Genomic DNA, 137,961 nt, shown 5'->3' with positions numbered 1-137,961 from the left:
TTCATCCTATTCCAGCCAAACTCTGTGGCTGCCAAACTGCTGAAGGGAAAGAGTCGGAGGGGGGGGGATCTAGCAGAATTTTACCATCAGACTTCGAGCGGGGGCAAAGACAAGGCCACTGACGCATCCAGTAGGACTGCCCATTACAGAGTCCCTCAAGCCCCGGCTAAGACGCCCGTCATCAGCACGTTGCCCCTCTCCAACCAACGGAAACAGCCCGTAGCCGGAGGAAGCAACTTTTATCAGACAGGAGACAACAACAACACCTTCAACAGCTACAACCGTCAGGGTCAGACGCAGCGCCTCTCTGTGCCCACTACCACCCAGGGTCACTCTCATTCTTCCAGAGTGAACTCTCAGCGAAGACGCCGCTCTGATTCACACAGACACCTGTTACAAGTGAGTCACATAACTCTCTTATTATTTATTTGTTCTTTTCTCCACCTCTGCTCTAATCTTTTAATTAAAGCTGGGTTTGGCTTTGCTCGCAGTGATTTGCTATAACAGAAAACATGTTGTTGGCAAAAAGGTGAAATGGTTTCATGTGCGATAATAAGAGGTGTTTATTTGAGTCACTGATCAAGTTGGCCTCTGGTTAAGGGAGGGAACCGTGACACTGTAAGCCGCAGGAATGAGTGAGAAAGAGAGATCGCCCTTGTGATTAAGTGGTTCTCATTAAGACGAGACACATGTGGGAAAGGGAAACAAAAGAAGTGAGGAGTGGAGGTGAGTGGACCGTAACTTTTGAGAGGTCTTTAATCATGAGTCCTGGGACAAAAGCCAGGATTTCCCGTCTGAGATGAATTATAGTTCCACAGGGTGGGTTTTCTTTTTTTTCTCTCTTCATCTCAGGGACATGTGGTTTGTGATGTTGTGCGAGTTTGAATCCTCACAGGGAGAACTGTCAGGCAGGAGAGAAAAGAGGAAATCTCTTCTGATTTGATGGGATTGTTAAAATGACTCATTAAGTTATTTTTTTAACTCTGAGGGAGCACAGAAGAAAGCAGGTCAATTTTACTGTCTAAATTAATTATTACCTCTAGAAGACTAGAAGTCATTAACAGTCTTGAAACTGAAGATTTTTGCTGTTTCATTGTTTAGTGAGGCTGGAGTTTGGGAATGTTAGTGTTTCAGGTTATCGGGTTCATAGCTTCTCCGGCTCTAACATGATATCTGCTGCATACTTTATGAAGAATGTGTAGCAATATCAGGGCAAGGCATGATTGGTAAACATGTCCCTGCACATAGCTTTAACCAAGACAAGAAGAGTTCATTTCTGAGAAAGCTTGTGATAAAACTTACTCGGGAAATGACCCAAAAGCTCCTATAAATCATTAGCACGTTGGAGTAAATAACTGGACATAGTGCTGTTATTTCACATTAGAAAACAGCGGTGACGTGGCACCAAGTCACGGGGCCTAAGAGTACAGTGCTGGCATGAAAGCCTCTGGAAGGCTTAATAATGTAACGCGCTGCCAAATTCCCTGCCCTTCAAAATAGCGATTTCCTTTGATTCCTTTCAAACGTCTCGGCTCTGCCCTGCAATTACACATGTCAGAGCGCAGAAATGCTCAACCTCATGCAGGTTGGAGAGAAACAGGAGAGGAAGGGAGGCGGAGGGGAACGATAAGAAATGAGGAAACGGGGCAGTAAGGCAGGAAGAGGAAAAGCTGAGCGTCCGAGAAAATGGTATGGAGCGAGGGAGAGAAACGCGACACATTTTCAGGCTGCGAAAACAAAAAACGCATGAAGTGGGAAGAAGGAGGAGGAAAAAATGAGAAATAGATGTGGAGAGTGGGAGGCTCAGAGAGTCCCTCAGTGTGTCTGCTTATCGCTCTCATGCTGATGATGATGATGAGTCACTAGTGAAGTTGCTTGCATAACAGACCCCTCTCCCTCTCTGCCCTTCCTTCAAACTCCTTCCTCTTCACTAAGCAGGTAACGCTCCCTTTCACATCAGCGAGCCTGTAATGGCAGACGAGCCACACACTCCCCCCTTTTTAAGGGAGCGGAGGGCCCGTGTCCCTAAAGCTGAGGCTGAGCTCTCCAGTGACCAGACGGCATGTTTGTGCTATTCTTGGTGCCGCTTCCCATCGGCTCTTACCTCTGGCTCTCGCCTGTTTCTTTTTTTTATTTTGCAGTTTCCCTCCCACTGTGGATGAAATAATGAATATTAGTGTGAATATCTGCACAGTTATGTAAGAGCAAACTTTAGGATTCATTTAAAAAAAAAAGTTCACTCCCCTATCATACTTCACCAGAATATCTGACATCATTGTCATTGTTATCAGCGGTTATGCAGTCACCCTGCAAAGTGACTGCATAAAAGAGCAGAAATAATTAGGCTGAGTTATTTATACGGCAATTTTCAAGTGCAGAGTCACAAAGTGCTTCCGAAAACAGAAAACATAGATTTAAAAGTGAAAACAAGATAAGTGGCAGACGGTTCTCTTCAAACCGCAAGCTTAATCGGAGATGGAAGACAGAAGATAGACGGATAAAAGTTTAGGTAAACGCAGATCAGAAGAGCTTTGAGGCTTTGTGTTTGTGTACGACTGCAGTCGATCTGTAATCTAGTTCAGTGTTTGACTGTGCAGAGGTACAAAACAGGAAACCCAAATTAAATTCAGATTTTGATTAGTCACACATGATGGATTGTAGGTGACCTGGTCAAAAGCTTAGTGGCATTTTAGGCAAAGTAGATTGTTAAGCTAATGCAGCAAGGAGGGTATTACCTTAGTTTAGATGAAGTTACATGAAAGTATGAATTAATTATTTTAAATCTTAATTTTGACATAAATGTGTTTTAGCTTCTTACATTTATAGCTTTGCTTCTACTGTTATTATTCATTCAAGGAAATGAAGGGGATCTGAATATACAGGGTGGGCCATTTATATGGATACACCGTAATAACATGGGAATGGTTGGTGATATTAAAGTCCTGTTTGTGGCACATTAGTATATGTGAGGGGGCAAACTCCTCAAGATTGATGGTGACCATGGTGGCCATTTAGAAGTCGGCCATCTTGGATACAACTTTTGTTTTTTCAATAGGAAGAGGGCCATGTGACACATCAAACTTATTGGTAATGTCACAAGAAAAACAATGGTGTGCTTGGTTTCAACGTAACTTTATTCTTTCATGAGTTATTTACAAGTTTCTCACCACTTATAAAATGTGTTCAATGTGCTGCCCATTGTGTTGGATTGTCAAAGCAACCCTCTTCTCCCACTCTTCACACACTGATAGCAACACCGCAGGAGAAATGCCAGCACAGGCATCCAGTATCCGTAGTGTCAGGTGCTGCACATCTCGTATCTTCACACCATAGACAATTGCCTTCAGATGACCCCAAAGATAAAAGTCTTAGGGGGTCAGATCGGGAGACCTTGGGGGCCATTCAACTGGCCCACGACGACCAATCCACTTTCCAGGAAACTGTTCATCTAGGAATGCTCGGACCTGGCACCCATAATGTGGTGGTGCACCATCTTGCTGGAAAAACTCAGGGAACGTGTTAGCTTCAGTGCATAAAGAGGGAAACGCATCATCATGTATCAATTTCAAATATCCAGTGGCCTTGAGCTTTCCATTGATGAAGAATGGACCCAGTATCGTTGTACCCCATATACCACACCAAACCATCACTTTTGTTGTTCCAACAGTCTTGGAGGGATCCATCCAATGTGGGTTAGTGTCAGACCAATAGCGGTGGTTTTGTTTGTTAACTTCACCATTCACATAAAAGTTTGCCTTGTCACTGAACAAAATCTTCTGCGTGAACTGAGGGTCCTGTTCCAATTTTTGATTTGCCCATTCTGCAAATTCTGTGCGCCGATCTGGGTCATCCTCGTTGAGATGCTGCAGTAGCTGGAGTTTGTAAGGGTGCCATTTGTGAGTAGCTAATAGCCGCCGAAGGGATGTTCGACTAATGCCACTCTCCAGTGACATGCGGCGAGTGCTACGCTGTGGGCTCTTGCTGAATGAAGCTAGGACAGCCACTGATGTTTCTTCATTAGTGACAGTTTTCTTGCGTCCACATTTTGGCAAATCCAACACTGAACCAGTTTCACGAAACTTAGCAAGCAGTTTGCTAACTGTAGCATGGGAGATGGGTGGTCTGTCGTAGAGTGTCTTGCATTGAAATCTGCTGCAATGACCCGGTTACTGCGTTCACCAGATATCAACACAATCGTGATCCGCTCCTCACGTGTTAACCTCTTCGACATGTCAATGGCTGAGCACAAAGAGAAACTTGTAAATAACTCATGAAAGAATAAAGTTACGTTGAAACCAAGCACACCATTGTTTGTCTTGTGACATTACCAATAAGTTTGATGTGTCACATGGCCCTCTTCCTATTGAAAAAACAAAAGTTGTATCCAAGATGGCCGACTTCTAAATGGCGACCATGGTCACCACCCATCTTGAGGAGTTTGCCCCCTCACATATACTAATGTGCCACAAACAGGACTTTAATATCACCAACCATTCCCATGTTATTGTGTTGTACACATGCGCAGAAACAATGGGTAGGATGGCTTGTGAGGTAGGATGGATTCCCAGAACACCGTGTCAGACCCCTTTGAATGCCCTTGCAAATGGAAATTACTGGTGTGGACACTGCGTCCAGTGTCACAACACTAGTAAAACTACATACGTTTTTCAGTCGCATACCGGAAAAAATTTTCCGATAAGAAGTGTGACTACATGTGCATCTACTCAAATTATATATAAATGATACATTGCCCTTGTGATGTTGCACATATCAGCAAAACCACACGGAGAATAAGTTAACAATAAAAGTGCGATTCACCGATGTGACAAAATTATTCAGTAGAAGCACATTTTTTAATGATATGAAACATGATCTCTGCATCTTTATGATTTTGTGACACTGAGCATGTTCCAGTACCTCCAAGCGGTGGAAACCATGACTTGTTAGTGAAGAGAAGAGAGGCATTCACCTCGCAGATATTGTCACCTAAAGGACTGAATGATGAACTTGCACTCAATGTTATGTAGTAGCTTCTCCATTATATTATTTTTGGGGGTGTATGTGGTTTGAATTGTGATGTTTGCATTTCCTAAAAACACTGTGCATCACTCAGTTGACTAAAGAATACATGGAGGAGTCCCTAATTGGCTGAATCTCTCTGAATGTGTATATATGTGCAAATGTTTGCATGAACACTTTTTCTCTGTACCTGACGAAGGTTGCACAGACTGACACGTTGCAGTTGAATAAAAAATAATGGTAAGCGGGACAGTGCATGGAAGTTATACTATTTTTCTCCGCAAAGTTTTTTTTTTTTTCCCCTCTTTTCACCCGTCATTGATTTCCTAAATTTGTTACTCTATTATTCAGAAATCTTTGACTAAAACAAATTGTACATTTGTAAGAGGCATTCCCCCCCCCCCCTTTTTTTTTTTTTTTTTTTTTTTTTTAGCTTAAAAAAACCAAAGCATTAATTGGTTACTAAAAAGGGAGATTAGTCAATAATATAAATCATCCCCACCCTCTGACTGGCTGTTTGAAATTCAGCTTACTCGTCCCTCTGCACAGCTAATTTACGTTGTCTGATTGGAGTTTTCATTAAACACATCCAGGGTGGAGACATAAGCTTAAAAACTGAACTAGAATAAAATCCCGAACCTGTAAAGTGATTGAAAGCTAGTGAGTACACTGGGGTGGGGGACAAAAGCTGCGTTCAAGGTTATTCTTCTTTCACCCAATGGAAAAACTTTTCCATAACCATAAACATGTAAGAGAACATATCCATGATAATGAGTTGACAGGGTTTATACTTCCGAACATGTCATACATATAAACTTGATAAACAAACACTCGAAATAAAATCCTAAGACCAATAAATCAATCAAATCTATCAATCAAATGAGGCTTGAAATCAGTCTGCACAGATCAACAACAGTTCTATGTCTCTTTAAATTAATTATAAATTGCAGTTGTTTTGAATCTTTTTTTTGGCCTCATTAATAATTTTTAGCAGGAAAAAAATAGAGTTGAATAGTGCAATTTTAACAAATAAAATGTTAATATTGAAAATGACGCAGAAGACGTAACAACGTCACACATCTGAGCTGGTTGGATGAGGGAAAAGCCTCGTGCCTTCTATCGTGCCCTTGGCGTGGGGTTGCAGTGAGTGGAGAGCAACCTCAGAAAAGTGCAGCTGCAAGTGATCCCGCGAGGTAATTCCTGATGATGTCGGCGTGATGCCACGGTGACTCGAGATCAAGCTGGATAGAAGTCAAACGTGTCATGTGCTGTTTGGTGGTTTTTTGATTCTGTGCAGGCCTAGCACCTTAAGTTAAGCATCATGTAATATCCGCTAACCAGCTTCAGCTTGACTAGAAGTCTTAATTATCCATAATAACTGAAAACACCTGCCTTGTCAGAGCTTTTGTGAATGTTTTCACCTCATATCATAATTTTTAAACACACATTATGACGTGGTGTTGGTAGTGTTTGCTTTTGTGACGGTAAAATGATCATTTCAGAAGATACAGGTTGTAGTTATAACAAAAAGCCTTTTTTAATATAATAAAATATATTGTTTTTAAGGGCTCCAGAAGTCATTTCCTCATTATTCTTACAAAGCGACCTGGAGTTCAGGTATTTCCATAGTAACAACACTATTTGAAGGCAGAGTAGTTCTTTTCCACAACATGGCAATAAAATGTGCTTTTGTTAAAACAAGGCTGATGACTTTACTGACGTTATTTCACAAAGTCACACAGTAGCTCACACTTACTTTGGACGGTCATGAGATTAAAGCTCGTTATCAAAATCCCCGTCGAAAATATGAACGTGATTTCTACGTCTGCAACCTCACTGCTGAACTATTTACATTTATTCATTATAATATTTCTCAAGAGCTCATTAATTTATTTAGTTTTGCACTTTTTGGGCATCCATACAAACTGTCTCACTTCATGTGAAGTCAAAGGATGTTGGCAAAAAGCTGCAGATTAATATCCTGTTAAATGAATACGCTTGTTTGTGCTAGCAGGATTCAGACTGTAGGAGCAAGCCAACCTTTCACTCTAAATAAGACTTTATTTTCTGCCTGACTAATATCAGAGTTAGTTTCTCTGTGTAAGTATCCTTCAATATCCTTTAGCCGCTGCAGCTGCTGGGTCAGTGCACCTGGCCATAGCGTGACTGCAGTATAAATAAAGCTGGCTCTTTGTGGCTAAAATAAAAACCTAAGAATAGAAATAGGACACAAAGTCATGAAAGAGATGAATAATTTAAGACATTAAGTTATTCTTTGTTGTCAGTGCTTTGCATCTTTTTTTTTTTTTTTGTCCAAATTTAATGTATACTGCTTCTTCATTCATTTAAAAATATGGTTGTTTTCTTTATGACAGAGATGCTCATTCGTGGCCTCCACATATGATGGAAGTCTGTCGTGTCCTCAGGAATCGGTGCACGTAACCTTACTTTCACACTTTTTACTTCTGCCTCACAGTGCTGCCTTTAAAAAAGCGAGACTGCGGTTACAGTGCTGGATGCGTCTGTCAGATGCATCTGTCTTTGTGCTGTTGAGTTACAGTGCAAGTGCAGCGCAGAGTGTGAGAGCGCTGCAACATCCAGCCGCATACTGTAATAGCAGGAACTCTGAGCCCAAAGGCTATCGTTCAAGTTTCGAGCAGCAGTTTAGTGGTGATGCTTTAAATACAAGCAGGAATCAGCAGAGAAGATGGGCGCAGCAATGTTATTTCTGCATCTTTGTTTTAAGAAAGAAAGATTAACGTGTTTGATTAAAGGGGGAAAAAAGCAGCACACAGGCCAGGCTTTATAAAGGTTAACCTAACACACCTTTTTAGAGTCTTGTTTGACTCACATCCTGCTGATTTCATCACTGTAAAATATTCTTTGCTCTAAGCTTTAAGTAGACAAGCTTTGATCTGCAAAGATACACTGCAAAAGAAGTCTGTTTACATTTTTCAACATATGACTAAGAATTTCAGAGGAAAATCCAATGAATCATTTCTTATGTGCAAACGTGTGACAGATTAAAAGAGAAACTTAAAGAAATGAGGAGAAATGTAGAGACTGAATGCGCTGCATTCTTGGAATGAACCGATTGTGAAATTCTGGCAACATACCAAAGTCATGAATGATTTAGCTTTTAATCACACTCTTTGAACACCTGGCACAAACTGATTTGACGCAAGAGATAAACATCCACCACTGATACGCCAAATGTCAACTTATTTGCCAATGTCTGGGCAAATGAGTTGACATTTAGTTAACACAGCCGGCATATTGGTGTATTAGATACAAACCAGCAATTGTCAGCTTGCAGAAAGAGAGTAGCAGCTTGGCTGCCAGTCGGACAAAGCTCAACACGTCCTCGGCTCCTGTTGTGCACTCAACTTTTGTGATGCAGATCTACTTTTTTTTCCCACTTAGTGAAAGGTGCCTGAGTAAAAGGTTCTCAGCTGATAGCCACCCTCCCTTCCTTCTTCCATGCACGCTCTTATATCTTCAGCTTTTTACATCGGTCCCCTGCTGCAGAGCCTTGTGTGTGGTGAGCTATGGCAGCAGGTCTTTGTTAATGCACCTTCACACCCTCTCATCCATATTACGTAGTGCCCAAAAATGAGGCGTTGGAGGCGTAAAAGTTACATAATACTGCTTTATATTATCAGAAGGCTCACGTGCCATTATGCCTGTCTTAAAGGCATAACAAGCAAAGTGCGTAGGCCGCTGTTTAACAACGCAACAACATTTAAACCTCTCCTCCCTGGCTCAACGGGGGAGCGAGCGAAAGAGGGAGCGGTGTTGAGCAGAACAAAGCAGAGATTTAGAAAAATCAAACGTTATTTCCTTATTGCATCGTAGCTGTAACGTTCTAAAGCATGAGAAATAAATGGGCCCACACCTCTGCACAGCCCTGCGGAAAGGCACTACCTTGGAAAATTTTGTGTGAATGCAGCCAACGTGTGTGTGTGGCCAGTCAAACAAACACGCTGATGTGCACCTCTTGAGTCCATTATTTTATACGTCCATGACGCAGATTAGCAGAGCAGAGAGCTGGAGACAGAAATGTAACCTGGCTGCTATATCCTTATAAACTCTGGCTGTTATTAGTCAGGATTACACGCTGACCACAACAAAATCAGAAGAAATTAAAACAATACATTCAGAGATCAGGGTCTGTGCAGATAAAAACTCTTTATTCTTTTAAAAGTGTTTGTCTTTGCTTTGATCATGTTACATGTTTGCCATTGTTCATAAAAAAAATCAGCATCCTGAAGTTTTTGTACTGTTAATAAACATTCTAAAATAGAAAATCGAGTAAATTATCCTTCTTCTGATCAGTTTACCACATTGTCGACATTAAACTGTTCTGTGAATTAAAATTGCATTTGGTATAGACAGCCATCCCAGCAAGCGGCCCTCTTTGGGGCCTATGTGAGGGGGGTGCTGTGGGCCAACCCACACATCCACAGTATCAGTGTGAAATTTCGCAAAGAGAGGCCCACAGTGGGGCCCATTGTGGGCCTGATCGTACCCACAGTATGCCCACACAGTGTGGGCTGTCCTACTGGGCCCCAGATGTGCTCTGTGGTACATTATTACCAGAATGTTGCTACTTTTAGTGACTTCTTTATCAATAGGGGTCATTGCATAGACGATTTAGCAGTTTTTTACACCAGATTCCCTTACTAGCTTTCCAAGCCCAAATCAGGGACCTTTTGCTTTTTAGTCATAACACATAACCCACTTTATTATGGAGCCACTTGCTGGGATAAAAGACCAAAAAAATCTAATTCTACCAAAAATTTAGTCTGTCTTAGAAAATGGAATAGGTCCTGATTTCTTTTGCAGTATTTTAATAGGATCGGTTTAACTTCCAATTTGAATCGGTGGTTTTTCCCAGGCTCATATTTCTGACCGCATAATAGAATATGTTCTGTCGTTTAAGTATCTCCATAACGGTCACATTTCCCTGTATGATATTTCCTTATTAATGTGCCAACAAACATGCCTATGCGGGCTCACATTGGGTAGGTGTGGGTGAACTGTGGGGCTGTGTTGGCAGGGCAAGCCCACACTTATCCCAAGCAGGCCCCAGTTGGGAGTGCCTAAACGGTGCCGACAGCACTTCTAGCCCTATGGGGTCATTATATAGGATTTCTAGGTTGCCCATAGAAATCCAGCCCCACTGTTCACCCACACTTGCCCACTGTTGGCCCACACTGTTAAATTTGCTGGGATTGTGATTACGGGATGAATAATAAACGATGTACCATGAGGTGTCCTTTGCTTCCTATATGATAATTTTGAATTTATCCCATATTAGAGCGAGAAGAAAATGACCAGCGAGACTCCGCCCACCATCTCTATGGCTCTGATGAACCCCCAGATGCCCTCTGCCTCTGCAGACGGCAAAAACTCCTCCACACAACAGCTCTCCATCAGTGTGTGAGTCACTGTTTTGAAATGTCATGGTGTGTTAATGGTATTATAATGTAGAATCACATTTATGAGGTGTGAATAGAATAAGAAACAGTTATATATGGCCAAAAAAGGGCTGAATAATCTGGATGTATATTGTTTTTGACTTCTCAGGTGTGCCGTCCTCTACTCCTACAAACCACGCCGACCGGAGGAGCTGGAGCTGAGGAAAGGGGAGATGGTGGGCGTGTACGGAACATTCAAAGAAGGCTGGCTGCGTGGGTTATCGCTGAGAACAGGCAAAGTGGGCATTCTTCCCGGCAACTACGTCACTCCTGTGCTCAGGTGAGAGGTTGCGATCGCTGACCGGAGGAAATGGGAGCTAAATGCTATTTGGGTTCAGATAGTAACATAGTGTGGGCATGAAGATGAGCTATTTTGTACACTTATTTATGAATCAGAAATATAAAGCTGCATGTCATAGCCTGCTGCTGTTTTCTTTGTCATATATAGCAACAATGTGAAAGTAGACATTCATCACTATCACTATACTAATATTTTTGTTCCCAAAATACAGAACCTCGGCCAGACTGCTGGAGACCAAAGCACCTAATGTGCCCTCGCAGTACAGCACTTTATCTGCAAAGAAACACACAGCTGCCAAGAACCCTACTGTGTTCCTTGCTCTTGATAAGGTGAATGGTGATGGAGCGATATACTCACCAGGACAGATCCCATCTGTGCCAAATGGAGCACACCATGCAGTGTCGCCCACTGGGATTGGAAAATCTTCCTTCTACGGGGATTCACAGGGTTGGGAGACTGTAAGGCGCATTTTTCACCCACACAGAGGCGAGTGTCAAACAACCACACTCTCTTGGCTTGATTGAATTATGCACTTTGTCAGGTATGTAACGATCTTTTATTATTTATTTTTTTCAGGCTCAAATCGCGCGTCCCACATGGGCAGTTCCCACATTCCCTCCAACTCGCAGCACTTTGCACAACATCAGGCATCTGGCTACTCGCCTGCTCTGCAGAGGAAGAAGGGCAGCAGCTTTGTATCCAATGCTAACGTACCGCTGGGTTGGATGACTGATCCAGCAGCGCCCTCTTCTGCTGTATTCATGAAGGACAGGGACAGCACTACCCCTCAGTCAATTCTAGTAAAGCCTGACATGCACAAGAGCAGTACAGAGAAGGTAATGCCATTCTTATGAAATCAGTGTCATTAAAGTTGCGCATATATATATATATATATATATATATATATATATATATATATATATATATATATATATATATATATATATATATATATATATATATATATATATATATATATATAACTTAAATCACGCTACTATTCGTGTGATTTACAGTTTGTTTTATTTCCATAGCCAGCAAAGTCTGTGCGGTTTGTCACAAATGAAGGCTCCCCTCCCCCAAGACATCGGACCGCCTCTTGGTCATCAGGAAATCAGGTTCTCTCCAACAGCCGACCCGGGCCCCTTCCTTTAGAAGTGTGGGCCCCATCGCTCACACTGGGAAGGGACGGACCTGGGATTATCCTCAAAGATGGAAAAGGTCCTATTCTCCGGAAGGGGCTTAAAACGGCCATGACAGATTTTTATACTAACCAGAAGCCGACAACCTCACAGCCGACGTTGTCAGCTGTGTCAGCACAGTTCAGCCCAAGTAGGTATGTTGGATTTATGGGTTTGGAGCAGTGATTGATCATACAGACTTGAAAGTCATTACTGATTTTTTTTTTTTTTTTTTTTTTTTTTTTTTTTCCCCCACAGACACAGAGTTACCGCGACACATTTAGCCCAAACAGACTCAGAGCTCAGTCTGCTTCAAGGAGAGCTTGTCCTCGTCCACAGACCGCGACCTGATGGGCGGGTTCTCGTTACTCAGGAGAGCAGCGGGCAGACAGGATTTTTCCAGAGCAGTATTCTTCAATCCCTCGAACGCCTCAGCTGACCGTGAATTCCTTCTGTAGTTATGTATATTTCTAAACACCATGTTTTAAAACTGCCAAGTGACTTGATAGACCTGGTGACGCGTCTAGAGCTGCAAAGGTTAATGCTGCCAAACGACAATTGGAAGGTGTTTATTTTTGTTCTGGGTTAGAGTATGGGTAAATTCTCTGGAAATATTTGTTGCGTCCTTTAATGTCCATGCATGTTTGTTTACACATGTACTATTACAAGATTTTGCACACAAAAAAAAACACTTAACGACTGTTCCTCGTTTTATACCCATGTTACACGCATTGTGAGTGCCTTTGTCAAAACCCATGAAGAAAGTATTAACTATATCTGTACATAATTAGAGAAATTATGAGGTGAAATACCTTTCTGGTAATAAAGTATACTTCCTTGACATCAGTAGTTTCATGTCATCTTTCAGACATAGAACTGAAATCAACAATACAAAACAACAGTAGCGTATTGTAGCATGTTACTTTGGTAGTGACCTGTTCTATATGTAAACCTTGCTTTGCAGCCTGGATTTTAACTGCAACTTTCTTGTGGCACATTAGTTCAGTTCAGTTCAACTATATTCATGTACTACTAATTCACAACAGTCATCTGTTCATAAGGTAAAAACCTTTCAATATTAAAGAGAGAAACCCACTGGTGCTCTGTAAGCAAGAACTTTCCAAGACTGAGGAGATTTTAAAAACACCCTTTAAGCCCAGAGGAATCTCTGCAGAACACAGGTGTAGAACAGGGATTCATGTTACATTGTGGGCCACATACAGCCCACTTTAATTTTAAGTGAGCCAGACCAGTTAAATTCTCCTTTCTGTCATTGTGCAGAGGTTTAACTGTACATTTAATCCTGGAGCTGTATCGATACAAGAAAATTTTAAGTAAGCTTCTGTTAATTAACAAAAAAGGTACCTTTTTAAAAAAACAAAACTGAATCCATTGTCAAAAAAAACAACAAAAACTGAAATTTGTATAGTATAGAGTGAAAAAACAGGAACTTCATTTAACTGTTTAACTTTTTGTGTATGAATGGAAGAGGTCTCTAATAGTAGTAAAAGCTGTAAAACCTGTGGAAAAAAAAAATGTATGCCTTTCTTGGCATTTTCCAAAGCAGTCCAGTGGACTGTGCTTATTCTGTCCCCCGGGCCTTACATTTGACACCTGTGCTCTAGCACAGCGGTCCCCAACCCCCGGGCCTCGGACCGGTACCGGTCCGTGAGTCGTTTGGTACCGGGCCGCGAGAGTTGAGGCTAAGGTGTGAAATGTATGGTTTTGAGGGTTTTTATCGGTTTTCAGCGTTATTTTGTTATCGTTTTTATCGTTAACTCTGTTTTCCTGGGTCTTGTCACGTGTGTTATGAATAAATCTTCTTTTTTTTCGGTACCGGTACTAGTTTTATTTTGTTGTATTTATCCGCGACACCTTAAAGGCCGGTCCCGTGAAAATATTGTCGAGCATAAACCGGTCCGTGGCGCAATAAAGGTTGGGGACCGCTGCTCTAGCAGGTCCTGTTAGGCAGAGGGGAAAGAGCAGAGACAAGCCCCTCTCTTAATTTTTCAGATTCTTCTCCTTGCTTCTGAGATTTTAAGGCAACAAGCATTTAACAAAGTGAGTCATCCTCTCCCCATTCAAAGTTCTGCACAGCAACACTATAAACTGTTTTAGAGACTGATAAAATAAAATAAAAATTCTGGTCTCAGATGTGACACTGGTCATGATGCTTATACGTAAACTCAAAACTAAAGTCACCAGCCTGTTGCAGGGCTAACACAGAAAACAACCTCAACAACCACTGCAATCTGAGTTTGAGCAACAAAAATGAGAACACAGATACATATTAGGCCCCGGAAGGTAGATGTTAGGGCCTCATGTTCCCTAGCAACCACTTATTTATGGGGTAAAATGACCTATTTGTAGGAGCTGTGCACCTAAGCCCTTATAAAAGAATCATATCATGCTAAACTTTCATCATGCCTGATTGAAGCTGACATCCATCCTCTGACATCATCACACTCCCTAGCAACTGTAGCAACCCAACATATGAGTAAAATCATTGACTAACCAATAGAGCAGCATGCATATGTACTCATATAGTAAGTGCACACAATTTTCCATTTTATAGTTGAAGGAAATGCCCATTTTGATTCATGATATAATGGAAATCTACCAGTTAACCTAACCCCACGAGCTGTATGTCTGTAGATTGTGGGAGGAAGTTGGACTAACCAGAGAAGACTCATGCAGACACTAGGAGAACATGCAAACTCCAGATAGGGCCCAGCCAGATGGTGGATTCTAACCTCTTGCTGTGAGGCAAGCTTTAAAAGGCATTTTAAAAAAGCTATTTGCAGCTGTTTCATAAATTTTCTATGTATTTACTGTTTTAAAAATATGGCAACAGCACAGGCTAACTTTTGCACAAACCATCTGCTCCTGCAGCAGGTCCTCATGATCGTTGTTGCTGTGCAGGTTTCTTTTATGACTGAATTTTATGGGCAAGGGAGGTGGATCTTTGTTCTTGGTTTAAGTCAAGTAAAATGCATGCTCTTCATATTCACTGCCTGGATAACCGTTAGAAAGCAGCAGAAAGATTCTTGTTCTCTACTTTTTTTCTATCGCCGAGCTACAGCACAGAAGATGTCTTGCAGAACATATACCCATGTACCGAGTGCAAGTTATCACTGAATTTTCATTTTTGATCAATAGACAGTGAAAGACAAATAAAGAGGTCAGGCGGAAAAGATGAGGTGGTGCTTAACAGATTGTTTTATTTATTTATTTTTCAAAATGTATCTGACTCTGAAAAATAAAAAGCAAATACTGACTCAATGAGCGAATATTTCAACTGTCTACTATTTTAATACAGCTAAAAATATGATATCTGTGCAAAAAACATACATGTACAGTTCAGGAGCAGTGTTTTGGACAGTGTTTTCTAGTATCAATGTCCAGGAAATTGCCATGTATAGCCCTGATAAGCTTTTAACAGTTGGTTAAAAATAAACATGTACCTCGCAGAAACACTGATTCTAGAAGACATGCACAGACAACTAGCAGTCTGTGGCGACAAACAGTAATAACGAAACTGCATTTCTCTAAACAGAAATGTGCTAGAGGTCAGATAAAATAGATTATATATGGATTATACACACCACACTGACTTCACAGCAGAAGGCTGGTGGTGAGCTGCAGCATCAAAAGTGCACTTTTTGTGTTCCTTCTGAGTTTAATTTTCTTCAAAGTTTAAAGTCTGATCATTTTTGAGCAAAAAAAGAAAAAAAAACCCACTGCAGGATTTAAACCATGGTGGAGGCAAAATGCATGTCAGTTCTTGCAACAACAGCTAGAGCAACCACAAAGGAGATGAAAATAGAGATAGAAAAACAAGAACTTCTGAACTTTATTCAAAGAAAAATAATGTGAGGGACTTCACTTAATGACACAAGGCTAATGAAGTAACCATATGACTGTCAAATGATGTCAGCAAACAGAAAAAGTGTATTTACTTTTTAGTCATAGTAGTTTTTATAGACTGCTGATTAATTTTGACTCAGAACACACAGTTGTGTAAAATGCTCCAACAATATCTACTTTTTATTTATTTACTTATCTACTTATTTACTTACCATCCATCCATCTTCTTCCGCTTTATCCTTTTCAAATTGTATAGAATCACAATGTATTTCTTCGTGTTGGTGTAGCAGTTGTTTAGTCATTTTTACCACACAAAGCATTGCACTAGTGTCAATATGACACAAATGCTGAGGATATGATGTAATCAGAAATTTCTGCTCTGGGATTTACATCAGTCTCAGTGAATTTCATATAGGGTAGACTAAAATAAACTGAATGTAAGAATTATCCACTGATGACACACGATAGAGTGTGCATGATAGCAATTTTGTTTTAGGGCTAAAGGAAAGTTCCACTGTTGACATAGGATAGACTGTCAATTAAGGTAATTTTCCATTTTAGGACTGAGCAAAGTGTCAGTTTATGATAGTTAGATCATAGTTTAGATGATACTACACAAAATCTATATTTGTTTGTCTGTAAAAATACCTACACAATCAGTAATCCATCCATTTTTTCTTCTTATCTAGTTCAGGCTCTTGGGGAAACTGAAGTGTATCCCAGCTGTCAAAAGGTGGGGTACACCCTAGAAAGTTCACCAGTGTGTTGCAGAGTTCACATAGAGAGACAACCTCCACAATCTGATTTTGCGCAACAAAGATGGGAACACAGATATTAAGACCGGAAGTTGTTGTTTTTTTTAAATCTATATCAGAGATTAGGTTCTCATGTTCCCTAGCTGTGCACCTAACACCTTATACAAGCATCGTTAGCAATTTTCACCCAGAAACTTTCATTATGCCTGATTGAAGCTGACATCTATGATAATGCTGCTCATCCTCTGACATCATCACATTTCCTAGCAAATGTAGTAACCCCAATATATGAGTAAAATCTCTGACTAAACAATAACATGGACATGTATGCATACACTAAATGAATTGAATTTTATATTTTATAATTGAAGGAAATGTCAAATTTGACCCAGGATGTAGTGGAAATCTACAGCACAAATTATATAAATATACATATGTATATATAATTTCTTTATTTATCATTTATCATTTATCCACATTACAAAAATACAGAACAAGAGTTCATAGGATAATGCAAGAGTCTAATCAGAATTGCATATTTTGAAGAAGAAACAAATATATTCTACATATGGACATGAAAAGGCTACTCTCCAACGTGTTAAGAGTCCTCAAGGCCAAAATATAACAACACCATTTCTCCCAACTATTTTTCCTCATTTTTGGGGCCAAATAAGTATGTTGCCTGTTCCAGCATATGTATATAGTTGACACTATTAATAAACAATTTGGCACTAGGGCAATTTAGGTTAAATAAAAATTAAATTAAAAAAAGTCCAACCAAGGACTGGGTTTGCAAATTAGACCTTGGCAAGAAAAATTTTGTACGTAACATTGCTTAACTAACTGAATACCAACATATCATATAGCATGTTTTTAAAGGCTAGCCATAGATTTTGTAAGGCCATAAACCCATGGACAACCACCAGTGTATTTACTTCTGAAAATTCAAAGGTGAAGTAAAAGGCCCAACTAATGAGCTAACCATTCCAGACTAGTTTCAACCCTAGTCTTCAGGCAGATACACTGATTCCACTGGCATAAAGGGCAACCATAAAGTGGTATCTCTCTGGTAAATAGGGAAATACTTCCAAAACATTATCTTTGGCTATGTTCTTTGCCACATTAAAATGAAAAACAGCTTGGTTTGCCTACCTAAGTCTACCAAAGGGACATTTGTGCGGCTCAGAATGTAATATGTTTGCAAACCAAACAAAAAATAGCGCTACTATTACTATCCTAACAATGTAATAACCAAGCCAAAATTAGTCACTATCTTGTGTCCCAAAAAACTTGGGTTAGGGTTAGGGAAATTTAAAGCCTTGATTTTACTGCTGACACAGACATGGACATTTTCTAATAAAAAAAAAAAAATACTAACATATACAACAAATGTAAAATTAAAAATGTAACAAATACAAACACCACACAGGGTTAATGCCAAGTGGCATGTAAGATAGATCCATGAGCAGTTTATCTGGACCTGCTTTTATAGCCTGGAAGGCCTAACTCAGTACCCACTCCTGACAACTTATTACCCTCCAAAACAGTGAGGACATTACTGCACAAAGGGAAATTTATGCACTATTTGCCCAAATATATGTATACAATGTAGCCAGTTCCTTCCATATTATAGATGAAGTGTAAGCTGATACTGGGCACAATGTTCCCTCTAAGCTGCGCGCGTGCGCAATTGCGCACTGCTGGCACCTCTGCGCACAGAAAAATCTGCGTTGTGCACAAAAAAATCTAACCTGAATTGAAATTAAAATTTAAACTTTAACAATTCTGTTTAGCAGTGTTAGTCAGTAAGTGACTGGCTGCTCCTGTATGGGATTAGAACGATGCCACCTTATCTCATAGTCCAGCCAATGATGCGATTCACATTTGTATATATGCAGCTAATCAACTTCGTTGACAGGCTATGACAGCGTCCTTATGTGCCGACACCGGTGTTTTAGCTAGCAAAGCGGCTGATGTGGAGTGAAGCCACGTTAATGACAACGTGTACAACCACTGGAGATGTGAGCAGGACAGACGGATTAATTGACGGGAAAAGTGTGGACTTTATACCAGTTTTTAAATTGTGTTGATAGGCCACGTAAAACCAGAGTTATGATAAAAATATATGCAATGTTTGGTTTTCTTCCTGAATACTATCATTGTTTATATTTACTGCGGGAAGAAGCGGTAAAAACTGCGTTTGATAAGGAAAACGCTTGAAAGCACTCTCAGCTCTGTGAGCAAAACAAAACCAAAAAAACTCCACCCTTTCCTATTGGTCGAAAAATGTACCATGTCGACCAATCAAAAAATTATATGGCAACAAGGCATTTAGTTGTTTAGGAAGAGGGAAGTTTTAGGAGTGACGGTGGTGTTTTGAAATGTGAGAGATTTGCGACGATTTGTGTAGTTAGTGTGTAGTGTAGTCAGTAGTTTTGTTGTGTGTGTCAGAACAATGAGGCGACTGCTGAATGTTACAGGTGTTACAGGAGTGATACATCTCCTGTTGTCAGGCCTGCAGGTATCAGGCTGTTGTTCTCCTTTATCTCATGGTGGACAGAAATTATTTTTTGGAGTGGCACAAATAATTTGTGTAAACAGCTGCAAAAAACTTTACTTTTTTGAAGAAGTAACTATATAAATAATTGCCCAACATTGGTCATTATATACTGTATTTTGCAGACACAGAGTTACAGGACTCTCTCCCAGACCACAGACTCATAATACAAGTCAGAGCTTTATAAAAAAAAAATAAATAAATAAAATAAAATAAAAAAGAAAGTTGTGTTTTCAAAATTGGAGTTCAAGTTTTTTTGTTTTTTTTTACTTCCAATAGTGTTAACAAACTACACAGGTCATGAACAAGATTTTTTTTAAAAATTTTCATTGTAAGTGGGTTAAAGCAGTTAATTAAAAGTAGTCTAACATAAATGCTGTAATTTGATTATTTTAATAAACCATGTAACTTGGATGGATTCGATGCTGGCGTGACCACAGTGCACACGTCTGCTGTTGCTCACAGTGATCCAAGTGTCCACTCAGGGAGTTTGTGTGTTCGCTCAGACACATGAAAAATTAGAGGGAACATTGCTGGGGAAGCAGATGGTATTATTCAAAGATATAAAGACGTGTGTGTGTGTGTGTAGTGAATCACTCTACAACAAAATATTTCCCTATACTTTCCACCTGTACTTGTCTCCGTAACATTAAATTCCCGATGTCATTTAATATTAAACTGCAGCTGACTGAGCCAGTGACGACCGGTTAGCGCATGCGCAAGCAGACCTGACAACAAGCGATCAGTTGTGAGATTCTGGCAATATGGGTATAGCTTTGGTATTTTAATGCTTCGGATAACGTAGAGTCAAATGAACAAAGGCTTGAAAAGATTTTACTGTTACTATACGTGCACTGTAATTGCATTTCGACGTTATCACTATGCCGGTAAGTCCCCACGCATGTTTGCATTTTTGTTTTGTTTGCAAACTGGGTTCCTCCCTTCCTCTGATGATGTGATGCTAACCGGTTAGCACAGCTAGCCTAGCCGTTGTTGTTGCTGTAGGATACAAAAAACCCCGCAGACTCTTCCGACGTTGGGTTTTGCGTGTCACCCCAGATTTGGTGTTCTTGAGTGGTGCTTGCTAGCTAGCATTGTCATTTAGGTTACCAGTCTTAGCGTATTCCTGCATAGCAAAAAGCTAGCGGCAAAGCAGGTAACTCAAGCATAACCTCACCGTTAGCTAGCTTCTACAAATGTTACCCTCAGATTTAGTCCAAACTAATAAGCTAGCTCCACTGAATCTACCTGACAGCTCTGCCCTTATATCCATGTTCGTAAAATAAAAATTATTGCTACGTACTAGAAATAACTGTCTTTATTATGGTATTGTGGTCCATTATTTTTTCAGAGCCATAAGCCTGAGAAGCAGGAGGTCAGCGATAACGTTAAGGTCGTGGTGAGATGTCGTCCCCTCAACCAGAAAGAGACGACGATGGGCCACAAACAGGCCGTCATAGTGGATGAGATGCGTGGGACCATCACAGTCAACAAGCTGGAGACCCCCCACGAACCTCCCAAGACCTTTACTTTTGACACTGTTTTTGGTCCTGACAGTAAACAGCTGGATGTCTACAATCTCACAGCCCGCCCCATCATTGACTCAGTGTTAGAGGGTTACAATGGTATATTTAATGCGACTACACACATTGCTTTTTCAAATTAAGAAACCATTGCTGTTCTCTTTATTTGATTGTAAACTTTGCATTTTTTCTTCTTTCTTATTTTCCACATGCATTATTTGAAGTAATGATTTTTATTTTCTTCTGTCCATTTCAGGCACAATCTTTGCATATGGGCAGACTGGCACAGGAAAAACTTTCACAATGGAGGGTGTGAGAGCGGTGCCAGGGCTCAGAGGGATAATCCCAAATTCCTTTGCTCATATTTTTGGGCACATTGCCAAGGCAGAGGGTGACACAAGGTAAGACCATAATCAGTTACACACAATTGATCCAGTCAATTGCAGACAACTTGGCAAAGAACAAGTTACATCTTTAGGACTTTTGTTAGTAGCAGCACTGTGACAAAAATGCATAGTTTGTTTCCATTTCTTTAGTCTACACAAAAGCCAAAGATAACACTGAATAGTGTTTTTGCACCAGCAAGGTGATTCCCAAACAGCTGTTAGCCAAAAACCTGGCAACTAGTATAGACCTGACACACAACCTAAGAGATTCATCTGCCCTTTCATTTGATCCATTTATGGTTAGCTGAAGCCTTGTTATAAATTGTGGCTGTCAAGAAGCCACAGTAGTGTATGTCAAAGGTGTAATGAGGATGTCTGTAACTGGCTTCACATAAACTCAGTCTTTGGTGAAGTGCGATGTTTATCCTCAAGTGTTGATGCATGAGTAATGCATGTGTTTAAAAAAAAAAAAAAAAAAAAAAAAGGGGGGGGGGAAAGCCTGTTAAATTACCCAACAAGAAGGTCATTTCAAAAGTACATGTAAATCTGTTAAATTAAAATGCCATCATCTCATAGTTCTTAAAATTGTTTTATTCAAAAGGACAAAAAAAATAAGATGACCACTGGCATGTAGAGGCTGTCATTTTGACCCCATAGAAATAAATATAAAGTAACAGTCAGGGGATGCTGGGTTGCCCAGCAGCACATATTATTTTCATACATTTTGATGCTGAGCCTGGTCGGTATATCGAATTGATGATTCAATATACAGGGGAGTGTAGTTGGATAAAAGATTAATAATTATTGCAGGGCGGAATGGGTTGTTGTGGTGGGTCAGAGCAATGAATGTGTGACAGAACGTGTAGAGAACCAGGGGGGGGTACCAGAGTGAGGACTATTAATCTGAGTGAAAATTGGGGTTTAGCAATCGACATGGATGTGTGAATGAGAGATGCAGATCTCTGTGCAGTTGTGGATGGTGTGATGAACTTTTACTGTTATACAGTTTGTTTGTTTTTCATTGTTGTAGCCAACTATGAGGTCAGTTTTATGTCTGTCTCATAGGCTCGAAGGCTCCCTTTATTTATTTATTTTTAAAACCTTCTTTATTTTAGCATTATAGCATTATAGATACCACATATTATCCAAAATTCATTGTCAGCTTTTCCTTAATAATGTTCTCCTACAATAACGTGCTTTAGTAGCTTTTCACTAACTGATTGGATAACTGCTGATTGTATAAGCACTGCTAGCATTTTTCTGTTTGTCCATTGTCTGACTGCCACCCTTAATACCTACTCTTTTCATAAGCACCATATCATCCTAAACCTCAACCTAAACTGTTACAGGTAAAATATTTACAATTTACAGTTTGAAGTCTTAGTTAGTGTCTGATTTGAACTTACCTTCCACAGGTTTTTAGTTCGTGTTTCATACCTGGAGATTTACAACGAAGAGGTGCGGGATTTGTTGGGAAAGGACCAGCTACAGAGGCTAGAGGTAACACTGCATTTACAATGAGTAACTTTTAGCAAAGCTGTTCGGATAAAGTTGGTATTAAGGACACTATAGTCTTATCCGTATATGACTATAGTATATTATTGCACGGTCTGTACCTTGCAATATAAAGTGCCTTGAGGTGACTGTTGTGATTTTTAAATAGAATAGAATTGAACTGAAACCTTCCAGAAGATGGCTAAATTCATTTGATTATGTTCAGTGTTTTGCTAGTGTATTTCTGACAGCAGCTTCTCAACATTATGGTGTTGATTTTTTTTCTTTTATGACAGGTGAAAGAAAGACCAGATGTTGGCGTGTACATAAAAGACCTGTCTGGTTACGTTGTGAACAATGCTGATGATATGGACAGGATCATGACACTGGGCCACAAAAACCGTAAGCAGAACACAGGCAGTACTGAAAGTGAAATAGATGCCACAAAGCTAAATGCTGATCTTCATTCCTCCTAACTGAGATATTTATCTCTTGTGATCAGTGTTGGGACTAACGCGTTATTAAGTAACGTGTTACAGTAACTACGTTATTATTGTGGTAACGAGCACGGTAACTAGTTATTATGCCAAAACCAGGAACGCGTTACTCGTTACTGGGATTTAAATAGGCTCGTTATTCGTTACTTCGTGTGGTGGCTATCGCGGAGCTTCCACAGATTCAATAACATTAGCAAGTGGTGGAAGCCAGCAGGTGGATGAGGGAAAGGGAGGCAAGAGGAGAGACCCGAAGCAGCCGCCGGTCCGAGTATCAGGTGAACTGAACTTCAGGTAAGAAGTTATGACCTGCAGTGTATCTGAGTCACATATAAATCAAGTTTAGGTGGAGTTTATTTTCGTTATGCTGACTTTTTCGTACTGCGTACTAGCTAGCATGACGGAGTTTCTATACAGCTGGGTGGTGCTATATTACTGATGTTGAACTTTATTTTGTTCATAGGTTAATTATTAGAGTTGCCAACTGTCCCGTAAAAAACAGAATCGTCTCGTATTAAGAGAAAATATTACGGGTTTCGTATTGAGGTGAAAAGGAACATTTTGTCCCGGACTTCAGCTACAATGAAAAAGACACAAAGCTGGATTTATTCTGTGTTTACGCTGCACAGCTGCCTCTTCTCCTCTCATTCTCTCCCCTCCCTCTCCTGTTTCTACTTCAATCATGAAACTGATCAATGATCAGCTGATCGGCTTTTCTCTCTTGTTTATTTATCGCCTACTTTGCGCCAGAAAGAGGAAACCAGCGGATGTCGCGCTAAACAACAGCAGCACGTTTAAGCTTGATCAGCTGTTGTTAGAATTTATTTAATATTACTTTCTAGTATCAGCTGATGTTTGCTGGAGCCACAGCTGTAAAGCTGCTGGTCATGATGTCGGTTTGGATATGTGGTGAGATGGAAACATGAAGATGAAACCAGGAGATGTCCTTACTGAATCATCAGAGCTGAACAGGTGATGGAGAAACAGGTTTACCTTTTAGGTGACATGAATGAGTTGAAGGGAAGTTATGAACTGTTTCTGAGAGACAAATAACACCAGGATCCTTTTTTTACTTAGCTGACAGCTAGTAACTGTGCAGGGGCGGGTCTAGCAAAGTGTTGCCAGGGGGGCAGGTAGGGCATTAACAGGGAGAGGGGGGCACAAAGAAATACTTTTCTTTCTTATTCTCATTTAAAATGTCTCGCTTTTAAAAAAAATAATTATCTGAGTCTTACAACAAACGATTGATAGATTAATGCATATATACCATCAGAACAGTGTACATCACTGTCACAACAGCGTTTGTTTTCATTCAAAGGCTTTATGATTTTTCCTATAATGGTGGGCCGGTCTCTAGTCAAATTCGATTTTTTTTTTGTCCCAGTCCAGCCCTGTAAGCAGCTCATCTGCAGTCTGGTGTTCCCTACATCTTCCTATTCAGAAGGCAGAATTTCCGAGTTCTGAGTACAATCGAAAGCACCACGACTGCAGTTTTTGTGTTGGATGTAAAAAGCAGGCTAGAATCATGCGGCGGTCAACGACGGTCCAGGCGTGGGATTTCTCTCGTGGAAGTGTGCACATTATTTTTTTCCTTTCTATTGGTAGGTGGCACAGTGCACTTGTGGCAAGTAAGCAAGCTAGAAGACTGGCAGTCTGGCTGGGTATCCAGTTACAGAAGCAACACATTAACAAGAGAATTCTGAGTAAAACCAAAGTTACTTTCCCTAGTAACTAGTTACTCTGAAAGTAACGAGTAACTTGAAGTAACTGAGTTACTTTTGATAGAAGTAACTAGTAATTTAACTAAGTTACTAATTTAAAGTAACTTACCCAACACTGCTTGTGATGAAAAACCACACGTCAGAGTAAAAGGCTCTCACCCTACTTGTAGTAAATGGAAAATGGTGACTACTAAAGAGTAAATGGGAAATATGCAAAAATAAAATTTTCAAAGTTTTAATTTCAGGTTCTGTTTTAATGTTACTGAATCTATCACCGTAATTATATTGCCTGGTCAAACCCTATTGTGGTATTTTTAGGGTCTGTTGGAGCCACAAACATGAATGAACATAGCTCGCGCTCTCATGCTATCTTTACCATCACCATCGAGTGCAGCGAGAAGGGCGTAGACGGCAACCAGCATGTGCGCATGGGAAAACTTCATCTGGTTGACCTTGCGGTATGTACTCTTGTACTACAAAACTAAAGGAGATGATATTGATATTGGGTGTATGTACTATATTCTTACAGTCCATGATATACCTCACTGCCATTAATTAAATATAGACTTTCACTACTTACAGGGCTCAGAAAGACAGGGCAAGACTGGAGCCACAGGTCAGCGTTTAAAGGAAGCAACAAAGATAAATCTGTCTCTCTCCACGCTGGGTAATGTCATCTCAGCCCTGGTGGATGGCAAGAGCACTCACGTTCCCTACAGGAACTCAAAACTGACCCGACTACTCCAGGATTCACTCGGTGGAAACTCCAAAACGATGATGGTACTGCTACATTTGGGAAGCAGCGTGCTGTTGTCTTTGCAAGGATGGAAGGATTTATTATAATTAAAGAAACCTTGAATTCTTGCTGAAACCATAGAAGTGTTTTTGAAAAATACTTTGGGTGATCTGTTTTGCTGTAACACCACAAAACAACTAACTCCTGACCTAACTAAAAAGCCAACTAACCCTTAAATTGAGGGGGATTTTTACAGTATTTTAAATGTTGAATTGAAAGTTTTTGCCTCACTTCTTTAAATGCAATGCTTTAATTCCCTCCAGTGTGCAAATATAGGACCTGCAGACTACAACTATGATGAGACCATCAGTACCCTTCGCTATGCTAATAGGGCTAAAAACATTAAAAACAAAGCCAGGATCAACGAGGATCCTAAAGATGCCCTGCTGCGTCAGTTTCAGAAAGAGATCGAGGAGCTCAAGAAAAAGTTGGAAGAAGGTAAAAAGCCAGAGCTTGAAGAAATTATTGCACTTTTTGATTTGCATATAATTTTTAACGCCACGTCTTTGTGAAATGCCACTTTGTGACGCATCTAGGTGAAGAGATCTCTGGCTCTGATGGCAGTGCATCAGAGGAGATGGATGAAGGTGACGATGAAGGAGGGGTGGCAGGAGATGGTCGAAGGAGAAGAAGAGGTAAAAACAGTTGTGAATAAGCACACAGATTGTTCAACCTTAAATCTGCTTACAGTGATGATCTGCATAAGAGATGTTTTAGGCCTTATCACTGTCATCATTCTATTATGAGTCAGCACTGAGGTTGCTTTGATGTTGCTTGAATGTTCACAGTCTTCCTTAAACATAAGACCTCTTAGTTTCCCTGGTATTCTCACCTTCTCTTTTTAAAAAGTAGGTGTTAAATACTCATGAATTCGGTATGTGTTGCAGTGCTGGATGTTTTCTTGATGCTTTGTTCTATTTTTTTTTTCTCTCAAATTGATGTGTGTACATATTTTTCAGCTGGGACTTTTCTACTTGATATAGTATGAAGCTATTCTAAATTAATAGCTGCCAAACTGTCCGTATGCTGTGAGTAAGCTCGTCTGCTATGTTTGTTTATATGCGTATGTGCACATTACAGAGCTGCAGTTGATATACCCGCAAACTGCAAAACAAACGCTGCTAGACCTTATCTCTCACTCTTTATTTCTCATTGTGGGCTTTGTTGGGTATAGTACTTCCTCTTTTCCTTTACAGACAACATCAGTTCAAATTGTGACTGCACCTCCGCAGTGCCACTGTCCACTGAGGACAAACCTCAGAATAGTGAGTTAGAGCAGCACTCTGCTCATCAACCCACCTGCCTACAAATTTAAGCCCTTTTCACACATGAGACAGATACATTTGCTGTGCCGTGCACTTTTGCGCTTTATTGGCTGTTTGCTTTCATGAATACTAGACGCAGTTCTTTGACAAGTCTTGTTCCCATTTTAGTTTCCCCAAACAATGTAACCTTTTTAGACAGATGCCCCTAAGCAGTTTCACAGTAAAGTAAATATGATCTGTAATTATATAGTCTATATTTCTATTTTTTTAAAGTTTTTTGCCCTCCGTATTTCCTTATTAGCTTGTTGCAACTCTTCGAATGGAGATTAAAATAAAGCTTAAACGATGGCTTGTATGCTGTTTATAGTTTTTCTTGTTATGCTCTGTAAAAGAGCATGAATGAAAGCTGAATACCAACCTCATGTCTAATAAAGACAGAATTTTTTTTCTTCATGCCGTGGATGTAGGTGGTTTTCTTTAGGGGATTTCCTAAGGCCTCAATGTCCCGTCAATGACTCAAGTAATTTGCTGCATTTCCTCTTTAGTGGTCAGCTTACCTAGTTACCTGCTACTATTTTTCACTGTGGTTATTGCAGTTGTCTGGGTTCTGAAGATTTTCTCAATTTTCACTATTTTTAGTGAAAATTCATATATATTTTTTAATGTCCTCTTTGTGTGTTAAAAGCCTTGATCAGTTGATGTAATGGAGAAAGCCTTAAACCCTATATTTTTTCCTTTGTTATTATATTTACAATTAGCATCAGGATTGCATTGCTGGATTACAAGGAAGCATACAATCTTTTGGGGTGTTGATCCTAGTTTGGTAATTCTACATGGTGTTTGTGAATTATAGGACATGTGTGAAAAGGGGCTTTGTACTATCCTTGACACACTGCCACTCCTGTAGGCTCACAGCATAATCCCGCTTCCCGACTGCTCCACACACCTTCATTGTCATCTCCCAGGCCTTGTTAGGGTTTCCATAAAACTGATTGCAAGTTTGTCCGTTGAATGAAGGTGCTCATGCTGCAGATTCCTGAATCAACTCAGCCCATTAATTTGGGGTATCTGCCCAGCTGGACAACTCTTTGTGAAAGGTTGATGTTATCTGAAGAATATTTTCTATTATTCTTCTTTACAGATGACCCGAATGATCAGTTTTTGTGCATGACAGTTCAATATCCTCACTTTATACCTGCTCAAATTGTGATTTCTTTAAGACCTAATTCACCCACATTATGTTTCATTATTGTTTTTTTTATCTTTCCTGTGTGTCTTATGACTGGCATCACTAAAAGATGCCTCTCATCTCATCAGCATTTTGTCTTCCACCCACTCCTCCATGTCCTGTATTTTTTATTTTTTTTTGTTTCAATTTATAGAGATGTAAGACTTTCAGAATCATCCTGTAATGTGTTGCTCTTTCTCTTTCTCCTCCTTTTGGTGCAAATGATGCCTGTCTGACTTGCTATACACCTCTTAATTCAAGAAGAAAGAGGTTGGTGTAAGAGTCTACACGGTCAAACTGTCCTTTAGAAACAATGTTTTTTGCTCACTTAAAATGATCAAGATGGCCAACACGTGCTTTAGTAGCTTTTCACTAACTGATTGGATAACTGCTGATTGTATAAGCACTGCTAGCATTTTTCTGTTTGTCCATTGTCTGACTGCCACCCTTAATACCTACTCATAAGCACCATATCATCCTCGCATTTCTTATAGTTTCCCTTATTCATAGGTTTTGCATATACTAACAGTGATTATTTAATACTGTGCACTAGCAAGCTAGAAACATATGCACATGGATGCTACTAGCATTCCCTTGTAAGGACTCATTCAGAAGACCCACAGGTTTGCTCAGAAACTGCACAGATTAAATAATACTAATGCTGATTATTAAAGAGGAATGAATCTGCCTTTACATGATTCAATACCTATACAGTGACAAGTGCATGTTAAACAACCACTAAGGCTCTTTGCTGTCCTATGTGTGTCTGTTCAGGGAGGAAGAAGGTTTCCCCAGACAAGATGGTGGAGATGCAGGCAAAGATTGAAGAGGAAAGAAAGGCTTTGGAGGCCAAGCTAGACATGGAGGAGGAGGAGAGGAACAAAGCAAGAGCAGAGCTTGAGAAGAGGGAGAAGGACCTTCTTAAAGCCCAGTGAGTCAATAAAGAGAAAACAAATTCTATTTTTGATTAAAAATCATTTGTGGTATTTGCTAATTTTGGTAATTGGTGGGCCTTTTAAAATGTCAGGCAGGAGCATCACCTCCTGCTAGAGAAATTGTCGGCTTTAGAAAAGAAGGTGATTGTGGGTGGGGTGGACCTCTTGGCCAAAGCTGAGGAGCAGGAGAAGCTTTTGGAGGAGTCCAACAATGAACTCGAAGAGCGTCGCAAAAGAGCAGAGCAGCTGCGGAAGGAACTGGAGGAAAAAGAGGTACGGATAAATAACGTCACTGAATCCACGCATTATCTCATCCTTTCCTAAGTTTGGCAGCTGATAGTCATGCTGTTGACGGTAATGTCACAATAATGAATCAGCATTACCACTTGGGAAATTCTTCTTTACCTGTTGTACCACATTGTAACCACAATAAAGCAACACATACATTTGAAAATTAAACCTGTAACCCATATCTGTCAGTTACCCTGGAGAGAATTTCTCATGTATGTTTGTTGCTTGCTTGCTGACCAGTGGTTTAAAAAAACCCAGCTAAATTAATAGTTTTACAATTTGTTTTAGTTTTTTTGTTTATTTTTGGGCAACATTTTGCTTCAAAAAATTGCGACTCTTTTGCCGCTCATAGCTAACCATTATCCTGTCGTGCTTCACTGAGATGACAGGATATGCTGACAGTTACATTGCTTGTTTTTTAGAGAAATTATTGCATCACTGTGGTTGGAAATATGGTTAGAAGTTAATACTACACACTTTCATGTGCAAATTGATTATGATCGATGTTCAGATAAAAGTTAGCAAAACTCATGTCCTTTTAGTTTAATGTCTGATTTAAAGATGTTTGAAAGCTTTTTTTTAAATTTTATTAAAAGTGATATTTTGATTTTTTTGCTGTTTATTTGTGGCTGTTCCTGCTTGCAGCTCGATGGTATAATGTCCTTTACCATACACACAAAATATATATATTTTTGTAAACCCAAACAAAAGCTTGCAAAAGTACCTTGATTGTGCATAATCACAAACCTCGTCCCTCTTAAAACAGCAAGAACGTTTGGATATAGAAGAGAAGTATACTAGCCTGCAGGAAGAGGCTCAAGGAAAGACCAAGAAGCTGAAGAAAGTATGGACCATGCTGATGGCTGCCAAATCTGAAGTAAGTTTAACAAAGGGTTGCACCATAAATGATCATTATTCTTTGACTTGTTCCCTGTCAGGACAGAAGGGCGACCATTATGAGACACTAAAGTATTGCTATTATTAATTGTGTATGCGGCATGTATATTCAGATTTAATCAAATAGCTCTTTGTGGCTAGATGTATTATCAGTTTAGCAGAAACTGATCTGCTACCATTGTTGTTTTTCATCGGTTAGATGGCAGATCTGCAGCAAGAGCATCACAGAGAAATCGAGGGCCTCCTCGAGAATATCCGCCAGCTGAGCCGAGAACTCCGGCTCCAGATGCTCATCATAGACAACTTTATTCCCCAGGAATACCAGGTGTGTGTGCGTGTGCGTGTGCGTGTGCGTGTGCGTGTGCGTGCGTGCGCATGTGTGGGCTTTTAAGAGAATTCCAGATAACGCAATCACAGTAGAAGTACTGTAATATTAGACATCTTTAGTTACAAGGCTAATCTGATACTTGTATTTACCTGTTATTTAAACATACACATATTAAGCATACATCACCTAAATCTGACATGAATTGAGTGGGGTTGTTTTTATATTGTTGTTGGCTTTATTTATTGTTGTTTTACTTCTGCTTCCTCTACATCAGGGGTCGGCAACCCTAGGCACGCGTGCCAGGGCTAACTGATGGCACGACCATAGCTGGACTGGCCATCAGGCATACCGGGCATTTGTTCGGTGGGCCGATGATTTTTTTTTTTTTTAGTTATGACCTGCAGTCTATCTGGGTCAGATATAAACCAAGTTTAGGTGGAGTTTATTTTCGTTGTGCTGACTTTTTACAGTCAGTTACAATAACTCGTACTGCGTACTAGCTAGCATGACGGAGTTTCTATACAGCTGGGTGGGTGCTATGATGTTACTAATAGTGAACTTTATTTTATTCATAAGGTTAGTTAGTAGAGTTGCCAACCGTCCTGTAAAAACACGGAATCGTCCTGTGTTCAGAGAAAATATTACGCGTTTCGTATTGAGCTGAAAAGGAACACAGTTTGTCCCGTACTTCAGCTACAGTGAAAAAGACACAAAGCTGGAGTTTTTCTATCTTTATGCTGTCAGCTGCCTCTTCTTCTCTCATTCTCTCCCCTCCCTCTCCTGTTGCTACTTCAATCATGAAACTGATCAATGATCAGCTGATCGGCTTTTCTCTCGTTTGTTTATCGCCCACTTTGCGCCAGAAAGAGGAAACCGCCAGATGTCGCGCTAAACAACAGCAGCATGTTCAAGCTTGAGGAGCTGTTGTTAGAATTTATTTAATATTAATTTCTAGTATCAGCTGATGTTTGCTGGAGCCACAGCTGATGTTTGCTGGAGCCACAGCCGTAAAAGCTGCTGGTCATGATGTCGGTTTGGATATGTGGTGAGAGGGAAACATGAAGATGAAACCAGGAGATGTCCTTACTGAATCATCAGAGCTGAACAGGTGATGGAGAAACAGGTTTACCTTTTAGGTGACATGAATGAGTTGAAGGGAAGTTATGAACTGTTTCTGAGAGACAAATAACACCAGGATCCTTTTCTATGTAGCTGACAGCTGGTAACTGTGCAGGAGCGGGTCTAGAAAAGTTTTGCTAGGGGGGCCAGGCAGGGCATTTACAGGGAGAGGTGGGCACAAAAAAATACTTTCTTATTCTCATTTAAAATGTCTGGCTGTTATTAAATAATTATCTGAAGCTTACAACCAAAGTTTTTATCTGATGTAAAATGTATAGAAATCATACATATACGAACAAGACTGTACATCACTGTCACAACAGCATTTGTTGTCATTCAAAGGCTTTATGGCTTTAATACCTGGTGGGCCGGTCTTTAGTCAAAATGCCCGGGCTGTTTTTTTGTCCCAGTCCAGCCCTGGGCACGACACGCAGTGAATTAATCTGAGAAGGTGCATTAAAAAATAAATGGCCGCGCCAGTGGTGCACATCGGAAATTAGCTGCATAGACATATTAGTTGTGCCACTTCTTAATGACGGTATCTTAGCTAACAACCCCAACTACCAGATTCAGCTTGTAATTGGCTAAAAATAACTTGACCTACTGGTGAGAGGGACATTGTTAGCTTTCCACATTCCGACACTTCAAAAGCTTCAGGAGCTTTCCGCTCGGCACAGCATCAGCACCACGGAAATACACGGATACATCTGTAGACTCGTTTTTGGGACTTTCAGGTGTATGGACCAATGTTTTATTTTCTGATCAAACCAGAAAGCTTTAATGAGCAGCTAGATTTGTCTCGCATTAACTGGCATTAACTGGCTGAGTTAATGCCAGTTAATGCAGCATCGAAGCAGCTGGAATCCACAGCTGTGCGTGTTCAGGGAACTTGCATTTTCACCTGCTGGACATCACTACCTGACAAGTTTAACTGTCTTCAGAACATTGCAGAGGCCTTATTGACAGTATTTGGCTCTGCATGTCTGTGTGAGCAGATTTTCTCTCACATGAAGAGTGTCCTCAGGTAGCCGTCTGAATGCTGGACACTTGGAGACCTGTGTCTCTGAGTGGGAGACCAGAGATCACATTAACATGTGTATCCCTGTATTAACAAACATGCCATATTGGCTCAGTTTATTTTTCTTATCATTGTTGTGAGGAAATAGCATCTGCATTTTCTGTTGTACAGTTCATTTGCTGTTATGGAGTTCTTGTTATGGATAAAAAGTGTCTTTTTTTTTTTTTGTTTCAAAATAGCTGATAACTATTCGCAGATAGCTGCAAACATCTGCGAACAAATATAATTCTATAAAGTGGTTCTATATAGTGTGTAACTGTTAATATAGAGCGTTATTAAATTTATTGCTAATGCAATCATATGGCACACTGACTTCTGAGGAAATTTTAGACGGCACTCGTCATCAGAAAGGTTGCCTACCCCTGCTCTACATCTTTTGTCATAGAGACACAGTTCAGACACCTTGTGCATGTGTTTTACTCTTTCTGAATTATTTAATAATTTTTAATTATTAATTTGTTTTGAAAATCTGCCCTTACTCAAAGTAATGGTAGGTCTGAATTGGACTAATTAACTGTCAGATGTTAGAATCAAAACAATTGTCTCTAACCTGCCCACAGTTTTCAATCTTTAGGCATGAATTTTTGTCTTGTAGGCTGAATGACCCCTCCTTTTACTTACAAGAAATAACCAGCATGCTTGAAAATGTCAGTTTTGATAATTATAGCTGCCAATTATTTATTTGAAGTTATCAAGATGATCTGATTGTGTGAGATTTTCAAAATAAAAGCCATATAAAAACTGAAGAAATATCAAATTTTCTAAATAAACCCCTATTGTTATTGTTGTTCTTTCCATATTTTTTTTCCAATGTTTTTAACAATGATTAAAAAAAACAAAAGTCTCAAAGTAGCAACAAACCCCTCAGTTTTTTTCCAGAAATTGAAAGTTTTGATTATTAGTGAACTTCTGTAAATCTTTAATCCTGATATGGTATTAACGATTATTAATGGGGAAATGGTATTTGTAGGAAGATGTCAGTTGTAATGACATGCCACTGACAGTAATGAATAGCATTTTCCTAAAGATCTGTGCCTTTGTTAATAAGAGAGAGGATTTGTTACTGCTGGACCTTTGTGAATTTTGCCAACCAGCAACAGAGTGACTGTTGTGACCAAATAATTATTTTTCACATCTACAAACATACATTTTAATTTTGTTTCATATATTCTAGGAAATGAAAAGAAGAGCATCCAAGCAAGATGTCGTAGAGTAGACCGCAAACAGAGTAACACAGGGTCAGATTTAATCAGCTTTACTTTGGCCAACACACATCCATAGGAGAAGAAGCTATTAAGGTTTATCTACTAATTTAAAACAGGATGTTCGCGTAGTACGATGTTGTTAGAAAGCCTATGCTGTTGTAGTGCTGAATGAGATGTTGTGACAGATATACAGGGAGTGCAGAATTATTAGGCAAATGAGTATTTTGTCCACATCATCCTCTTCATGCATGTTGTCTTACTCCAAGCTGTATAGGCTCGAAAGCCTACTACCAATTAAGCATATTAGGTGATGTGCATCTCTGTAATGAGAAGGGGTGTGGTCTAATGACATCAACACCCTACATCAGGTGTGCATAATTATTAGGCAACTTCCTTTCCTTTGGCAAAATGGGTCAAAAGAAGGACTTGACAGGCTCAGAAAAGTCAAAAATAGTGAGATATCTTGCAGAGGGATGCAGCAGTCTCAAAATTGCAAAGCTTCTGAAGCGTGATCATCGAACAATCAAGCGTTTCATTCAAAATAGTCAACAGGGTCGCAAGAAGCGTGTGGAAAAACCAAGGCACCAAATAACTGCCCATGAACTGAGAAAAGTCAAGCGTGCGGCTGCCAAGATGCCACTTGCCACCAGTTTGGCCATATTTCAGAGCTGCAACATCACTGGAGTGCCCAAAAGCACAAGGTGTGCAATACTCAGAGACATGGCCAAGGTAAGAAAGGCTGAAAGACGACCACCACTGAACAAGACACACAAGCTGAAACGTCAAGACTGGGCCAAGAAATATCTCAAGACTGATTTTTCTAAGGTTTTATGGACTGATGAAATGAGAGTGAGTCTTGATGGGCCAGATGGATGGGCCCGTGGCTGGATTGGTAAAGGGCAGAGAGCTCCAGTCCGACTCAGACGCCAGCAAGGTGGAGGTGGAGTACTGGTTTGGGCTGGTATCATCAAAGATGAGCTTGTGGGGCCTTTTCGGGTTGAGGATGGAGTCAAGCTCAACTCCCAGTCCTACTGCCAGTTTCTGGAAGACACCTTCTTCAAGCAGTGGTACAGGAAGAAGTCTGCATCCTTCAAGAAAAACATGATTTTCATGCAGGACAATGCTCCATCACACGCGTCCAAGTACTCCACAGCGTGGCTGGCAAGAAAGGGTATAAAAGAAGAAAAACTAATGACATGGCCTCCTTGTTCACCTGATCTGAACCCCATTGAGAACCTGTGGTCCATCATCAAATGTGAGATTTACAAGGAGGGAAAACAGTACACCTCTCTGAACAGTGTCTGGGAGGCTGTGGTTGCTGCTGCACGCAATGTTGATGGTGAACAGATCAAAACACTGACAGAATCCATGGATGGCAGGCTTTTGAGTGTCCTTGCAAAGAAAGGTGGCTATATTGGTCGCTGATTTGTTTTTGTTTTGTCTTTGAATTTCAGAAATGTATATTTGTGAATGTGGAGATGTTATATTGGTTTCACTGGTAAAAATAAATAATTGAAATGGGTATATATTTGTTTTTTGTTAAGTTGCCTAATAATTATGCACAGTAATAGTCACCTGCACACACAGATATCCCCCTAAAATAGCTAAAACTAAAAACAAACTAAGAACTACTTCCAAAAACATTCAGCTTTGATATTAATGAGTTTTTTGGGTTCATTGAGAACATGGTTGTTGTTCAATAATAAAATTATTCCTCAAAAATACAACTTGCCTAATAATTCTGCACTCCCTGTACAAGCCAAATTTGTTTTTGCCAAAGTACCTACAAAGACATAGACTGTGCGATAGTGCTCTTCACAGTATGTGTGCGCACATCAGCGGGAAGACAAAAAGCTGCGTTTGTAATTTGTTTGACAAACACATAATTTCTGTAGCTTTGCCTCTGTACACCACAACAGTGAATTTTCAATCAGTCAATATGTGATTGAAGCGCAGACTTTGAGCTTGAATTGGAGGGGTTTATGAAAATGCGGCAGACCAATTAACGTCACAGACCAGGATCGTCAAGTGCTGAAAGGGCACGACACGCTCTGATGACCCAGTAACTGCAGAGCTCCTAGCCTCCTCTGCCAGTAATAACATCACAGAAACTAATGTGCCTCTAGCTAGACATGAGTTTCCATGGGCGAGCAGCTCTAGTAGGTGTTGTGTGTAGGTGACCAAGTATTTTGTCCAAGTCGTGTATATCTGCATAGTAGATGTGAAAAGAGATACCAGATTTCAAAAGTGGTGCAATTCAAAATCTAGTAGACATACATGCATTTAAACTCAGATGTACAAACTGGAAAAGCTGCTTCTTTCTTTACTCAAACATTAGTAATGCGCTTCCTGTACGATGACATTTTTACATGGGAAGCAACATCTACTGGCATTAAACATATTTTCATTGAGAAGCAGGCAAACAGGAAGGTTGCATGGCCTTCCAAGTAGCCTACAAAACTGTCAGCTGACCAGTTTTTCTTTGACAAGCAGAAAGAAATGTTACTTTTGCTGTTTTCTCACCATGCAACATATCTCATCTTCAACTTCCAGATAGTGTTTCTGATAATCTCTCATGTTTTGCTTGTAGGAGATGATAGAGAACTATGTGCACTGGAATGAGGACATTGGAGAGTGGCAGCTGGTGAGCTCACTTTGCACAGCTAATTCACACACTGGTGCACAGTCTAATCAGCATCCGTTTAAAGAGTTTCACTCCTTCTTTCTGGTGATTTGTGTGTCTCTTTTAGAAATGTGTGGCTTACACTGGCAACAACATGAGAAAACAGACCCCCGCTCCAGACAAAAAAGAAAAAGATGTGAGTTGTGGAAAGTTGTTTTTATGTAATCATTGATGTTGTGGATTTTTTTTCTCTTCCTCTCTTTACATTGTAATTCTGACCTCTTTTCTTTTCTCCTTGTCACTGTAGCCATTTGAGGTGGATCTGTCTCATGTGTATCTAGCCTACACAGAGGAGAGTATGCGGCAGTCGCTGATGAAACTAGAGAGGCCCAGGACCTCTAAAAGTAGCAAGAGTGGCCGTCCCAAGACGGGGCGAAGGTAGAGAGCTTTCTACACAAATCAGTACCTTGTGTTTTAATATTGACTACCTGTCCCCTGTGTAGTTCACACACATTTTCCTCCCCCATCTACATTTGTCATAGCAGTATGTAATACACTTCTGTTTCCTCTTAGTTAACAAACATGAATCTTTGCTTTTTGGTACTTGAATGTGATTTAACCCAGTTTGGTTTGCATGGGTTGGACTTCATCCTGTCTGCAAGATGAATGACCGAAATGTTAAAAAAGGAAGAAAAAAGACTTCCACAATAATGTTTTTTAACAGGCCAGCTAATAGCTACCATTAACCAACAACACCAAAATTCAAACTTGCACCTCTTTGTAATGTTGGCCTTTTATTCCCTTAGTGGTGAATTTGGATCAGATTATTGCTCCTGGCTGACTGTTGCAATCGCGTTCCTGCGCTTGCTTATCATGGAGAGAGATGGTTGATTTCTACTTAATTTTTCTGTTACCCCAGCTGTAGTTATCACAGAGGAAGATCTTCCTCACGTAGTTACACTGAGGCAGAGTTAAAGTACTAATCAGGTCAAACTGATTTTTTTTTTCTTTGAGTTTAAGCTTAGATGCAAAAACAGATTAAGTGTAAATGGGTTCTTTAGATGCAGGGTTCAGAATAATTTGTTAAACCGTGAGCTGGTTATCTCCATGTGTACTTGTAGGTTTTTATAAAAAAAAAAAAAAAGTTAGATCAGTGACATTTCTACTTATGTTTTATCTTTTTATTTGTTCTTGAGTTCGACTGCATGAATATGAGTGCATGCAGTCCAAGTGAAGAACAGGGTGATCAATTTAAATATAGCGTTGAGTTCCTGAATATCGTTTGGGAACTCAAACATTTAGCAGCTCTTCATAATTAGTGTATTTATAGCAGTTTGATATGAGCTGTAAGCATGATGGTGTTAGTCAATATCATGATATGCTGCTTTTCTGAGAACTGAGCAGGCTGAAAAGCTCCTTGAAATGCTTGATAACGTTTATCACACACCCATCTCCGCACAGGAAAAGATCTGCAAAGCCAGACGCTGTGATCGAATCCCTTCTGCAGTGATGACAGCACAGAGGAGAGCCCCAGTGCACTGCAACTCTCATGTTACCTGAAAGAAGCTGTTGGTCCAGTTTATGACCAAACACTATCTAAAAAATTATCTGCATACTTTAAATAACTCATACGGTTTTACATGTAAAAGAGTTGCACCTGTGATAGGACTTTAGACTTCTTGGCCTGGAGGACCTGTTATATGTATTGTGGTATTTTTATGTTGCTTTGGGACATATTTCAGCTGCACCATAACCATAAAAACATACATTTCTCTTTTGAAAATGTCTTAAAAATCCTGACAGAAGCTGACAGAAACAGGGCTGTGAGCTTCTAAACTGATTTCCTGCGATGTGACCAACTGGTTTGTGTTAAGTGGCCCGTGCGGATATTAATGTGTTATGATTAATTTCTGATTGCGTGTGCAATTTCACAGAAATCATTTGGGTAAAAGGTTAAAGTATTTAAATAATTATATACATGAAAAGTTTGCTTTATACTCGTTCCTGTAGGTAAGGAGCATAGGAGCATGCATGTCAGTCAACTCTTAATGCTAATAGCTAAAATAGGAAAGTCATCTTTTTATTGTCAGATGTCAGGACACTGTGTTATATTATTATAACAAGATACTACATGCATATGGTATGCCTTAGTATAATGCACTAGTAGGATTTTTTGTGAAGATGATTTCATTTCATGGTGTTTTATAGTGGAGGCAAAATGGCTTTTATTTGGTATCATACTGTATTATCATACTGTCAACTGTTTACAATCCCTAAACCACTGTTTTTTTCTGGGGGGGGTGTTATTTATTAAATTATTCCACGTGTTTTATCTCACATTCTGGATGCTCTTTGTGTTTCAGAATTAAAATGTTAGAAACTAGAAGAGATTATCATGATTACACCACCACACCAGAAACAGCTCAGCTGGCTTTCAGAATGAATTTCTAAACTAACCTAATTGATGTCATATTTGTTTTTTCTTGATCTTTTGCATAAAACAACTTTTTACTGAACAGTTTTACCCACAAATACTTTCAGGGTGTGATTTACCAAGGATCCCCACTGCCCCCTGCTCTTTTGATCCCCCTGTGGGACAAACCAAAACACAGGTGGAAGTGATCTTGATCCCTCTTTTCATGATGGCACCACACATGAAAGATGATTGGACATGTTAAACACGTCGGATCATCTGCATCAGCATTCCCAGCACAATGGTCCATCGATACCTTCATTTGTGAGAATTTTTTGTATTCTTTGTGCAGGTTGTGATCAGCTGATCTGTTCTGTTGTCAGCCTTGAGGTTTACTGCTCTTTGTGGATTTAACCGTCTGAATTCAGGTAGATATGAGCAAGCATTACATGTGCTGTCACAGCTCCTTACCAGCTCACAGGCAGTATCAAAGGTACAATCTTATGAGTAAAACTACACGCCCCATTTCAGAAGCCGAAAAGGTTTGCTCCAACACCTAACAATGATCGGCTATCTTTTTAAAAATAAGAGAATTTGTTTTAGACTTAAAGCTGAAAGTCATCAGTGCAACCGAATCAGCAAACTCTTATGTTTCCTTGTAGAAATAAATCATATTTATTCACATTATTTTTACATAATATTTATAGATGGTTGTCAGTGCACTTGCAGTGGGGTCCGCCCCACAGTTTGAGAACCACAGATCTAATCAAAAAGTGATCTTAAACACCACATCCTGCTCTACACTAGACAGTTTACACATTAGTGTAAACTGCACTAAATTTCCACATATTTTAATACCATTCAAATACCATATTTGAATAGCACAAAATGACAGTGATTCAATTTGTTTTCAGGTCATTTCTTAATATGAAATAACTTCAGGGACACATCATGTACAGATCCACTGTCTGACTTAAAAATCTGCACATCATCGGGCAAAACGGGGATGAAAAGGATGTGCACACTGCTTTTGAATTTGATGGAGGAGTTATCTCCACGCCGTCAGCTGGAAGCAATGCTAGGCTTGAGCGCAGAGGAAATGAACTCGCCAGAGAGCATTTTGTATGTAACAGCAGATTTCAACATTCACTCACTAGTCGAAGGTTCCGGCTCGTCCCAGTTTAACCTCGATCTACATTGCAGCCATGCAGCAGGGCTTGCTATCTGTGTGACATCCTGCTGGAAACCACAGAGGCAGGCATCATTCACTGCATCAAATCAAAAGTTACAACTGGCGGCTCATGATGATGTGAAACGGGTCACATAGCCGAGTCATTGTCATCTATTTATTGACTTTCAAACTGTGAAAGTCTGGTATTTGTGTCAGTAAATGAACTGGGGGTTGCCCTGCAGAGAGGTGGCTCAAAGAGGGATGAGGTGCTACAAATGGGCTGTTTCTGCTTTCCTGAGTGGGAAGTGGTCACCATCAACAGACCGCTTTCTCAAGCAGACATAGAAGCCTACGCTCTACTCAGGCAGGCCCTGTTTGTTTATTTATGAATGACATGTTTTAAAAGACATTTAATAATTTAATCATTTATATTGGTAAGAAGCATGGGACTGATGCACACATTAATTTTAAATAAAGAGATAAAGATAGGCTATAAATCCAGTGATCCCACGTCTAAGTCATGAACATGCCTGGCTGAAGTTCATAATTATCCCATAAATGTTACACACTGATGGCAGTAATGAGTAATAAATACACAAACACACACGTCAATAGGTATAAAAATGAAAGTAATGACAAGTGCTCCTTTTTGTTTTAATTTATTTGTATATAAATAGAAAACGTAACAAAAGTAATAAATATGTCATTAAATAAGTCCATAAATATATTTACAGTTGCAATAAACTTGGGGATAACTCTTCATTTAATATGATGTGGACATATGATGCTCTTGTTGTTCAAGGCGACGTCAACACAAAGCACAATTTTCTCCAGAAAGTGTTTTATATTATATTGGTTTACCGTGTGCAGGTGACAGTTTTCATCCTGCAACAAAATCAGGTTTACCAGTTATGTTTCGAACATTAAATTTAGTTGAAGACAGAACTAAACACACACTCACACACACAAATCTTTTATCACCACATCAGCGATTTGTTGTGTTAATTACTAAAACACAGTCAGTTTTTTGAATTACTGCCATACAAATGCATTGAAAGAAATATGCATCTTTACCTTGCTGTACACATGCAGGGAATGCTCAAGTATTGCTAGATTCTGATTTGAATTGTTTTCCAGAGATTTGTTCAGCGCCTTGTCGGCTAAGCAGAAGAATTTTTCCTGCAAAGAGAAAACAGTGATAAGCAACGGTGCCCAACATGCTGGAGATGAAACTGAATGACATAACATAACAAACGCGTGGTAACCGCTGTCTGTTATAGAGGTCAAAGAACACTGCGAAGAGTAAAATATGAAACATTTTCAACTTACCACACATTTTTCTATCTTAGGCACACTGAAGTCAGGCAGCTGCTAGGATAATTAGATAAAAATGTCAGTATATCAACAATGATTATATGGCGTACTAACAGAGAAACATAAAGTTTACTTACATGATCTTTTAATGCCTTCTGGGCATGTTCTCTAATTTGCTTCAGCTTCAGCCTTTTGTCTTCACACGGGTTGATTGGTGCTGCATAGACCATCACAGCTATCATCAACAGTGTAAGACACTCAATACCAAAGTTCCTCATGTCTTTCAAAGAGCTCCGGAGCTAGAAGTGTCAGCTTGAGTAGAATAAGGTAAATTCCCTAGATAATCTTACTACTGTTGGTACTTATACAACTCACCCATGACCACGTCACAGGGGGAAAGCACCAAATAAGGCGAGACGATTATTACATGTTCCAGTAGTTGAACTCCATCGATTACTAAGAAGTTACCGTTCCTGAAAAGTTTAATCAAGAACCTAACCCCCTCATATTCACACCTTAAGGTATATTTTTACCACAGAGACTGCATCTTTGGTGCACCCTTTACTTTCACAACTGGGACTTTGACTTATCGCACTTTAAATGTACAAGCAGAGTTTGCGTGTGGTGGCAAGTGGCATTACTAACATTTATTAGTATTTTTATTAGTATTATGTGTAGCCATTCATGTGTGACATATCAGACTGTGGTGTGTGATGTGTAGGCACATGGGAAATATTTTGAGTCAAGATTTCAACTTTAGCCAATCCCACACACATTAGGAAGAGGAAAATGTGACTGATAGAGAAAATTCCTAATAGCCCTAATGTCAGTTTTACTCTGTATAGTAATCCCCCACACACACCCTTATTCACCCACACACACAGACACACACACACCCTGCTCCCCTCTCTCCAATTATGTCATTATTAGACACTACAGTAGTAGTGTATTACTGTATTAGTTTTAACTAAATTATTATTTAGTTAAAACTAATTAGTTAAAACTTAGTTACAACTAATACAGCGTTTAGCTTTCATTAACAGTAAGACAAAAATACTCAAATTAGTAGAATTAGTCACAGCCTCCACCAATCACACCCAGTGCAGCTGAGAGATAGCTGCAACATTTTTGGTTTATTGTGTCATGTTTTTTTATATATGCTGAAGCTCGAGCACACACCTTTTTGCGCTTACATTTGTACACTTCTACTCGTTATTGCTGTGCCCTTGCACCGGAGAGGCTGACATCCTTTGAGAAAGGGCCCCACCTTTAGGTATTGTTAAGTAACTCAGCTTTTAGGATATTCAGTGTATTGCAGTAGGCATTCCCAAGCTGCTGCTGTCTGAACACAGAAACAAAACAACCATGTGCACTTCACAATACTTTGCTCCTCAACCATTCAAGTAGTTCATGAAAGATGAGAATTATTCAGTGATTTTACAGCCAAGATTACAAAATGAGTCCATAAGGTCTGCATGAATCTTGGTTATAAATGGTTAAACAGTCAAACAGGACAGACTGCACCAAATGTGCAACACAGTCATGTTTATTTACTTAAACCATTAGATGCTTGTAAAGCTCAACTTAGTACACTGTCACATTCTAACATTGTGTCATATGTCTTTATAATATATAACTTGTCAGTTCTACTGCTGAAGATTAAACAGTGGTTTCCACCTTTTTTGTAGCTACATGTAACATGCCTTATATTACCTTTACAATGGTATGTTTATTTAGATCCTACATGTTGTGTATTAAGATCCTACATGTTTATTTACTTGAACTACTGTCGTCTTCGAGAAAGATGTATAGAAATTGTGTGCTGTACACCTTTATCAGTAAGTAGGCTTCAACAGGAATGACAACCCAGCCAGGAGCAGCAGCAAAAGCAGCTGCCGCTCTTTTTTTATGGGGGAAATGTTTGCTTTCGCTCGGAGGATCAATCAGCTCCGGAGAGCCTGGACCATTCAGAGCGCCAAAGCTCACGAGCCGGTCAGCCAATAGGAATCCGCACAGGATTGAGGCTAGATGCGCCATTTTACTGCGTCCACAGCCATCCGGCAAGATGGTCCCCCTGCTTTGTCTCCACTGACCGGAGTTGTTTCGGTTTTCTCTTGCCTCTTCTTGCTTTAACACTAGTGAAAATCTGTATGCTCGACTGAGCTGGGCTGCCTGGGCCAAAGACAAAACCCGTGTTTGTCAGTCAAGAAATGACGACGGCGAGAAGTAGGTACGAACACTTGTCTTGTTTGTTTAGACAAGTCAGTTTTGCATTGATTGCCGTGCTTGCCTTCGCTAGCGGCGAGCCGGGCCATAGGAGCCTATTTGCTAGTTAGCAAGCTAGGCTAGCTTGGTTGCAGCCGTTAGCTGCGCGGCCGGTAATGCTCAAGTTCGCGCACACGCTTATTCAGACGCACACATGCTCATACAGGGATGTTTGTCAAAGTGATCAAAATCCTAAATGTGATTTATTTATTTTTTTGAGTGGTAGTTTTCGTTGTGTTAATTGGAGCCAGCTAAATGTTGCTAGCCGGGATGCTATACGAGGCAGTGCCAGTCTGCGGGTAGCGCGCGGGTTGGTGTCATGGCATCGTCACAGGGAGAAAAAGGCCTGTGCATGCAGCGGTGCATGCCCATGCACTGGAGCTTGTGTGAACGGCCGAGACTGCAAGGTTGCCAGGGCAACACGGGGGCAGTGAAAAGAAGTAGTTCTGTACCAATAGTAAACGGGCTAATATTAGCAGAGCTGAACTTGGCATCCCTGATAGTCGACACTTTGTGACTTGTCAAAACCCGGAAAGACTTCGGTGAGGATAAAGAAGCTGCAAACAGATACAGATAGGTGGGCTCTTTTCTTTCTCCCGCGGAAGAACTGAGTAAGAATCGTACGGCCGGCTGCTGCTAGCAAGCCCGGGTGATTGTTCACCACATCTCGTAGCATCTAATCAGCACGTTATGATGACGCAAAAGGGGCAAAATAAACAGCAGCGGCTCTGTCTGCAGAGCGGCATGCTCCAAAGATGTGCCTATAAAACATGCAGGTCACAGCGGTATATTTAATTACATGATTGTACGGACTCGCAAAACCTGCGGTTTGGCTTTTGTTTTCATCAGGAGCTCATTTAGCTGCATTTAGTTCAGTTTTGTCGGAGTTTGTTTACGGAAGGCCGTGCACATAAATGTTGGCATAGCTTTGTTTTCATGCTGTGGTGTACTGGAAATAATATATAAATAAAATCACCGTTAGAGAAACAGTTGGCCTATCAAGCAAATACAGATTGTTTTGGTCTGAGTTGTGCACTTTTGGAAACATCGGCCCTTTTCTGAATATCATAAAGCTAAATGCCACTTTCCCCTTTCTTAAAGCCTCACTCAATACACTCATGAAGAATAACGCCATAGTTATTAAAAGAAAAGCTCTGTTGCGAGTGGCTTTATGTGGGAACTATTTTTTTTCTCTTGTACTTGTCTACATCCGCCAACCACAGGAAGCATAGACCTAGCAACCGTTACATTTCACCTGAAGGACATGAAAGATTACATCCTGTCACAGTGTGAAGAGCTGGAGCCTCTCATCATAGTAGATGCACAGTGGGGGAAAAAAGAAATAGTAACTACTATAAAACCAGGAGTGGGACTATCCTTAAAAAAAAAAAAAAAAAGTAAACAGACCATATTTTGGTGTTTTGGCACTTTGAGCACCACAATGCAATTAACTCCAGTTTATTCAAGATATAACTCTCAATAGCTATAAAATTGGGACAGAGGCAAAAACATTTAGTTATTTCTTTTTTTTTTTTTGTCACCTAAAGCAGGAACTTCAGAATCAAAGTCCAAAATTCTTGCCCTCCTTTACATTTTCCGAAGCCATCCGATGGGCTGGACACCTTACCTTAAAGAAAAATTTAATGTGTTTGTCTTTTGTATCATAATTTTGTCTGCTGCTGTTGATATTCTTGTTATTCTATATTTATAGTAGTGATATGCTGTTGGTCTTGGGCTTTATACAGAGCAGAGCACCATGGTACAATAGAAGATCTGAAATGTTTAGATTGAAATTAAAGACAAAAGCTCAGTTTAAATGCAGAATGTGAACATAGATTCATACAGTAAATGCATGTAGCTGTACTTTTTTAAATGTGTTTTTCCCTCTAGTTTCTGACTGTTCTGTCAGATGTAATATGGTACCAGAATGCAAACTTTTTTTGTAAATGTTTTTTCAGGTAAAATGAGTCTGGCTGCTTCAGAATCACACCTAGACCAAATGGCGGAAAAGGAAGAGGAGGTAAGTTCACCACTCGTTTGTTTTAGACTTTTTAAATGTTTGAAACTTGTTCATTCTCAAGCAATTAAAACACATTTTATATCGTTGCCAGCCTGGTAGCTCAGCAGAAACTATGAAGCCCTCCTCTTCTCGCAACAAGAGGTGCGGAGCAGATTTCTTAAATATGTCAGCCTTTTGTTGTTGCTTATGCACTTGTATGCGGTCAAAATACCTTGCAGAGATGATGCAGATTGAAATGTTAAAGTTGATTCCCTGACTTATTGTAGGAAGCCCACCTCTGTAGCTAAGCACACAGACCAGAATGGATCCGAGTCCTCGGCCGAAAGTGAAGGTGCCACTTCTGACAATCCTTCAGACAATAACACGGGGAGTGTTTCTAAAGGTATGAACTGTACGAAGGTATTTCTGAATTTTTATTCAAGATGTTGTGGATGTCTGGGTTGCAAACGGAGCTGTTTTGTTCTTCAGGCACTTTAGTGATGAGGCCAGTTGGGAATGAAAACAAAGGTGCTATGAAGCTCAGAGTGGATTTCAAACAGAAAAAAACAGGTAATTATATTTCTGATTAAAATGTGTGTTTACAGTGTTTATCACAGAATTAAATCTGATTTTTGGCAGGTGTGGTACAAAAAGAGGTGTAAAAGTAAACGTACATTGTGACAATAAATAAGGTAATAGAAATCAGCTGCTTCTTCAGTGAGTTCCTCGTCTAGTGGATTGACTCGTACTCCAAAAGTGCAGCTGGCAACAGTAGACCTGATTCTCCTGTTGCCAGCTGCAGTCCACAGAGTGCAACTTTTAAAGTAAGGGTGAGGGCATTGGAATTGTGTCATTCTCTCAGATAGAGGAAAACATTAATATATGCTTGGACAGCCACTAAAAGAATGCTGACTTTTTGTAAAGTGCGTGGGGGGAGAGATATATTTGTCATGTTGACCGTTGAAAGTGAACCTGGATAAGATTTTAAAGTAAATGAAGTGGATTGTGAAAGTGATGTTTTTTTTCTTCCTTCTTGCTGTAGATGATGCCCTGCAGAAGAAGGTAAACTGCACTGCCTGTGGAAAACAAGTGAACCAGTTCCAGCGTAACTCTGTGTTTGTTCATCCTGTGCTCAAAGTACTTATTTGCAAGGTAGAGACTCTGAGATGGACATTTCACATATTTTCATCATATTATTACAAGTTCTACCATTTTCACTATTTCACTACTTTTTTAATATTTACGTTCTTTCCTCTTCCTCCAGTCATGCTACAAATACTATACAAGTGATGACATCAGCAGAGACTCTGATGGGATGGATGAGCAGTGCAGGTACACTACACTAATAAAACAGTGAATTTCTTTTAAAGTAATGTTTGGAGGAGTTTTTGAGGACCTCATTTGCTATTTGCCCTCAAACCATGTTAAATATTTTTTCTCTAGGTGGTGTGCTGAAGGCGGCAAACTCATCTGCTGTGACTACTGCAACAATGCCTTTTGCAAGAAGTGCATTCTGCGCAACCTGGGCAGGAAGGAGCTGTCAGGCATTACTGATGAGAACTCAAAGTGGCACTGTTATGTCTGCAGATCAGAGCCCCTCCAGGATCTGGTCTCCAAATGCAGTCGCATCATGGAGAAACAGCAGCTTAAGCAAAAGAAAACGGAGAAGACGGAGGAACGTGAGAGCAAGAAGCATAAGAACAAAGCAGCCAAAGAGCACAAAGCAGTCGTCAATGGAAAAGAACACACAGAAGACTCGGGGACCATGACATTCTCCTACAGAAAACTGCACATACCAAAAGAACTTGTAAAGAAAGCAAAAAAGCTTGTTGAAACTACAACTGGGTTGAACAATACTTTCATCCAGTTCATTCAACAGGAAGCCGAAGACCAGGGAGATAGATCTATCAGGTATCGGCATTTGAAAGCCTTTAAGGCCGTGCTTTCTGATTTGAGAAAAGCTCACAGTGCTTTAGAGGAGGCTTTGGAGCCTGAGTTTAGAAACATGGAGTTGCAGAATGGCAATGAAGGCCAGCACGTTGTTAGAAAAAGCACTAATGTTGAGGCAGTTGCAGAAAATGATACCATGGACAACACTGCAGATTCGGTGTGTGAGAGCGATCCACCTAAAGAGGTGGATGAGGAGACGCTTCAGGAGCAGGATGTGGAAAAAGATCAGGTGTCAGAACAGAGTGAAAGGAAAGATCACCAAACAGAAACTGATGCAACCCAAGGGACAGTTAAAAAAGAAGTTTGTGAAGATGGGCTGGTGTCTGCTGGTGAAATGTCCTTAGATCATGATATTATGTCTGTGCCGCCTTCAGTTCCTGAAGAGCTTTTTCAGATGGTGGAGAGTCTTGCAGATTCTACAATGCTGTCACAGGCTGACACAACCTCGGTCACCGATGCCGAGTCACAGTCTAATGGAAACCCAGCAGACACTCAGGCCCAGCCCAAGGTAAAGAACCTTATAGTGAAACTGACTCCTGTCCCAGTTGTTACAACGTGTGGGTCAAGGTCATCCAGGTCCAAAAACAAAGAAAAGGGCGACGAGATGTCAAAAAAGTCTGAACAAGAATGCAAGGAGGAAGAAAATGCCGCTTCTGATGAAGTAGATGGAACCAAGAGCCCACCGCCCAGCCGTCGCTCTAGCAGAGTGAAGACTACTCCTTTGAGAAAGCAGACTGAGAATAAGGACAAGAATGTGTCCTCTGACTCGGATTCAGAGTCAGAGGAAGATCACAAAGACAAGGTCAAGTCTTCCAAGAAATCCAGGAGCACTAAAAAGGAAGACGAGAAACAGGCCAAGGCTTCTGATAAAAAGACAGCTGACTCTGATTCGGATGAAGTTCCTGATGTACTGATGGAAAAAGTTGCAGCAGGCGACAGCACTGATGAGGGAAGCGCCAATTCTAAAAAGCATTCACTCAAACTAAAGCCATCCACAGAAGATGCAGAGAAATTGTCCAAACGCAAAAGGAAGTCTGTAAGCTCCGATTCAGACCTAGCAAGTAAAGGTAAGAAGACTTCCAAGAAGAAGAAACGGAACGGCTCAGACTCCTCAGACTCGGACTCGGAGGAGAAGGACAGTAAAGCGCGTGTAGCGAGGAGGAGATCTACCCGTGTAAAGAAGCAGGATGACACAAAAGAAGAAAGCAAAAACTCACCTGAGACGAAGCCGAAGAGGTCCTATGAAAAGAAGTGCAAGGGAAAGGGCTCTGGAACATCCTCAAAGCTACAGTTGACCTCTAGTGATGAGGACGAGGAGGAAGAGGAGGCTGAAGGTGCCTCTGGGGAGGACAGCGACGAGCAAAAGATCAAACCTATTGTGGAGGATAACGTTTTGGCAGGCAGTGCAGCCTTTATTCAATCCTCAGGTACACCTGGAAGTTTTACAACATGAATTAAATAAATGAAATGTGCTGATGAATGCGCTTCAGGAGGACAGAGATGTTTTAAACTTTTCTTGTAATGACCTGCATGGCCTTCAGTTAGCTACACGTGTGTATGGAAAACTACTTTAACATTTAATCTTTAACCACAGCGGAAACAACAGCATCTTTTTGAGCTATTACCATCAAAGCCAACAGTTTTGACCCAAGGCAGTTCCTCTTAAAGATATCTCCAGTTTATATCTCCTCAGCCAGAATGATTCATATCAGCAATTTATTTCTTACTGGAACTGTCCAGCTGTAGTAACCTAAATAATTGCGACATTTAGCCCTGACTTCTGTTCAAACTCTGTATTATACTTCCATATACATGGGATAATTTTGATTACGCTCTTTATTCTTATTAAAGTCCATCTACAAGTTCTTGGCAATATAAAAGAAAATTGTGAAGGAATCATTCTAATTTAGCAATTTTTTTATATTGATAATGTCTTTCATCTGTTTAAATGTCGGAGAGGTTTGCTATAATGTGTGGTGTTTTGTACAGGAGATGAAGTGGACACTAAAGAGGGAATTACTGGGATTTGTGACGACGATGATGACGACGATCCTGAGAACAGGTACTTGTAAAAGAAATTGGTTCTTCCAACTAGGCATCAAGTGGGTATCAACATCATTCAGTCCCAACAGTGAAACGCGAGGTTTAGCGTTAGCAGATCGAACAGCTGCATTTGTCATTTTTGTAAATTGCTAACAAAAACAGCTAGGAAATTGTTCTTCTTTCATTTCAAATGATTGACACTGTCTGTAAGGCTACACTGGTATATCAGTATTTTTAGCAGTGTTTATAATGGTGTTGTAGTACCAGTAGTATTCAGTTGTTACATTGAAACAATCTCAAAGGAGAAACTGGTGTTCGAATGCTCTGATTTATATTATATTGCACTAACTTTACAAGGTTCCACACAAATGTTTTATTTGTTTGTTCATTTTTTGGGGGGCTAGAATGTTTTTGTAAAATCAGGTTTTTATGATTTTATTTCTCTTTACCTGCAGGATTGCAAAGAAAATGCTTCTTGCCCAAATAAAATCGAACTACTCCTCGGGAGCAGAGAGCTCCTCTGACAATGAAGAGGCAGAAAAGGAGGAGAAGTCATCCAAGAAAGTTAAAAAAGAAAATGAAGAAGACGAGCAGCAAGGTAGAAATTTGTTAAATAATCCTAGGATTTTATTTTATTTATTTTTAATAATACTCATCTTCATGAACATTTTCAAAACATTTTTTTCTTTCCATGAAGATGATGAGGATACAGAAGACTCTGGCTCTGATGTCGAAGTGAAGAAGAGTGGCAGACGCCATAAACTGCTTCGTCATAAACTCTCACTGAGTGAGGGTGAATCAGGAGAGGAGAAGGCTGCTGGGAAAGAGAAGAAGAAGGGCAAGAAGAAGTCAGGACGGAAAGGTTTGTTCTGAAATTATAATTCAGTCTCTGTGCCACGTCCTACTTGAGGTTAAAATATTTGAAAAAGCTGTTAGATGACAGGTTTTCGTTTTGTTTTTTTATTTGCATTTCAGTGGACAGCGATGACTCTGCAGACTCAGACTTTGAAAAGTCAGAGTCCAGTGGAGAGTCGGCCGTGAGTGAGGTGGTTAGCGACTCAGACAATGAAGACAAGCGTCGAAAGACCAGGTGAGAAGAAAGAACTCCAACCAGTGGTGGTGACTTATTTCACTGCTGGTGGATCCGGACAAATCTAGTATTGTTCTTTTTATTCCTGCAGAGCTGCGAAGAAGAAGGATGACGAAAAACAGAGAAGTTATACTCAGAAGAAGAAGCGACGCAGGATCAAAGTTCAGGATTCTTCTTCAAGCAATGAGAAGGTGTTTTAAATGCAGTGCACTTGGTGCTCCTAAACTGTCCCAAAGCTGCTTTTTTCATAGTAGGATTACTAGGTAGAGGAAATGGAGCCACGTGAAATTTACCAAGTCAAGTCATGCACGACACTTAAAATGTTATTTTAACTTACCCTGGAGTGTGTTGTGGGGATTATTGAGGCCACAAACCAATCATGGGGCTGCTCAGCTACTGATCATAGGAAGTGCCCCCCCCCCCCGTGCCTAAGGGCTGAACATCAGAGGGCTGAACTTGATGTTCATTTCCACAGAGTGGAGAGGAGGGTGGGGAGGACCAAGATGGAGAAGGACGCAAAGGCCGAAAGAAGATCCGCAAAATCCTGAAGGATGACAAGCTGCGGACGGAGACGAGGGATGCTCTGAAAGAAGAGGAGGAGAGGAGGAAGCGCATAGCAGAGAGAGAGGCACTCAGGGAGAAACTTCGAGAGGTAAAGATGAAATGTGCGGCTGTTATCAGGAATATAGACTCGATATTCAAAGCCCTGAGCTGTTGTAGGAAATGGAAAGAAAATGAAGAGTGTCCAGTGTATATTAGTTGTTAGAGGATCTAATGATGAGCAGTATGTTTCATTATTTGCACTTTATACTAAATCAAATCATGTGTCTTAAGTTTTTCAGATCAAGCAGGTGGATAGTCTGCTTTGGAAGTTATAGTAATTACCATAAAACAAATATATGAATCAAAGATTCAGAAAGGTTAGTGTGAAAAGATGGGCTGTCAACTAGCTTGTGAAACACACTGGTGTGAAACTAACAGGGATCCTGCACTTTGACGGTTGGTGTGTATGCCAATGCAAATTTATGTTTAATAGGCCAATAACACATTTCCTGACCAATCTCCCTATTACTACAAATTTAAACTTGGCACAAATGCTGGTAGGTTAGAACTCATCACGCTGATTTTGAGTTGGTTCTCAGTGGTGGGAATGCTGCTGCAGTGTGGGTGGTAAATGGCTACGAATAAAGAAAAATCCAGAGTGAAATCAAGTCAGTCAGTTCGTCAGTCAGATGAAACTTGCAGAAATTGTCCTGCTAAATAAAGTCTGACTGCTTCCTGTTGTCCTGTAACTCCTGCATATGATGTAAAATGTTCCTGGTGTTTGTACCAGGACTCTCTGGCAGCTGTGGCCTTTGAACCACTCTGCTCATCCTCTTTTGCCTGCAGTGGCACAATTTTTTTTTTTTTTTTTTTTTGTTGTCCTTTTAAACCTTCATCTAAAAGAAGCCCGTAGCAGTCCGCTGATGGCTGCCTCTGGGAGCAGTACTGCCAACAGTAAGTGGGTTGAGGCTGCTGGTCCAAATCAAACATTTGCTGGAGAGAAGCAGATGTTGGGGAGATGAGGGCCACACAGAACCACAGCATGCTTCACAGCTGTCTCCATTTTTGTTTCTTGTTCTCTATTATCTCCCTGTTGTATTATTGGTGGTTGTGTTAGCATTAGCGTTAGCATGGTTTCATAACAGCCTGTATGTATCCAGCATACAAAGTGCCAGTTGTGGTGGCTACATTGGTTGCCAATATTAACAACCCATGTAAAAAGTCAGCCATGTGCTCATAATTCAGGGGTAGCTCTGCTGTTAAATACATTTAAAGGACATTTTTAGAAAATGAAAGTGTAACGAGCAGCAGGGTGTTTCCGTAAGTACTTAATTTTTTTTATTAAAATGAATAAAATACGCCATGGTTTAGTCAGAATTGCCAAAAGTGCATGATGGATTTTTCTCTTAATTTGTGAAATTGACCATGCATTAGCCTAAACGGGCTTCCTTCACATACACAGACATAAAGAGAGAGAGGTATTTTGTTGGCGATACAAAGTGAGAAATTTAACATACTGGAAGAATTAGTGATATATTTCTTTTACTTAAGACGTTATTTCCAGATTTTAGAATTAAAATAATCTTTTTGGCTCTTCTTTATTTTCAGGTGATTGTGGTGGAGGAGTCTTCCCAGGTTGTCTGCCCCATCACTACCAAGCTGGTGCTGGATGAGGATGAAGAAACCAAAGAGCCTCTGGTGCAGGTGCACAGGAACCTGGTGACAAAGCTCAAACCTCACCAGGTTGATGGTAAGGACACAATGCACAAAGAATTTTGAACCGGTAGGAGCTGGAGGAAAAAAAATAAGCAAAGCAAGCCTGAGGTGCTCGGCACTGATGTTTCCTATCATGTGTGTTTTGTGTCCCTGTCAGGAGTGCAGTTTATGTGGGACTGCTGCTGTGAATCGGTGAAAAAAATTGAGAAGTCTTCTGGCTCTGGCTGCATCCTTGCCCACTGTATGGGCCTGGGAAAGACTCTGCAAGTGAGTTACTTGCCTTATATTGTCTGTGTTCATGTTCACTCTTGTGCAAACTACACCAGTTGTGTAATGCAATGTTTTTAGCTGCCCCAAACTTACAGAAATGACCTCCTGTGGAACTTTAGAACAGCACATATAAGCAATTGTCAAAATCAGTGCTTATATTAAAAGGCAGTCTGATAAAAATGTTCCAAAGCTCTGTGCTGTTGGTGCAACATTTGACTCGTTTTGTCCTGTAGGTGGTGACATTTCTTCACACGTTGCTGCTTTGTGAGAAGCTCGATTTCGCCACAGCACTGGTGGTTTGCCCCCTCAACACTGTCCTGAACTGGCTCAATGAATTTGAAAAGTGGCAAGAAGGAATGAAGGATGAAGAGAGTTTAGAGGTAATGGGTTGCCCTTGTGACCTTTCAAGCCTTTTCTGTTTCCAGTGCGTTGCTTAGCATATTTACCTTTGGTGTGCTCAACAGGTAACTGAGCTGGCCACAGTGAAGAGGCCACAGGAGCGAGCGTACGCCCTTCAGCGATGGCAGGAGATGGGCGGCGTTATGATCATGGGCTACGAAATGTACCGAAACCTGACGCAGGGCAGGAACATCAAGAGCAAGAAGCTCAAAGAGACTTTTCAGAAGACTCTGGTAGATCCAGGTAGAGTGATTTTTACGTTACATGTTATGGACTTAGGTTATCTTTCTGTGCTCCTAAAAATCAATCTTGTGGTCCAAATGATCCTTTTTTAAACTGATATAAGCTAAAACAAACCTTCACTTTAAGTGAGTACATCTCTGGCTGAATGTAGACTCAGTCCTGGGGTTGTTTTTTGCACGTTAGCTGTTCTAATGTGGCCACATGTACCAAATTAGCCAAACTGTTTTCATTTTCTTTTGTTTACATCTGAGCCTGTTACTGGTAAACCCCCTTTTTTTTTCGATGTGCGTGCCATTCCAGCGGTGTGACCTGATCTGAAATTGGCTGCATTAAAATTATCCTTGTGTTCATTTTTACTAGGGCCAGACTTGGTGATCTGTGATGAAGGCCACATCTTGAAGAATGAGGCCTCTGCTGTGTCCAAAGCAATGAACTCTATCAGGACGAGGAGGAGGATTGTGCTGACTGGAACGCCACTGCAAAATAACCTTATTGAATGTGAGACTTCCTGCTATCATCCACGTGAATCATTTATATGGATGATTTTTGTTTACTTTTTAAAAATAACTTTTCTGACTTTTGTCTCCTTACCAGACCACTGCATGGTGAACTTCATTAAGGAAAACCTGCTTGGTTCAGTTAAGGAGTTTAGGAACCGCTTTATTAACCCCATCCAGAACGGTCAGTGTGCCGACTCCACCCTACAAGATGTCCGGGTCATGAAGAAAAGAGCTCACATTCTTTATGAGATGCTTGCTGGATGCGTCCAGGTATATATTTAAAAAAACATTTTTGTGTTTGAAATGATTCTCTCAGGCCTCCTTTGACTTCCTGCTTAAATAATGCATTTGCTTTTCCTACAGAGAAAAGATTACACTGCACTCACCAAGTTCCTACCTCCCAAGCATGAGTATGTGTTGTCAGTCAGAATGACTCCAATCCAGGCTAAACTTTACAGATACTACCTGGAGCACTTCACAGGTGAGAACCAAGCTTTAGTGCAGTTTGTCTTTTGCTTTGTTGATGTTCCACAACCCTAAGATTTAGTCCCAACCAAAGGAAAACTCTTTTGTACTAAAATTGTGTTAATTTAACTCCCTTCCATATTTTTCCCATGGTTATTCACGCCCTGCTGCAGTGGCTCTCTGCCTCACCAGTGTGGGCCCATGGTGCAGTTTGACAACCACTGCTTTAAACTATTTGGATCTTTGGGGGTTATGAACAGCAGGGACTCTTGTGGCTGCTAGCAGTGCTTTCCCAGTGACAAGTCTGATCTGATTGCCCATACAAAGATTTAGACCACGCTTAGACTAAAACAAAATTAGGGAATTCGACTGGAAAACATGTATAGGCTAGGACTAGGTTAAATCCTACTGCGGGAGTTCTGTTTCTCTTGAAAGTGCTCTCCTTACTGGATTTGCTCAGACAAGGTTTTTAGATAAATGGAGGGTCTTTCTGGTGGCGCATTGTTAAGTCATTTAGTGAACTTTTCCTCTGAGAGAGTGTGTGTGTGTGTAAGAGTGGCAGCTGGCACTGTGCCGCAGGCAGGGTTTAAGCCCAGTTTCCCACGTCTCCCTAATGAAGAGCTCTGGGAGTGAGGGAACAGAGGGTGTGTGGTAAGAGGGGAGGGATGCGGGGCATAAAGGGAAGGGAAAGAAATTTCTAGGGAGAAGGGGCCAGAGGTTTTACACCAAAAGCAAAAACAAAGAACAGGAGGGCTGGTATTTAAGAACAGGAGTGTTTGGAGGGATTGTTGGTATGTGTTGTGGCTCATTAGGCTGGGTTGTCCACAGTGCACAGCGCTGATGTTGTGACAGAGGATTTAGTGTTTTAAAGTGGTGTCTTCAGACTAAAGACCACCACGGGTTGTGGTGGGAATAGCCATAAATATTCTCTCCTTTAATTCCACTGCTTATGTAAAACTTGAACTAACTTCTGATGTCTTGGGGTCAGTGCAGGTCAGCATCCTGAATAGGTACGTTAGTGTTTTAGCGACTGCTTTTTGCTCTAGGAAGCAGCTGATGGAGCAGATTATAAGGCTAAGAATTAGCTATTAATCATCGGCTTTATTGTGTTTTTGTGGTTTCAGTGTTCATTCCTTGAGAAGAATGATTTGCACTTATTGCTTGGTTTTAGTTTTGTCTGTATAATTACTTTGTAAATGCGCTGCACAGTCAAATTCAAGCAAAGTTTTCAGGCCGTTGCACATTTTCCACATTTTCAGACTAATCTAAAATGGATCGAATTAATTTTATTTTCTTGTCTGTCTGCACACAATACTCAACCGTATTCAAACAAAAACAGGTCTTTTTGGGTATTGTGTAAATGTAAGAAAAATAATGAAATGGCTGATTTGCAAGTATTCCGACCTTTGCATTTGTACTTTGTTGTTGAAGGAAGTCTTGGCAGCTGAGCCATCCTCAAATCTTATTAAAAGTGATCTCCCATCCTTCTTGGCAGAAAAATGTAAAAAACTCAACCAGGTTTGATGTGCCGATAATGTGCACAGCCATTTTCAGGTCTCTCTGGACATGCTTTGTTGAGTATTTCGTTGATGTCTGTACTCTCTAGCTCTCAGAGGCGATTTTTATCATCTTGGCTCAGGTTGATCTAAATAGTGAGGGAGTTTGCCCTTTTAGGAATTAGAGGGGGAAACATGATGCTATAAGACGACGAGAGCAAATAATTGAGTTAAATTTAATTCATATAGTACCAAATGTCGGCAATAGTCAACTCGAGGAGCTTGATATTGTAAGATAAGCACCTTAAAATAATTGAGAAAACACCCCAACAATCACGACCCCCCTATGCGCAAGCACTTGACAATAGTGGGAAGGAAAAACCTCTGGCAGAATCAAGCTTAGGGTGGGGCAGCTGTCTGCTATAACCAGTTGGGGTTGAGGGGAGGAAGACAGGATAAGATACAGCCTGTGGAAGAGAAGTCAAAGATTAATAACTAATGCAGCGCAATAGTCCTGATGATAATCTTTTTCATAACTGTTCAAAAACAGAATTGTTTCTGGAAAACATTTTTAGAGCTCAACCCAAGCCACTTTTGTATCTATCTGGCAGCACCTTTTAGGTCATTATCTTGTTGACGTGGACACTATAGAGCTCTCAGGATCTCAGAGTAAAGTTAGACTTTTTTTTTTTTTAATCCACTTTTTGTATGCGTCTGTCCAGCTAATCTCCCACATTATGTAACAGAAAAACTGTCACAGTCAGCCACCGCTGTGTTGACCTGTAACAACAGTGTCAATGAGGCATTGCTGAATTGTGGTTTCCATGATACATGCTGTTGGATATCGTGACCAAATAATTCAATCTTTGTTTCGTCAGACAAGACGATATTTCTTCTAACTGTATGAAACTCATTAAGGTTCCTTTTGGCAAACTCCCAGCAGGCTGTCATGTGTCTTTTGGACAGGAGCGACTTCCCCTTGGCTACTCTTACTATAAAGGCCTGATGGGTGGAGCGCTGACCTCTAATCAACTTTTAAAAGCATCTTGAGGATAATTGATAAAATTAGAGCTCAAATGTGAGTCTCACTCCAAATGCTGTTTTTGCTTTGTTGTCTAAGGCAGCGGTCCCCAACCTTTTTTGCGCCACGGACCGGTTTATGCCCGACAATATTTTCACGGACCGGCCTTTAAGGTGTCGCGGATAAATACAACAAAATAAAACTAGTACCGGTACCGAAAAAAAGAAGATTTATTCATAACACACGTGAAAAGACCCAGGAAAACCGAGTAAACGATAAAAACGATAACAAAATAACGCTGAAAACTGATAAAAACCTTGAAAACCATACATTTCACACCTGAGCCTCAACTCTCGCGGCCCGGTACCAAACGACTCACGGACCGGTACCAGTCCGAGGCCCGGGGGTTGGGGACTGCTGGTCTAAGGAGCTTGGAAAGAAAAGCGTCTGGACTTCTTTAGGTTGCTTGAAGACGTTTCACCTCTCATCCGAGAAGCTTCTTCAGTTCTAGGTTCTTCAGTTAAGCTTCTCGGATGAGAGGTGAAACGTCTTCAAGCAACCTAAAGAAGTCCAGACGCTTTTCTTTCCAAGCTTCTTAGACTATGATGACTTGGATGACAGAGAACCTTCACAGACCTTTTGCTTTGTTGTTTTTTCAGTGTTGTGTGTAGGTTTAAAATTAAGAGTTGAATCCTTTTTAAGATGAGTTGGGATTGCTTAGAGCTTGTCCACTATGAAAAAAACAACAACCTCTGAGTACCAATTAAATATTTTGCTATATCCCCCTCTGACACTCTGGCCAGCATTAATCTGTATTAACTGTCAAATTACTGTTTACCTCAGCTGTGTGAAGCTTCCATATCTGTTTACTGTGGAGGAGTCCAAAACTGGTTAGTCAAAGCTCATTTGTTGTTATGGCTGGCTAGTTGTGAGCAGTTCAGTTACTGGGGAGAAATGCATGTTTTAATCTGCTGACAGTAACAAACTGTTTAATTATTACGACTAAACAATTTATGCACGTTTTAGACAGTGGAGTTGAGGCACGGGGTGTGGAAGGAAGATGAAGAAGTGGATACAAGGGAGAGAGGGAGTAGTGGTGGAAAAGGTAGAGGAAGATGTGAAAAAAGAAGCGAATGATAATGTTGAGGTTTCAGAAGGAGGGATAAGATCCAAGGAAGAGGCGGTACAGTGTCAGTGCAGATGGGAGATTTTGAACCACCATGGACTGCCACTCTTACTTCTCCTTCCATTTAGCCCTGTATGGTTACAGCTTAAAGGCTTAATACTGACAAAGGTGTGAATTGTGTTTCTAACAATCTCTCATGACCAAAATATATTTTTTTAATTATTAAAAACAAGAGTTTATTTATTTATTGTTTTACATTGTTTGATGATGGGCTGTGAAAACATGTAAATTTAAAGCTCTTAATGGATCATATGTAGTTTGAAAGAGTGGTTTGTGATCCTTAAAATTAAAACTAAATTATGATTGGTGTTCTCAGAAATTTCTTAGTTAAGTTTAGCTGTCTGTCAGTTTGTCAGGTTTCCTCTTTTTGAAAGATTACAGAGAGTTAAACTCAGTTGCTCCTGTTCTTATCGTCTGTATGTATAAAAGGTTGTCAGGTACGTAATGCAAACACACATCCATCTTCCCCCTCATATTCTTTCCCTTGCGTGCAGGTGTGGGGAATGCTGTGGAGGGGAGCCGGGGCCGCGCGGGGACCAAACTCTTCCAGGATTTCCAGATGCTCAGCAGAATCTGGACCCATCCCTGGTGCCTTCAGCTGGACTACATCAGTAAAGAAAACAGGGTAGGGCTGGGGAAGACGAGACTAAACCACAGCAAACACTGACTGAAAAACTAGAAATATATTCCCACAAATTGCGCACACTGTAGCAAAACAATAGAAACACATTGCTGACAGGTCACGCTTCGAGCAAGAACACCACATACTGCTACTGAAGCAAAACTTTTCCCCTTATGCATCGTTTCTGCTGCCCAAGATCGAGCCCTGCATACAGCTGACCTGCATTGCTGCACAGTCGAGTCTCACACAAGTGTACTTTCCCGCAGGGTTTCTTTGACGAGGACAGCATGGACGACTTCATCGCTTCAGAAACAGAAGAATCCTCAATGAGTCTGACCTCTGAAGATGAGAAGATCAAAAAGTAAAGTCATGTTTGTTTGTTATTTATTTCTTTCTTTATACAGATATGACATAATTAAACTGCTTTTCTACTCAGCATCTTACTCTTGCTAACCCAGTCTCGTTGTGCCTCCTGGCTAATAGGAAAAAGAAGCAGGGAAAAGGGAAAAAGAGGGGATCTGACGATTCGGACAGTGATGATGTTGAGGTCATCAAAGAGTGGAACACCAGCTCTCGTGGCAGGAACGGCGAGGGCCGAAACAGAGCGGAGCCTGTAGAGGAACGTGAGTGTGCAATAACACACAGAGGGGACTACGATTGGTTGGCTGGGTTTAAGAGGGTCATGAACTGTACTGCATGGTTGGAAATCTATATAACATTTCAGGCTCTGATTCAGTCCTTCCTACTCTCTAAGTAATTAGTTAGTGAGAGGGGAATCTGTTTTATCAGAACTGACCTCAGGGAACCAAGCACACTACCTGCTTGTCTGTGAGCCTAGGTAAAGAAAAAAAAAAAAAAGCCCATATTGCAGCCTTTTTATTTTATGCTGAAGTATAACAGGCTCCGAGCTGATCCATTTTTCATTCTCACATACTGAGGAATGATGATTATATTGTGATATCCTTCTGTTTTATTTAGAAATTAGGAGGCTTCACATCCAGCTGCTGCTACAGGCAGAAGCTGTTGATGAGTGCGCCTCTCGGTATAAACAAATATGAAATGCACGCATTTCCATCCCATTCTCATGAACCCGATGTCTCCATAGATGTTTTGACTTCTCTCTTTAATCCAGGATGATTTGATTCAAAGTCTTTAAACACATTTTTAGCTATAATGTGAGAATTTTTATGCCTATTAAGAAAAAAATCAATACGCTAATTAAGCAAAAGTTTTAATTAAAGGCCTAATAGAATGACATGGAAAAAGTGATGACCTTTTATACCTAAAGGGTCACACCTGAAAATACCTGGATGTAAACTGGAACTTTACTGGTTGGTAGGGATGAGCAGCTACTTGTGGGTTTGAGTGAGTCTAAAATCTTCTGTTTCCTTTAAAGTCAAAGATTCATGGAGATACAGTATATGGATCAAAGTACAGAGCCATCTATACATCACACCTACTGTAGATGCTCGGTCATAGAAACCTGTGAAATGAGGCAGTTTCTGTGCTGAGGTTAATGCCAGAGGAGTTTTGGAACTCTACAAGTTTTAAGTGCAAGTCTTGGCGACTTCTGTGTGGCTCAGCGCTTGGTGACCCGGCTCTGTAGCATTTTGTGGTCTGCTGCTTTGTGGATGCTGTGGTTCCTAAACACTCCACTTTGCAGTAACACCACTTACAGCTAATCGTGGAAAATGGGGGGGGGGGAAATCACAAGATGTCTTGTTGCGTTGGTGGCATCCTATTACAGTACCACGTTCTTCAGAAGGACCTGTTCTTTCATATATATTGGTAAAGGCAGACTGCATGGTTAAGTGCTTGATTTTGTACACATGTGTGGGACTGGCCGTGTACATTATGTCATGCACCAGCAGTTGTACTGCATAATACTGAGAGAGCTGTTTAAAGGTAGCAGTAACTGTCATGTAATGGAAGATGGTCTGGGACAAAATTATGACAGTGCCAGAAATGTTAGGATGATCATCTACTACCCAGGTCCACTAATCACTTAGTCAAAATGTATCAAATCAAAATGATCAGCATGATATTGGCATCATTGTGTTATGCAAAAAAAAGCAATTTTGTTTGTGTTGTTCTCTAGCTGTTACATGAGTTTGGAATCACTAATAGTATCTACGTATTAAGTTCTTGGTTGAGTTTACAGACATATTAAAACAAAATAAAAAGAATCATTTTCACACACTTTACCGCTGTAACACAATAGACAACCATGTAATAGTGGGCCTCAGCTTTGGAAGCTCAGTGTCTGTTACAGGCTTGTCGTTGTCAGATGCATGTAGGCTAATCTGTAACTCTGTATTATAAACAGCTCGGCCCTCTGGCTCCGCACCAGGAAGTCCCACTGCTGACTGGCACAAGGAGTTTGTCACGGAGGCTGACGCTGAGATCCTGGAGCACTCAGGGAAGATAATGCTGCTTTTTGAGATCCTGCGCATGGCTGAGGAAGTAGACGACAAAGTGTAAGTGTGTTTGTATTGTGTGCAAGCATAGCCTTTGTCAGTTTGCAGTGTCATTGCAAGGTGTGTCTCTGTGTTTGTCTTTAGGTTGGTGTTCAGTCAGTCTCTCATCTCTCTGGATCTGATTGAGGATTTCTTAGAGTTGGCTTGCAGAGCTAAAGATGAAGAGAAAATTTCTCCATACAAAGGTATGTTTTGGGCATTTTTACATAGATACATACATACATTACACTATGCAAAAATGAACCTATGCCCTGTTACTGACTTGCTAGACTTAGCCAAGCACTGTTTAGTATTATAAGCGAGTTGAGATTGGCAGGCTTCATTTTGTCCCAAGATTCATTTTTGTGGTTTTACACTGCGCTTTTTAAAGTGATGTGTGAGTGAGTGTATGTGTGTATGAGAGAGAGTGTGTTAAATTTTTTTAACATGAGCCTTGGATAAGGATGAAGCATTTCCATAGAAATGCAGGTTTTCGACTCATAAGTCAACCCACATGCAGCATGTATTCTTACACAGGCTGGTGTGCTTATTACTCTTAAACACACACCGACACACACACATTGCCGCTGGTGTAAGGTCATGTTCCTAATTAAACTTCAGCAGCTGTTTTTGCTTTCATTTTGAAAATGATTAGACCTTGACTTTTTATTCGACAAAAAATGTTTGCTCAAGGGTTTGTAATTTGTAATGAAAAGATCACAGTGCCGTAATTGGAAACATGCTGAAATGTTGGTTATGAAGGCTGGTGGGAGGGGTTGGATTGGCCATCTTGAAGGCTAAACATGGCTGGCCTCTAACCAACACAGCCATCTATCTGCTGCCTGTTAATACCGAAACTAAGTCCCTTTGACAAGCAAAAGGCAGCACTGACGCAGATACATGTGCTTTTGAAGTTTCTGTTGAACGTAGACGGCAGATGGCAAATCAGATTTCGTTCCTCTCGTGTTTGTGAAGGTGAAGGCAAGTGGTACAGGAACATAGACTACTATCGTCTGGATGGCTCTACCAATGCCACCACCAGGAAGAAGTGGGCCGAGGAGTTTAATGACACCAGTAACACAAGGTGACGTCTTTGCTGTGTTTACAAAATGCAAAATGATGACAGCGACTTTGCAAAAAAAGAGCATGAGAATCTTAAAGCAACATTTTTGCACGTGACACAGGATATAATTGTGATGTGTCTCCTTTTGTTCCATTTTCATACACAGAGGCCGTTTGTTTCTCATTTCTACAAGAGCTGGTTCACTTGGCATCAACCTGGTGGCAGCAAATCGGGTCATCATCTTCGACGCCTCCTGGAATCCATCCTACGACATCCAGAGTATCTTCAGGGTTTACCGCTTTGGGCAGCTTAAGACTGTCTATGTCTACAGGTTGCTTGCCCAGGTGAAGTTTAATAAAGTCAATACATTTACAGCTAAACTAGCCTCCAATAACCAGCAAGCAGGTAGTTGGTCTTTGTATATAGATTATAAGACTTTCATGAGTATAAATAGTTTCATGCAAGATGCTCTGTATAAGTTGTGGCTTACAACATTTACCAGCAAAGCCAGCAAACGTTGAAAAGCCACAATAAAGTATAAGAATGGTTTAACCTCCAAAGACCCGAGCTCTTCCATGGCATGCATTTTTAATTTCTCTTTGATATTTGGGCATATTGGGACCTCATAAATGTAAAAACAAAAAGTTGCCAGGTTTTTTTTTTTTTGTGTTTTGTTTTTAACCTGATTTTTGTTTCTAAGAAAAATGAGAGCCACATATGAGGACATTCGTTTTAAATTTTGATAGAACAGTGGCAGTAGAATATCCTCTAAGTTGATATCAGGCCCTTGTAGAGAAAAATTTGTGTTTTTAGGTACAGACAACCCAAAATGTGATGTCCACATATGTGGACGCCAGGTCCTAGGTTAAGGTGTCAACAATTAAGACTTGTGAAATTCAGCTAGAGATGAGCTGCTGTTGAATTTTTGGGACCAATATTGACTTTATATATAGATTTTGATAAATACATGGCTAATTAGGTGACTAATGCAGCATCGGTGGGCTGGGAAGTTGTGGGTTTGCTGACTTGAGGCATTGAACTGTAGGTGGTGTTAGGGCAACTCTGTGTAACTTTTTGACTTTTGGTTTCACTCTGACCATTTTGAATTTAGCTGAAATATGAGACACTTTTTCTAAAGTCTAGCTAGTGTGTTGTGAGTGTAAAATAGCTTGAAGTGCTTACCTTTCAATCAGCCAAATGCTACGTGCTGACCGAAGAAATCCAGCATGCTAGTTAGTTTCCTGTGATGGCAAATGTATAAGCGATGTTGGCCAAATTTCCAGTATATTGGTCAATTTTTACGTTTTTTCCTTTCAAACATTCTAAACAGACAGATTTCTGTTTCATTTCTTTTGTATACTTACTTATTTACTGTTGCAGAGTGCCCTCTGGTGGACAAACTATGCAACATTAACACAAAACATTGCTGAAGGGCATTTCTCCCATCTCTTTAAATGAAGAGTTGGCAATTTTAATTTATTGACTATTAAAAATACAACAGAAAAGCAAATAAATCTGGTCAGTTAATATTTGCTATCAAGCGAAAATCGTTCGGGTTCTAGTTCCAAATAACTCTGCACCAATTTGTGTTGAGCTGTTAGGCTAATACACCTCTTTGAGTATGGCAGACAATAGAATTGGATTCATGCTGGGCAAACTATTGATGACCTAAATCATCATTTTACCTCATTAGGAAATGCAGATTGGTAATGAACTCACTAAACTGTACTTGGAATTCTTGCTGCATTGTCTTGATATTGATGCCACTGTGTTCATCCAGTATAGGGTGGATGTGATGTGCCTGTGTAATTCTGATTGACTCCTGGGTCACTTGATGTTTTTTAAACCTCCATTTTTTGTTCATCTCTTTTCATTCTCCTTTTTTAGGGCACAATGGAGGAGAAGATTTATGAGCGGCAGGTAACCAAACAGTCTCTGTCATTCCGGGTTGTGGACCAGCAGCAGATTGAGAGGCACTTTACGATGAACGAGCTGGCCGAACTCTACACCTTTGAGCCAGACTTGCTGGATGATCCCTCTGAAAAGAAGAGCAAGAAAGCCACACCCATGCTTCCTAAGGTGAAGATGCATATATTGTATGTATTTAGAACGAGAAGGTGGGCTTTCAGTACTGATCTAAGTGTCTTTTTAGAAGTTAAATTGACACTATAAATCAGACATGTAATTTGGCTTTGATGAATCATTGACTGAGAATTCATGCTTTTCTTTGAAGGAAATGTTGAAAACAGGCTGAAACCTATTAACAGTAGTAAAATAGCTTTTTTTTTTTTCTCCTTCAGCAAACATGGCACAGGATACTATTATAAATGCCAAGCTTGTTTTTTTTCCATACTTTCAGCGAGTAGCTTGTTCTTCCTTTTGAAGTTTTGCACTTCAGTGATAAACTGTTATTTAAACCCAATGCCAGCTTGTATCCTGCTTAGCCTCTTTCTGGGATCTCAGTATTTCTTCTCGTTTCCTTTCATAATCCTGCCCTCGCCTCTTCTCTTCTTCTAATGCAGGTGCAGTGTCACTATTTAGGCCCCCTGGGGTTTAATAAGAACACAGCCCTTACATGGGCCATCCAGCCCAGCACAGCTGCACAGATCTGTCTGTTTACTGCTATTTACTAAATAGTCTTCCCATTGCAACACTCCTGCTGCCCTGCTATAAACCTGCACTCCTCTTTTTTTCATTCATTCCTTGCTGCTTTTTACTTCTCTGTTGATCTTTGAATTACTCCCCTCCTTTCCCACTCATTCCCTTTTTTGAACTCTGGGTTTATTCAGATCTGTTTCTTAAGTGGTTTTACCTCTTTGTTTTGGTTTGACCTGGGTTACTCTGCAGAAACTTGTAAACAGACAGGTTTAAAAAAAACCCCACTGTATATACAGCTTGCATGCTCTTTCATTGGAGAAAAGTCCTTACAGTTCACCTTCATTGGAAATTGTTTTTGTTGTTTTTTTTAATTGACATTGACAGAATAATTTGCATTTGCCACTCTCTTGATGAGTATTATCAGGTAGGAGCAGTGTGAGAATCCCCTCAGTGAGCAGCTGCTATAATTTCTCCCACCACATATATTCCTCTAAACCCAGAGTAGCCTACTTAGAGCGCAGCAGAGCACAGTTGGAGATCTGAAGAGGAAAGATGTGTTCACTGAGCTGCGGCCTGTTAGATGTGTATGATCTTTAACGAGCCCAGTGACATTTATATGACACAGTATTAAAGACGGAGAAGCTGACAAGCTCTTATAAAGCCAACCTGTTTTTGGCCAAGGGGTTAACTATGATGTGGCAGCAGGACTGCAGTATTACGGAAGGAATTTGCCATCTGGAATGATGTGAAGATGAGTCAGACACCCTCCATCATTTTCAGCCAAGAACGAGAGAGCTTGTATTTTCTTTCCCCCATTTCTTCACACTGTGAAGTGCAGGGGGTTTTTTTCCACGCAGAAAAGACTTGGGTCACAGAGAAGCTGATATTTAGCTCTTTTTCTGCAAAGCTTTGTTATGGATATTTATTTAACTTGACCTTACCTCAACCCTCATACTGTACCTATAGTTGCACTTTTACTCATGTTCCCACTCTCTCTTCCATCCACACCATTTCTTTTCTCTGCCATCTTTGTGACCATCTGCTGCTATGACTCGCCTCTCTGCCTCCAAATGTTCAAAGTGAACTCAGTAAAGTTGTTTTTCTTTTTTCGCCCCCTGGCCTCCCCCTGCATGATGAAAGGTCATTATTTAAACCCCACTCTTAAAGATGGCTCTCTAGTCTTCAGAAAAACTAATTGGAGACAAAGGAAGCAGGCGTGCTTCCCGCTAATGACAAAGAAGGCCCTCTCAGCCCAGACATGAGATTTTTTACTCTCCACCCATCTCTTTCTGAGACACTCTTGCCTACTTCCTGTTCATCACACACTTCCATCTAACATGCTACCACTTGTACTTAAAGTTATGTTGGTAGTCTTTGAACAATTTTTATAAAAGTCTCCAGCATCTTGTGCAGATGTGCTCTGCATTGTACACTCTCGGCCCGGCTGGCGTGCTCTCAGCAGGTCATGGCTACAGTGGTCATTAGGCTCTGCTAGGAACGCTGAAAGGCCGTGGGCAGGCTGTGCCTAAACTACAGTATAGACAGGAGCAGACTGGAGCTATAAAGCACACCATGCTTGTCTCATTAGAGGTAGGAAGTCACTTTTGACCTTGGAGGGGGGAAAAAATCTCCCTCAGATAGTCTTCAAGCATTACATGAATGATCGGTAGTTTACAGAGGTCCTTTGTGATGCTGTTGTTGTAAATTACCTGCCCTCAGTTAGGCCGATCTCTCCTTGGATAAACGGTTTCTTTTACTTCCCAGAGTGCTTTTTGCCTGCTTTTAGAAAACATGCCTGAGCTTGTACTGGATGTGGAGAGAGCACTAATTATAGTTACAGCAAGAAATTAAGTGGTTGCAGGTGGTGGTGGTGGGGGGAATCAGAAGTCGTCATCATCAGACCTCTGTTGCTATACTCTGATTGTTTGGGACCACCTTTAGAGACTCCGACTTATTTGTCTTTTCTATGATCAATCCTTCTCGGTATGATTTATATGCAGTAGGTGTTTGTACAGGAAATCATTTTGACTTTGCTTATGGCATTGCCAGTCAATGGGCAGAATATTCATCTGTCATTAAAGGCTTGTATTGGTAAAGTGACTCATTTGAGACTGATCAGTCATTCATAGAGTTGCACTTGTTTTCTCATCACCCCACAGCTTACAAATCACCGTGTGAAACAGCATAAAGTAGGGCTGCACGATTAATCGTTAGAAAATCGCGATCTCGATTCATACTTATGTGCGATCTCATTTCCAAATGACAACAATTTAAAAAAAAAAAAAAAAAAAAGACGACGACGATTGTACCGCATTTTGATCCGGAACGTAATCTGCATGAAAACAAGCGCTCACTCTTCCTGCTCAACAAATGACAAGGACGGAGCCTTATACCATGTGATACAGAAGCTGTGCCGTGTGATGCTAAAATTAGCAGGGAAAAAACAACGGCGAGCACGTCAGGGATGACGAGAAAGTGGCAGGAGAAAATCCGTCCCGGTCAACCACCCAAACATCAATAACGGGAACCTTATACAGCGCTTCCCTATACCCGTCGAACTCCTGCAGGCACAAAGACATTACGAAGGCTATCACTTATCACCTGACCAAAGATATGGCTCCCATCAACACTTTGCAAAACGAGGGATTTAGGAAAATGATCAACACCCTAGACAAACGCTACACAGTGCCGTCCCGCAACTATTTTTCTATTGTTGCACTACCTGCTCTATACACGCAGCATCGAGCAACGGTGGAGACGGAATTTCAAGCAGTACAACATTTTGCGGCAACAACAAAACGTGAGACATTTGTTGTTTTTATGTTTATTTATTGTTTTTATGTTCAGTCTCAACTGTTACGAAGTTGATGTGCAGTTAATAAGTGCAATAAATATTTATACTGGAAAAGAAAATCGTGAGAGAATCGTGATCTCAATTCTAAGCCAAAAAATCGTGATTCTCATTTTATGCAAAATCGTGCAGCCCTAGCATAAAGTCTTTCTCTCTACTCCAGATTTTGAGACTGAAACTGTTTGACTGACCTGAGAGCTGTTTGATCAAAGTGCATTGGCATCTTTATTCTGACTGTAGCCAGACTTTGGAGCCAATGAATGAATCTGAAAAGAGCAGCAGTCTGCCTCTTCTCGTCTCCCACCCGTTTCTCACCTCAGGCTTGTTCAGAGACTGATTCCTATTTTTATATTCTCATCTCCCCCCTCTCAACCCTCCGCTCCAGCTGGCTGTCTCCTGTAGCGAACCCTTCACTGCTGCTAGCTGAGGCTTGTTTTTATTGGAATGTGGTATGTTTATTGTCTTTTTTTAGCCCTTTATGACATGCATGATTTTTGTTTCTTTGTTAATTGACTGACAGCTAGATAAACCCTCTGACTTGTGTTTAGGCCCCAGAGGGTGTAAAGACAACATGGTTTTAAGGGCAGGGGCGGCCTCCTGATGTCAGGTACAAGAGCAGCAGTTGAGCACATTTGTGCGAAGAAACTGTTTAGTGCAGCTCGGTAGAGTTGTGTGTCACTTATGTGCAGCTGGTGGGGAGAGAGAGTTTTGTCTGGACTGAATGTTTAGGTATTAGAAATATCCCATACGTTCACATTCCTGCTGTTGCGATCCTGCTTAGGCCCCTTAGTTGCTTTGGCCGATGCACCTGTGTGTCAAAAGCAGTTTGTGACACACACACACACAGCCATGCCAGTGCATTTAAAAACTCGTGCACAATTTGGGAATAGTTGTTGTAACTGAACAACTGAGAATTTCTTTTGCTCTGCTGCTTTCTTTTCTTGTCTAAGTGTTAAACGTTTTCCCTTTTCATCCTGCATATTTTATGGCTTCGTGGAGGCTTACTATTGTGGCAATGACAGGTATAATAGAAACCTCATTGTCAACATATTAACTGATCGTTTAGGATGTTGGAAATGGAGTTAACATGCTTGAAAATGTTCAGAAAGTTGATAACGTGGCCAAAGAACTGCTGCCTGTTATGTAGGCGGCTCTTTAATGGCATCATACCTCTTTACAGTTAAGCGCCACCTAAAATCTGTTGGTAAAGCATACGTAGGCTTCTGTGCCAAGTAGTAAAGTCTACATGAGGCCCACTTATATGGACTCCCAAGTTTTCATCTTTGTGATGTGTGAGGCAGCCGCGTTTGAAAGCTCCTTTACATAATTTGTGAACTGTTGGCAGGAGAGCCGTTTTTATACATGTGTAAGTATTTTGTTTAAAGGATGCATGCCTTGGGAAAGGTTCTCATGCATTGGTAAATTTAGTGAAAGCCTTGTTTGGTAAATAGACCATGCAGGTTCTTATGAAAGTACTGGTTCAGGTTGCATTTACAGAGGCTCTTCCTGTACTTGGATTTGAAACATCTGATTATCAGGATCTTCTTACGATTGAGCAGTTTGTGTCCTAACTGAGGAACGTCTAGAGGTCACCTGCAGACATTACCTGCCACCTCCAGTGCTGCGTCTGAGCAAACGCACACCAAATGTCTCCCCTTTGCTTTTCTCAAAAGGGAGAAAACATTCAAATGGAGTTGAATTGGCTGATTTACCGCCCACTCTGAGCATCTGCCCACCCGCAGTCTTTTGCCTCAACCCCCCTGCAGTAAATTGATAGTCTTCCACATGCAGCTCCATACAGATGACAATAGCATAGGTCAGGTTACCTACAGTCATTAGTGCCGCCTCAGGATACACGCACACATAGCACTAGGATGGGAGATGGACCGGACCACCCCAGAGCCACTGCTGGTAGGGATTACTTGGCTATCCCAGAATGCACCGTGTTCCAGTGGGAGCGCCTATACTGTCATTTGACCTGCAGCTCCACTGACCCGTTACTCGACCAGCAGTCAGAAAAACTCCTCTTTCATTCATTTGGATAAAAACACCTCACATTCTCTACACGCTCAGATGGTAGCTTTGTTTCTTCTTCTTGCCACCTAAACCTTCGGGGTAATTACAAATGTAAAAATTCAAATAGAATTTCAAAATTATGTTTCTGTTCAGCAAAGCAGTAATATTTCTTTTTAAGCAGAGAAAACGGGGTGTGTGTTGGTTTTAATTCTTTTAAGGACTGATGCAAAGCTGTCAGCAGTCGTTGTGTACCTTTTGCTATCTGCCCTTCAGACAAGGCAGCAGCAAGATAAAAGCTTTACCACTAGACTCAGTTTGGTGTTTAAATCGGTAAAATGCTGCTGTTTGAGCCGTGCATGCTGCATCCCAAGTGTTTGTGGTGGCCTTGATTGTGACCTTTATTTGACCTCATGCTGACTTATTTTGGCAGAACGAACCATGATGGGTGTCTTTTATCCAAGTCAGACCAACGGGCTCTTCTGTGCTTTTATGTCCTAATTAGAGAGTAAAGCAGCAGTTGAATCGCTGCCTGTGCTGCTGCTCTGAAATGTCTGGTTGTTCAGGGGTGGCCTGGTTTTGTCCTGATTGAGTGTGATGGCTGGGAAACATAAACACATGTCAATGAGGAGCACAATTGGCTTCAGGATCCAAGTGTTGGAGGCTGTGGTGTGCACGGTTGAGAAACACTGTGTCCCAGTCTGCTTCTACCTGTTACAGCCACCTGTTTTTTACTCTCTGAAGTCAGGGAGGCTCTTGCATATTACTACTCTTCTTCTTTTTATTTTGAAATGGTTGCAATCCACTATTAAATTTATCGTTTGTTTGCGGGGGCTTTTGGTTTTTTTTTCCCCTCCTTTTCCTTACTGCTAACTATATTGATGATTAATTTTGTTTGTGTCGTCTCACCCATTGTCACTGTTCAGCTTGAGAGCACGAAGAGCAAGGGAGGAGGGCCGAGCCCCTCTGTGAATTGGCTCGCGTGGAGCTGAAATGATGCAACTTCTGTATGACGTCTCCAGATTGCAAGGTTCCAGTTTAATGTAAAGCTAAGTTGAGACAAAGAAAAGCAAACATGCTGCACAGAGAGTAATTTAAACCATGTTTGTGTGAGCGAAGCCTGGCCCAACTCTTAATTTTTCACAGGTATTGTTTTCAATAACAGTGTAGCCATGGAAACCTCAAAACACATGTGCTGAAAAAATAAATGTATTTATCTTTTTATTTTGGTATCAGAACAGAATTTTCCACGTTTTCTTGAATTGTGCGTTCAGGTCACTGTTGGAGTTGTTTGACATTTGAGCGCGTGCTAATCTGCTTTAAGAGAAGATTTGATGCCTCAAATGTAGTGTTGATGTTTTTTGAATTTTAGTAACTTAAGAGGTTTCTGCAAAAAAAGCAGATTCAAGGTGCTGTAGAGAAAAATTAGCATTGCATCTGGAACCTTTTCTGTTTTTAAGGGGCTAAGATGTTGGTTTAAAAAAAATTATATTATTGACTGCTCAACGTGACATTTAACCATACGTTATTTTGTTTGTAGTCCTTTAACTCTTAATTCTCTCATGAAATGCACATTGCTTTGGTAGTGTGCGTGCAACAGAATGAATGCACTTCACAGTCAAAACAAGATGGCCAGGCTTCACTTGGGGTTGTCGCCTGTAGCCAGTCCTGTGAAAGTTGGGCTTAGCATGGTTTGCAGAGCCAAATCACAGCTTTGCACTGTTGTCTACAGGTTGTAGCTGTTTACTGTCACTAGGGGGCAGTGTCAAAAATCTGAGGGTTACTCTTTTGTTTGAGCTGCTGTTCTTTAAAACTTAGAATTTTAGTTTCAAATCACTTTTTCACATGCATAAAACTTCTGACCCTAATTGAACTCCATATAGCTGTTGCAGTTAAATCATAGATGACAAATATTCAAAGTCAAATGCGTGACAAACAGAAAAAACACTAAATTGCATCGCGTAGCAGCAGTTTGCAATGTCAATTTTGGTGTGTGCGCTCTTTTACTCAAAGGAACTGGTAGCTGGTAGCGCTAGTGGCAACATAAGTGCACATGCTACTCATTTCCTGTATAAATGCTTCATGGCTTCTGTGTAAAAAGACCATGTACACTTTGTATGGATGATGGATCTGGTGTAGCCACTTTGATGAGTCCACATGCGTTTTGTTTTCCAGTTTAACCACGGGGTTAGGAGAAAAGAGTGTTCTTGTTTCCAAATTTTAAAAAAAAAAAAGTCTTGTGAGCTGCTGGCCATATTTAATTGCAGACCAGGTCATCGGAATAACTGTAAGGAGTAAGGTGGATGATAATGTTGCTGAGTTTAAAGAAAAGTCCTGAAGATTGACCGTTCAGGGACATCACAGGTCAGTGGATAAAGACAGAAAGATGGAGCTTATGGAAAAAGAGCTTTAGCTCCAGTCACTTTTGAATGTAACAAGTTAATTTCAAGTGAATGTGGAAAAACTGCCAATTAAGCAAAAGATATTTAAAAAACAAAGAGAGCTGTTTGGAGCTCACAGAACATTTTTATTGAGAAACACATTGTTTTAATCCAGCAAATATGCACCTCTGTTCATGGGTATTCTTGCTGCATTCTTTGCACATCACATGAAATCCTCTGTAATTAAAAAAGGATTTGTACTTTGCGGTCTGAATATAGAGGAACCTTTAGTGCTCAAGAGGTCTGTGGCTCCTCCACAGTAATCTTTCCTTCCCCTCTAATGATGATGATTTCAAACCCACCGTGACCATATTTTTTCTCATCTTTCCTTGATGTAGGATCCCTTCCTGGCTGAGATGCTGCAGAACAATAAGGACCAGATTGTGTGTTACCATGAGCACGACTCCCTGCTGGACCACAAGGAGGAGGAAGCCTTGAGCGAGGAGGACCGCAAGGCTGCTTGGGCTGAATATGAAGCAGAGAAAAAGGTAGGCGGCGAGCAGAAAACGCATGCATACAGATGCGCACCAGCAAATCCACCAGATCCAAAATCAAAGGGTCACGTGTACAGCCCTTAGGCCTCGGGTCTGTCACTCTCCAGAACATTGACATTAATGTGTGAGGTGAACCAGGGCCCCGCTTTTGTTTGTCAAGATGTGCGAGTTAGTGTTGGATCTGTATAATCCTTTCATCACCCAGAGTAAGCAGATGACAGAGGCTCCCCCTTGCTCCACTGATGGTCATTTTGGCCCACCATCAGGCTAGTGAGCTGCTGTACAAATCACCAAGGCTGTCTAAGCAGTGTCAGCGCTACTTACTGTAAGACCACAGAGGTTTAGGGACTCCTGTCCTCTTCACACACATAACTGTCCCCCCTCTTCCTTCACTTTGTTGTGGGGCAATTAGTGGGGTTTATTTTGAGATGTGTATATTGTAAGAGAACAAGAGCAGGTCTCCTCTACGCCCCTCGAGTAATCCTAGATTCTAATTCACACTAATGATTATTTTTCCAACACACTCTACCCTTCTTTGCCCTCTATGCCTTAAGCTGATTTTCCCTTGGAGCCTCTTCTGCTTTTCAAGAGAACAGAGGGTTCCCAGTCGCAGTAAAGAGAGGGAGGGGGGGGACTGAGTGAGGTCAAATTTAAGGATTTCAAGTCTGTTCCCATCACTTCGATCTGTCTCTCGGCAAAAGAGCAGAAATGGTCACCGTCATCATCAAGAGGTTGTTCGGTATCGTGTTGTACGCCCTGCTTTGCAGGAGAAACAACTGGAACGTAACCCAAGCTCTGCTAATGTCTTCACAACTTAAGGTTTGGCCTGGCGGCGGCTAGAGAGGGCTGCATGTATGAATATCACATTTGCAACTCAGGGAAATGGGAAAAACTGAGAATGCGATTGGGAGCCCAAAACGAAATTGAACCCAAGAGCCCTGGTTCTCACTGGGATGACTTCAGCTTGGTACAAAGCTTACTGAGGCTCATGCCATAAATTTAGATTTCAGATACTGAATTTTGGAAGCAAAGGCTAGATTTGGTTTCCGTCTGTGTGAAAACGTATGAAAGGCGCAGAGCATCGGAGGATGCTGCTAAAGTTAAAGAGGTGTGTGTGCGTAGATTAATGTGTGTTGAAAGTTTTGTACTGTTTAGGTTTGCACACCTGTCTCTGACCAGGTCCAAATATCCCTGCTGGCCCCGAACACACACACAAACACACAGACACCCCCCCACCCCCACCCCCACCCCACCCCCCTTTGCATACCGGATGGCCAGATTACAGGGCACGGGAAAACCATCTGCAGCAGAGACTCAATTACATACAAACATCGGCATCCTGCTGGCCTTTGCTGGGACGAGACTGTTTACTTCAGGTCACTACTTTCACACACATATTTAATACCGCTGGAGCAGGCTGATGTTGGACAGCTTGTTGCTTTTGGAGTTATGTGTAGATATGAAAACTTCATGAAGACTCAACATGAAGTGAAGACCTCATCACATCAATGTGCGACTGAATATGACAGACAAAGTGGGCTGTCGTCTCTCGTCAGCCTCGCCGATTGTTTAGTTTTTCCCATCATGGCCTCAGTGGCTCTTAACACCTGCGTAATTAGCCTCTGCTTCCTCACTCCCTCCTCTGTCTCTTCCTCTTGTCTTTCATCTCTCAGGGTATGTCCATGAGGACCAACTACCAGACGGCATACGCTCACGCGGACATGAACAACCCCAGCTACTTCACCTACAACATTGGAGCTTTGCCCTCCATGACCAACCAGCAGCTGGAGGTAAGTAATGAGCTCCACATGTCACCACTGCTGCCTCACACCCGTCCCGCTCCTTCCCCCTGCAGCATGGCGACTTACATTCCTCAAACCCCACAGCTAATTGTGACAGCAGTCCTGGTAGCAGATCAGCCCAACTCTGCCCCACGCTGCTCAACGTCTGCAGCTATTAATGCACAACAACTGATGGAGTGAACAGAACTTGTTTTTTTAATTTTTTTTTATGGAAATAAAATTTAAACTACTATACGCTGTCTTTATAAATTAAATAATCACATATGAGACATTATGTATGCGGGAAGCAGCAGACTCTGCAAAGCAGGTTTTGGAGGTCAAAAGTGATTTTGCTGACACATGCTTTCATATCCGGCACACACAGTATTGTGCATCAGGTCATCCGATTAATGAAAATCTAATATTTAGACTACTTTTGGTTTTCACTGTTGTATTAGACGGTCGCAAACTTTATCTGTCTGCTGTGCGGTGCTGGGCACAGCTAATCAGTTACAGCTTTTTTCTTTTTTTGTTGGTTGTTGCTGGAAGTGGTGAGACTCAACATTACAGTAAATGTGTGGGCTGTAAATACAAATAATAAGCTAGAAGAATTTCTGTGGAGCTGCACAGATGGAGATGATTCACCTTTTGGCGTTACGCATTTTGAAGATTACCATACATAGGATACAATATCTGGCATCTTTTAAATGTTTTGTTCACTTTGCCATCTGTTTGGGAGAGTCCCTGCTTTTATTTTGAAGTTCTGCTGCTATTAGCCAACTAGCTCAGAGGTTTCCTGTCTTGTTTCCCCAAAGGCAGGCTGATCAGTCATAGTGGTGATATTATTTTTATTAAGCTGCCTCTACATTCACTCTGTTATCCTGAGGTTGAAGAGGCTGTGTTGGTCTTTGCTGTGAGGTCTGCTCCTGAGCAGGTGGAGAACTGGTGCTATCATGGCTGAAAGGGAAGGACTAACACTAACTAACATTCTGGGGGAGTTGTGATGGATGAGAGAGGCTCACTGAAGAGGCAGCTGAATATATTGCTCTATTGTTGGTCACCAAGTACTCGACACAGTGAATACGAGCAAAGATCACCTGCCTTCGTCTCATGTGTTTTCTCTCTGCCTTGTTTTGTTTTTGCTCAGGAACTCATAAACCAGGGCCGACAGAAAGTCATCGAGGCTACAAATGCTTTGAAGTCTTTATCACGGGAGTCGCTGGAAGATATAATCAGCAGAGTGGTGAGGTCTTTGAAATCACTTTCCATTCACAGATCTGTAGGGATCACTGTATGTTTTAATGACTGTTGCCTCTCAACACAGTGGAAAGAGAACCCAGCGCTTACGGAGAACCAGGTCCAGGCTGTTGCTCTGGGGCGACAGGCCACTGTGGAGCTAGAGCTTAAACGCAGGGAAGCGATCTATAGGGATGTCCTCAACAGGCAGCAGTCGGTAAGAGCCACTCTGTATACGAGACAGAACAGACAACTGAATGACGCCAACAAATCACCACAGTAGTTTAATTTCATTAGTTTATCGATGGTGGTTAAACAGGGTAATTTGTAAATTAATCCATTATGACCAAACAGTCAAAAGGCCAAAAACTGGCAATAATATCACTGTGCATCACAACATTTTGTGCTGAGAGGGCTATACCGGTTTACCTGCACCAGCCAAGAAAAAAGGTTAGCGTGGGAGTAGTATCTCTGTTTACTGTCTGTCTGTGAAAGCATGAGGCGGTTTGACCTCTTAAAAGCTCTGATTCAGCCTTGACTACAGCTCAGAGACACCACTATATGTGACCTCTGATGTCAGCTGTTGTGCTGGGTTTTAACGAGGACAAGGGACCGCCACCCTCACTTCTTTCTATAATTGTTGTCATTGTGTTAAACCGTGACAGAGCAAAGTGTACTTTTTACCTTTGAATTGTGTTGATTTTCAATGTCTGTGTGTTTCAGTTGATGATGTACGTGCAGAAGCTGATTACCAACAGGAAGGTGCAGGAGCAGCAGCTGGCCATGGCCAATCAGGCCAGCTACCTAAACCAGCTGGCCCTGCAGAATGGCATGATGGGAGCCGGCGGGCTCAGTCAGATGGACCTGCTCACTCTTTACCAGCAGCTCCACGGCCTGGGCGGCCATCAGGGTATGGGCAAAAATCCTGGCCCTTCCAAGGGCCTGTAGGGTCCCCCCCCCCCCCAAAAAAAAAAAAAAAGCTCAAAACACACAGATGCAACGAGCCAGAGGGTCGGTGAGAGACTGAGACTGGACTGCTGTCCACTGGAGCCTCAAGTGAGAGAGACTCGCAGTGCTTTATTCTGTAACTCACTGAGAGGATGTAATGTATAAATGACTGTGTGAAATGTCTGTTAGCAGAGGGGGAAAAAAAATGTATATACCGCCTTAATGTTATTCAAGTTCTATATCTTCATTTTTCATGTATTTAAAGTTTTACCCCCAATGCTTTAAGGCATTGTATTGATTTGCCCTTTTAAAAAAAAGGGTTTCCTTATTATTTCCAGCTCAGTTTTTTTATACTGTTTTAAATGCCTAACTAACTACACCTGAGTGGGACCAGTATTGTTGGTGACAGGACTCTGATGCAAAGCGCTACGCGACGATGAACGCCAGTAGATTCCTCCACCTTTATCTAGCAAAGCAGACAGCTGTTGGTGCTGCAAGTCCTGCTTTTTATTTCTTTCTTTCTTTTTGGAGGATGGGAGAAACTGATAAAAGGGGGGGGGGGGGGGGGGGTACTGGGGGAAAAAAATATGGCCTTATTGATTTGCTAAAAAAACAAAACAAAAAAAGCTCTGTAAAGATTTGAGGTTTGTTGAGAATCTTTTCTATTATGCTTTTAAGTGTTTACATTAGTTGTCGCTGAACATGGTAACGGAATGCTTGTGTTGTTCAGAAACTGCCTGCCAGTTCCTATGACCCTTTTGTAACGTCATCCTCATTGTCACGTGTCGTCTAGCATAGCACCGTGCGTCTCGTTCATTACGTTCCACTTGTGTTGAGGCCGGGTCTCGCAAAGCGGAGGCGGTTCAGCCAGGTGTCACGGAGGGCCCAGAACTTTTACCTTTCAGCGTCTTTCAGCGTTTGAAATATGCGTTTCCAGACGGGATTGACAGAGTAAAGGCTGGAAATCTTATTATACCTGGCTGATTTGTGTCCTCTGCTTTGTGAGAAATGCTCTCCTGGACACTGTAGTCTCACCAGGCAGGCCCCCAGACTACTTGTATTCTACTTTGGCACATTCATGCTTCTAAATGCTTAAACTGGTGTAGCTGTTGAACATGAGGAATATAAACGTTTCTCACGGAGAGACGACTTGCCGTCTCCGATTGACTCCTGTGTTTGCACAAGGTGTATTTCATAAATGTAGAAAACGTTTTTTGCCCTTGTCTAAGAATGTTCTTACGTTAGCGAATACACCAACATGATTTGCCATGAATCTGATCTGCTATTATCTTGATAAGTATTTAATATAACATTTAATAAAGTGACCAAAAGTATAACCGGTGCATGTGTTGGAGTCTTTTTTTTATTTATTTATTTTTATTAAAGGGATTGAAGTACTTGCCACTGATTCACCTCACTGAGTTTACAAAGAGGAATGCTGGTTGCACATTTGTACTCTCTGATTAGCTCCACCTTGATGATCGTTGCATGTTATGCCTTATTAGACAGGAGAGTTTGGGTGGAGACTGATGGGGAATAATACACATGAAACAAATGCACAACTAATAGGCAGGAAATGGTTTTGATTACATTTTTGTGAACCGTGCATTTTTGCTTTCTTGCCAAGTGTTACAGAATTGTTACCACTTACATTTGTCTGTGTTGGAGTACTGTGCAAAAAGTCCCGAGCCACCTGCCATTTCTTTATATTTGGTTTGGAAATGGGTAAAAGAGATAAAGAAAAATGAGGCAAAGCAGTTTGTACAGTTTTAACAAGGTTTATTTAACAAGGTGTGTTTGTTATAAACACCTTTGTTCATTAACACAGCCTGAGCACTCTCAGGCAGTTTTCTTGTATATTCTTTAAGTCGTCTTCAGGAATAGTTCTCCAAGCTGCTTGAAGGACATTCAAAGCTCTTCTTTTACTGCTGGCTGCCTTTTGTTCCCTTCTCTGCAAAGTGAGACCACACTGCTTCAATAATGTTGAGGTCCGGGCTCTGGGGAGGCCAATCCATGACTGATAGTGTTTCACTGTGTTTTGTAATCCGGGTGTGCTTTTGCTGCATTGTCAAATGCAGCCCCAAACCATGACAAAGCCTCCACTGTGGAGACACTCACTGTTGTTCTTTCATACATATTGACAACAATTTGAATTCATCCTTCCATAAAAATCAGCTGCCACTGGTTTTCAGTCAAATTCTTGTGTAATTTGACAATCTTAAGAACGGCTTCAAATGAAAAAAAAAAAAAAAAAGCCAATAATATGCCAAAGAAGAACTTTAAAAGACCTTCAGAAAACCTGGAGAACTATTACTCAAGACCAGAGAAAAATACAAAGTGGTCTGGCTCCTTGAAATGAGGTGTGGCTCAAGACTTTTGCACAGTAGTGTAAATCTGAAGCTACAGTCAGCAGCTACTTACTTTAGGTTATCATAGCAAAAACACTATAAAGGTGATGGTGGGGCTATAAGGTTGAATATGGTGTATGACGTCGACTTACTACGAGGCAAATTTTCAGGCTTTATGCTAAACTAAATAAACTGCCTCCTGGCTTCAGCTTCCTATTTATGACAGATATGAGAGCGGTATTCGTTTTCTTAACTTATTCTTGGCAAGAGAGCAAATCATTTCCCAAAATTTACGGCTATTCCTTTAACAGCTGGGACGCTGATTCATCCTGATGCAGCGTCCCTGTATTTCACACCCACAGCAAAGTGCCTTTTGTCCCACTCTCTTCTCCCTTCAATCTTTCATCTATTTTTCCCCTCTGCTGGTATTGTTTTCATTTCTCAGCCTGCCAGGGTTTTCCCCCTGCATGTCTTTGACTTTTCCATTCCCTCCCCCCCAGGGGAGCTTGCTCTCCCAGCTTACAGATATCTGCCAGTGGAGAAACATTACAACTATTGCAGATGTTGAAATGTTGATCCCATCCTTACTTAACTCCAGAACCACCACTCCAGGTCTGCAGCACATCCCCGCTGGTTCTCTGCGCACCGCATGCAGCTGTTTCTGTCCGTTGAAAAGACCTGCTGTAGGACCAGACCGTGAGGCCCCTGCAGTGAACGACCAATCACTGCTCTTAATCCACGCTGATGTGTAAAGCCAATTAGGGATCCGGTTGCATAAGAAATCTGATTTTGTATGGTGGATGTAGGCTGGCTAAGACCTCATGGAGACAGAGAGAGCCTGTGTACATTACTTGATAATGTAACCCTTCACTTGGTAAGGGGTTTACGAGGGCAAATTGGTATGGGAAAGAATCTGACATTTTTTAATTTATTTTTTAACCTTGTATTCCTTCTCTCTTGGCATTAATGTCAGTGAAAATATGTTAAAGTGATACAAGCAGTCCATCTAAAAGTGAAATATTTTGCCACAATAGGCTGAAATAACAGGAAAGACATGCAGGATTCACATATATCTGGTTTTAATTGGTACAGACTTTAATGCAAGCAAAAATGGTCTCTCACAATGACGTCTCGATAGCAGGACAATTTTATTGTCACGTTTCATTGCAGTTCTTCATTTTTTGTTTGCCTTTTTTTGGTGTCAATTCAGTAGAATCTGCAGTCCAGATAACTTCAAGTTCATTACAAAATAAAGTCTTTGCAATAAATAAATATATAGATTTACATTTATACTTTATATGTAGAAAATAAATATATTGTACATCTCATAAATAGGAACACCCATATGGACACCTCAGCTGCTTGCATTTTTAATAATGTTCCCCGATGCTCTGAACATTACAAGTCATCATCCTTAAAAAGAATACCCATTTCTTTAGTCTTCACAACCCCAGTCGGAGAAGTGCTTTTAGCCCGAGCTTAACTGCTTTTGTTTTTTGCATATTAAATTCCCGTAGCTTTGTGTTTGTTTGAATTTAATCTGATGTTTAAACTCGGACCAACCGAGCATGACGCTGAGACTTGGGATGTGCAGTAAGTGCAGTTCGATTGATCCCAGAGTCAGAGACATTATTCCCATCCTTTGTCTTTTATTTGAAACAAAACTTGCTCGTAGCTAACTCAAAGACAATCTCGTCACATATCCCAAACTACCCCTTAACAAACATGTAGCACAAAGTTTGCACGTCTCTGCTGTATATGTGGAATGTGCTTTCCTTCCCTCTCCTTTACATCTAATGTCGCCATAACAGTGTGCACACTGTGACATCATGCAGGGATTTATGTCCATAGCTCCTAAAAGTCACTTCTCGTTGACTGTTCCTTGTCCCGGCCAAAACCATCAAGAGCGACCACTCCCATTTTGCCTCTTCAGTATCTACACATGAACCTCTGTTATGCATTTATAAAGAAAACATGGCACCTGATTTGATTTTCCTGATTCAGCCATAGCTGGGCACTCATGAGGGCTTCCTTTGTCCATGATAGCAGTGGTTTTATAAGAGTTTTATCTCCTCTCTGAAGTCTGCCGCAGATGATGCAAACATGGTAACCTCGGGGGGGGGGTGAAGGTAAACAGTTCTGTACCAGGTCCAAAATATCCACAATATCCCTCCCCCGCCCCCTCATTTTTGTCTTTTTCTTTTATCTCTGTTCCTTCAGAAACAACCAGCTCTCCCAGTGTAAGCACTGGTCACCTGTACTGGAATAAATCCCTGAATTCCTGAGGGATCTTTTCAATCTCCACCGGTCTGGGTAAGAAATGGGTGAGCTTCTGGTGTTTTTTAGTCCTGCCGCCCTCCCTGGGCGAACCATCTTTGTTTAAAGCCACATAGTAGAAGCGCCCCGTGTCCGTGTGCCTGTACCGAGTTGAAGCGTAGGTGTTGTACCAGTTCTCCTCAAACTGCTCCCTGAACACACATTCTTTTGTCAGCTTCTTCTGCAGGAGAGGAAACAACAGGTTTGAAAATGCAGAAAACATTTGCAGAAAACATTTGCAAAAAACGCAGTCAAGACTGAGCTTCGCATGCAGATTCCTCTCCTCTTGATGCACCAGCTTACGTCTGTCATTAACTATTGTACACTGTGCACTTAGAAGTGGAAATGAACCAGTGGAAACTCATTTAGGCAGGTGCTCATTATGACAAAAGGAGGGAAGTCATTACGAGCGGATTTTCACTTTACGCTCCGCAGACCTGTTAACCTCTTGTTGTGCATGGAGAACTATTCCCCTCCCTGTGATGCAACGACAACGCCAAGCGGACGTCTTCCACCCCCACCTCTGAACCAAACATGCACACACACATATACAGAGCAGCTTTCAAAGCCTCAGCCTTCACTGACAGAACAGCATGAGCGATGGCTGTGGGTTCAGCAGGTGAGAGCATGCTGGCTGGGCGATGGGTGGGAACAATAAGAGACATCAGTGTTTGAGCTGCTTTCCTGCCAAGCCCAGTCAGCCTCTGCTGGTCTGTAAAGAGGGTCGAAGTAAAAGGGTTTCAGCGGAGGACCACTTCTGAATGTTGGCTTGCTCTTTTTCCTTTTTCATGTTTTTTGGTAGAAAAGACATCTACAGAACAAGAAATATTTCTCATTCTCTGCCTTTAACACACTCAGAGCCTCTCTGCGAGACTGCCGTGTTTTATTCCAGAAGCAATTTTGTTGATTGGCTGTCAGGCTCTGCTTGGCTGCGGCTGTGTGGTGAAGCTGTTGTCTGTAAACACAGCCCAGAGGGCACATGACTGGGCCAGCTCCATCCTAATACACACACACACACACACAGGTGTGCACATCCTCTCTCAGACACACACACGCAAACCTCATCGGATCAAACGATCATCATGGTCTGGTGGTTGTTGGACGGAAGCACCCCTTTACCCGCTATCCTCCCCTCCCTGGCCCCTCAGACTCAGACATGTCTACATGGCTCCCTCTGTCAGTCAGGTGACTCAGTCAGGTGTGCAATTACCCCCAAATCACCGCCTCCCACCACCACCCCGAGTCAAAGCTCCAGGATGGGAGCCAGACTCTGATAGTATGCAGTAACAATATCTGCACTTTCCACATAATGGCCGTGCTTAAAAGTAGCCTCTGTTCGAAACGCTCGGGGGAGGTGCGGGGTAGTCTGAGCCCTGAGAGGCCCCTCAGGTAATGCCCTGGGACACCTGATACAGGTAAAGCCTCACATACTTCCCCTTCATTGTCTTCATCTCTTCCCTTTCCTCTCCCTGTGACTGCAGGTATGCACCATGTGTCGGTCGGAAAGAGAGGCTGTTGGAAAAACTACCAGATCTCTCCTATGTTTTTTACAGCACTGCAGGTCAAACTCAAGAGCAGGGAGGTGCAATCTCCACCAAATTCACACACAGCTCACATCCAGAGTAACGTCAGCCCTTCCCGTCTCCACTTTGGAAAAATATGTAAATATTTCCGCATATCTCAAAACTGAATGAAGTGGTCGGTTTTCGCTCTGAAAGCTGATTATCCTCGACTCCCCTCACACAGAAAACAAATGTAAGTAATAGGAAACATACTTGTTTTGTCTGACTGTGCTTTTGCCCATCTGCTGCATATGGGAACCTTGTTAAACGTTTTGATAGCTCTGTACTGACATGTGTTGTAGAAAAAAAGAAAGACACATGAATGAAGGAAAGTGTAATTCCTTGGGAATGACTAGATGATAGTATATTTTTTAAGAAAAGTTGTCGGTGAGGGCTGGTGAAGTGAAAGGAGGGTTTTTTGACTCACCGACCCATAGAGCTCTCCTTTCTCATTCATGCCGAGGTAGAGTCCAGCGTCCACCCCTCTGATGCTCACCAGACCTACTGCTATACTTATGAACTCCAGGATACCTGAGGTCAAACACATAACATGGAAACACTGGTGAGACAAGCCCACAAACTCAGTGTGATCACCCCTAAATAACGCAAGCAGGTGGCCTCTTTTAATCTGACTGCAGACCAGTCCTTACTGTCATTTTATGCAAAATCCTGCAGCTATTCCAGACTTCATTTGAAAATTTGCCGTTTTAAGGCCATTAAGCAATCGAAGGGCTGCCTCTCCTTCTACCTATGAGATTTTTAATAGCTTATAAATGCGCTCATCCTGTCTTTGAGACTTCCCCCGCAGGCTGTGAAGTCGCTTTTATGAAGCTGAGACGTGGGTTACTCGTTTAGTGAACCGCTGACTCGGAGGAAGTTACAATAAAGCGAACATCAAAGGCTGGGAAACAACTGGTAAAATTAAAAGCCACTGTTGATGCGGAGGTTAGTCAGAGAGGATCCAGCTGCCTGTGCTGACTGGCAGAGAGGCCAGCTTACAGCCACCTGGTCCCCATCTCCGCGACTTCATCCCATGCCAGAGGATGACCGAGAAGATCCTTCTCATTTATTTATTTATTTATTTGAAGAGGGGTGTGTCCCATACTCCTCTAATCAAAACCACGCAGGTCTCACAAAGACCTTTGCACTTTAAATCTAAGCGAAGCCAGAAACAAACACGCGGACCACCCATGTCTCTAAAATCGGCTCAAGTTTGAACATTAAACCTTCTCTGAATTCCGCAGTGGTCACGCTTTAATTTAGAGATATTCCGCCTTTTTTTTCCCCTTACCCCTTTTCGCCCGGCCTGCACCTGTGACGAGTCTGCGCGGATATGAGGCGCGAGACATGTGCGAGTCTGCCCTCTGACCTCGTTTGATTCGCGTGTCGCGCGAGCCGCACACAGTTTTTCAACCTTCTATTTGTAAAGTTAATACAAACATAATAAAAACAGGCCACGAGACTAGAATTAAATCAAGTACTGTTATTTTTTTAATGATATCATATACATACCTGTGTTTCCTGCTGTGAAATAACGTCTGTTAACGAGAGAAAACCCTCTGACCTGCGCGCGCGAGAGTCTGCGAGCCTGTTGTTGCTGTCGCTGCAGGACGCGCGCGCTCGCTGCTTGTTTGCGCCTGATTAGAGACACCTGTGGCCCACGCGCAGCGGGGATTGCCAGAAAAAGGTGTGTGCCCTCGCGCCAGGTGACAGTGACGCACGAACGAGTATTCACCGGGGATGCTCAGAAGAAACTTCTTGATAAAGCCCCTTCTTTACCGGGTATATATGTATGGGGGAAAGTTTACCCCTTTCTCATTTACAGTTTTGGAGATAAATGGGGTATTAAAAATAGTTCGGTAAAGATTAAAATGAAATTCTGTCTCCAAATAATAGATCAAAGAATAAAGAAATACTGACCAAACCTGCTGTGGTCCTGTCTTGTCCCGTGCACTGTGCCATTGGGGAATATCTCCAGCTGAAAGCCGGTCCTGCAGTAGAGCTGCCGCCGCCTCAAGATCCCTTTGAGGTGGCCGAAATCTGTGGGCGACCCGCGCTGCACTCTGCCTTCAATCTGCCCCAGTCGCTCATTCAGCCCTATGGGGGACTCTGTTACGGGCATAGTCCCCACCGAAGAGAGAGTGCTTTGTAAATCCAAGCCGAGCGTCCCCAGAACACTCACGACCTCTGCCATTGTGTGCACAGCTGTCAAATTAAACGAAGGTATTTTGGGATGTAGTCGATAAATTCAGGAAGGAGAGAAAAGTTCACAGAAGTCCGGTCCATGCACGCCAAAAAGCGTACCACGCAGCGCGCCGTTGCTCCTCCAAATCAGCGCAGTCCTCTCAGTTTATTGATGGTGCTTTGCTGCAATCATGAGTTTGATATCTGTGTTTATCAAATAGAAAGACTCTATTATATACATGCTCCCCACGCATTCTCACATTGGATATTCAGACACAAGCCACGCCTGGCTGGCATCCCTTCTTACGCGCATCAGTTTGCTTTACTTAATGTGCACTTTCAGTCCAACTTTTTTTTTTTTCTCTCTACTTGTGATGGTGCCGCTGTCCGTGCGTGCGTGTCTCTGCCCTCTCAGAGAGCCGTATCTGATCCTTCGATCAAATAAATCCTGTTCAAGAAGTATCTTCTTCGCGTAGTTCCCCCGTTTTGCGCTCCGTGGCTTTCGGATAAAACCGCACCGCTTGTTTCAGGGCAGCAAAGTCTGGTAAAAGTTTGTGGTGCGGAATCAAAAATCACCATGGCCAAAAGACAAATGACAGCTGGCGTAAAGCCGAAAATGCAGCATAAGTTGTGAGAACTACTTCACCACAAAGGCAATCCATAATGTACACTGACTGGGTTTTGAGTCACACCACAGACTCCTGGAAGCCACAAAGGAAAACCGCAAAGAAACATTCACCCCCCCCCCCCCCCCCCCATCCCATCCCACCCTAGACACACACACACACACACACACACACAAGATTATCAAAATAACCTGTGCATACTTTCGGAGTAATCCAACCTCCCGCACAAGTTTCAGTGCCAACCACTGCAGTTGGAGCTTTTCACGAGAGCATTTTCTCCACCTCCTCTTGGAAGCAGGTGCTTCCTTGCCCCTCTGCACAACGTTTGCAGCGTGCTCCAGCGAAACCAGGAGCTTAACCACTTCTACTACTGGCAAGGAAGGGGTGGGGGTGGAGGGGGGTGTAAAAAAAAGAAAGAAGGAAAATCCAAATGCTGATGACATGTAGCATTAAATGTGACTGGTGCAGAGTCTTAAACAGTCACTTTAGCAGCACAGAAAACTTCTAAATACATCAAGAGAGTAAGCACCAAACACCACAGATAGCCATTCTCGGGGAGGAAATATTTCTGCTTCTTACTTAATTAACTAAAAGTAGCAATAGTCAGAAGCTGTTAGATGTCAGAGTAGTAGAAGTAGTAGAAAATGTAAATTATTGTTCCTCTAGGTTGTGCCTGGCCAAGACTGTGCATTCTTCATCTTCAGTTAAATTAGTCTTAAAGACAGTCGCATGTTTTAGATGTAAAATAACAATCTGAAAAGCAACTAATAACTACAGCTGTCAAATAAATCAAGAGGAGCACAATATTTGATGTTTGCCATCGTGCCCGTGAAAAAGAACACAGAGAAAGTTACAGCAGGACTAATGAATAATAGGTGTAATTTATGGCTCTGAATGGGGATTTTTGCATCTCTCCTAGGCACAATGGCACTACAGGTCCTAACGTGTAGCTGTGCAGGGGGGGGGGAAACAAAGCTGTTTGGTGAAGACTGTATTCCTGTTCGAAGATCAAAACTAAACTCCGGGAGCGTTTTAATTAGTTCACTGTTCTTGAGATATCAGTGACAGCCGGATGGGTTTAGAGGGAAGGAGAGCGGAGTGATTACATGAATAACATCATTTAACTATTAAGGTGTGTTGTTTTAGACCTCCCTCAAGCTGCTTTCAGAAACCCCCGTCCTGAGGGGGAGTTCTCTCCTCAGAGCTGCTCATCACAGGCAGCAGCTTCCCTGTAGAGAAAGGGGATTTATGACAGTGTCTCACTTCCAATGAACAGTGACGAACAGCGTGTTAAAATCACCCAAAGTGTGTATGATTGTTTTGATGTCACTGTCAGGCTTTAGATGGATCTCTTGGCTTCTTGTTTTTTGGGGCTAATTTATCAGCTTTTGTGGCACTGGCGCAATCTATTTTGAAGCAGATGTTAGCGGCTTTGAGAGTTTCTCGGAGTGGGATACAGTATGATTGACCTTCCAAAGCATGCAAGCCTTTTTCACTGCTACTAATTATGCCTCCATAAATCTTAGGGGTGTGTCACGGCTGCATTGAAGTCAGAGGAGGGACAGTGGCTTTCAGCTGGTGCAGGATATGAAAGGTGGTAGGGGTGATAAATGCCCATGGGCCTCTGCTTGATGAATTGGGCAAAAAGGGGTTGATGAGGAGTCACTGATGGGCAGGCTTTGTGTGAACAGACACCAGGGCCCTCGCTGCCGAGGAGGATGAAAGGAGAATTGGTCTCAGCTAAAAGGGTGGAAGGAGAAGGATTAAAGAAAAGGGGGAAGAGGAGAAAGGAAGTGACTGAGCAAGAATAACAGAACATTAAAAGGAAACACACTTTTCCTCCCTCCCCACGGGCCTCCTCTGAATTTCGCTCGGTGTCCATCACCTCTGTGCAAAACTGAAATCAATCTATGTTAGAATAAAAATGTAGTGGTGGTAAATTTTGATTTCTTCTACCTTTTTTTTTTCTTTTTTGGTAGCTATTAGAGCTACATCTGTTGCTGGTCTGCCATATTTTATAGTTGACATGGCAGATTTATGGCTGCAGATGAAAAAAAAATCCAGAGTCAAAATGTTCCCATATGCTGAGAACCTGCAGAGGATATAGAAATGAAGATAATGACCTCAAGTGCATTAAGCTACAGCTTTGAAGTTGCTCTCCCATGAGTCACAGAGAGAGAGAGAGAGAGTCAGAATTGAAAATGAAGTTACACTTGCACTGGGAACAGGGGGGCTAATAAGCACCTCACCTGTTTATTTGGATTAGAGCAACTTCTTATGTGTCCTCCTCCAAGAGGTGAACAAAGGCCTGCGAGGAAAAGAAATGCACAGACTGAGGTGTGCTTAATTTGATTATGAATCTCTTCAGAGATGCTTGTCAGAGTCATTATTGAAGTTTAAAGTTTTTCTTATGATATACAAGATACACTTTCATGCCCAGATTTAGGTGGGAAGACTAAAGCAGGTCTCACAGTAAACAGAATCAAGCAGCTGCTTAGCTTAGCTTAGCACAGAGCCGGTCTGGTTGCCTAGGATCTGAAAGGCCAAGAGATCAGTAACAACGTCATCAACAAAAGTAGATTTTTATTTACAATAATAAATCTAGTGTGCTTTTTGAACCGTCAGTCTCATGTGCACAACATGAGTAAACACTGCCTGCTATCGTGATGTGATACGCGAAACCAGTTCCTGATAGCACGTGCGCTATCCTCCATGTCTGCGTCTAATCCCGCCTTTGAATCACATCTGCGAAATGACTCATGAAAGGTTTTAAAATGATCAGAAACACAAGGCGCTGAAAGTGGCGCAAAAAAAAAGAGAGAAAGGGGAGGAAGACAGGAGAATATGGAGGTAAGAATCACTAGATCGTGAATATAATTTTAATCGCGACAGTAGCGCTTGTTGCTTTCTGCTGTTTGTAGGAGTCTTTCTTCTGAGCTTATTAAATACCTGCAGCTTCTTTGGGGTTACCAGCAGCTGTATGATCCACACACAGAATGCCAATCATACAGTCCGATCGTTTGTTACGCAGCGGACATCTTCAGGTTCTGATATGAGCTCATTACAGCTGTTGGGGGCCACTGCTTTCTGATCTTGCCTAGGGCATCAAAACAGCTAGAGTCAGCCCTGGCTTAACATGAAGACTGGAAACAAGAAGAAACAGATCTGCTGGTTCCATTTCCCCCACCATCGCCTCAGTTCCTACCATGTTATGTCTTGTTTGCTTGATCACTACAAAAACCTGAGTTTCAAAATAACACAGGGTTCACAGGAGGTTACGTGCTGGACTACGTCTTGGCCAGAGTCACAGTGGAGCCTCTTTCCTCTGACGGATGCTCAGTTTAGAAGAAGACCTCCAGCTTCTTATGATGGCACACAGATCTAGGATCAGATTCCTCAAAACCCTCTCAACTTTACCCCAGTGAGGGCATTTAAAAAAAAAGGCTCACTCAGTATAAGACTGAGGCCTTATATCGCATACTGCTCAGCTAACGAAGCCGCTAAAGGGGTCAGGACCTCCCGTCTGCCTGCACGCAGAGCTGGACAACTGTAAGTGTAAAGAAAGGCTGCGAAGCATAAGCCGCAGAGCAGAGCTACAAACATCCAGAGAGAGAGGGGATATCATCTGTTCTTATTTTACCTTTTGTCAACCAGCATGTGGAAAATGATCTTCACTGTGAGTTATTTGCAGAGCTGGATTCCATGTTATTTCATTCCCTAGCAGAGACATAACAGAGAGGGTCTCCTCTTTCACACAGGTGGTCCTTCAGCCTTGTTCAAGGGCGCTGTGTGCGCTGGGGCAGGGTTGGGAGAGTACACATTGGGGGGAGGACTAGGGCAGGCGCGCGTGTGTGTGTGTGGGGGGGACTAGGGCAGGCGTGGGGGGGGGGGGCACAGACAGATGCGAATTTAGGTAATGGTGTAACATTTCAGCGCCTGCTTTCCTTGGCCACCCCATGTAAAGATAGTGTTAATTAATTTGTTTGCTTTGCTTTCAAGCACTAACGAATGGAGCCCTGTAGGTTTTGAGAAGCCACTTGTATGCAAGGGAAACGGTCTAAAACCAACATTTGTTATACAAATTGCTTACATATGTTCTTGGGAGAGGGGAAAAAAAGATCCTTGTTATGACACCAACAGAGATGTCCCTTTTTTTTTAAACCGAAGGGAAAACCTTGGTAGGAATACTTCAAGTTTGTCTCTAACATTTTGGTTTCGCAGTTAATTATCCATACTCCAAACTTGTGGTTTTTCTGTTTTCATCAGAGGCCTGACTTAACTATAAACTGGAACAATAAAAGTTGTGTTTCATGGAATAAACTTCCTTCTTATCCATGATACAAGGAGCGGAGTTATAAGTTTTTTCCTTCCTTGATGCTTATTGGCTCAGTCTTCCTTATCATGAGTGGACATTTACAGCATTATACTGGACCTGATTCTTGCTAATTTAATTGTGCTGTTGCTTTGAGCGAGTCCCCATCACCCAAGTGATGCTCCACCTGTCCACCCGTGCTGAGGTGCGGTGTATGAATACCAATAACAGCGTTTAAGCTGTTTCTCAGCTCTGCAGGGCTGCGGTCTGATGTTAGAGATTGTATATGCGTGCTCATGATTCTGTCTGATGAGGGAACAAGCCCTCAGAGTGAGACTATTATTCTTACTACAACACAGAGCAGGAATCTAGTCTCAAACAGATGTTAGGAGCCCTTTGTAGAGCCTCTGGCACAGAGCCCAACCCTACCTATCTGCACAGCTATTTACATGGCAATCCAGCTGCTCAGTCTCTCTCCTTTTTCTCTCCTGCTCTCAAACCCTCCCTTTCCTTTTGCCCTCTCATTCTGCCCGCGTCTATACATTTACATCCCCTCGCTTTCCCTGCCCCCCTTCCTCCCCTCCCCTCGCATTTTGAAATCAAATACCTGCCCTCGTATAAACTTTGATCAATCAAACGTACAAATTTGTTTAGCTGAGGAGACAGTGACATACTGACGCAGGTTCGCTCACGCAGAGATGAAAAAGGCCAGGCGTCCCATATCTCAGAATATCTCGGGGGTGACGCAAACCTTTACCCGCACACTTTATATTTAGTTGGTCGCTTTCACAGAAAAGCCAAATATATCCACCTCCCCGAAAAACTTTACCTGCTATGTTGACTTATAGTCCTCTAGTCCAAGCAGATGTGGGAGAGACGGATTTATAATGAGAATCATTCCTGGAATCGGAGTTTTTGTTTGCTTTCTCACTAATCTTGTGAGGTGATATAAAATGCCTTCCACTTCTTGCATAGCTAGAGGAAAGCCATTTGTAAAGTCAGTTATTCAGCTTAATTTAACTCATCTGTAAAGTTGGAGCTTTTTAAGGGACCGTGCCCAAATGACTGCAGAGAGTGGGGCCTCGATAACTTCTCCTTCAGTTGGAGAAAAAACGGCAACAAACTCAGTGTCTAAAATAATAGTGCAGCTATCTTCACTAATAACCAAAGTAAATGATTCTTATTGAGTTCTTTCTCTACTTTGCCTTAGCACCCCCAACCTGTCACGTCAGATGGGCCTGCCCCTCCCTGAGTCCTGGTTCTGCCATAGGTTTCTTCCTGTTGAAAGGGAGTTTTTCCTTCCCACCGTTGCCAAGTGCTTGGAGCCATCTGATGCTTGGTGTTTTCTCTGTATTATTCTAGACTTTAAATTACAACATATAGTGCCTTGAGCCAACTGTTACTGGGGTTTGGGACTATATAAATAAAACTGAGCCAAATGACACTATATTGCCAAAAGTATTAAACTTAAGTGATGGCCCATTCTTAATCCATAGGGTTTAATACAATGTTAACCCGCCTTTTGCAGCTATAGCAGCTTCAACTCTTCTGGGAAGTCTTTCCACGAGGTTTAGCAGGTTGTTTACTTGAATCTTTGACCATTGTTCCGGAAGCACATTCGTGAGGTCAGACACTGGTGTTGGATGAGAAGGCCTGGCTCTCAGTCTTTGCTCTAATTCGTCCCACAGGTGTTCTATCAGGTTGAAGTCAGGACTGTGCAGGCCAGTTAAGTTCTTCTACACCAAACTCGCTCATCCATGTCTTTATGGACCTTGCTTTGTGCACTGGTGTGCAGTCATGTTGGAACTGGAAGGGACCATTCCCAAACTGTTTTCACAAAGTTGGGAGCATGAAGTTGCCTAAAATGTCTTGGCATGCTGAAGCATTTAGAGTTCCTTTCACTGGAACTAAAGAGCCTCGTGTATCAGATTGCCCGATGAAGTCTGATTCGTCACTCCAGAGAACATGTCTCCACTGCTCTAGGTGTAGAGCAGTTTGCTTTACACCACTGCATCCAACCTTTTGCATTGTGTTCAGTGATATGAGACTTGGACTAAGCTGCTCAGCCATGGAAACCCATTCATTAAGTTCTCTATGCACCGTTCTTGAGCTAATCTGCAGGCCACATGAATTTTGGAGGCCTGTAGCTGTTGACTCTGCAGAATGTTGGTGATCTCTGTGCACTATGCACCTCAGCATCTGCTGACCTCACTCACCGATTTTACGTGGCCTACCACTTCATGGCTGAGTTGATGTTGTTCCCAGTCGCTTCCACTTACCACACTAGAATTCACTGGAGTTCCTGAGAATGACCCATTCTTTCGCAAATGTTTGTAGGAGCAGTCTGCATGCCAAGGTGCTTGATTTATACACCAGGGAATAAGTACATGCCACTTATTCACCTATCTATGCTTAAGTGCATTCACACCAAAAAATGCGTAGAGAGGCATGAAGCCACCAACCCTCTGATTAGTAGGTGACCTACTCTACTTCCTGAGCCACAGCGACCCCGAAATGCATTAGCAGTTGAGGACGGTTGGACAAATATTAACATATTAGTAAAACAGTTCTCATGCAACTTTCAGTTAGCAAAATTTTGACAGGGTTGGAGAAATGGCCAAACTTTCTTTTATGCCTTGTAGCTCACAAGAGTTGAAAAAAAAGAAATCCGTGATGACAAAAGTTTAGAGACACATCCCTGTAATTCAGATGCATAGCCCTCCCTCCTTTCTTCCCCCTTCTTTCCCCCCTCTTATTAGTTGTTCTACAGCCAAACATTGCGAGACACAGTGAAACAAGCGTGGACAGATTCCATTCATTCAACCAGAACTGACTCCTAAGTGTGCTTTCTTTGTGTGGCTCTGTCATTTAACTGCATTTATGTCATTTTCTTATTCCTTAAGGTTTAGTAACAGTCACAGTGACTTAAACGATGCAAAGCAGCGCAAAGAGGTTTCTCGCTCTGGGAGGGATCTGGTGCTCATTAACATCAGCTCGGTGGCAGCATTATCATAAGATGATAATTAGACAAGCAGCCTTCATGTAAATGAAAGGAAATGAAATCAAAGTCCACCGGGGCCCTGAAGCTGGCCAGCTTGTCAGTAGAGGGTGCTGATGCTTCCCTCCCTCTCAGAGCTTCAGCCAACATCTCAGATTGCCTCAGAATCATGCAATGTCACGCTATGACAAATGGAGATACATTAGTTAATTAAAGTGGGGAGTTCAGAGCAGGGTGATGCAGGTCGTCTCTCTTTTCTCGCTTTCATTCTTAAACATTCCTCCTCCGTGTCACGATGCAAAAGCGGAGCCGAGTCCAACTCTACGACTCCCCTGGCGTGATTGGTCGAGTTCTTTCTCAGTTTCTGTAATCAAGGCCGCTTCAGTTTCTGATGTAGTTTTCATTGTTATTCTCCCGTCTGTTGTTGGGTTGGTTGTTGACTTAAGCGAACACTTAGATCTGCTATATTAGTAGGGGTAATTTAGTGTCTGAGTGATTTACAGTTCAGGCTGATTATGCGAGCCTGCGCCTCAGAACGCACCATTTGTGGACCAAATAAGATTATCACAAGGCATGTCTTTTGCGTGCTCATCGACATTAAACAGTTTCTCCCCAAGAGACGTTTTAATTGACTTCAAGTGATTTTTGGCAAATGAGAAAACGCCAGAGGAACTAATGGGGGCAGCGGGTTCATTGTTGATGATTTGTATTGGGAGGTTAAAATGGAAAAGAGAACTCGCAAACTCACTGTTTTCATCTGAAGCCTTGAGCTTCTCCGTCTTTGATGTTGCGGGGGTGAATAGTTGTTAGGTTGAGACAGTCTCTCTGCTGCCAGAAACAAGGCTGGAGGCTGAGACAGGTGCACCATGTTCATCACATCCTGATGGAGGAGACTGAGGGCCAAGATGTTGTTCTCAACATATTGGAAGTGTTTGTTAACAGATGGAGACATGTGCTGGCAAACGTTGCCTCACTTTGACCAGAAAGAGGGGAGAGAGAGCAAGGACGGGGTAGAAAGCAACATCTAATTTCCAACGGCACGAAGGACGCTGGGATACAAAGACGGGGAAAGAGGAAGATAAGAGAGAAATCAATCAAAAATTTAATTTTAGCATTTGTCCAAGCCCTACAGCTGAAGATAATATATAACACTGAGCACACAAAAAACAAATCTTTATGTGCTTCAACTGTCAATCCAGTCTGAGAGAAAATGGTTGAGACTTTGTTTATTCCCAGGTTTCGGCCATAATCTCCAGCTGCAAATTGTGCAAAACCACAAGCAGGTTAAAGGATTTTCCCTCAGGAAGTCTTTCTTTTTAATCCAATGTCTGTCATACTTTTCAAGCAATGTTTCAGCCACATATGTTCCTCCGCAGCCCACTCCTCTATCTGTGTTTGTATCACAGCTTTATTTCTCTTGTAAGGTCATGCAGCTACAGCTGGCATCAATATGGCAAAGCTTTTTTCTGTCTGAGCCCAGCGCTGGAAAGTTATGTTCATCGGGCTAATCAGTTTAAAAGATAATGAAAACAGAGATTGTTTACAGAGATTAGGCCCTTGGAAATGGAGTAATCAGTGCTTTTGAAAGGGCACTGACAGCGGCGGGGCTCTATTTCTTGTCTGTAGAAAGCGAGCAACGCCGCTGTACCTCCCCATCTCTAACAAGCTCTCTGAGCCCTGATGTCATCACAGATAGAAGATAGAGTACCTTATCCTCCGCTGCTCTCCATTTGCTCGTCTTTGCTGGAATGAAATTACTCAACGCTTAACAGACGGGGCACCTGTCAGCCAGATGTGTTTGAGTAATGAATAAAGAATAGGATGAAGTAAGCGTTTTGACAAAAAATGTCCAGAGAAAAATTAATCACGGGCTTAATTTTTTTTTCTCAGCCCCATTGTTTAATACGCTGTTATGATTTATGTGGCAATAGATTGATTTATTTCAGGGCTGGAGGCTGGATTACTTTAGAAGAGTCACCGATTCGAAGCTGAGCCGAAGCTCTAGAAATAGTTGTAACATTTCACGCTTTTATATGCATATGGATTATGCACTTACGCTGATTTAATCCATGTTAGACTGAGGCCAACTATTGTCATTTTCTTTCTTTCTTTCTTTCTTTCTTCTTTTTGGCTGAAGTGTTCAGTCCAGTTCGCATTTTATTCATCGGAGAGACACATGGGGCCCTGATTTAATTGGGGAGGGGTTCCCTCATAAGAGGCAAAAGCCATGAAAATAATTATCAGTATCTCAGATCTCATCCACTGAAGGGGGGGAACATATGTTTAGGATTTGGACTTACAGGGTTGCCCCCTTTACCAGCCAAATACAACTTGTATCCTGGCCGCTTAGTGTATGTATTTATCAACATTTTTCTGAGAGAGAGACCCAAAAAAAAAGATTTACGGGGGAGATACATGGTAGGGGTTTTGTCCAAGAAGATAGTAGGTCTGATGTGCCAGGACAAGAGGTAGAGCAGCTTGTTTTGGCTCAAGATTTAATGCAACATTTGGCTGTTCTCAGGCCTTTCCTCCTGGGAAGAAGAACCAGATCCCTGCTTGAAACCTTACATTTATTTTTTCTTCAGTTTTTATAATTCAGCATCATGGAGGACACAGACAGAAAACACGTGTATTTGGTGGCTTTCCTCGCCCTGTGACTTATCAGGAAGACTTTAGGGAAAAGATGTTTCTGGAGAGGAGAGGATGGGTGTGAATCTTTTGTCTCAGCCTGAGTCCGCTCTTGGCCACAACACGCTGTCAGTTGAGCAGCCCGGGGAGGCTAAGCCCTGTTCCTCCGCCTCTGACCAATGGCTCTGGCATCCTCCGCTCTGGCACGGTGACGTCCTGGGGGAATCTTTATTCTGATCAGAATACGTGGCGGAAAGCTCCTATAAAGTCCCACAAAACAGTGAAACAGAGAAACCTTGGACTGAGCTGCAGAGGCGAGGGGGACCGATCACCATAAAAATGCAATTTATCTTTTATTCTGCTCGGTCACATTGTCCTGCTTTCCCTTGAAGTTAGTTTTCTGTACTTCAACAAAGAGCAGGAGTTATCTTTTTTCCTGTTGCTGCTTCTGCTGTCACATTTTGAACCATTTTGGAAGACTAATGTTGGGGGTTTGCAAAGCACTGAATGCATTCTAGTGGTATCCATTAGTGTAATGCTGGCTGTTTGATTCTGAAGGAGACCCTGACAGTGTACTTGACAAACAGTCGGCTGATCCATTTCCTTCGCAAAGGAGAATGACAGGGGGACTGCCTCTGCTGTGAGTGGCCCCACTGTGCGCCTATAAGCGCCGAGAGTTGGGTGGTCTGTCCATCAGCGGCAGATCTGGGGTTAGGCCTGAGAAAAGCAGCTCACCCATATCACTTTCAAAGCATGAAACCCTAAGCGCCGACCGCGCTCTGCTCACTGCAGCCTTTTACACACAAAGACACCTGTTGTTCCACTCTCATACAAAGGCTTAATCAATCTAGGTGTTTGCAGTCAAACAAACACAAATGCCATGTTGCATTTAGTTTGTAAATTTTATGTGATTTTAAAAAAAAAGCAAAAAAAAAAGAGCTGTTTTGTACTTGGCCGGCTGAATTGTCTAGATGCCAAAGCACTGATTACTCAAAATCACAAAAGTTCAGACGTTGTAAACTTGTGAAAGTATGTGAAACAGATATGATTTCCCACGCCCCATCAATCAGAAGCAAAATGAGTGCGACAGTAAAGCAGTGCTAAGCTGTAGGTGGCCTCTAGTAAGGTAATAAATAAAGCGGAAACGTCACCCTGGAGGACAACAGGATGTACTTGTTGGACTTTTGTGCAGCTCCAACTGAAAAGGGCTTTCAAAACTTCCAAGCTTCTCCGTCCCTGCAGTCCACAGAGATCGTACTAAGAATAACAACCTGCACACGTTTTGGATCCCGCCAAATGGATCGATTTGACCCATATTTGCTGTGACAAACCGAAATGTCTGAGTCTCCAAACAAGCGGAGGCAATGTTTGCTCGAGAAACTCTAGGATGTGCTTCTCTACTGCCAGCATTTATGAGAAAGGCTGTTTTGGTAATTTCATCAGTTTTGTTTGGGCAACAGTGATTGATTGTGTTTCTATTCTGAGGAACAGTAAGTCAGGGCCAGCAATTACATTATTTAATGTAATTTAATGAACTGATTTGGTTCAAATTAAACACTTGCACACTATAAATACCACTGTGACTTTTAGGTATTTTGTAGAAACACTTTCTTCCACTCTCCAAAAGTTGATTCTGTTCATCTGGACGTAGCGTTTTGTGGGAGAAACGTTTCGTCACTCATCTTCTTCAGTCTCAGCTGACTGCAGGTTTCCCCAAATCAATGGAGTCAAGGAGGCCATTTACGTGAAAAGGGAAAGACCATCTCTGAATCGAGGAGGGGGCCTAAGGGTACATCTTTCGCCATCTTACAATGCTGTGATTGCAGCCATTCCCCAACTCTCCGTGAATGGTACTCATGGCCATTGATCAGTGGGTTTTGGTCTGTGGTTGTTGATCAATGGTCATGAGAATTTGCATAATTATGATTAAGGAACTGACCTCCCAGCCCATTGTTCCTTCAGTGGGCTGGTTTCAGTCATTATGCAAATTTACTGTTTATAAGATTTGGGGAAACCTGCAGTCAGCTGAGACTGAAGAAGTCACTTGGATGAGTGACGAAACGTTTCCTGGATGATTGAGAATGCATCAAGACTTTCTTGCACTGGAAATATTTATCTCAATAAAACAGGAAGTTGTAATTACAGAAGGTACAATTAAACTTTTACTCACATTTTTGCCCCCTTGTTACGGTGGCCCCTAGAGACAAAACACATGCAAACTCCAAAACACTTGCAAACTCCAAAACACATGCAAACTCCAAAACACTTGCAAACTCCAAAACACTTGCAAACTCCAAAACACTTGCAAACCCCAAAACACATGCAAATTCCAAAACACAACGGAAGTGCTCCAGGACGCTAGGGGCAGTGTTGAGCTCGATTTGCAAAATAAACGGCAAGTTTGTCTGTATGGGACGTCTAGTCTCCGTCTCGCTTCCCAGGTTGCCTAGCAACCATGATACTAACCGCTGGAAACGTGTCATACAACTTTGTTTGACAGAAATGAAGGAGAACATATTTTGTTAATTTGTTTGTTTGTTTCTACAAGAGCTTTGTGTAATTTGATAAGTATCTGAGGCTGAGACCACAGGACAGTAAAACATGATTTTTGGGCTTCATTTCTGTACTGAACAGTCATTTAAGATTAGTTAGTAAATAACAATTAGCTAATGTTGTTCATGAGACTAAAGTCATCTCACTTTGGTAATGTAAATATAATATGGCCAATATTATAGTTATTATATTAATCATTATTAGCTATTACAGCAGTGAACATGAACTCTGTGTCAAATACTGAGCCTCAGTACAGATTCAAGTTGCAGTTATTTATATGTCTTATCACCTTAAATCTTCACTCAAAGACAAGTGTCTTTGACAGTGTATATATAGGTGTATCATATATAAGAGACAAATGTTGTTCCTTCAGTATGTTGGCATTACTAAATTTGGCTCATTGCTTACATATATTATAAAAAGAAAATGTACAAGCTGTGATAACTGTTTCTGATAGAATGAAGAGTAGACTGATATATTGAATATTCCTTTATTGGGTGAGAAAATCAGACCATGTCATAACTGCTTTAAGTCATACAGAATAGATATCAGAGCCTTAAACAGGCTGACTTCTGCTAAATGGGTCAAACTGGGCAGAAAGTATACAAACACATAACATCCTTATAAAATATGATGTAACACTATAGATCAACTTACCTCAGAATATATAAAGCATATAAACAATTACAGCAATATGATGCAACAAACACAGCAGTGCTACTAATCCAAAATACTCAAAGCTTCATAGAACTGAAACAAACATTTATTTTTAGGTCCATTCTGCTGCTGATACATACTTTAGGTTTCTGAATGTTAAACTTGTTGCTGCCTTTCATAGTGTGTAACTTGAAGGCCCTGAGTACTTTCTCCCACACTGAAAACACTGGGAGGATAAAATTATTTGAACATTACCTAATAAGACTGATTCAGGACAGACAATTAGTGATTCTAAACTTTTCTAGCAGTCCTTCACAAACAGGGAACAGTCTGTCTATTCTCTCCATCTGTCAGATGCTGCTGGCTCTTCCTCCTCCTCTTCCTCACACACTGCTGAGTTTGTCCTGGTCGATCATCAGGGGTGCAAAGCCTCACAGATGATGTGCAGCAGTGGGTCCCTCAGTCTGTCCTCACTCTGGACACTTGGAGTTGTCACACATGGAAATCAAATGTGTGATAAGCTGCAGGATTCAAACACAAGTGTAGCTTATAAATGAATGTTCATACTTTTATTACACAACCAGAGAGAAAGAAACAGAGAGAGAGAGTGAAGGACAGACAGGTGACAGTCTCAGGTGTATACACTGCTACAAAACAGCACAAAAGAAGTTTAGTTTGTGTTATTACGAAACAAAAAGAGTTCCCAGATGGTACAGTGGACACATGTGTGACTCCTGTGATTAAAGCATCTTTCTTTCAGCTTAACGAGTGAACCGTCAGCTCGTTCAAACACACGTTAAAGTCCGTTTGGCTCGACACCACCGAACAGAGGCAGCAATATAACATTAACAGTGCAGTGAATCCTGCTTGTGCCGTGATATTCAGGACTGCAAACCGAGCAGCATCACTGACTTTCAGCTTGTTGTGTTTGTGGATATATGACTGACTTTAATTATCCATAAAATCATCACATTCTCTGTAAGATTAAAGTCAACTATTGAACAGCGTATATTTTGAAGTAAAGGCTTTAAAACCAAGTTAGTACAAACATCGCTAATGTCACATAACTTTCCCGACATGTGGCCAACAGTAATGTTTTAATGTTCTTCATTATAAAAACATTTGCGCATAAATAAGTGACATAATATTCAGTACTTACTTCTGAAAGTTTACTCTTCAGCGGCTCCGCTTCCGCCGTTTTTTTCGGCAAAATTATCCACACCACCGCCGCGCTATGAAATCTGGGATATGTTGGGCCCATCCTTAAAATTCAGGGAAATTAAGGACGCATTTGAGGGCCGCATTTCGAGCAGCCTTTGAATTGGGACAGCCTTCGTAGTGTCGCTGTGACGTAATCGGCCTTAAAATGCGGCCTTTAACGCTGCAGACCCTGAATTGGGATCCAGCCCAAATCCGGTCATTGGTACTTCCTGACTTGTGTAGTTACTAGGTAACAAAAGCTCAACACTGCCCCTAGCGTCCTGGAGCACTTCCGTTGTGTTTTGGAATTTGCATGTGTTTTGGGGTTTGCATGTGTTTTGGAGTTTGCAAGTGTTTTGGAGTTTGCAAGTGTTTTGGAGTTTGCACGTGCTTTGTCTCTAGGGGCCACCGTACCTTGTGGCTGACATGAAGCTTCAAAGAAAACAGCAATGAGAGTGAGGCAGCAACACTGATAACTGATAACTAAGAGATGAGGTTTTAAATATGAAGCATTAAACAGTTTAAGTGAAATGGCCTTGGAGTTTTTCTTGTTTAGTTTACAATGAGAGGCTCATTTCACTCCCGCCGGCTGTTTATCTGATGCGATTTAATCTAGTCGTTAAACAGCGGACAATTAAGATTGCTGAAGAAAGATGGGATTGGTCTCTACCTAAATCTTTCCAGTAGGGCAGAGGCAGATATGAATAGCGGTGGTAATTTGATGAGGCACTGCCTCTCTTTGGGATCACACACTGAGAGGAGGCTTTGTTTACGTGCCAAATGGATTTATGGAATCAAATAGAAGTTTTCATTTCCTTGTTTGGGTCGACGTGTAGGGGATTAGAAAGAGAAAGAAAAATGTGGGCAAAGATAAAAGTAGTTATTAGACACACGGTGGTAGAACAATGACTCTTTGGTTTATTCTGATTTTCCATTTCACTTTGAACGGCGTCTTTGTGGTGAACTTCCAGTTTGATTCGGGCTGGATTTGTTCACAAAGTTTAGTAAATGCCGTAGGAATCTAAAAAGCTAATTTGTTTTTTGGTTTCTAACTTAAAGTGTAATTTAGTACATTTATTTACACAGGCAAGAAAACAATAAAAGACACAATACATTACAGATTAGGCTGGCAAGAGAAAGGAAAGAATGAAAACAAAGTGAGCTTTTCAGGAGATCTTACAAAATAAATGCAATGAACAATAAAAGGTTATTGAGAAAATTAACAATATGCTTTCATTTTTATTGTTTTCAGAGACATGAGGCAAGAATTCAGCACTGAAACATTGTGTTCCTTCCTGGTCGTGAATGGAGGTGTCTGTCACATGTTAGGTGAATTTGTTAACACTACACTATATCACACACTGCCTCCCCCACCCCCCATTTATACCATTAAAATCAATTAAATGAAAAAAAAAAAATGGCTTAAGCAGCATGAATCTCTTTCATTGTAACTGCACTGGGTGTCAGTGGTTCCAAAATGTCTCTGATACTCATTCAAAAAGCATCTCATCAAAATAAAAATAAATGAATACATTATTTTGCAAATGTTATTGTAATATTGTCATGGTCCTTTGATCTTGGAGCCAGAGTTTTGTATTTTTCTTAGAACAGCGTTTCCTGTTTTGCTTCTTTATATTTATATTTATATTTTCAGGTTTTGGTTCTGTTCATGGTTTTGGCTGGAGTTCCTGTGTATTCCTGCCTCTCCTAGTCTCCTTCTCTGAATTTGTGTTTTGTTGTTGCATCAAGTCTCCATCAGGGATGTTCCTTGGTTTTGTTATTTCCTGCTTTACTTTGGTAACCTTGGTCATGTGCATCTCGTGGGTTTTTTCACTTTACTTCCCTTGTTTTGTCTTGTCGTTCATGACTAGCTTCAGCTTCGTTCTCCTCCTGTCTCAGTTTCCCCTTTGTTTGTCCTTTGTTGAGTCATGCCAGCATAGCTGTGCTCTCTCTGGTGTTTCCCCAGTGATTCCTTGTGGGGTTTGTTTCAGGTTTGCAAGTAGGCTCAACTTTATGTTCACTTCCATCTAGTGTGTTCTGCATTTGAATCTGCACGCACCCACCACACTCCGCACAGTAAAACCTATCCATCCATCCATCCATCCATCCATCCATCCATCCATCCATCCATCCATCCATCCATCCATCCATCCATCCATCCATCCATCCATCCATCATTTTCTGCCAGCTCTGGGTCGCAGGAGCAACAGTCTAAGCAGAGATGCCCAGACTTCCCTCCCAGAGCCGTCTCCTCCAGTTTTCTGAGGAGCACACAGGGGCATTCCCAAGCCAGCTTAGACATGTAATCTCTCCAGTGTCACCTGGTTCAGCCCTGTTGTCTACTCTTGGATAATTCCAAAACACCTATCCGAAGAGTTACTTGTGAGTTGTCCTACTACCATGCCCAAGTCACCTCAACTGGACCCTTTCTAATATAGAGACGTATTGGGTCTACTCAAATGAACAACCCTGTCACTAAGAGAGACCCAGCCATCCTACAGAGGAAGGTCATTTTCACACTTGTGTCTACAATTTAATTCTTTCTGTTATTTTGCACAGCTTTTGTCCAAAGGTGAGCCTGCACAATCTTCCACTACATTCTCCCCCTCACTCATGAGCAAGACACTGAGGTACCTAAACTCCACTTGGGGCACCAACTTCTCTCCACTTGTGTGCCTGTATGACACCAAGAGGTATGTTGTCAAGACTAATTTGCTGCTGACAGGAATACTAACCCTGCATGACGGGCCAGACTAAGAATAATAATACCCCTATGAAGAAAAGGATCAGTGTTACTGAAGAACCAAGACTGGCAGAAAACCTGAGGGTCAGCACATAGCATCCAGGGCTTAACCCATAGGGATCTGGCTGGTCCTACACCAAAACACAGTCTTGCCCCACTGTAGGCCCACACCTGGAGGAGGGGTTGTAGGCTAGAGACCCTAGCAGTCAGATCCCTGGTTGCCAAAAGTAGCTGTAATAATAAAAAAGGCCATGATATCTTGTGGTATTTATTCATAGTTTATTCAATTCTGCTTTGTTTTTTAAGCTAACAACTACTACTACTTTGGGTGTCAATATAGTTTACCAGATTTAGCAAGTGACCTGTATGTCATAAGACTATAGCAGAGGGCTGCTTGAATACAACCGTTTACTGGGTGTCTTCCACAATCCTTTTTTCCCCAGTGGTCTCTACCGTTCTGTTATAATAAAGGCTAAAAGCTGACTTTATCTGACTGCTGGGTCCAACAACATATTAAAAACGCAGACATGAGGTTGTATTAGTGTTCTCTTAACCTAGCATATTTTCCCTAAATGTCCATCTATTTAACTTGGATGTCATCAGTCTGCGATTCTAGTAGTCAAATATTTTGGATGGTAAAGTACAGAATATCAGTTTTAAACAGAACTGCCCTCTTGGCCCTGTCTCTGTAGTTAAGTCTTGTTCATGTCTTCTTTTTTTTTTTTACAATGCAGCACTTGAATCAAACCCGGACTCTGTCTGCCCTTTGTGGTTCAGGGTGCACAGGTTCAAATCTGTCAGTGGGATAAGACAGCAGACAGCTTTTTCAAACAATCTCATTCTATTTTGAGCCATAGAGATTAGGTACATGTGTATGATATCTGCTTTGTGTTTGCTTGTGTGTATGTGTTCATATTGTTTTTCCAAAACTTGAAAAGAGCAGTCGAATCCACAAGTGGTTTGGTCTCTCTCCATCCTTCACTTGTTCTGAAAGTCTGACAGCATCCCTCTAAAATCCTCTGATATCATGAACTTTCTTTTGCGTTTCCAAAAACCTCAAACAAATCAACACAGAGTACACAACATCAACTCCATGCCAAGCTCTCCATAGTGAATACGAGACACTGCTGGCTATTGCAAACCAAAACAGCAACTTCATGGGTGAAAAATGGAACAATTTGTCATGGCATTGTGTGTATTTTGACTTTAAACTTGCTCGTATTGGCTTTTGCGTGTGAGGCACAAGTGAGGTTATTAATTATCATGGTCCCTCAGCTCTAGTAAAGGCAACAGCTGCATTTCATAGAGGCAGCAGGCAGCTTTGTATATAAAGAGAGAGACAGAAATAGACCTTTGTGCCTCAGAGTGATGTGTTACTCACAAAATGCCGTTTCATCAGAGAGCTCAAGCAACTGAAGAAAAGAGCAAAGTGAATGTGTGCATGGGTGTGTGAGGGTACAGAGTTAATTGTATCACTTAGACCTGGTAGGATTTTTTTTTAGTTCAGTAGCTAGTTAGCTAATTGAGTTAACAAAACTATCTTATAATGAGTTTTTTCACCATAGAAAGCAACTACAAAACATTGTGGGCTTTATGGATCTTATTCTGATTTTCTTATTCAGTCAATGCAAGGAAACCTAGAAGACAAACCATTTTAGCACAACTTTTATTGAAGTGAGCAGGTGCCATCTTTGAGTTTTGAACTCAGGTCTCTAACACATGAAAACATGTATTAACATGCTCATTTGTTCCTTTGTTCATTTTTGCACTTATTTATTGTCAGCAGATTAGACATGCAACAACTCCGGACAGCTGACAGCAAGCTAGCTAAAAACTAATAGCTAGTTATAAGCTAACATTATGCTTAGGCTTGAGTGTACGAAAAATCAAACTTTCCCTGTGACAAACAGTTTGGTTACATTCTGGTCCAACAAAACTACATCCACTTCAAAGACAGTTTCACTAACCCCAGCTAACAGTAGCAAACAGGGGCTAGTTAACAGAAACAAACATAAGCTAACAGCGGCAAAAACAGTAGCACTTCCTGACATTTGAGGATATCAAATGTCAAAGTGTGTCATTGTTTAGAAGTGAGCATCTCTGTTTCCTTTCACGAAGTACAGCCTCCTCAAGAATAAATAAGAGTAAAGAGTAAACAAGAGTAAATAAAGGTGACACTTCTTACCTAGCATTGACAGCTGAGGTAAACAGTGGACTGACAGTTTTTCACAGATATAGGAAAAAAGAGTGTGTCTAAATTTAATGTTTTTGATCTTTCTTTGCTGACTAAAACATATTTGCCCTATGGTACCCACTGTAGCTCAAATTATGGACTTGAATGGGAAGCAATACACTACCAATACCCATTGGTGCAATACACTAACATTTAGCAGTGAAAACAATGTAACATTAAAACAAAGAGACAGCTTCTCCATGTACACTATCCAGTTACTTAAATAGGTGCTTTTGGTGGGATGGATCGATGCTTTCCTGTTGTTTATACCAAAGTGAGACTCTACCATCTGAATCTTGCAGCAGAAATTGAGACTTATTAGACCTGGCAACGTCTATTGTCCAGTTTTGGTGAGCTGGTGTGAATTGTAGCCTCCTTTTCCTTCATTCCTGCGGACAGAAGTGGCACCCAGTGTTATCTTCTGCTGCTGTAGCCCATTTGCTTCGAGATTCAATTTGTTTTTGCGTTCAAAGATGCTCTTCTGCATACCTTGGTTGCAATGAATGGTTACCATTGTCTTCCTATCATTTCTAATAGCCTATCCATTCTCTTCTGACTTGAGTAAGTGAGTGCCACTTGTGATTGACTGACTAGATGTTTGTGTTAATGAACAGCTGAACAGCTGTACCTTATAAAGTGATTGTATATTGCACTGTAGGTAATCCTTGCAGTTAGTATTACTACTTGTTCCGGTTTATAAAGGGTTTACAAGTTACATAATAATAATAATAATGATAATCTGGAGTGTAAAATTTTCCAAAATTCACTAAGGATCAGGACAGAGCTAGTCTGCCAATAAATATCTAGCAGTGTAGTCGTGATCACATTTTTTTTTTTTTGTACCCACACATAGCCTGTAACCCAAACATAATGTTGGTCAATGATGTGCCCCTTATTGTTAGCAGTGATGCTAAGTAACTTTACTAGTTATCCTAAAATACTAATAAACAGTGGATGACTTTACCAGGCTGTGGGAAACAGAGACAATGGCCTGGTGGTTTCTATTTGTGGTGATAAGTACATTTCCTTCTGTCGAGTTTAATGTTAGGATGATGGAGACAGAACACACACAGCGGTAGCTTCTTCGGAAGATATAAGCATAACCTTTGAAGTGAGTTGTGACAGTAGTTCATATATCTGGCGATGGTTTTGTCAGGTGGACAGCCCTCCATAAACACATTCCAGAGGTCCAGACATGAAGCATTTTCCAGAGGAGGAGAGCACTAAGGTTAAAATCTGCCTTGTTTAGGTTTTGCAGAGTGATCTCCACATTATGAAATTTTACATCTCTGACCCTTTGGATCTGCAGCTACCCACAGACACATGGCTTTTTCATTGTCCTCACAAAAGCCCATCTTTTTGTCTGCCTCCTCTGCCTGTGCCTCAATCAGAGTGTGACACTGTCCTGCGGATGCACCTGGCCCATAAGGTTTCACTCATACGCCCTCTGCCTTGCGATATTAAATGCTGACAAGAAGTTTAAACTGAGAGGTGCTGTCATCTTTGCAGTATACTATTGTCCCAACAGTCGGATTTCAAAACAGCATGGTCTTTATTGGGGATATCATGTTTTGGGGGATGAACTGCAGGTTTATTTGAGCTGGATGGGCTTCGATGAGGGGGCGAAGTGGAAGAAGTCTGAAGGTGGATGTGACTTTTCGCTTTTAAACTTTGTTCTCTCTGCGCACGGGCACAGGCTGCAGTCGGTGCAGTCATGAGCCTAACAGATGTGGTCCTGTCTCTGTTCCTCGTCCAGGCTGCCATGGCAGTTGTTCAGTTATTCCCTTTCAGGGGTTCAGTGCAGGGAGTGCAGGTTCAGGCTTTGCATGTGTTTACCCTTAATGCTGTCTGCATGGCTGGCTAAAAACAGCCTACAGCTGATGATGATGCCCAGGACTGATAGAAGTATCAGCTTTCATTAAAGAAGACTCTTTTCACCAGTGGTGTGAATTTAACATTCTTTGAGGCCTAGTCTCAGATAAATGAAGGGTTATCTATAGCTCTCTTATTAGAACCACCTTGACTTTCTCTTTCTCCCTCCAACCCACTCCGCCTCTCTAGCGGGTGATTTCATGTCTTTTGTCGGACTGGCGTCACAAGAAACAGATGTGAGCAAGATTCTTGCTGGTTTCTGTTTTCGATCGAAAACCTGGTAGTTGGTCGAATTGATGACATTTTGTTTGCCTGTGAACATGTTCTTCATTGGATTTATGGAGTGTGTCTGTGCTTTCAAATCACCTGCTGCGGATGTCAAGTCAAAGTTGATACTCTCATGTCTTTGGCGTTGCCGTACAGAAGAAAGCCAGATGCAAAAAAAATTAAAAAGGGGATGGAAAGACATGCGGAAAGAAAAACTGCTTTTGTTCAGCGTGTGATTTATGGGTATTTTTTAATCCTCATAAAACAGACAAATGTGTGTCATAGATGCTGCGTTATAATTGAAGTAGAAACAGCATCCATCATTAATTTGTATGCAACGAAAAGTATTATCTTGAAAAATGATTCACTTGGATACACTCCTAAGATGAATATATCATTAATAAACCCTTTTGCTTTATTATGGCAGTCCTGACCAAGACTTCTTTACTTTCATCTCTTTATGATTTAGCACAGCATCAAGTGTTTAAAGTGCATTTAGCAATGAAATACACTGATGTTTAATCAACTGCAGTTTGGCTTGTCAGGCAGAAAAAAACACCAACGTTGGATCTAAGTGTTTTCTCCGATTTAACCTGTGGTTAACCTGATAACTCTAAGAGCGGCTCTGGAAAGCACAATGAATCCATTCCCAGCTTCAGAGGTCCTGTCACTTCACATTAGCGCTAACAGTCAGCTGCACCCCAGCCTGCTCTGCCTGGCAATCAGCTCGAGAGTCTGAAACACCTGCTCACGTTAGGCAGTTTCCATGGAATAATGCTGTAATTCCATCAGGAATTGATTGGAATTGGTGGGGGGAGGGGAGAGAAAGGGGAAAGAAATATGCGCCTGCACATACGGTAGACTCGATTGGAAAGAATGCCACTGTTTGTTTTTAAAGCAAAGGGAAAAAAATGTTTTCTTTTACTAAAAGCGAATCAAAGACGTTTCTAGATATGAATCCAACTTGCGTTCAACCAGCTTTGATAAATGTGAAAAACGGAGAGCTGATCGATCTCGTTTGCTTGAGTATCTTTATTTATGTGAAATAAGTCAGATGTAAGGTTTGGCTCTACGGTCACACTGAAATATTTACCTCTTGTTTGAGAATTGGTGCATACATCCAAGAACTTGAACTCAAAAGTGGAGCATGGACAGGCAGAGCTAATTACACATGAAGCCTCTCAACTCCTCACACAACTTTATGTCTTTGTGGTATTTCCTGGATCATACATTTAGCTGTTTTTGGAGGACTTGGGAATCTTAGAATTTCTCCCAAAGCCCAAGGAACTCCCTTCTTTTTCAGACACTTTTACAGTTGTCAGGATTTGTTTTGACTTTTCCACAGACGCTAACTGGTTTTCATCTGTTATATCTTTATTGACACACAATTACACATGCACCATTGTGTCCAGTTTTAGCTGCTGCAGGGCTGTTGCTTCCAGGTTGCACCTCAGATCTGTGGGAAAAGTCTTTCTGTGGCTTGCAAAGTTTTTTTTTCCTACCATTTTGACAAATACAAATATTCCCACTCCTTCCAGAGGGGAGGATAAGTGTTGGTGTTCCTGCCAGGGTCGGACACGCTGCAGGGAAGTCGTGATATCAAAGGTTTCGGAAAGCGAGGAAGCACACCTCTCAGGCTCTGGAGAAACACAAGTCTTTACACATTCATCATCCCACAAGAGCACCATTAACATCATCATTCTTCATCCAAGCGACGGACAGAGCTGGATCTCTTTCTCTTTCAGAACATGCAATCTGAATTCCTTCATTCCTTTCAGAGCATCCTTCTCATAACCTCATCCACTGGGCGTTTGTATTTTGTTTTGACAAATTGTCCTTCCGAGCGAATGACAGCCTCAAGTGGTTACCAGAAAAAACAATTTGACATGTGATTTAAAAGATGAAAGATGTCTTCTCAGCCATTATACGGAAAAGAAGAAGAAAAAAGAAGGTTTTTCCATTCTGTAATTTGGTTTGCAGCTGATTTTCTCATGCTATGCATCTTACATATCAAACGGAACGATAATGAGTCAAATGTGATCTATTCTGATAGCACAATTACGGACGGAAAACAATGCGTGCGCAGTGGAACTTTCCGCCTGATCGAGGCACAGCATGTCATGTTCCCACTGCGCTTGCTTGCTGTTTACTTTGTCTACTCGACCTGCAAAGACATGAGACACTGTCTTGCTGCTAATACTAAGGCATTCTACGAGCTGTCTCTCTTGAGCCTGTGCACATGGGCGCATGCACAAACAATTTCCCCCCTATGTTGATGGCTGAGCGAGAAAAACATTCCTCAATCAGGAGGTGGAGGAGCCCTGAGGGATTCTCTGTGTGTGTGTGTGTGTGTGTGTGTGTGTGTGTGTGTGTGTGTGTGTGTGAATGACAGAGGGAGAGAGACAGGGAACAAGGAGATAAAGGAGTTCACAGTGAGCAAGATAGTGGACACAATCAGGTGTAATCCCTCTGATTGTGGTGCCTATCACACACAGACACACTGTCAAACTCAGAGAGAGAAATAAGAGCTCTTCATTTCCACACCTACACACACACACAAGCAGAAGAGGCATACTTGTGCTGCAGAGCGAGGCCAGATGGATTACATCAGGACTTGGGTATTACTTCAGGTGATGCCTTGTCATCTGCAGGGTGTTGGTGTTGTACATGGACTTAGGTGAGAAGCATTTTGTCGGGGCGAAGGTAAAACAGCAAAGAAATAAAGATGTTGCCAAGGCAATATCAAGCATGTTCTCTCACGCCTGTGACGGCGTGTGCGGCGGGACTATTTCTGAGGCTTCGCCGCTGTTTCTGCACTCAAACACCTGTGACACACAAAGTGAGCACAGCCTGGGAAAAGTGTGGTTGTGGTTCCCTTGGGTGAGTTGGAGACGAGGGTTGGGGTGTGTGTGTGTGTGTTTGCCAGCGCAGTGCGGTGTGTGGAGCTGTGAGCTGCTGGGGACCCTTCTATGGGTTCAGCTGGACCTGCAGGATGTTTTTGTAAGGGAGGCGATCTCTTCCTTTAATGTTCAAACACACACACACATACACAGGTGCTTACAGGCTTTAGTTCTGATGGCGCAGGGTTACGTGGTCAATGCCACATGCGTCACTGCGCAATATGTTCGGTATGCAGAGAGCAGGCAAGTCTCAGAGCAGCGAGAAGGCCTTTCCTGTGGCCTCTGTCTGATGTCTGCTTCACGGCAACCAGTCCCACACGCGTTCCCCTCTTTGCTGTAACTCTGTCTGACGGCCTGTTCAAAAATTCTGGAGGTTTGGTGTGTCCAGCCAGGCCTCAGAGGGACCTCCACTCGCAGGTTTCCCACAGGCGGCGGGAGGAGGTGGAGATCTGACGCTCACAGCCAGTTTTGTGTAGCTACAATAACTGTCTGGCTGTTTCCACCGCCAGGAGGAATAAATAAATAAATAAAGCGAACTGCACTTCATAACATTTTAATTGGCTTTGGAGGCTTAGCTGTGGCTCGCCTGTGGTTACCGCGGTCAGGCAAATATGGAGCACAGCAGCCACTGGATGTTTTAGGCTCTAAAGCACACAAACCTTCTCTAAGTAACACACACACAGCAGCTACACTGTCTCTGCCTCTCACTTTCTAAAGGCCAGTAGTGTTACACCACAGAAGTTGGCATTTCCTTTGACATAACCACAAATTCAACTCCTTTTTTTCCACACTGTGTAAGATTTACTGCACACTGCAGTGAAACATCCATACAAATTCTCCAATAGCCCGAATTCCTCACACCGAAAAGTCAAATAGGATTTTAAACATACCCAGTTTTTTTTTCTGTTCAGCCTCCTGTCCTGCCTGCTGCCTCTGTGTGTGTGAGAGAGTTATTTGATGTGTTTTGACTTGAGGTTTTAGCAGTGTGAGTGTGTGTGTGCGGATCGTATAACATTTGGAACAGTGCTGGATGGGATCCTGTCAGCATGCAGCCTCCCTGTGATGAAACCTGCAAGTGGCATCTGATGATGTCATTACCTGCTGGAGCACATGGGGATGTGTACATGCGCATTCGGTGTGTGTATTGCTCGTGTTTGGTTATGACAGGGATAAAGTGGTGTTACAGAGTGGCCTCTTAGTTTAGACAAGATGTCATGAAGGTAGGTGTCTGTCTTTCTCCTGTGAAAATGTTTCCTGGTTTCCTGTGCCTCAGAGTGGAGGAAAAGTCTCCAATTAGAGGCCTGAGCTCATGTCACACATCTGCTGATCCCATCCATCTAGCTCCTGGAGTTTCTTTACCTTTTTTATGAGAAAGCCATCCATCCGCCTTCACGCCTTCCAATCCCCCAGCCTCCATTATTCCTGGGAAGTGCAGTGTCACCATAGAAATCAGGAGTGAGAAACAGAAAAACAACACAACAGACTGTGAGGAGAAAAAAGGAGTAGGCTATAACGGGCAGAGAAGTGGGAGAAAAAAACAGAAACAGGGAGGGGGGACAGGATACAATTGTGAAAATTCTCAAAAGGTCAAAGCAGACAAGTGCAGTTCAGTCCATATTCATACATTTATTTTGTATTTTGCCTCTCTATACTACCACACTGGGTTTTAAATCAATCAATAAACATGTAATTGGAGTGAAGACTTTAAGCTTTCATTCACTGCTTGTTGAATTTTTATACGCAGTCCCTCATTTTCAGAGGCTTAAAGATAATTTGACAAATGACCGACAAGAAGTTTCACAGCTAGTTCAGGCCTGTTCCCTTGTTACAAAAAGATCTGGAGTTGATTGAACTTGAATTTCATTGCTCTTCACTGGAACTTTCGATATGAGGCAAAAGAGATGTTGATGTAAGCGAGGTCATCGTTAGGCTGAAAAATCAAAATAAACCCACCAGAGAGACAGGAAAAACGCTAGGAACAGCCAAATCGGCAATCTGGTTCATTCTTGAAAAGATGGAATACGCTGGCCAACACCAAAAGGTCTGAAAGACAACAGATGGGAACTAAAGTGGATGATGATGGAACTTTTTTCATGGTTAAGAAAAACAACTTATCTAACCAAGTCAAGAACACGGACTTCTTCTCGAGTGGAAACAAGACAGTTTACAACAGGGTGCAAACCACTGGTTACACTCGGTAACAAGAAAGCCAAGAAGCCAGACTTTGCCAGAAAACATATAAAAGCGCCTGCGTAGTTCTAAAAAAAAACTCCCAAGAAAACATGCGTTGGACAGATGAAACCAAGATGGAGGATGGGAAGTGAAAACTATGGATAATCAGAGAAACAACTTATGATAAAAAGCATATCACACTATCTGCAGACATAGTAGAGGCAGTGTTATTGTATGGCTACCAGTGGAAGTGGGCCAATAGTGTTTATTGATGATGTGATTGGTCAACGCTTCATGGTGCAAATCAATTAAGACACAAAGCAATCTGCAAGAGCAACCAAGAGTTTCTCAAGGCAAAGAAATGGGATATTCTTCAAAGACAAGTCAGTCACCTGATCTAAACTCACAAGAGCAAGCTTTTCAGTTACTGAAACCAAACTGAAGGCAGAAAGTCCACAAACAAGCAGCAACTGAAGACGGCTGAAGCAACGGCCAGGCAGAGCAGGGTTTTCATCCAAGTATTAAAAACCAATCCTTACATTTAAAATGATGTTAGTTTGTCCACAGTGAGTTATTTTTGAGTGGACTGAGCTTTCATTTCTTCATCTTTACACCATTTAACATTAAATAATCCATTCATATTCATATCCATATCTGCTTCTCTTACCATCTCCTCCCATCTCTCTGTCTGTTTGATTATTTGAGGTTTCTTTTTGTTTTTGTATTCACCTTCTGATGGAGAATTTATACAACTGTGGCTATTTAATTTGACTTTGTGGCGCCTGTGGGAGCATTTACAGTCAATTAATATACCGAGCAATAAACAGCTTCACACGTGTATTTAACAGAAAATTCCTCCAGTGTCCTTCGTCATAAACCATTGTGACTTTTCCTGAGTAAAAGCTAAATAACAGACAATTATTAGTCAAGGTCCAAGGATTCGCTTCAAGGTTTCTCTGCTGCCAAACTCAAAGACTCTCTTAGTTCACACCTTGTAGTGCTATGAAACATGCTTGTGCTAGTTTTACAGGTTTTGGCCAGTGGTGCTCTTTATCTGCATTGACCAGTAAAAAACCTCAGAGTGCACAGTGGAAAGTCAAGGTAGTTGGCCCGCGTGTGCATTCAGAGAAAGACAGTTAGGATGGGAGAGATACAGGCCCCCACAGCTCACACAATAATGTCACGGAGTGGAGAAATGAATCCATGGAAAAGACACATAATCCTCATTACAAAGGGTTTGGCATGTCTTTTTATGACACATGTGACTGGCAAATAATTATGTATTCTCTAATCCCATCAACCAGTCTGCAGCCAGACTTTTGGAGGCTTAACCTTTGCAGTTATAATGGAATCTCCTGATCAAAACATTCGCTGCCCTCATTACATTACATGAAGTACCAGCCTGACAAATTAGTCCATGCATTGTCCAGTATGAGGGAAACAATTCTTGTGTCTGTGTGAATACACTTGAACGGGATAATAGTTGGAAAATCATTTGTTTGAAGTTGTCTTGCAGCTGCTTTCCATGGCTTAAGATGGGGTTTTTGTTATGGTGGAGGAGTGAATAAGACAGAAATAAGTGTAGTGGAAATAATACACAGTAAACAACAACACACTGATGAGCTCCCCTGCTCACGAGGACATGTAGTGTGTGTGCACCATGTGTGCCGAGCGAGTGTGTGCACGTGCATAAGGTGCATGCTTGTCTTCTAGTGTCGTAGGAGATGGGGTTGCCTCTGTGACCCTGTGGACGGCTCCTCCAGCAGCTTGTCAGGGTTGGCGTCTCTTTCCCTGGGACCACTGGCTTGCTTATCCAAATTGCAGTCAAGCTTAAAAAATAAAGAGCCCCTGAGACCCATTTGCATGAGAAGGCAAACCCTGAACCGACAATGCGTCACAAACTCCACACTGACACTTTCACGGCCGATTCTTTTTCTCTTTGTTCATATTTCTGTCTCCACATTATGTATATATATATATATATACAGTGTTGGGAAGGTTACTTTTAAAATGTATTCCATTACAGATTACAGAATACATGCCCCAAAATGTATTCTGTAACGTATTCCGTTACGTTACTCAATGAGAGTAACGTATTCTGAATACTTTGGATTACTTAATATATTATCATGCTGTTTACAACTACGTGAATGTACTATTGCTGTGATTTATTGCTGTTACTGAAGGTCAGCGGCTCCGAACCGTAGTAAAGGGACCTCTGGCTAATACGGTGGGTTCCGTGTTGGGCTCGTAGCCGAAAAATAGCTTTACTTTGTTGTCTGGGTCAACTTTTCTTGCGAGAGACAGAGAGAGGCGTTGAAAGACTGCTTATTGTTTCGGAGGAAAACACGAACACAGCGTACAGTCGAGTCTTAATAGCTTACTTACAACTGGGCCCGTCAGGCACTCTTTTTGGCTGCAGTGGTTATTATTATATTTACATGCTTCCAGCTCCCGTTTTTGCTCGATGACAGCTCGTACTTTTCCTTTTTCTCCCTCCCTCGCTCACAGACACATAACGGGTATGACAGTCCATTCTCCCTGCAGCACGGACTACACTGCCTATGATGCTACATTCTTTAGAGCTATACCTGTAGCATTCTGCCTATTAGCTTAGCACAACAACAACAACAACAAAAAGGCGCTCTCTCACCCAGGAAACACGCAGAGAGAGAGCGTAACCCTGTAACCATGGCAACCGTAACGCTGCCGCCTGGAACAACAGAACGTAGCTGTCAAACAAAACCCAAACAGTCCTGACCCGCCACAATATGAAACAGGGAAGTACCGCCGTGTAATCCATTTATTTCAACAAAGTAACTGTATTCTAAATACCACCTTTTTAAACGGTAACTGTAACGGAATACAGTTACTCATATTTTGTATTTTAAATACATAACGGCGGTACATGTATTCCGTTACTCCCCAACACTGTATATATATATATATATATTTAAATATATATATATATATTAGGGGTGCAACGATACACAAAATTCACGGTTCGGTTCGATACTTTGGTGTCACGGTTTGATATTTTTTCGATACAAAAAAAAATGTTCATGCCTTTTTAATTTGTCATTTATTAAAATTATAAATATATATTTTAACTCAAAAGTACAGTTTTTAAATTTAATGTTGCTGAAACAAAAAAGTAATAAAAAAAAAAATATATCTGCAGGGATCGCAAAATTTCAAAATCCCTGGTAGCCCTTCGGGCAGGGACACTTCAGTTTTTGGTAGCCCAAAATAAATTTAAGTAGCCCAAATAAAAAAGAGAGCAATTTTTTGATTGATGTTTTGTTTCCTGTTTTGTTTCCGTTACAATATTATACATTAAAGTATAATATTGTAACAGAAACAAAACATTAATCAAAAAATTGTTGAAACACAAATTACAACATTGTATAAAAATTACAATCATCAACTCAAATACTTGAACAGAAATTTCTATGAACTTGTAAGAACTGTGTAGAACATGAATCAGTCTGTGTCAGATCCTGAATTTGACATTTCCACTGAAGTCACAGGTAAGAGGCAAGTGGAACCAAGATCGAGGCCATTTGCTTTTTGAAGTTTGCAAAGACTGCTAAATTGTGCCAGTGGTAGTTCACTCTTTGCAACATAGTATGCTGTTCTATTTGCAATTGGTGTTTGTTCTGGGAAAGATATTGCAGACTGAGCAATAATGCATTTCTTGCATTTCTCATGGGTTCTAATGGGGGCCTTTCTTAAAATTACTGGTCCCAGTAACAAAGGCGCTTGTCGACTCAGAAATCGAGGGAAAACCAACAACACACCCGGCAGAACATTATGTTATTTACACGGGTGCACATAAGTGGTCCGCATGTGCGCATTCGCTGTCAAAATAAAAGACGCACACCAGATAAGAAGTTGCAACGCGAGTTTGCGTCCATATAAAAGGCACTGTTTTTGTCCGCTAGAGTGGGATTTTCACGGCACATTCTGCACCACATCTCTGTGCGTTCATCATTTGTTTGAAGCCAGCTCACCTCCTGCAACCACTTTTCCGAGAATACGCGCTTCTTTTGTGGTTCGGACTCCTTCTGACATTCCTTTGGAAGTGGAGGAACACCAAAGTAATTGCTTAAAGGAGCTTCTTTGACATCTTTAAGAGTTCTAAACAAGTGTCTGTCCTCCTCCAGAAAATCTTATGTACGCAAACACGCGTTGCAACTTCTTATCTTGTGTGCGTTTTTTATTTTGACAGCGAATGCGCACCTGCGGACCACTTATGTGCACCCCTGGTTATTTAGCTCGTCATAATGCAGCCACAGAAATTCTTTTGTCCATGAAACCATAAAGCTGCACTTTCTTTTTGCCTTATAGTCTGATTTGTCATAACTTTTCCGTTTTGTGGTAAGCTTTTCTTTGGCTGTCACTTCTTCACCCTGACCTGTCTTATTTGGCTCAGCAGAACTAAAATATATATCCTGCTGCTTTTACACAGGCACTCACATAACGCTCAGCGATTCTCTGCGCGATCAACCTCTCACATGTTTAAGCTTGCTGCGGGAGATTTCACTTGTCATGTTTGCATAGTAAGCTAACGATTGATAAGACGATGTCAGAGGAATTGGTGCGCAAATTATCATCACTCACCAATCAGTACTGTCGCTCTCTATACACAGTTCGAGCCATTGCAAAGTGAAAGCAAAAAACAAGCCCAAATTCAAACGCGATTTCAATATGTCAAATATTGACAGTGGCTCACCGATGCCAATGACATAATTACCCAGCTACATTTCCGAAAGAATGCAAAAGCATTGACATATATTTTTCCTTCCTATGATAGCCCGACGGGCAGGGCAGAGATAGATTTTGGTAGCCCGACTGGAAAAATCGCTAGCCCTGGGACGTGGGGCTAGCGATTTCTGATTGAGGAATCACTCATCTTTGGAAAAGAGAGTTTATTACAGAGAAATGGCTCTTTCCAAAATAAAAGATATACTATACGCTTCTTCTGGGGTATATTCTCAGCAGCATATTAAACATATCAGGTCCCCATAAGGAGAATCATGTGCTAACGGCTGTCTAAATGACTCGGGTAAAGTTTGTAGCATGCGTGCTTGTTGTTTTTGTCTGCTTCCACTTGTCTTTGCACTAGGATGATGTCGAGTAAATGTGCAGTCATATTCGTTGTGTTCCCACTAGTGCTGTCAGCGTTAATCTCGTTGAAATGACGTTAACGCCACAACACGGCAAATCTCCGTTAACGAGCTACCGCGGATTGCCCCGTGCGTGGGGCTGGACGGCCAACACGTTAACGAGCTAACTGTGCTAACACACTAGTTCCCACCCATGTAATTGAGCATTGCGTGGCACATCCGACATACTGTTACTTTAGTCCATGAAGCGCTTACCTTCAGGGTCATACATCACATGAAAACCAAAATAGTTCCAAACGCCAGATCTGAATGAGGGTTCAATAACGAACGGTTCAATATCGATACGAGTATCGTTGCACCCCTAATATATATATATATATATATATATATATATATACACACACACACATACAACTTCCTTTCTTGAGACGTTCTGTCTTAACTGCAGCCACCTTCAGTTGCTGCTTGTTTGTGAAACTCTGTGTAGCACGATTTGGTCATTATTTATTTGCATTGTAAAAAGATTTCTAACTACCTTTGCATCATATGGCTGAATCTGAAAAGAGAGCATGGCTCTGTAAACTTCAAAATTCATCGACTACTTCTATTAGCAGCCACATCATCAATAAACAGTAGTGACCTGGGTCCACTGACAGCCATTCAAGCCTATGACATAACAATACCTTCACCATGTTTGACAGATATGTGGTATTTTTTAGATCATGAGCTGTTTGTCTCTTTCTCCGTGCTTTTCTCTTACTACCATTCTGGTACAAGTTTGTCCAAAGATTTATACTAAAATAGCGTAGGGTTTTTTTTTTTTTATGTTTTCTGGCAAAGTCTAATCTGGCCTTCTGGTTGTTGAGTGTAACATTATATTAACATAGCATAAGGTTCAGTTACCTTTGTAAAAAAATGTTTAGAATTGTCCTTTAAGGAGTTACTTTTTACTTTCTTACTTTGAGTACATTTCAGAGCTTGTACTTTTTCACTTTACTTGAGTAAAAATGTTGGCTCATTACTTCAGCTTTCACTGGAGTACATTTTAACCCAGGTATCTGTACTTCTACTTAAGTAAAGAAAGTCTGTACTTTCCCCTTCTCTGTTCATTTGTCATGACATAATGAAGAAAGATCACGAGGTCATGAAACTTTTTTGCCAGTCAATTGTCTTTTTACTTTTGAGACTTTAAAAATGGGGATTATGTATAAAAATGGTTAAAAACCAGTGAATCACTTTTGTCAAACCCAATCAATTATCAACAAATAAAATAATAAAATAAAATTGGCGCCTTCTAAGAAGTTACTGCTACGAGTTAACTCATGTTTATATAGATGGTTAATAAATTGTCTTGTAACCTTTTAGAAATTTCTAACAAGAACCTTTAGTTTGCCAAGTTGGAGCATCCTCTTCCTGCATTTGTCCTTTCACATGACTTTAAAAAGCACAGCTGTACTGTTTTTGTTTTTACTGAACTGGAATGGGCATAAAATCTTATACCTCCCTCTGATTTCTATGATGGGTTGATGGACTTTCACTTTCAGCACTCATAATCTCGCATCAGTAGAGACGACAGAAGGTAATGATCTGGATCCCATTCTTTTCCAGCATTACATTATGCCATCAGTCATTGCTGTTTCAGCATGAAAACTATTGCTAGCTAAATAAAAGACAAATTAAAAAGAGTCATAGTGTCATATTTTTAGAAATGTTTCAACTAAGTGACGACATGCAAGGTGAGCCTTGCATGTTTCACAGCTTGCTAAATAGAGATAAATAGGCAGTGGCTTTAATTCTGCAATATTTAAAACATGAAAGTATGAAAGTGAAAACCCCTCACATATTGGTTTTTGAACAAGTTTAAGTTCTAAACTTGTTTGGTCAAAGTTTATAGTCATTCTCTAAATCTTATATTGACAGCAGTAACAAACAGCCTACTCTAACACATTTCAGAGTATATAAGAGTTCTCTGGTTCCTGAATTATATTCCTGAAAAAGCCCTCACTGTTTTTTTTACATTTTAAAATTTTTCAAATTGTATCCTGGATTCAGTTTGCAAACTAAACTTGCCAGTGTAACCTGGCCATAAATTACATATTATTATAATTACACAAAATGTGTTCTTTATACCGGACTGTTAGGACCTTCAAGCCTGTAGTTATATTCATTATCAGTTAGAGCCCCTCCTCATTGTTCTTCTTCTTCTTTGGTGCAACCTTATAAATACAGTGTACCCCTTTGGCCTTGCCCCTTTTCTACAATTCCCCTGTGAGAGAGGAGCTGGAGCGAGCAAGTTATTTACTTGGAGGTCTTTCTTTCTTTTACCTTTCTTTGTCAGCCACAATGCAGAAACACACCAGTCACACCAGCAGTAGCTGATGAGTTAACACTCCAGCCTCTGATCTAAATATAGTCATTTCTGGCTCCAGAAAATCAAGATATCAACAGCTATAAAGTGGAAGATAGCAAAATGTGTAGTCCATAAACCAGTGGGTGACATAGTACAGCTGCTATGCCCTTACATCTTTTATAGTCAATGGGCTTTGGGCATTACAGAAGACATAAAGCTTTTGGTATTTACTGCGGTTACTTAGATTCAACAGCTCTTTGCTGCTTTTACCTGGATAGTTTTTTATGTTGTTGGATCTGTTTTCACATGTTATTCCTTATTTTTTAACATATGGGGGAAAATTAACATAATTCTTTTCCATCTGCTCACATAATTATATGTGACAAAGATGATTCTCAACGTGCAACCTGCCTTTGGACCGAAATGCAAAGCGATTACTGGAGCAGGCTTTGAAATAAGGCTTGGCTGTGTGGAAAGGAAACATTAAGTCTTGCAGCGCGCAGAAAACATCAGAAACTGCATTAAACATTACAGTCCCATTGTAATTTTACAGCCTGTTTTAGTATTGCTCTTGACTCTAATGTACAAGTGAGGCAATCAGTGTGCGTGATGCTCACAAATCCAAATGAACTTTGAAGTGTGCATTCATGTAATGAGTTTTTCTTACATGCCAGGCAGTTAAACTGTGGGAACTGGTGGACAGAGATCATCTAAGTGAGTGGCTGTTTGAGGTGTTTGTGAGCTGGACTGTTCAAGGTTCTGCTGCTGCTCAGACCAGATTGCTGCTGCATGGTTTGCCACAACATTAAAAACACCTGGCTACTATTGCCTCGAAACTTCTCATGCCATAAAAATAACGCTAACCCAGTGGGATCTGGATGCTGGACCTTTGAAGGGACATCAGCCAAATTTAAATCAGGTAATATTTTGTTTTTGTTTTTGCTTTGTATGAGAATAATAGTGGAACTTTGTGATTACACTCTGTTTGGCTCTCTTTATTTATACATACACTATTTTATTTATTTTTTTATTATTTGACATGCCTCTTGGCATCTATAGGCTTGTGTGAGAAACAAATATAAAAGGTTGTGAGTGTGTGCGGTCCTCCCAGTGTACTTCTTCAACACCCTGAAAACCATAAAATGGCCCTCAGTGGAACTAGCCTTCACACTGCCTATCACTCCATTACCAGCCGTGCTGCTCGACTCAGGCCAATGTGCAAAACAGCTGTGGGAAAGGCCTCATGCCTTTTCTTTAATAGAGTGTCCCTTTAGAAATGTTTTTCCTACTCTCCCCCATTTTTATCAGAAGTACAGAAATACCCACCCACTTCTGTCATGTAAGATTGGTTCCCCTCCAAGTATGACATGATGGAGCTCATCTGGATTGAGTTAGGGTGGGGCACCCTGTGGAGACGGAGTGAACGAGAATGTCATTGCTGAATTGATAAAGCGTCGTTAGCATGTTTGGACGCACGGCGTGCAACAAATGCACATCTCTCGGTTAAGATATATGTCGAGAAGGAGCCACTGGAACACGATCATGTGACATTTTTCTTTCAGAAAACGCCTGTTTTCCTCTCCGCTGCATGCTCGCTCCTGGTCCTGGCATGTTACATGTGAACCAAATGCTGCACAAATTTTTACAGTCCTCTGATTTAGAGCCATGTAGGCTGTAAAGCACGGATCACTTTGGCAGGAAGGAGGAAATTTAGATATCTTCAGTATTTTGGAACTATTTAATAAATCAATGATGAGAGAAAAACACTTACTTGCCACTGCATTAGGTAAATCTGTAAATCTGTCTAGCTGCTGTTTAATACAAATGTCTCAATGGATTTAGGAACATGGACATGGTCAAGATGACCTACTGAAGTTCAAACCAAGCACTCAAAATGAGGAAAAAAAAGGTGATTTAAGTGATGTCGGGTTGTTCTGAGTATCTGAGAAACTGTTGAACTGCTGGGATTTTTCCATCTCTAATGTTTATAGAGAACTGTGTGAAAAAGGGAAAACATCCAGTGAGCGGTGGTTCTCTGGGTGAAAATGGCTCATTGATGTCAGTGGTCAAAGGAGAATGGCCACACTGACCAGAAAGCAATAGCAACTCAAATATCCACTTGTTACAACCAAAGTATGTAGAAGAGCATCTTGGAAAGCACAACAGAACAGCAGAAGATCACACCAGGTGGCACTCCTGTCAGTAAAAGGAAACTGGTTTCTTGAATGTGACAATAAGTTCACTCTATCTAAATAGCCTCCATAGTCACCAGATTTCAATCCATTAGAGCACCTTTGGGATGTGGTGGAACATTAGCATCAAGGATGTGCAGCCAGCAAAACTACAGCAGCTGTGATGCTATCAAGTCAATATGGACCAAAATCTCTGAGGAATATTTCCAGAGTCATTCAGCAAATTCAGTGGAAACAACTCAAGACCCATACTCTGCATATGCTAGGCTAATTCAGTGTGTAACTGGTCGCACATTACAGAAGCAAAATCTCTAATGACAATTTCTGTGAAGTCATGTTAAGTAATGAGAATCGCTGGTGTCCTGTATTTGCACTGTGTGTCTAAAATAGCAACGTTCTGGCAACAGTGTTCTGGTTAACATCTTTATGAGCTGAACTGCGAGGCCAGCATCTGCACAGAAGCGAGGCTAACATCACATGTCATTAGCCTCTGATCATATATCGCATATTTAAGCAAGGATGTGTTACCTTAATATGTGCTTAAAGATAATACAATTAGGAAAACTCCAGTATTCGTACAGTATTATTTGCCCCATAATGCACTACGACTGTTTATTCTTACTGTCATAATCATAAAACAACAACAGCATGTTTATGAATATTAAGAATGTCTCTTCACACCATCATTTTTGTCCCTAACCAGCTCCTAAAGGAATTATAGCACCTAAGTGTTCTGCTGTGTTCACCAGTTAGCCGTCAGCTCTCTCACAGCATGTTCATAGGAGCTTGTGGCTGCTGAGAAGAAGCTGGCATCAGCATTTAGAGAAAGCAGCAATCCCTGGTGTTGAAAAATGTAGGCAGGGAAAAAGTGCCAACAACTTCCTTTCCACAGGTGACCTCTTAATAACTTGGTTACCTAGAGTACAAAGAGAACATCAACCTCCCTGTGACTGGGAAAAAAAATTGGTGGCTGTCTGGTGATTGCATCAAATTTTTTGTACATTCAGCTACTGACTACAAGTAGTTGTCATGACCATGTTAATGGTAAGTTGATTTCACAGGTCGTCGGCCTCTAAACAATGCAGACTGAGTGCAATCGTTCTCGGACAGGCTGGCCAAGGTTTTAAAATAATCGCTGTCCGACTTATAAACGCAGATAGATCAGACATGAGATCAGACTCAGATAATATGATTTTCTGTTCATTGTACTAAATTGTTGTGCTCCATTTTTGAGTAAAATTCTAGTATTTTTATATTATGGATGGCCTTCTTTTCCAAGTTTGCTTTAGTTGAAAGCAGAGTACTCAAAATAATCCAAATAAATCATTCCTGCCTCCAAAATCAAAACACGGCTGTAGCTATAATATTGAACTGTAGACCATGAGTTCACCAACCCTTGTGTGAGATTTTACACTGGCTGTTTACATCTTTCTGTACAGCCTACGGTAGGGTAAACAAAAACAGTACGAATATGGAAAGTAAGACCAGAACAATTTACTGCAAGATACTAAAACTTCTGAAGACAGCTGCAGGGTCAGTTGTTGTCAGAAGTTTACAGACACTCACTGGGGGAATTAATGTCATAGTAATTTTGAGCTTTTAGCAATTTCTTTAAACTGTTCTTTTTCTGTGCTGGAACGAGTGTAAAGTGTACATCTTTGATAACTTTAAAATCAAGAATTGGTTGCATAATTTGGAATTTATTTAGGATTTTATCTTATCCACAAAGGGTCAAACGTATACAAACAGGCTCAAATATAGTGGGGCAAATAATTGTTTCATCCTCTGCTAAATTTGTAAGTTTGCTCACTTACAAAGAAAACAAAAGTCTCTCTCATTTTTTATGCTAGTTTCATTTTAATGGAAAGACACAGAATTAAAGAAATTCCAGAAAAAACATACGTAAAAGTTATAAACTGATTTGCATGTCACTGAGTGAAATAAGTATTTGATCCCCTACAACCCAGTCAGATATCTGACTCCTACAAATTGTGACACAAAGATTACAATCAATCGGTGAATCACAGACACTCCTGATATCAACTCCTTATGTGTAGAAGGCACATCTGCCCACCGAATTAATTTCCTCCCCTACAGCAACTCCACCACCATGGATGAGACCAAAGAGCTGTCAAAAAATGCCAGGAACTATATTGTAGACCTGCATATGGTTGGAATGACCAACAACAGTGTGAGCAAGAAACTTGGTAAGGAGGTGATAACAGCTGGTGCAATTATTTGGAAATGGAATAAATATAAAATTACCATCAATCGCCTTCAGTCTGGAGCTCTGTGCAAGAGCTTACGTGAGGTGAGGATGATTTAGAGAAAGGTGGTGGATCATCCCAAAACTATATGGGAGGAGCTTATTAACCAATTCATGCATGAATTATGACAACCTCAATCAGGATGATTGGTTCCCCACCAAGTACTAAGTCATGTTTTGCTTGGGAATCAAATACTTAATCCACTGAATAGCTTGTAAATCCTTGTGTTTTTTCTAGATTCTGTGCCTCTCTATTAAAATGAAACTACCATAAAATTAGAGGCTGTTCTTTTCTTTGCGAGTGAGCAAACTTCCAAATTCAGTGAGGGATAATATAATTTTTTCCTTTCCACTGTAGGCTTTGACCTTGACAAGTTAAAAGATATTGTAGCATCATCAGCACCACTTATTAAAAGATTCAAGTGAGCGTTTTTGTATATTTGAGCCTGTATGAATACTTAAAATCCACATTTTTACACCCAATTCTTCAGTCTTTAAAGATGCATGCTGTACAATCGTTCCAGCCTGGAAAAAGAACAATTCAAAGAAATTGCTAAAAGCCCCGAAATTACATTAGAAAACCTGCCTTATTTAGTTGTGATGCTTTCATACAGTGTGTGACGTACAGGCTTCAAATTAGAAAAAAAAAAACAGAGCGCTGGTCACTGAGCATTGAGCAAGGCCATGAAATCATTTACCGTGGTCATGTTTCCTCAGCTCAGGGTATCTTGTTTTAATAACATTTGTGAGTATGACACATTTAAAGCTAAATGAAATAGGAAAATTGTACGCAGAAGAGAGGGTTTGTATCTGCATCACGTGGCCTAAGGTGTGGCCAGTCATGCGTCTCAGCCTAATGTGAAGGCTAAAAGCAGAAGAATGCTGTAGGTGTTTGTGGTTTATTGGTCGTCATTCTTTTCCTGGTTTCTGATTGTTTCCACTTGCCCTTGTGGTGATGCATCATAAATCCCCTGCTGAATGACATTTTCTTTTTGAATGACATTTCCTCATGAGGGATTTCATTATGAAAAGATTTCCACTTTAATCTCCCCAGTGATAGTGTTGCACAATGAACAGTAGTGCATTTGAATTTGCGTAATAAAAGGTGATTTGAACAGGTTGACAGGCCTCTTATCCCCTTCCTTTGTCTCTCTGAGTTACCTATACCAACCCCCCTGAAAGCTATTTAGAGTAGATTTTTGTCCTTGTAACCGTTTGTGTAAGCAGAAGCAAAGCATAGCTGAAATAGCTGACATGTCTTGTTTGATTATGTGAGAAAGGTTCTAATAAGAGACATCAGGCTTGTTTTCCAGTACTGGTGCATGTCGAACACTCAGCCCAGGACCTATCAGGCCCGTTCTCTCGACCGGCTTTGATGCCCGTGCGGAGCAATCAGACTAATTGGCCATGGCAACACTGATGAGATATTTCAGACGGAGAGAAGAAGAAAAACACAGGCTTGGAAAACTGAAGCAATATCATTAATCACAGACTGGAATCTGCTATTAATGGTGTCTGTTTTCTATTAGAGGCCAAACACAGACGTCAAAGATGGGGATTATCTGAGCAGTGTTATGACCCCAGCTGTCCTCAACACGACCAAACACACGGGTTCATAGTGGAGCATGCAGAAGAGTTCACACAAACCACGGTCACCAGTCACCCAAAAGAACAAAATAACACGGCCTCATCTCTGTCTGTCAAGGTTGCAGCAGAGCACCTGCAGGTGCAACTGTAAAGCTGAGGGCGTCTGTGAGAGCTCGGTGTGACGCAGGGATGCTGTTTCTGCTCTGCTTGATATGTCCTGGGCATTCTTTAAATGCTTTAGACACAGCAGTAGTGCTCACTCTGAAGGGTGATGATATAAGCCTCTATCTGATTTAAAACACGAGTAATCATCCTTCCTTTGAACAAGGCTGTCTCGACAGCTGTGAGTGTTGCACTTTTCCACTTCCTTTTTTTTCTTTTTGTCAGTCGGATCATTATGAGTATGACATTTGGTCACCACACAAAGTTCATTAAGCCTATGTTTGCTAATATAGCTACTTGGGGGAAACACACATGAGCACTGACGTAATTATGACGTTACCTTAGCAAACAGTTTCCATCTATTAGATACAAAACAAGATTTAGCATGTTTGTAACCAACAGTGTTGGTCAAGTTACTTGGAAATAGTAATTAGTGCCTAATTACTGATTACTTCTCTAAGGAAGTAATCCCGTTACTTTACTGATTACTTATTTTCAAAAGTAATTAGTTACTTTATTACTTAGTTACTTTTTAAACACATGATATACAACCTGAATAGGTAAGAAAGCAATAGACCTTTCAGCCCAATTCTATTTTTTTTTGGCATAATCCATCATATAAAATTGAATCAAATAAAAAAAGTCTCTTTTTAAAACTTGTTTTATTAGTTTTAATCATTTAACTCTATGGATCAAGCAAAAATTAAATTATATGTAACAGTCTTTGACATGAAGAAATTGGTTTACCATTTAAACCTATTTTCAGCATATTTCAGCATATAAAACAAAATCATTTTTTGTGTTTACACTCACTCTTTCAAATCGATGCAAGTAAAACACAGCAAAAGCTAAATAAAATCAAAGATTCAGCACTAAGTTCTGTCGCTCTTAAATCTATTTTCACCTGTTTAGCAGGAGTGGGGATGTCGGAGGTTTGCCCGGTGCCGCAGTGGTCATGTCACTGGGGGGATCCGGGGGATCCGGGGCAGCGCGCTCGATGCTTGCTCTAATTTGAGGTTTATTTTTCGCTGTAGAAAGAGGTTTTCTTCCCACGCAGAGAGTACAGCGGACACTAATGTTTTGGACACTTTTTACAGAATCAAACTCAAAGCTTTAAACGCTGCATGGTCGTACTCTCTCCCGCACTCCATATTATCCATTGTTGACCTACACACGTCTGTTGCTGCCGTGGAGTGTCATGAGACACTCTCACAAACAAAATCACAGTTTAGTAACATGGTAATGCAGTGTGCTTACAGGAAAGTAACAGTAATCTAATTACTTTTTCTGCAAAATGATGCCAAAGTGCAAAAAAATGAAATTTCCCCAGAAGACAGCTTTGGAGAAATTTTGCCCCATCATGATGATGACTGTACAGTAGGTACTGATGGGAATATGCTCAAAAAAAACAAAATCAACCAAAAAATTAAAAATGTGATAGCAAAAGTCTCAAACTTAAGGCTTTAAAACAGTCGCCCAGTTACGAGTTGAATGAAGTTCTGCTTCCTTATCCAGCAACAGGCTTTTTTTTTTTTTAACCCTTTGCAGGTAGAAAACTTTACATTTTTTGTTTTTTATTTGTGAGTGTTGAGGTTGAACTGGATAGCCTTCATTAGCACAAAGGCAGCCTGGCCTCCTGTGTCACATACAGTTCTGATCATCACTGCTGTCCTATATAGCCATTAATCAGAAAACAGACATTCTTCACACACCCTGCTTTACTAAAAAAGAACTACCTCAAGTGGAAAGTTTGTTATGCAAATGTGTTGAGGGACTGCAGGGAGAAGTGTCAAGTGTGATGGATGTATGGCTAAAAATCTAAATATTTCGGCTGCTGTCCCAGCTCCTGGACTCAGTCCTGTTGCACTGTTGCACTGGATGCTTGCTACTTGCCAGAGGGTGGGGAGAGGGATTGAGGGTACACAGGAGCAGCATGAACCATACCCCTCCTTTCTGTGTCGCTTTCTCTTTCCTCCCCCCTGTTTGCAGTCTCCAACTTTGATGTAGCACTGCTGGTTGTGCCATATTTTTCTTGGCTATTGAATCCAAATGGAAAATCCAATGTAACAAAGTTCTCGCCGCTGCCCAAGTGTATAGATTTAGCTTTTATGTGACTTTAAAAGATGGAGGAACTATTTGAAGGTGACACTGGCACTCTAATTTCCCCCCCTAATCCCTAACTTAACACAGAGCTCTTTTGCGAATGAGAAGTCTCTTCCACACTCTAGCTAATGCTAGAGCTGTCCTTTGTATGGAGGTAGTGACATCATCACTCCAAGACACGTTCATTATCAGCCACCTGATGACATGTGAGCAAGTTGAATTTGTTGTCCTGGAGACAGAAACACTGCAGTATATACAACGCATATCTCTGGCCACAGGACAGCAAAGCCTGGTGGGACTTTACACGCAAGCCTCACGGCTTGAACTTTGCACAAATGCTTCACATCAGGAGCTTATCGCTAAATCAATAACTGACAAACGCAAAGTGGAGATAAGTTAAGAAAAACAGCAGTCGTACCACTCTTGGTAGCCTGAATTCAATCCAAGCCAGAAGTGCAACAGTTGCTCAGAATATTAGGCTTACAAGACGATCCAAGAGAAACATGTTTCTACCCGCTGAGTTACTGTTTTCCATCAATGAATCACACACACATTACGAGGAATTTGTGTTTGCACTCTTTTGACAGTAATTACTTATGTTGTCAAATTTATAATAGCGTTTCGGAATGGCATGCCATAGGAGGCATTAGGGTTACAGTAGGTATAGTCTGCAATGTGTGCATCTATGAGCAACGGGAATATTTTGGACTTCACCAACTAGATGAGGATTTACAGCCATGCCGAGACTCGGAGGATCCCAACTAAGGTTCTGTTTGGACCCGCGAGAATCTCTCTCCAGGCAGCTGTCGGTCTGGCCGGTGGCTCCTGACAGCAGTGGGACTGTAACACTGGATCCAGTACAGGGGAGACAGATGCAGCTGCCAGGGTTTACATGACACTGCCAATGGAAAGATGGAGCATTTAAAATAAAATACATCAGTGGAAAGACCAGCAGTAAAACCAGCTTTCCCTACTGATAAAAGGTGCTGAAAAAACCTGCAAACAAAACAAGCTCTTGGCACTTTGCAATAAAGCATCGCTATAAATTTCTCATTGATTAATGGCTTTCCTGTGGCAATGCTAGGCAAAATTAGAGGTGAGACAAGTGGTATTTATAAAATAGATTAATTAATAAAATAATTATAATTGCCATGCTTTGATTAACTCTTACTCTTAATTACTTTAGCCCAGCCTGAAATATCTCAACAGCTATTGAAATGATTGCAGTAAAATGCAAGCATTCTTTTTCCAGCTATATTTACACTCACAGGCTACTATATGTGTCCAACCGCTCACTAATGAAAATATTTCATCAGCCAATCACATTTAGGGATGATCAGAGGGTCAAGTTGACGTGGTAAAGTTCAAACTGAGCATCAGAATGGGGGGAAAGAGGTTGTTTAAGGGATCTTAAATGTGGCGTTGGTTTGTTGGTGCCAGACGGGCTTGTCTGAGTATTTCAGAAACTACTGGAATTTACCTGCACAGGTTGTTCTCTGAAAAAGAGAAAACATCTAGTGAGTGACATTTATCTGTGTGAAAATGCCTTGCTGATGTCAGAGGTCAGAGGAAAATGGTCAGACTGCTTTGATGTGATAGGAAGGCAACGGTAACTCAACAACCATTTGTTACAACCAAGGTGTGCAGAAGAGCATCTCTGATCGCACAAACAGACGGACTGCAGCAGCAGAAGACCACGCCGGATGTCTCATCTGTCAGATAAAAACAGGCTCACCAAAATTGATTTGATTTCTGCTGTGACATTCAGAAAGAAAGGACCTATCCTGTCTTGGATCCATGGTTCAGGCTGCTGGTCGTGGTGTAATGGTGTGGGGGAAATTTTCTTGGCACACTTTGAACCCCTTAGCACCAACTGAACATTATTTAAACAGCATAACCAAATTATTTTTTCCATGTCCCCTCTGTAATAACAGATCCAAACACGGAATAAAAAACTGTCCAAAGCTGAATGTTCAACCAGTCTTAAACCCTTAAACCTAAACTTTGGGCTGACAGGTATCAGAATCAATCAGAATCAGAACACTTTATTAATCCCTGAGGAAATTATTAGTTATTAAATATTAGTTGCACATACACCTAAACGTCAAAAATGCAGGTGTTAGTCTGCCGTTGCTTAGTCGAGTGCAGCCGGTCCAAAAGTCTACAGCATGGCTATTAACTGGCACATGCACTCAAGACCACATATCCCCCATACTGGCATCCTTACACTGGCTGCTAGTCGGGAGTGATTTTATTGTTTGCTCGTAGGGCATTGCATGGGTTGGCGCCTCCTTACCTCTCTGATCTTTTAACTTTGCACACTCCCTCTAGACAAGTGAGGTCTGCAGAGCAAATGCTCCTAGCTGTCCCAAAGCCTTGGCAGTAGCTGCTCCTAATCTGTGGAACAAACTGCACCTCCACATCAGGTCCTCTCCAACATTAGACACTTTAAAAACCCATCTGAACCCCCCATTTTTATTCTTTGGTTTTTAAACCAGACTCTGTTTTTATTTTATTCGTGTTTTCTCACTGTATGTCTCTATTTTTAAAAAAATCGACATATTTTTGTGTTTTTTGATTCTACTGGCTGCATAGCCCTTTGGTCTACATCTGCTGTTTTTAAAGTTATTACACAAATAAACTCGACTAATGAAACATTTAGCTGCTGTTGGCGTCATGCAGATTTTTGTTGGTGGTGGCTACAGCTGATTACAACAGTGTGAACCCTCAGGCATGAAGCTGCATTGTACAAACTGAGAGGAAATTTCTTAGCAATATGAGTAACTTCCAAGACACATGGCTTATGTATTATGTTCTATTTTTAAAAGCAATGTCAGCTAATGAAGTGTTCCTGCTGGCACAGGCAGTGATTTGAAATGGCACACGGGTCCATTTTCTGCGCCTGCCTGCCTGTCTTTCTGTCTGTCTCCACTTCAAAGGCATGTATGTATCAGATAGAGCGACCGGTCCAGGTTTCTTGGGGGTGCAGACAAGGTCAACAACATGTGCTATGACTGCTAACCAGCCCCCTGCGGCTCCAGACTGCATCTGTTACATTCCTTGCGAAACAGAACAAAACACGGTCACCGAGTCTGTTTTGGTAACCCGTATCATGAAACACATTAGTGCCTACATCGGGAGGCTTTAAATGCAAAAGGTTGGGATTACTTAATGCCATTTACAACTCAGTAACTGTGCCACCTTTGGCTGCCTTCTCTCGCTGAGCTGGGAGCTCTGACTGCATTACTAAATCAATAAGCTCCTTTCCACTCCCATATGCTTTTGATTTGCTCCTTGTACCTGGATCTTTCTTTGTCAGCGCCCCGACGCTCATGTATCTTCTAAATCTCTTTCACCTATGCTTTGTTTACCCTCCTGTCTGCTCCGCGCTCTCGTTGCTCCTCAGCCATCTTGTCCTTTTTTCATCTCTCTCCCACATTCATCCCTGTCTGTTCTATTTATTCCACTCTCACAGTCTGCCTCTCTGTCCCCGTGTGTTAAATTGGAGCATGGAAACAGATTCCCTTAAGTACCTACTCTGGAATCTCCTACACGATGATAACTCCAGACCCTTTCCATGCAGAGCTGGGAAAAACAGTCAGCCCGAACTCAAATTCGAGTCTCCAGTTTGAGACTTTCCTTGACTATTTTGAAATGTAAATTGCTGAAAATTTAGACGGTGTCACCTCTTTACTCGCGACGTTCATCGGAATATTTACGAGCATATAATTTTGGATAGAATTCATTTGTGAAGGGTTCAAATGGGGGTACTCATAAATTACTTCTACAGAGGAGACAGATGAGCTGTTGTCACCCAGATTTTCTTTTTATGCCACATTACTGCTCTGTATGAGATCCGTTCCTTGCAGGATCTGGCTCGGCTGGATCTGAGCACATCTGGTACCAGACTGCTTGAGACACTTGAGATGACCTTCCAAGCAGACTCTTAGGTGAGCACAGACAGCGACTAGCTTGTCAGAGAGATGATAAATCAGATTTTCTTCATTGTTGCCAAGTGCCACCTGGATTTTTCATTGCTGCCTTTCATACAGTAGGCAAGGAGTCTGTAAAGTTTATGAATAGTTCCATATCATTAATTCAGAGAGTAGTCACTCTCTCCCTCTGTCTGTGTATATATGGGCAGAGCAGTGTTTATTCATTAGGATGAGTGACAGACACCAATGGTGGAAGACTGATTCAGTCCCATGTGAACCTGACGTAGTTGCATCAGTAGGACTGGATCATCAGAACCCAATGAGGCCTTCCACTGTCTACCTCAAACTATTCCCTGCTGCACCATTAGTGAGTAATCTGTTTTCTGAGGGGGGTGGGAGATGTTCTTGCTATTGCTCTCATGCGTTCTCACCGCACGCCCGGAATCTGAAACAAGCGGATACAAAACATCCAAAGGGGGAACGTATTCATGAGTACATTTTTCCTTGTATTATGTGTGTTGTGACTGTGCGCCGCATGGAAAGGTGGGCATACAATGCAGAGCAAACAGCTTCTAACCCTGAGAGATGATAGACTTTCCAGCTGGCCTCGGTGTCCAGTGCAGTACTTTGTGTTCTCTGTTTGTATCTCACTGGTGGCACTTAACAACCGCTTCCCTTTCACTCAGTCAAATAAAACATATTGATACAATCTATTGTCATTATGGAAAGTTAACCTTAGGTGATGAAAATGAGCTTAGATATAAGAGGCTTGCCTTTTGTTCTCACTATCTAAGAGGACCACATCAGACTTTCCACTTTCGGTGGCGTAGAGGTGTTTACATTTACACTGACTGCTTCCAAAAAAAAGGGCACTTCAAAGTGACAGAGCTGCATCAGTGCCCCTTTGATTTCCCCAGCCAATGTTACCGTGTGGTTAAACACGCTATGTTATTTTATCACTTGATGAAATTCAATTAATTGGTTTGATGACAGGCACGGAGATCACGAACAATGATAATGGTGAAAAACTGTTTTTGTTTAAATCCTGCCAGCATCAAGGCAATGAAAAGAGCTCCACGGACGACTTCAAGGCACACGGTGTGTAATGAAATGCCTTTATTAAAACGCATGCGGTCCTCCTTTGTGGCGTGGCCACTGAAATTTCCATGATTGTTAAAGACACAGAGGTCTCCACCCTTGAGCAGATTTATTTTCACACATGCTGGGTGAGGTGTCTGCAATTCCTCCCTGCCCTGTCATTGTTTGTTCTGCTGTTAAGTGTGAATATGAGCAGAGGCCAGGCAGAAGTATAGCCCTGTTTTGAGGGCTTCTCCTGCTCCGCTGAGTGCCGTTTGCTGATGTCACACCAACTCAACAGCTTTCCAGACATCTGAGCCCCGCCGTATCCATCGGTGGGGTGAGAACGAGACCTTGAGGCTGTGCAGTTGTCCTCTGAGTCTGACGTCAAAATGCAGAAACGGCGTGCATTATTCTCAACCTGGCTTATTCATACATGCATAATGCATCAGAACAAGTTTCTAGACATTCTTCACTGCAGTGCTTTGGTGTTAATAGGCTAATAGTGGACTGGATTAAGTCCTTTTCTGGGTTGTGTTAAACTAAATTGCAGATGACGTGCGTGACCATGTTCTGTGAAGTCATAGCTGTTTTCTTGTACTGGTCTGTCTCCCTAATTACTCCAGTGCTCATGGCTGACTTTTGCACACATACCTTTTGTCTGAATGTGGGCAACTCAAACCAACAACTCTTCAATCACCTGGACGCACACCAATGACAATATGTCAAGATGAATGCAGACTTTCCAGTGTGTGCCGCTCCATACTGACTTCAAACGGATGCACACATGATGAACTCCCCGTCCAGACGCTGAAGCATGCAGGGAATGAAATGGAAATCAAACTCAATACTGCATCATCTCATCGCGTTTTAAAAACCGAGACAGACATGAAGCCTGCAAACACACAAAACTAATAATACCACCATTCCTCTTTCTCGCTCTTCCACGCACACGCATATATGCAAGCTCTGTTGCTCCCTCACATACACATGGAAACACACACCTCCCAAATGAATCACCCTCCCAAGTGCTTAGCATCATCAGCATTCCCTGAATCAGCCGTGACTGCAGAGCACAACTGCATGACATGAGAGTCTCAGGGGTCAAATGAAATGCACACTCTAAGTGCCACTTCATCTTCAAGGCATAACAGTGAGCAGCGGCTCAAGAGCGAACTCGAATAACGCTGGATTGTGTCAGCCATTGTGCTCCTCTCGCCACTTAATAAGCCTGCATGGTGGCTCATTGTAAAGCGTGGTCCTTTAGCACTTTTCTCCAGCCACGCATGACTTCTCCCCAAATGGGCTCTTCTCCAGCCCCTACTGTCTGTTTATGTAGACTACCACCAGGGCGGCAAGGAATGCACTTCCAATACGATCTGCTCGCACACATCCTTAGATGAGGAGTCTGCTTCGACTTGCTGATATGAGCTGGGGGTTTTTTTGTTGTAACTTTTACACAGGGGTAAATGTTTTGATTAAAAGGCCGTTACTATTTTGCTAGTCACAGTGACTTTGTAGTGGAGGGGTTTGCTGCCGTGCTGACGGATGGATGGCCGCTCCCTGCCTCCAGTGAGCGGTTGAATCAGAGAGGAGCTGTCATCACCGGGCTGCCAATGCTGTTGCTTGAACTGAGAGGAGGGCGGGGTAGTGTGTGTGTGTGTGTGGGGGGGGGACAAAGAGAGCAGGAGTTAGATGGAGAGCCAGCTAAGGACGATGTGCTGAAGCGGGCGAAGAAATTTAGGGGAAGGAGAAGATGTAGGCCTTGAAAAAGAGAGAGGGGGAAGATCATGTGGGATGGAACAGAAGAGGTCAGTATTGGGTGCAGCTCACCTCACACCCCAATCCCAGAAGGCACTGCAGAGAGGGAGTCTGCATTACGTAAAAGGGGGGAAAGCAGGTGGTACTGTCTACGCAGTCCTGCTGTGGCTTTTGGTCCACGGTTAAATGCTCCAGTCATCTGGGGGTCCCATAACATGGTGAAAATGGGGAGACAATTACGCATTGTGCTGATCTGACACGTCAGAAGATGACGGCATGCCATAAAACCTGAGACGAAAAGGCGTAAAGGGCTGAAGCAGCATCTCTGTGATGGGGTGGATGAAGAGGAGGAGTAGATGAGACTCGCACACTCATAAACAGACATCAGTTTCTGCAGAACTTTCTTTCTTATTTTCATATCTCACAAAGATGAGCCTGAAAAACACAAATCTATGTTCAAACAAGTTTAATTCCTGGTATAATTGGATTCCTTGATGTTCACCCACAGTCATTCATTATAAAGCTTTAGTGCCCTTTGATGCCAAGACCTGCAGTCGATGAACACGACTAATGAGCTCCCATTAAACCAACATTTGACAACATGCAAATTTGAGCTTGTAAATAGAGCAATCACTAAAAGTTGTAGTGTAGTAAAACACGCAGATTATGTCTGCAGTTTTAAAGTAGTCGTGCAGTGCCTCCTATTGGGCACTCCTGCAAAGTGCATGTGGTGTTTGGTGCTTTTGTCCCATTTGAATTGAAAACCTCACCTTTATTTTCTGTGTCTTGCATATATTTCAGTCTTGCAACAACCAATCACAGATACAATGCTAATAAATAAAAGCCCAAACAGATGAGGTGCAGCAGGTTTCTGCCTCCAATACACTGCATTTTATTTTATTTTGGTTTCACTGCAAGAAAGTGATGAAGAAGCTGTAAGTACTTAATTCCAAAACAGAAAAAACACCTGACATCTGTCAACACCTCGAGAAAGCTGGAGATGCCACACTCCCGTCCAGCTAATAAAACTATAAAACAGCGGCCTGTGCCCATCAACTGCACCAGCAAAGAGAGACCAGTGGGATAAACAAAGCAGTGGAAAGGCTGGCTCTTACAGGGCTAAACCTGAAACCCCTGGAGACAATCCTTTTTAACCTCCTCTGTGAGAAGCCAACGCAGTAAACCCTTACAACTTCCACCTCGTACCTTGATTGTGTAACAGGAAACTAAATTATGACTAAATGGCCGCACACCGAGGCAACCAGGGGGAGATCAGAGGGCTCGTATTTACTGGAATACTCCTCAGATGATTTCCAAAAATACACGACACGACTGTTTCAGCTTTATTTTATGTGAAAGTTAACACTTTAAGCAACACATTAATAAGAAACAGCAGGAGAAGAAGTCATTCACTGAGCCTTGTTTAGCAGAGAAGGCGAACATTATTCTTTATGTTAAAAGCTAATGAATTGCAGCAGCAGTCAGGTCTTACCTTCAAACAATGCAGTCTGACTCGGCCTTGGCAGGTCAAAACAATTAGCCTAAGTAATTTCGTGTAAGCATGTGTGAGGCCTGCAGTTATTCTGACAAAGATACAGCTGTTCTACACCCTATAATTGAAACACTTCGGAGTAACAAGGGGGCTAAATTGGAAGAAAGTGCTCCGTTAATGTTAAGTCATTCCTAAGGTGAGGTCCAGCTGGGGACCTGTGGTGTGTGTCATTGCACACTTCACTCCCTTCATTTCTACATCAGCTTCTATGACCTAATTTCAAATCAGGGGGAAAAGAAAAGTGTAAAATCATCCTACATCCTGGAGGTGTTTTCTGAGTAGTATTAATAAACTGATTTTCTGATGAAGACAAAGGTTAAATAAATAAAGGTTAAAAGCATACTGTCTTTCATTTTTAAGGTTTTCATATCAGGACATACAAAATAAAGAGGTCTTAAGTCATATAATGTAAAGAAAACCTCAGATGAACTACAAAATGTGACATATTACAGCATGTTGTTATTTATTTAAATTAAGCCAACATTATTTAAGCCAAAGCAGTGGGTGAAAAACTCACCCTTGCTGCTTCCATATGAATTAAGAATGTAAGAAGGTGTTGCTAATCTAACGTAATTGATTATCAGCAAGTGTAAGAAACTCTAGTCTGATCTGGAGCATTAAGGCATGTGTTAAAAAATGCCAAAGAGGAAAGACACCAGGACTGATCTCAATGAGGCAACTTTTCCAACCCAATAGTCTGGGAAGGGTTATGAGGACACAGCGTCATGGCTTAGGTTTGCAAATCATATCTAACCAAATCCCAAGACTTCTGTGATAATGTCCCTCGTGGACCAAAGTGGAGATATGTCCGTATGACACAAAGCACCACATTTGGTGAAAAACAACCACAGCATATTAGCGCAAACAGCTGACACCAGCTGTGAAGCGCGGTGTTGATGATTTGGATTTGTTTTGCAGGTGCAGGATATGGACACTAAAAGAAGAGAATCAATGTACTGCAATAGTACAGTCAAAGTCCAGGCAGCAACCTGAGTGAAATGCTGTGGTGGGAGCTTAAGAAACCTGTGCTCAAACAAATGTCCACAAACCTCAATGGACTGAAACAATGGTGTAAAGAAGAGCGGGAACATCTTCTCCAAAACGAAGTGAGACATCGATAAAGCCATACAGAAAATGATTACTTCA

At 41.4% G+C, this 137,961-nt stretch overlaps 5 protein-coding genes across 9 annotated transcripts in view; 3 read left to right on the top strand and 2 right to left on the bottom strand.

Annotated features, from left to right (window-relative positions):
* The window catches only part of sh3rf2 (SH3 domain containing ring finger 2), a 19,391-nt gene extending 6,569 nt beyond the window's left edge, over positions 1-12,822 (top strand). Inside the window, exons 5-11 of one of the 2 annotated variants that reach the window (XM_084943876.1) lie at positions 16-399; positions 10,340-10,461; positions 10,609-10,779; positions 11,012-11,286; positions 11,377-11,636; positions 11,835-12,136; positions 12,240-12,822. In XM_084943876.1, the coding sequence (XP_084800002.1) occupies positions 16-399; positions 10,340-10,461; positions 10,609-10,779; positions 11,012-11,286; positions 11,377-11,636; positions 11,835-12,136; positions 12,240-12,420 (1,695 nt within the window). In that variant the 3' untranslated portion in view covers positions 12,421-12,822. The remainder of the gene's footprint in view (positions 1-15; positions 400-10,339; positions 10,462-10,608; positions 10,780-11,011; positions 11,287-11,376; positions 11,637-11,834; positions 12,137-12,239) is intronic. The other variant, XM_084943885.1, reaches the window with a different exon arrangement.
* Positions 12,823-19,863: 7,041 nt separating this feature from the next.
* kif3a (kinesin family member 3A) lies at positions 19,864-38,880 on the top strand. 2 transcript variants are annotated; one of them, XM_084943897.1, is made up of 18 exons: positions 19,864-20,047; positions 20,512-20,785; positions 20,940-21,084; positions 22,485-22,569; positions 22,860-22,965; positions 25,097-25,236; positions 25,361-25,558; positions 25,838-26,012; positions 26,111-26,209; positions 26,771-26,839; positions 28,842-28,998; positions 29,095-29,275; positions 30,060-30,170; positions 30,390-30,515; positions 36,511-36,564; positions 36,671-36,739; positions 36,851-36,981; positions 38,005-38,880. In XM_084943897.1, exons 1-18 carry the CDS (start codon positions 20,042-20,044, stop codon positions 38,051-38,053), a joined length of 2,175 nt encoding a protein of 724 aa, XP_084800023.1. In that variant the 5' UTR covers positions 19,864-20,041; the 3' UTR covers positions 38,054-38,880. The 2 variants fall into 2 exon arrangements, with proteins under 2 accessions (XP_084800023.1, XP_084800032.1); XM_084943906.1 differs by lacking the exon at positions 26,771-26,839.
* Positions 38,881-40,740: 1,860 nt separating this feature from the next.
* On the bottom strand, positions 40,741-41,901 carry LOC146392230 (uncharacterized). Its single transcript, XM_084943919.1, has 4 exons — positions 41,579-41,901; positions 41,457-41,495; positions 41,202-41,306; positions 40,741-41,012 (listed from the first exon to the last, which is right to left on the bottom strand). Exons 1-4 carry the CDS (start codon positions 41,717-41,719, stop codon positions 40,887-40,889), a joined length of 411 nt encoding a protein of 136 aa, XP_084800045.1. The 5' UTR covers positions 41,720-41,901; the 3' UTR covers positions 40,741-40,886.
* A 1,513-nt stretch (positions 41,902-43,414) lies between these two features.
* Positions 43,415-78,467, top strand: atrx (ATRX chromatin remodeler). Of its 3 annotated transcripts, none has more exons than XM_084943834.1 (34): positions 43,415-43,667; positions 45,665-45,726; positions 45,818-45,867; positions 45,993-46,108; positions 46,195-46,275; positions 46,748-46,857; positions 46,970-47,037; positions 47,149-49,082; positions 49,645-49,717; positions 50,154-50,296; positions 50,396-50,560; positions 50,674-50,788; positions 50,880-50,979; positions 51,264-51,440; positions 52,940-53,081; positions 53,205-53,314; positions 53,551-53,697; positions 53,782-53,959; positions 54,320-54,457; positions 54,554-54,729; positions 54,823-54,940; positions 59,122-59,252; positions 59,516-59,610; positions 59,733-59,872; positions 61,576-61,726; positions 61,811-61,911; positions 62,681-62,789; positions 62,935-63,112; positions 64,656-64,847; positions 73,010-73,159; positions 74,839-74,955; positions 76,094-76,189; positions 76,271-76,399; positions 76,906-78,467. In XM_084943834.1, the coding sequence occupies exons 1-34, from the start codon at positions 43,652-43,654 to the stop codon at positions 77,128-77,130; spliced, it is 6,033 nt and encodes a 2,010-aa protein (XP_084799960.1). In that variant the 5' UTR covers positions 43,415-43,651; the 3' UTR covers positions 77,131-78,467. The 3 variants fall into 3 exon arrangements, with proteins under 3 accessions (XP_084799960.1, XP_084799970.1, XP_084799978.1); XM_084943844.1 differs by having other exon boundaries at positions 43,415-43,671; XM_084943852.1 differs by lacking the exon at positions 43,415-43,667 and adding an exon at positions 44,154-44,283.
* A 2,064-nt stretch (positions 78,468-80,531) lies between these two features.
* Positions 80,532-86,197, bottom strand: fgf16 (fibroblast growth factor 16). The gene is made up of 3 exons (XM_084943865.1): positions 85,277-86,197; positions 83,784-83,887; positions 80,532-81,975 (listed from the first exon to the last, which is right to left on the bottom strand). Exons 1-3 carry the CDS (start codon positions 85,548-85,550, stop codon positions 81,730-81,732), a joined length of 624 nt encoding a protein of 207 aa, XP_084799991.1. The 5' UTR covers positions 85,551-86,197; the 3' UTR covers positions 80,532-81,729.
* Between the last annotated feature and the right edge of the window lie 51,764 nt (positions 86,198-137,961).

This window comes from Perissodus microlepis, chromosome 2 (assembly GCF_051167445.1).
Source record: "Perissodus microlepis isolate ML-2025 ecotype Zambia chromosome 2, ASM5116744v1, whole genome shotgun sequence".
Lineage (NCBI taxonomy): Eukaryota > Metazoa > Chordata > Actinopteri > Cichliformes > Cichlidae > Perissodus > Perissodus microlepis.
This window is presented reverse-complemented; position numbering and strand designations above follow the sequence as displayed.

Bases quoted from the DNA above. Each gene is read 5' to 3' on its own strand.
- kif3a (XM_084943897.1), top strand. The intron at 20,786-20,939 runs GTATATTTAATG...TGTCCATTTCAG, and splicing joins AGTGTTAGAGGGTTACAATG to GCACAATCTTTGCATATGGG. The intron at 25,559-25,837 runs GTACTGCTACAT...AATTCCCTCCAG, and splicing joins GAAACTCCAAAACGATGATG to TGTGCAAATATAGGACCTGC.
- LOC146392230 (XM_084943919.1), bottom strand. From the start codon at position 41,719: ATGAGGAACTTTGGTATTGAGTGTCTTACACTGTTGATGATAGCTGTG. The intron at 41,496-41,578 runs GTAAGTAAACTT...TTATCCTAGCAG, and splicing joins AGAAGGCATTAAAAGATCAT to CTGCCTGACTTCAGTGTGCC. The intron at 41,013-41,201 runs GTAAAGATGCAT...ATTTTGTTGCAG, and splicing joins CCCTGCATGTGTACAGCAAG to GATGAAAACTGTCACCTGCA.
- atrx (XM_084943834.1), top strand. The intron at 47,038-47,148 runs GTACACTACACT...TTTTTTCTCTAG, and splicing joins GGGATGGATGAGCAGTGCAG to GTGGTGTGCTGAAGGCGGCA. The intron at 53,315-53,550 runs GTGAGTTACTTG...TTTGTCCTGTAG, and splicing joins GCCTGGGAAAGACTCTGCAA to GTGGTGACATTTCTTCACAC.
- fgf16 (XM_084943865.1), bottom strand. From the start codon at position 85,550: ATGGCAGAGGTCGTGAGTGTTCTGGGGACGCTCGGCTTGGATTTACAA. The intron at 83,888-85,276 runs GTCAGTATTTCT...GTTTGACCTCAG, and splicing joins ACAGGACCACAGCAGGTTTG to GTATCCTGGAGTTCATAAGT. The intron at 81,976-83,783 runs GTGAGTCAAAAA...CCTCTCCTGCAG, and splicing joins AAGGAGAGCTCTATGGGTCG to AAGAAGCTGACAAAAGAATG.